The sequence below is a fragment of the Oncorhynchus nerka genome, linkage group LG21 (genome assembly GCF_034236695.1).
Source record: "Oncorhynchus nerka isolate Pitt River linkage group LG21, Oner_Uvic_2.0, whole genome shotgun sequence".
In the NCBI taxonomy this organism is placed as follows: domain Eukaryota; kingdom Metazoa; phylum Chordata; class Actinopteri; order Salmoniformes; family Salmonidae; genus Oncorhynchus; species Oncorhynchus nerka.
This window is the reverse complement of record NC_088416.1, coordinates 2,014,216-2,151,902: the sequence shown is the minus strand read 5'-3', so window position 1 is coordinate 2,151,902 and position 137,687 is coordinate 2,014,216. Positions and strand designations below refer to the sequence as shown.

The window sequence follows — 137,687 nt, the reverse complement described above, 5'->3', positions numbered from 1 at the left end:
AATATCCATCAGGTTTTCAATTTGGCTCCATCCATCTTCCCATCAATTTGAACCATCTTCCTGTCCCTGCTGAAGAAAAGCAGGCCCAAACCATGATGCTGCCACCACCATGTTTGACAGTGGGGATGGTAGGTTCAGGGTGATGAGCTGTGTTGCCACTTTTGGTGTGTCTCCCAGGTGATTGAAATGGCTTTCTTCTTGCCACTCTTCCATAAAGGCCAGTCCCACTTCATGTTGAGCTTGATTCTTCACTGAAAAATATTATCACAGTTTTATATCTTTTTGTATGTTTAAACTTCTTCACAACAGTAACCTGCCTGAAATCTGAGACTAAAAGGTGCATTTATACGGAGATTACATCATCAATTTAGGTCAACATTGTTTGCTGCACTGAAAGTAAAAGGGGCTGAATAATTTTGCAAGGGGCAACTGCTTCGAATACTTTCATGTCAAGGCACTGTATGTGTGTGTGTGTGTGTGTGTGTGTGTGTGTGTGTGTGCGTGTGTGTGTGTTTGTATGTGTTTATGTGTGTGTGTGTGTATGTGTGTGTGTGTGTGTGTGTGTATGTGTTTATGTGTGTGTGTGTGTGTGTGTGTGTGTGTGTGTGTGTGTGTGTGTGTGTGTGTGTGTGTGTGTGTGTGTGTGTGTGTGTGTGTGTGTGTGTGTGTGTGTGTGTGTGTGTGTGTGTGTGTGTGTGTGTGTGTGTGTGTGTGTGTGTGTGTGTGACATGAAGGACGGGCTGGTTTGACAGTCACACAATTTACATAGGATGGCTGGTCACTAGGGACAACCCCTCCACTCCTTCAACCTCCCCTCATCCCCTCTCCCTCAACCTCCCCACCCCTCTCCCTCAACCTCCCCTCATCCCTCTCTCCCTAGACCTCCCCTCCTCCCCCTCTCCCTCAACCACCCCTCTCCCCTCAACCTCCCCTCCTCCCCCTCTACTTCAACCTCGCCTCATCCCCCTTTCCCTCAACCTCCCCTCATCCCCTTCTCCCTCAACCTCCCCTCATCCCTCTCTACTTCAACCTCCCCTCATCCCCCTCTCCTTCAACCTCCCCTCATCCCCCTCTCCCTCAACCTCCCCTCATCCCTCTCTACTTCAACCTCCTCTCATCCCCCTCTCCTTCAACCTCCCCTCATCCCCCTCTCTCAACCTCCCCTCATCCCCCTCTCCCTCAACCTCCCCTCATCCCTCTCTACTTCAACCTCCCCTCATCCCCCTCTCCTTCAACCTCCCCTCATCCCCCTCTCTCTCAACCTCCCCTCATCCCCCTCTCCCTCAAACTCCCCTCATCCCTCTCTACTTCAACCTCCGCTCATCCCCTCTCCTTCAACCTCCCCTCATCCCCCTCTCCCTGAAACTCCCCTCATCCCCCTCTCCCTCAACCTCCCCTCATCCCTCTCTACTTCAACCTCCCTCATCCCCTCTCCTTCAACCTCCCCTCATCCCCTCCCCTCCCCTCATCCCCCTCTACTGCAACCTCCCCCTCTCACTCAACCTCCCCTTTCTCTTTCAACCTCCCCAATGAACTTGCATGTTACTATGACAAACCAGATGCTGCAAAAACGTGCGTGCGAGAGTGTGTGCGCGTGTACGTGTGTATGTGTGTGTGTGTGTGTGTGTGTGTGTGTGTGTGTGTGTGTGTGTGTGTGTGTGTGTGTGTGTGTGTGTGTGTGTGTGTGTGTGTGTGTGTCATGAAGGACGGGCTGGTTTGACAGTCACACTATTTACATAGGATGGCTGGTCACTAGGGACAACCCCTCCACTCCTTCAACCTCCCCTCATCCCCCTCTCCCTCAACCTCCCCACCCCTCTCCCTCTCCCTCAATCTCCCCTCATCCCTCTCTCCCTAGACCTCCCCTCCTCCCCTCTACTTCAACCTCCCCTCATCCCCATCCCCATCTCCCTCAACCACTCCTCATCCCCCTCTCCCTCAACCTCCCTCATCCCCCTCTACTTCAACCTCCTCTCATCCCCCTCTCCCTCGACCTCCCCTCATCCCCCTCTCCCTCGACCTCCCCTCATCCCCCTCTCCCTCAACCACCCCTCATCCCCCTATCCCTCAACCTCCCCTCATCCCCTCTCCCTCCCCTCCTCCCCTCTACTTCAACTTCGCCTCATCCCCCTCTCCCTCAACCTCCCGTCATTCCCCTCTCCCTCAACCTCCCCTCATCCCTCTCTACTTCAATCTCCCCTCATCCCCCTCTCCCTCAACCTCCCCTCATCCCTCTCTACTTCAACCTCCCCTCATCCCCCTCTCCTTCGACCTCCCCTCCTCCCCCTCTACTTCAACCTCCCCTCATCCCCTCTCCCTCAACCACCCCTCATCCCCCTATCCCTCAACCTCCCTCATCCCCCTCTCCCTCCCCTCCTCCCCCTCTACTTCAACCTCGCCTCATCCCCCTCATCCCCCTCTCCCTCAACCTCCCCTCATCCCCCTCTCCCTCAACCTCCCCTCATCCCTCTCTACTTCAACCTCCCCTCATCCCCCTCTCTCTCAACCTCCCCTCATCCCCTCTCCCTAAACCTCCCCTCATCCCTCTCTACTTCAACCTCCCCTCATCCCTCTCTACTTCAACCTCCCCTCATCCCACTCTCCTTCAACCTCCCCTCATCCCCCTCACCTCCCCTCATCCCCCTCTACTGCAACCTCCCCCTCTCACTCAACCTCTCCCCTCCTCTCTTTCAACCTCCCCAATGACCTTGCATGTTACTATGACAAACCAGATGCTGCAAAAACACACACACACACACACACACACACACACACACACACACACACACACGCGCACATATCCTCCAGCATGTGTGTGTCGACTGGGAATGATGAGTTACTGTTGGCCCATGCAGCAGCACAGGCAGCAGAAGCCAGAAAAGTAATACGTCTTCTGTAATAAATTGAATGGTAAGCCAAAATGAAGAGATGTCCCAGATGACTCCTTTGCAGTAGGCAGGGCAGGGCAAGACTGATTTCACCCATCACTCAGCGACCCCACCGAAAGTGTCACTTCGCTGGGTTGGGATCGACAGCAACCTGCCCCCCTCTGAACGTTTCCTGGTTGACGTGGATTGTGGATCCCGAGTCCCACCGCCTGATTAGGTTGACCCCGTCAGGGTGACACAAAGCTTGGTAGGGCAAGGGCTTAAGCCCTATAGTCCTGTGGGACAGTGGGGTGGAAAGCCTACTGTCTGTTCAGCTCTCCACCTGAGTGGTGTCACTTTCTGTAGCCCCTTTTACACTGAACTAGGTTTCTCCAGGGAATAACATGGGATTCTAAACCCTAGCTGGTGAAAGAAGAGTTTCTGGTAAAAGCAGAGTTTCTGGTAAAATTCTGAGTTTCTGGTAAAAGCAGAATTTCTGGTAAAAGCAGAATTTCTGGTAAAAGCAGAGTTTCTGGTAAGTTTCTGGGAGAAGCAGAGTTTCTGGTAAAGGCAGAGTGTCTGGTAAAAGTAGAGTTTCTGGTAAAAGCAGAGTGTCTGGTAAAAGTAGAGTTTCTGGTAAAAGCAGAGTTTCTGGTAAAAGCAGAGTTTCTGGTAAAAGCAGAGTTTCTGATAAAAGCAGAGTTTCTGGTAAAAGCAGAGTCTGGTAAAAGCAGAGTTTCTGGTAAAAGCAGAGTGTCTGGTAAAAGCAGAGTGTCTGGTAAAAGCAGAGTTTCTGGTAAAAGCAGAGTGTCTGGTAAAAGCAGAGTTTCTGGTAAAAGCAGGGTGTCTGGTAAAAACAGAGTTTCTTGTAAAAACAGAGTTTCTGGTAAAAGCAGAGTGTCTGGTAAAAGTAGAGTTTCTGGTAAAAGCAGAGTTTCTTGTAAAAACAGAGTGTCTGGTAAAAGCAGAGTTTCTGGTAAAAGCAGTTTCTTGTAAAAACAGAGTGTCTGGTAAAAGCAGAGTGTCTGGTAAAAGTAGAGTTTCTGGTAAAAGCAGAGTGTCTGGTAAAAGTAGAGTTTCTGGTAAAAGCAGAGTTTCTGGTAAAAGCAGAGTGTCTGGTAAAAGCAGAGTGTCTGGTAAAAGCAGAGTGTCTGGTAAAAGTAGAGTTTCTGGTAAAAGCAGAGTGTCTGGTAAAAGCAGAGTGTCTGGTAAAAGCAGAGTGTCTGGTAAAAGCAGAGTGTCTGGTAAAAGTAGAGTTTCTGATTTCTGGTAAAAGCAGAGTGTCTGGTAAAAGCAGAGTGTCTGGTAAAAGCAGAGTTTCTTGTAAAAACAGAGTGTCTGGTAAAAGCAGAGTGTCTGGTAAAAGCAGAGTGTCTGGTAAAAGCAGAGTTTCTGATAAAAGCAGAGTGTCTGGTAAAAGTAGAGTTTCTGGTAAAAGCAGAGTGTCTGGTAAAAGCAGAGTGTCTGGTAAAAGCAGAGTTTCTGGTAAAAACAGAGTGTCTGGTAAAAGTAGAGTTTCTGGTAAAAGCAGAGTGTCTGGTAAAAGTAGAGTTTCTGGTAAAAGCAGAGTTTCTGATAAAAGCATAGTTTCTGGTAAAAGCAGAGTGTCTGTCAAAAGCAGTGTCTGGTAAAAGCAGAGTGTCTGGTAAAAGCAGAGTTTCTTGTAAAAGCAGAGTGTCTAAAGCAAGAGTTTCTGTAAAAGCAAGGATTTCTGAAAGCAGAGTTTCTTGTAAAAGCAGAGTGTCTGGTAAAAGCAGAGTGTCTGGTAAAAGCAGAGTGTCTGGTAAAAGCAGAGTTTCTGGTAAAAGCAGAGTTTCTGGTAAAAGCAGAGTTTCTGATAAAAGCAGAGTTTCTGATAAAAGCAGAGTTTCTGGAAAAGTTTCTGGTAAAAGCAGAGTTTCTAGATAACGAGCTGCCTTTGAAAACCTGACTGATTATTAGTCGACCCACATACTGTAGGAACACCACAGAACCACCTGCACTGGGTCAGATGTTATTACAAAGAATTAGTACTTGACGTGTGATGCGTCATTGCACCATGAAAAAGATCCGGATTTGAAAGAACATAATTAACCTACACTAAAACAAACTCATAAAAACCAATAATAATTCTCACAGATATGTTTTTAAAACTAATTCAGTGATAGTGTTTTAATACACACAGACAGTATTGATTCCTCATCGACTCAAGGTTTTCCATAGAGAAAGGCTCTAAGTAGCAATGCTGGGACCTTTTAAACGTTTATTCCAGTCTCTCCCCCTTATCTCGGCCTCACAGCAGCTGTCAATCAAGCAAGGAGGAGGGCCAATTAACCATTATCTTTAGACACTGTCACTAGAGCATACAAAGGCCCTGTTTAAAATAAGCTATTGAACGAGGCAGAGTGTGTGTGTGTGTGTGTTTGCGTGTGTGTGCGAGCTATCGAAAGAGACTGTGAATGTGGGGACAACAGCCTCCATACACTCCAGGATGTCGTTTCAACAAGGCATCTCTCTGTTATAACAATGTTGTTCAATTGAACAGGAACAAGGGAGCCTGGACTTCAGTCTTTGTACACATTTTAGCAAGTCATTGTCTGTCCAAACATGACACGATAGTGGAGCAAAATGGCTAACACAGACACAGACTGAATTCAGGAATAAAATACTTCCAACTTGGACAACTTGGATAAGGAAACATGAGTAACAAGGTAAAAAAAAAGAACTGAGAAACTGAAAATGGAAGTGGTTTGGAATGAAAAAGTCACCATACTGGTGCTGTGATCCTTCTGTAAACTGTGTTGTGTCGCGGTTCTGTGATGTCGTGCGGTGCACTGATGTAGCGAGGGGCCTTATTTATTTTAGATGCATTATTCAGACTAATAAAGAGACTGGGGAGATAGACATTGTTGTTCTGAAGAACCTGTGGCAGTGAGGATGGGGATCGGGCTGCCTGGTTGGGATCTCAGTGTGTGGGAGGGAACAGAGAGACAGAACTACAGAGCGAGAAGGAGAGAGGAATTACAATTCTGCAAAAACTTAAGTTGACAAACTAAGGCTGGTACGGCTAAATTTAACCCACTATATCAGACCTTGTCCTTCACAGTACAGTCCAAACCCAAGATCACCGACCATGAAGTCTATTCAGGTCCTCATGCATCATCATAATTCATTTAAACCAGGTACTACTATCCTCCCATTTATTTTATTTTTTACCCCCTTCTCTCCCCAATTTCGTGGTATCCAATTGTTAGTAGTTACTATCTTGTCTCATCGCTACAACTCCCGGACGGGCTCGGGAGAGACGAAGGTCGAAAGCCATGCGTCCTCCAAAACACAACCCAACCAAGCCGCACTGCTTCTTAATACAGCACGCATCCAACCCGGAAGCCAGCCGCACCAATGTGTTGGAGGAAACACCGTGACCCTGGCTACCTTGGCTAGCGCGCACTGCGCCCGGCCCGCCACAGGAGTCGCTGGTGCGCGATGAGACAAGGATATCCCTACCGGCCAAACCCTCCCTAACCTGGACGACGCTAGGCCAATTGTGCGTCGCCCCACGGACCTCCCGGTCGTGGCCGGCTGCGACAGAGCCTGGGCACGAACGATGCAGTGCCCTAGACCACTGCGCCACCTCATCATTGTATTTTATACTGCGTGCCCAGCTCTAGCTCCATCTTGGGTTGGGCTGGTACTGAATAATGTAGGCTGCCCACATTTTCTCCTGAACAGAGCAGAGAGATCACTGGTCCCAGAACTCTCCCTGGCAGCCATTATCATGCTACACTGGGCAAAAGGCTCTGAACAACACCCTACACACACACACACACACACACACACACAGGATAAGAGCAGCCCTGGCTGATGATGGGTGTGAGGGGAGAGCAAGAGGAGAGAAGAGAAGATATGAGAGGAGGGGAAAGGGTAGAGGGGAGAGGAAAGGTGAGGTGAGGACAGAGGAGGGGAGAGGAGGAGAGGAGAGGAGAGGAGGAGAGAGGAGATGAAAGAGGAAAGGAGAGGGGAGGGGAGGGGAGGGGAGAGGAAAGAAGAGAAGAGAAGATAGAGGTGAGAGGAGAGGAGAGGAGAAGAGAGGAGAGGGACGAAAGGAAAGGAAAGGAGAGGGGATAGGAGAGGGCGGAGAGGGGATTGGAGATAGAAGTGGAGAGGAGAGAGGGGAGATGAGAGGAGAGAGGATAGGAGAGGAGGGAAGAGGGCGAAATGGGAGGGGAGGAGAGTTGAGAGGAGAGAGGAAAGGAGAGGAGAAGAGAGAGGAGAGGGGAGAGGAGTACGGAGAGAAGATGAGGGGAGATGAGGGGAGGAGAGGAGGGCAGAAGAGAGGAAGAGAGAGGAGAGTGGAGAGAGAAGATAGGAGAGGAGGGGAGGAGGGGAGAGAGGAGAGGGGAGCAAAGAAGAGGGGAGAGATGACAGGAGGGGAGTAGAGGAGAGGAAAGGAGAAAAGAGGGGAGAGAAGGGAGAAGGGAGAGGGGAGAGGAGTGAGGAGAAGAGAAGAGAGGAGAGGAGAGGGGATTGGAGGGAGAAGAGGAGAGGAGAGAGAAGAGGCAGAGAAGATGAAAGGAGGGGAGAGGAGAGGAGATGGAGGGGAGGAGGGGAGGAGGGAAGGGGACAAGAAAGGAGAAGAGAGGAGACGAGAGCGGAGGGAAGATGAGAAAGGAGGTGAGAGGAGCGAGGAGAGGAGAGGAGAGAGGAGATTGGAGCTAGAAGAGGAGAGAGGAGAGGAAAGGAGAGGATAGGAGAGGAGAGGAGCGGGCAGGAGAGGAGGATGGAGGAGAGAGGAGAAAGGAGTGTAAAGGAGAGAGGAGAGTAGACGGGAGAGGAGAGGGGAGAGAGGAGAGAGAAGAGGATATGAGAGGGGAGAGGGGATAGAGGAGAGGAGAGAGAAGGGGATATGACGGGCATGATACACTAGCACAGGATGCCGCGCGGTGAAACACCGCTTCCCATTCATTTTAATGGAAGGAAAGCGGTGAGAAGCGGAGAGGGCGGGGGACCTTTGGGCAGTGAGAAGGTGGTGTGGGAGGCGGTGAAACATATCAACTTTTCCCAACTTCATGCAAATCACAAAAATACTTGGATGGAAGCAAATGTAAGTGAATATAACGTCATAACGAATCATGAAAAAAAATGTACAGTTGACAGGAATATGTTAGTTAATGTAGAGACAAACAATTATGCATATTTATGAAAATCGGGACATAGCAAGCTAGCGAACTTGCTAACATTAGCCAGCTAGCGTTATGGGTGTTGTGACATGAGTATGAAATTGTAATTCTGGTTGTTTAATGTTTTAGGGACTCCTGAAATAACCAGCAAACCAGGCTGTCGTCTTGTGAAACAGTGGATGTAAAGAATCTAGCTGGCTAAAACATTTACTGCAAATTGAATGTACCATTTTGCAAGCTTGTCTTGCTGATATTTGCCATGCAAATGAATATATATATATATATATATATATTCATATATAAAGAAATAGATTTTTAAAAACACTACACTACACTTCCTATGCATCATGTAAATAGTCTAAAACCGGTTCTTCTCAATATCTAATGCCCTTCATCTGCATTTTTGATTTGATCAACACAGGATAAGTGTAGTATTTCATCAAATGAGAGACTTAATTTCAATCAGTAGAGAATGAATGCTTTATTGAAAGAAGAGAATTATCCAAGTATTATAAATACATGCATTATAAATATTATAAATACAAGTTCAATCTGTGCTTCAATGCACATCTGTTAATGCATTATAAAAACAGAGGAAGAAAGAGGAGGTGGAGAGAGAGACTGGGGGTTGGCATCCTCTCTCACATTAAAACATACCTGCAGACGAGAGACAGAGAGAGAGGGAGAGAGAGACTGGGGGTTGGCATCCTCTCTCACATCAAAACATACCTGCAGACGAGAGACAGAGAGAGAGGGAGAAAGAGACTGGGGGTTGGCATCCTCTCTCGCATCAAAACATACCTGCAGACGAGAGACAGAGAGAGAGGAGAAAGAGACTGGGGTTGGCATCCTCTCTCGCATCAAAACATACCTGCAGACGAGAGACAGAGAGAGAGGGAGAAAGAGACTGGGGGTTGGCATCCTCTCTCGCATCAAAACATACCTGCAGACGAGAGACAGAGAGAGAGGGAGAAAGAGACTGGGGGTTGGCATCCTCTCTCGCATCAAAACATACCTGCAGACGAGAGACAGAGAGAGAGGGAGAAGGAGACTGGGGGTTGGCATCCTCTCTCGCATCAAAACATACCTGCAGACGAGAGACAGAGAGAGAGGGAGAAGGCATCCTCTCTCGCATCAAAACATACCTGCAGACGAGAGACAGAGAGAGAGGGAGAGAGAGGGAGAAAGAGACTGGGGGTTGGCATCCTCTCTCGCATCTAACATACCTGCAGACGAGAGACAGAGCGAGAGGGAGAGAGAGACTGGGGGTTGGCATCCTCTCTCACATTAAAACATACCTGCAGACGAGAGACAGAGAGAGAGGGAGAAGGAGACTGGGGGTTGGCATCCTCTCTCATATTAAAACATACCTGCAGACGAGAGAAAGAGAGAGAGAGAGAGAGAGAGAGAGAGGGAGAGAGCATGTTTAAGCCTTGTGTTTTTGTTTTTATTCTAACACAGTCAGTCATCATAATCATCAGGAGGTGAAATGCAAAACTGACTTTGGATCATTAACTCTGGGACGACTGTATCTCTACCTGCATTTCAATGTGAAGCATCTCCTCAATTAATAATACTTCCTGTTGACCTGACCAAGTGACCTCTCACCTCTGATCATGCTGTGCCCTCTATGTAGCCAGTTCAGGTGCGGGAGGGGTTCACCGACACAAATTATATAACCTAGAGGATTTAAGGAGAAGAGGAGAGAGGGATGAAGTGAAGGAGAGAGACTTGAGAAAATAAGGTAGTTAAAGAGACGGTGTTCAACAGGAATCTGTGTGTGGCCTCACCTGGTGTCCACACCAAACTAAGTGGCTGCAGAGGACTTTTATACTGAAAAACATGAACGGACACACGAGGACAAACAATATAGCGTAGTTCTAGAAATAATGAAGTGTCTTACTATTCTCCATGGTTGGCCCTCTTGCCTATTCTTTAAAGGTGGAAGGAGCCACAGTTATACACCTGAACCTGCTTACTGCACAACACAATCACTCAATCAGATTGATACATGAGTGTGGGTTATAGGGTGTCTAGTTGTTCTAAATCTTTTCAATATGGGTGATTTAAAATAGCCTGTTTTGTTTTTGTACGGAAAACACACCCTTACCGAAACAGCACCCTCACCTGAGAAGTAGAAATCAAAGGGAGAGAAACTGGGAATTGAATAACTGCAGTTGACATAGCTAAGTAAATGGAAGAATACTCTTATTGCAATGTGAATGGCTCTAAAAAGAGCCTTTGTGTCACGTTCACCGTCTTCAAACTCCCTGTCATAAATGAGCCAAGGCGCAGCGTGCATGTAATTCCACATCTTTAATAAAGTGAAACCTTCACAAAAAAAACAGGTAAACAGAAACCGAACGTGACACAACCGTGGCGCACACAAACACACAGGAAATAAATAATTACCCACAAACACAGGTGGGAAAAAGGCTGGCCAAGTATGATTCCCAATCAGAGACAACGATAGACAGCTGCCTCTGATCGGGAACCACACTCGGCCAAAAACAAAGAAATAGAAAACATAGAATACGCACCAAAATCACACCCTGACCTAACCAAATAGAGAAATAAAACGTCTCTCTAAGGTCAGGGTGTGACACTTTGGTGGTGCATAGTGTAGTCTATGGTGTTGCCAGGGAACAGCACCCTCTTCCAAGAAGTAGGAGGTGAAGATCTCCAGCACACTGATTGCCTCTCTTGCTGCGTTGTTGGACCCCATCCTTGAAACATCCTGCAGAGCAGCAGACTTCTCCTCTGGGACATGGTGCCGAGATGCAGATCCCCTCCTGGTCCTCGTGTCCATCCTCATGAAGTTACGCAGGACACAGGTAGCCTTCACACACCTGAAGTCCTCCAGGAGGCAGTCCCAGATGGCCCTGGTCACCCAACCTTGCAGTGCCCTACACGTTAACTGTAGGCAATCATTTTGAAGGAATCTCCAGTTACAAGGTAGCTGTAGGAATATGGAAGACAATGTAATTATTAGACTTACACATCACCAGGTCATCGTGGATTACTAAAGTATAATATCACTGATAACAAATCAAGATAACATTGGATTGATAGATTCACGGGCACACATACAGTTGAAGTCAGAAGTTTACATACACTTAGGTTGGAGTCATTAAAACTAGTTTTTAATTTTCAATTTTTTGTTAACAAATTATAGTTTTGGCAAGTCGGTAAGGACATCTACTTTGTGCATGACACAATCATTTTTTCAACAATTGTTCACAGACAGATTATTTCACTTAAAATTCACTGTATCACAATTCCAGTGGGTCAGAAGTTTACATACACTAAGTGGACTGTGCCTTTAAACAGCTTGGCAAATTCCAGAAAATGATGTCATGGCTTTAGAAGCTTCTGATAGGTTAATTGACATCCTTTGAGTCAATTGGAGGTGTACCTGTGGATGTATTTCAAGGCCTACCTTCAAACTCAGTGCCTCTTTGCTTCACATCATGGGAAAATCAAAATAAATCAGCCAAGACCTCAGATAAAACATTGTAGACCTGCACAAGTCTGGTTCATCCTTGGGAGCAATTTCCAAACGCCTGAAGGTACCACGTTCATCTGTACAAACAATAGTACGCAAGTGTACCATGGGACCACGCAGCCGTCATACCGCTCAGGAAGGAGACGCGTTCTGTCTCCTAGAGATGAACGTGCTTTGGTGAGAAAAGTGCAAATCAATCCCAGAACAACAGCAAAGGACCTTGTGAAGATGCTGGAGGAAACAGGTACAAAAGTATCTATATCCACAGTAAAATGAGTCCTATATCGACATAACCTAAGAGGCTGCTCAGCAAGGAAGAAGCCACTGCTCCAAAACCGCCATAAAAAAGCCAGACTACAGTTTGCAACTGCACATGGGGACAAAGATGGTACGTTTTGGAGAAATGTCCTCTGGTCTGATGAAACAAAAATAGAACTGTTTGGCCATAATGACCATCGTTATGTTTAGAGGACAAAGGGGGAGGCTTGCAAGCCGAAGAACACCATCCCAACCGTTAAGCACCAGGGTGGCAGCATCATGTTGTGGGGGTGCTTTGCTGCAGGAGGGACTAGTGCACTTCACAAAATAGATGGTATCATGAGGATGGGAAATTATGTGGATATATTGAAGCAACATCTCAAGACATCAGTCAGGAAGTTAAAGCTTGGTCGCAAATGGGTCTTCCAAATGAACAATGACCCCAAGCATACTTACAAAGTTGTGGCAAAATGGCTTAAAGGACAACAAAGTCAAGGTATTGGAATGGCCATCACAAAGCCCTGACCTCAATCCTATAGAACATTTGTGGGCAGAACTGAAAAAGCGTGAGCGAGCACGGAGGCCTACAAACCTGACTCATTTACTCCAGCTCTGTCTGGAGGAATGGGCCAAAATTCACCCAATTTATTGTGGGAAGCTCCTGGAAGGCTACCTGAAACATTTGACCCAAGTTAAACAATTTAAAGGCAATGCTACCAAATTGTAATTGAGTGTATGTAAACTTCTGACCCACTGGGAATGTGATGAAAGAAATAAAAGCTGAAATGAATCATTCTCTCTTATTATTCTGACATTCAACATTCTTAAAATAAAGTGGTGATCCTAACTGACCTAAGACTGGGAATTTTTACTAGGATTAAATGTCAGGAATTGTGAAAAACTGAGTTTAAATATATTTGGCTAAGGTGTATGTCGACTTCAACTGTACGTGTTTGTGTAGCATGTGACAATATCAGGATCAGATCAAGGATAGCATCACAAATGAATACATAAATACCACTCGAAGCTTAATGAGGAGTTGATGGTTTGAATCAGCTGTGCGGTGCTAAGGCAAAACCAAAAATGTGCACCTCTTTGAGTCCCCAGGACCAGGACTGAGAACCACTGCACTTCATTGGGACCTCTTCATCTGCAGACAGGCTTCCATAGCTCTCTTTATCTGAGGACAGAAAACCTCATAAGGAACAGACTTCATTATAGTCAAATTACACCGCACTGAATATTATGTTACTATTATCTCCGTCCCCACTTCTAGGGACAGGAACTACACAAAAGTACCTGCCCTATCCAGAATGGTCTACTCTCTCACTTTGACAGTTGGGGCTGCTATCGTAGCCAACTAGCTAGCTCATTTGAGTTAAATGAATTCAACAGCATTTTTTTTCAGCATTCTTTGAGTGTTTGATTTGCGCATGCCTGGTGTGCCAAGTGGGACTGTATTGCACTTTTGGGACTAATCTATTATTTCCATTGCGCCAGGCAAGCTCAATCAATTTCAGCTAGAATATTTGCAAGAAAACAGACACTATTTGAACCTAGGTCTGGTGAGAGGGCTAGCCCAAGGCAATACAAGGGAGATGAGGGAGTGTCCTTGAATTTCAGTTTAAATGCACCCTCTTCAGATCTGTCTTTGAGGTTGGCATGAAACGATGTGGGGGTTGGATGGAACAGTAATTGGATGTGGGGGGATATGGAGTGGGTTGCCAGATTGACAGATGAAAAGGTTCATATGATCACTGGTCTGCTGGTGCCTCAGCTTGCCAGGTGGGGGATATGGAGTGGGTTGCCAGATTGACAGATGAAGGGTTAATAAAACTATCCCACCAGGTCACCGGTGTGACTCAGGTGCAAATGAAAGACAAGAGGCTGGTATCTGCTGTGATGTGAGGCAGCTAGGTGGAAGCATCTGTTGGTGCATGCCCCTGTTAGGCATTCAGGGGTTGCCCTGGTAGCAATAGGCGAGGGAATATTTTCCCTCCAATATGTTTTGATTAGGGAGGATGGGGGCTGATGAAAGAGGTGTGCCTCAGGGTGAAAGACTCCTGGATTCGCTCTCTACCTCCTTCCCTCTTTTCTACATCCCTCCCTCTCTCTCTTTTCTACTACATTCCCCTCGTGCCACTTTCATCTCCACCTCCTCCCTTTCTATCTCTCACTCGCTCCTCTCTCTCAACCTCCTTCCCTCTCTTTTCAACACAGCCCATTCCCACTTTTCATCCCCATCACTCTTTCTACCTCTCACTCAATTTCTCTCTCTCTCCCGCCCTCTCCTCTAAACTGCATTCCCAACTGTCACCTCTCTAGATCCTCCACCTCTCTACATCCCTCAACTCTCTACATCCCTCACCTCTACATCATCCACCTCTCTACTCTCTACATCCTCCACCTCTCTACATCCCTCACCTCTACATCATCCACCTCTCTACTCTCTACATCCCTCACCTCTCTACATCCCTCACCTCTACATCCTCCACCTCTCTACATCCCCCCCTCTCTACATCTCCCACCTCTCTACATCCCCCACCTCTCTACATCCTCCACCTCTCTACATCATCCACCTCTCTACATCCTCCACCTCTCTCGTCCTCCACCTCTCTACATCTCCCACCTCTCTACATCCCTCACCTCTCTACATCCCTCAACTCTCTACATCCCTCACCTCTCTACATCCCTCACCTCTACATCATCCACCTCTCTACTCTCTACATCCCTCACCTCTCTACATCCCTCACCTCTACATCCTCCACCTCTCTACATCCCCCACCTCTCTACATCCTCCACCTCTCTACATCTCCCACCTCTCTACATCCTCCACCTCTCTACATCCTCCACCTCTCTACATCCCCCACCTCTCTACACCCCCCACATCTCTACATCCTCCACCTCTCTACATCCCCCACCTCTCTACATCCCCCACCTCTCTACATCCTCCACCTCTCTACATCCTCCACATCTCTACATCCTCCACCTCTCTGCATCCTCCACGCATCCTCCACCACTCTACATCCCTCACCTCTACATCCTCCACCTCTCTACATCCCCCACCTCTCTACACCCTCCACCTCTCTACATCTCCCACCTCTCTACATCCCCCACCTCTCTACATCCTCCACCTCTCTACATCCCCCACCTCTCTACATCCCCCACATCTCTACATCCTCCACCTCTCTACATCCCCCACCTCTCTACATCCCCCACCTCTCTACATCCTCCACCTCTCTACATCCTCCACCTCTCTACATCCTCCACCTCTCTACGTCCTCCACCTCTCTACATCTCCCACCTCTCTACATCCCTCACCTCTCTACATCCCTCAATTCTCTACATCCCTCACCTCTCTACATCCCTCACCTCTACATCATCCACCTCTCTACTCTCTACATCCCTCACCTCTCTACATCCCTCACCTCTACATCCTCCACCTCTCTACATCCCCCACCTCTCTACATCCTCCACCTCTCTACATCTCCCACCTCTCTACATCCTCCACCTCTCTACATCCCCCACCTCTCTACATCCTCCACCTCTCTACATCCTCCACCTCTCTACGTCCTCCACCTCTCTACATCTCCCACCTCTCTACATCCCTCACCTCTCTACATCCCTCACCTCTCTACATCCCCCACCTCTCTACATCCTCCACCTCTCTACATCCTCCACCTCTCTACATCCTCCACCTCTCTACATCCTCCATCTCTCTACATCCTACACCTCTCTACATCTCCCTCCTCTCTACATCCCCCACCTCTCTACATCCCCCACCTCTCTACATCCTCCACCTCTCTACATCCCCCACCTCTCTACATCCTCCACCTCTCTACATCCTCCACCTCTCTACATCCTCCACCTCTCTACATCCCCCATCTCTCTACATCCTCCACCTCTCTACATCCCCCACCTCTCTACATCCTCCACCTCTCTACATCCTCCATCTCTCTACATCCTCCACCTCTCTACGTCCTCCACCTCTCTACATCCCCCACCTCTCTACATCCCCCACCTCTCTACATCCTCCACCTTTCTACATCCCCCACCTCTCTACACCCTCCACCTCTCTACATCCTCCACCTCTCTACATCCTCCACCTCTCTACATCCTCCACCTCTCTACATCCTCCACCTCTCTACATCCCCCACCTCTCTACTTCCCCCACATCTCTACATCCTCCACCTCTCTACATCCCCCACCTCCCTACATCCTCCACCTCTCTACATCCTCCACATCTCTACATCCTCCACCTCTCTGCATCCTCCACGCATCCTCCACCACTCTTCATCCCTCACCTCTACATCCTCCACCTCTCTACATCCCCCACCTCTCTACATCCTCCACCTCTCTACATCTCCCACCTCTCTACATCCCCCACCTCTCTACATCCTCCACCTCTCTACATCCTCCACCTCTCTACATCCTCCACCTCTCTACGTATTCCACCTCTCTACACCTCTCTACATCCCCACCTCTCTACATCCTCCACCTCTCTACATCCCCCACCTCTCTACATCCTCCACCTCTCTACATCCTCCACCTCTCTACATCCCCCACCTCTCTACATCCTCCACCTCTCTACATCCTCCACCTCTCTGCATCCTCCACGCATCCTCCACCACTCTACATCCCCCATCTCTCTACATCCTCCACCTCTCTCCATCCCCCACCTCTCTACATCCTCCACCTCTCTTTCCCCCACCTCTCTACATCCCTCACCTCTACATCCCCCTCTCTCTCTTCCCTCTCCTTCTTTCCCTCTCTCTCTCTCTCTTTCTCTCATTCTTTCCCTCTCTCTCTCTCTCTCTCTCTCTCTCTCTCGCTCCTTCTTTCCCCCTCTCTCTCTCTCTCTTTCTCTCCTTCTTTCTCTCTCTTGGGGTGTTTTCTGCTTCATCTGTGAGCCACAACTCATGAATTATTCAATGTGCAACACAATGGGGGGTGAGGAGCCACACTCTCACCATTTGCACATACACGCACACACACATGAGCACGCACACGCACACACGCACACACAGCTCAAATAGACACACCTCAGCAGAGACCTTTCAAACAGCCGATGCATAGACGCTTGTTTGCTAAAGGTAAGCAATGCCCCAAACACTCGCGATTTTGGCTAAAAGATGAAAATCTGTGTTCAGTGAGCAGTGAGGACACGTTTTATGATAAACTACAACCCAGCACTGAGGAAGGGCAGCGAACACAAGGCAACCAGCATCTTATCTTTCGAGAAACAGCTTGAGGAACTAGTTCACTGACCAGGGGCTTGAGCAATGACAGAACACAGCTTTTACAGAGTCTGAAGGCAGTTAAAGACAGCAAAGCAAAGGCCTTCTCTCACAGACTGAACGGATAGAGAGGGGATCAAAGACTGACAATACTGCATGGCTATTATTTTACACACACACATAACAAAAATCATTTTGGCAGTGTGTATCATCCTCTCACAGAAGACCTGAATAAATGTTTTGTTAAAAAGTACAACATACAACTTGTTATCAGGATTCACTGTATCTTTTTGCATTTCTTTGTCAGTTCCTTGTTCTCTGTGCCATGTGCTTTCCCTGAAACACAGACACCTAAAAAAAGAGGGGTAGTGAAGAGGGGGAAGGGAAGTGTGGATGTACCACGCCCTATCTCAGTCCTCCTCTGTCATAGAATGGTGTTACATCGCTCTCCTCTGCCAAGCGGAAAACATACACGCACGCACAGACGCAGATGCACGAACCCGCAGACACACACACACCCTTCACACATTTCAATCTAATAAGAAAGAAGACTATTCACCAGACTGGGCATTGAAGGGAATTACATGATGTATATCAACTCAATGACTGCAGATTGATATCAGACTAATTGGAAAAGCCCAGCGGGGAAGAGGGCTCTAGAGAGTTCTGCCATCAGAGTACCTAGCGAGCACCTGAGTGTGACAAAGGAGATCTCTATGGTTACAGTCACCAATGCTGCCGACTGCAGTGCACTTAACTGACAATGGCTGTAAAACTCCCAAACGATCTCATCATCAGGGCAGCATTTTACAAACAGGTTAAACAAGACATCTTTAAAGGGTCATTCATCAGATCTTTTAATAATGTTCCGTTTGGCATGTGGTTTAGATCTACGCAGTGCTGCTGAACTGTAGATAAAATAGTCCTTCTGGTTTCTTGGAATGCTGGCGTGTGTGCGTGCGTGGTTGCGTTTGTTTGTTGTGCATCGTTGGTGGTGTTTTTGTCAAGGGGTGCGACGATGGTAGTGCCACACCCTGTTGTGTTTCCATACAGTCAACGTGAGGGAGGTGTTGTAAATGCAGGAGGGAGGGAGGCAGGGAGGGGGGGGAGGGAGGGAGGGAGGGCGAGCGGGAGGGAGGGAGGGAGGGGGAGAGGGGGAGAGGGAGGGAGGGAGGGAGGGCGAGCGGGAGGGAGGGAGGGAGGAGGGGGAGAGGGAGGGAGGGAGGGAGGGAGGGAGGGAGGGAGGGCGAGCGGGAGGGAGGGAGGAGGGAGGGAGCGAGGGAGGGAGGGAGGGAGGGAGGGAGGGAGGGAGGGAGGGGGAGAGAAAAGAAAAGAGGCGAGAGAATGGGTTTGTTCTGACACCCAGCGTGTGACTGGGGGAGTTGTTCCTCCCGTGAAGCTACTGAACATGTGAACCCTCCCCCCTCACACACAACCAGCGGGCAGACACACACAGGCGCTCGTGAGAATATGAGAGAGTGCACTGCACACGTATAATACGGAACAGCACGCAACCCGATGGTATTAAAGCACACCAGAATACACGCACACACACAAATACACGCTCACAGCGCCTGAATATTCATAGAGCACTAAATCCAACAGCACTGCAAGTCAGGGCACAGAACACATGACCATATAACATTACACATCAACATGCATCCACTTCCTCTCAAGGTATCCCACAGAGAAAGAGTAGCAAACTGTGTAAAAGTGTAGTAGGAAAACAATAGGAAAAACCCGTTGGCATGGTTACCTCTTTAATCAGTTGGATGCTTTCACAAGATTTACTGGCGTCCAGGGTGTGTTCATTTCACAAATCAATCTGGCACTGAATGTCTTAATGGGAAATTGAATTACGCCGTTTTATTTCAAGTGACTGGCAGCCGCAGTGCCAAGATACTTTCAAGCTCTTAGACATCTGGGTCATTGCCATCCAGAACATCATTCATTTGTTTCGATCAAACAACATTTCTGTTTCATTTCCTACTTCAAACAAACTACTACTACATCCATTCCCCGACAGTCTGTTGTATTTTGTAACGGCAGGAGCCAATTAACCTACTAAAGTAGAAACAGACAGAATAGCAGCTGTGATCTACATATTGATGGCTAAAGGATGGGCACGTTTGAGACGGACGACCTTGTGCTGCACATGATCCCTGATCGACAAATCACCTGGCACGCACGCACGCACGCACGCACGCACGCACACACACACACACACACACACACACACACACACACACACACACACACACACACACACATCACACACACATCACACACACACATCACACACACGCGCGCACGCACACACGCACGCACGCACACATCACACACGTGCACGCACACACACATCACACACACACACTCACACATCACACACGCACACACACATCACACACGCACGCACACATCACACACACACGCGCACGCACGCGCACGCACGCGCACGCACGCACAAATCACACACAACGTCATGGAGACACAAAGATTCAACGACCACATGGACACTCAGGAAGAGAGAAGCTGCTGTCTGTACGTTGATGCTATAGGCGGTCTGCAGCATGTCTATGTGGCATTTCAGGAGGCAGGCGGCAGATTCTGCATTAATTAAGACGACACGCTGCAGGTCCTGTCTCTGGTAATTGCTTTTGGAGGGGAGGAGGCAAACAACCATTGATCTTAAATCAATAAACTTAAGCCCTTTACGTGTGCTTCAGTCCTGAGCCAGCATTAGTAGGGGGCAGATCTATCTAACAGAAAAAGTAACCCATCTAGGAAAGTTTCACTTATTTCTATGGAGTTGTCTACGTGACAGGTTCCTCCTCATCTCCTGCAAACTACCGATGTCCAGATTCTCTATAGACCGCTGCTTCCTCCTACCTACAGGATGTCATTACACTGACATTCCAGCACCAGGTTTTACATGGACCAGGGTCCTTGACAGGGGAGGAGGAGGTGTAGCTGGAGCACTGCGTTTGTTGCATAACAGCTGCAGCAGTCTAGGGCGGTGTGGGGGCGAGGAGGGGGGAACGCACAGACGTTAGCATTACCCAGCCCAGGGTGTGGTCCCATGCAGGAGCAGATGTGGGACTGAAAGTCCATTCTAGTACTCTCATCTTCATCCTCCAAAAACAATCTCTCTGTTGTGTGATCCAGAAACAGACATTCTAAATGTTAAACGCTCGTTTTTCACTAACTGCTTATTCTAATAATAATAGACGCAGGGGTTAATGAATTCATTTGTGACCAGAATGGTAGCCTAGCGGTTAAGAGGTTGGTCCATTACCCAAAAGGTTGCTGGTTCAAATCCCTGAGCTGACTAGGTGAAGAATCTGCTGTTGTGCCCTTGAGCAAGGCACTCCAACCTACTTTCTCCAGTAAGTTGCTCTGGATAAGTGTCTGCTAAATTACTAAAATGACAACTGGATGGACCTTTCCCCACAGAGTATAACTTTCAATTAACTATTGAATTTCCTACTTTATGCTGACAAGACTTCCTGCTATGATATTGTATACGAAACATACTAGTTTGCCTTTCAACTGAAATGGTGCATTCTCTTCCTGTGCTGTATCTATGTAATTGATAATGAGGTCTGGTGTACAGCCCATACTGAGGAGTCTGGGGGATTCTGTACGAAGGACTGCAGTGCAAGCTCACCAGGTGTGCTGCAGAAGGGGATCTGATAACCCCCTCTCCTTCCTCCTTTTCTCTCCTCCCTGTAACACCAATCACATTGCAATAAATCACCTTATTCAACAGAGGTTTCCCAACTCACAGGGTGCATCCAAAAATGGCATCGTATATTGTCACACCCTGATCTGTTTCACCTGTCTGCTGCTTGTCTCCACCCCCCCCCCCCCCCCCCCACCAGGTGTCTCCCATTTGTCCCCATTATCTGTGTATTTATACCTGCGTTTTCTGTTTGTCTGTTGCCAGTTCGTCTTGTCCCGTCAAGTCTTACCAGCGGGTTCCCGTGTTTCCTGTGCACTAGCTTTTGGTTTTCCTAGGCATCCCTGTTCTGACCTTTCTGCCTCTCCTGATCCTGCCTGCCGTCCTATACCTGCCTGACTCTGAATTGGATTACGACTCTTTGCCTGCATTGACTTCCCTTTTGGTGAACGGATGATCTCTGCATGTGTGGTTCCCACCGTGAAGCATGGAGGAGGAGGTGTGATGTTGTGGGGTGCTTTGCTGGTGACACTGTCTGTGATTTATTTATAATTCAAGGCACACTTAACCAGCATGGCTACCACAGCATTCTGCAGCGATACGCCATCCCTTCTAGTTTGGGCTTAGTGGGGATATAATTTGTTTTTCAACAGGACAATGACCCAACACACCTCCAGGCTGTGTAAGGGCTATTTGACCAAGAAGGATAGTGATGGAGTGCTGCATCAGATGACCTGGCCTCCACAATCACCCGACCTCAAGCCAATTGAGATGGTTTGGGATGAGTTAGACCACAGAGTGAGGGAAAAGCAGCCAACAAGTGCTCAGCATATGTGGGAACATATGTTGGAAAAGCATGCCAAGAGTGCAAAGCTGTCATCATGGCAAAGGGTGGCTACTTTGAAGAAGCTAAAATATATTTTGATTTGTTTATCACTTTCTTTTGGTTACTACATGATTCCATATGTGTTATTTCATAGGTTTGATGTCTTCACTATTATTCTACAATGTAGAAAATAGTCAAAATAAAGAAACCCTTGAATGAGCAGGTGTGTCAACTTTTGACTGGTACTGTATATACACTGCTCAAAAAAATAAAGGGAACACTAAAATAACACATCCTAGATCTGAATGAAATATTCTTATTAAATACTTTTTTCTTTACATCGTTGAATGTGCTGACAACAGAATCACACAAAAATGTCAATGGAAATCAAATTTATCAACCCATGGAGGTCTGGATTTGGAGTCACACTCAAAATTAAAGTGGAAAACCACACTACAGGCTGATCCAACTTTGATGTAATGTCCTTAAAACAAGTCAAAATTAGGCTCAGTAGTGTGTGTGGCCTCCACGTGCCTGTTTGACCTCCCTACAACGCCTGGGCATGCTCCTGATGAGGTGTCGGATGGTCTCCTGAGGGATCTCCTCCCAGACCTGGACTAAAGCATCCGCCAACTCCTGGACAGTCTGTGGTGCAACGTGGTGTTGGTTATTGGAGTGAGACATGATGTCCCAGCTGTACTCAATTGGAGTCAGGTCTGGGAAACGGGCGGGCCAGTCCATAGCATCAATGCCTTCCTCTTGCAGAAACTGCTGACACACTCCAGCCACATGAGGTCTAGCATTGTCTTGCATTAGGAGGAACCCAGGGCCAACCGCACCAGCATATGGTCTCACAGGGGGTCTGAGGATCTCATCTCGGTACCTAATGGCAGTCAGGCTACCTCTGGCAAGCACATGGAGGGCTGTGCGGCCCCCCAAAAAATGCCACCCCACACCATGACTGACCCACCGCCAAACCAGTCATGCTGGAGGATGTTGCAGGCAGCAGAACGTTCTCCACGGCGTCTCCAGACTCTGTCACGTCTGTCACATGTGCTCAGTGTGAACCTGCTTTCATCTGTGAAGAGCACAGGGCACCAGTGGCGAATTTGCCAATCTTGGTGTTCTCTGGCAAATGCCAAACGTCCTGCACGGTGTTGGGCTGTAAGCACAACCCCCACCTGTGGATGTCGGGCCCTCATACCACCCTCATGGAGTCTGTTTCTGACCGTTTGAGCAGACACATGCACATTTGTGGCCTGCTGGAGGTCATTTTGCAGGACTCTGGCAGTGCTCCTCCTGCTCCTCCTTGCACAAAGGCGGAGGTAGCGGTCCTGCTGCTGGGTTGTTGCCCTCCTAGGGCCTCCTCCACGTCTCCTGATGTACTGGCCTGTCTCCTGGTAGCGCCTCCATGCTCTGGACACTACGCTGACAGACACAGCAAACCTTCTTGCCACAGCTCGCATTGATGTGTCATCCTGGATGAGCTGCACTACCTGAGCCACTTGTGTGGGTTGTAGACTCCCTCTCATGCTACCACTAGAGTGAAAGCACCGCCAGCATACAAAAGTGACCAAAACATCAGCCAGGAAGCATAGGAACTGAGAAGTGGTCTGTGGTCACCACCTGCAGAACCACTCCTTTATTGGGGGTGTCTTGCTAATTGCCTATAATTTCCACCTGTTGTCTATTCCATTTGCACAACAGAATGTGAAATGTATTGTCAATCAGTGTTGCTTCCTAAGTGGACAGTTTGATTTCACAGAAGTGTGATTGACTTGGAGTTACATTGTGTTGTTTAAGTGTTCCCTTTATTTTTTTGAGCAGTGTACATTAAAATACAAAAAGTCATGGGAAGGACAAATGTAACATCACAAATCACCCAGAAAAAACAATTACGTTCCTCAACTAAGTCCCCAATCAATGTTTTAAATTGACCGAATGGCATCAGAACATCAAAATGAGATGTACACTACCGTTCAAAAGTTTGGGGTCACTTAGAAATGTCCTTATTTTTTTTAAAGAAAAGCACATTTTGTGTCCATTAAAATTACATTAAATTGATCAGAAATAGTATAGACGTTAATGTTGTGAAAGAAGGGCAGCATCCCAGAGTCGCCGCTTCACTGTTGACATTGAGACTGGTGTTTTGCGGGTACTATTTAATGAAGCTGCCAGTTGAGGACTTGTGAGGCGTCTGTTTCTCAAACTAGACACTAATGTACTTGTTCTCTTGCTCAGTTGTGCACCGGGGCCTCCCACTCCTCTTTCTATTCTGGTTAGAGCCAGTTTGCGCTGTTCTGTGAAAGGGGTAGTACACAGCATTGTGCGAGATCTTCAGTTTCTTGGCAATTTCTCACATGGAATAGACGTCATTTCTCAGAACAAGAATAGACTGACGAGTTTCAGAAAAAAGTTATTTGTTTCTGGCCATTTTGAGCCTGTAATTGAACCCACAAATGCTGATGCTCCAGATACTCAACTAGTCTAAAGAAGGCCCGTTTTATTGCTTCTTTAATCAGAACAGTTTTCAGCTGTGCTAACATAATTGTACAATGGGTTTCTAATTATCAATTATCCTTTTAAAATGATAAACTTGGATTAGCTAACACAACGTGCCATTGGAACACAGGAGTGATGGTTGCTGATAATGAGCCTCTGTACGCCTATGTAGATATTCCATTAAAAATCAGCCAATTCCAGCTACAATAGTCATTTACAATATTAAGAATGTCTACACTGTATTTCTGAACAATTTGATGTTATTTTAATGGACAGAAAATGTGCTTGTCTTTCAAAAACAAGGTCGTGTATTTTGAATGTTGTTCCATCAATAGATTCAAACTAAAAGCTGATTGATTTAAATGCTGACATGTGTTAGATCAGACTGCTATGAAACTGTTGAACCATGTTAACACATCCAGACATGTGGTTTTGGCCAAATCTAAAGCTATGGTTAGAGATGTAATTTGATCACTCTTTTGTTGCTGAGAATTATGAGCTTCGTGATTTCAATCAATTGACTGAAAACCCACACTAACACACGGTTATATTAACAGTATTGCACTTCATGTAACCTACTTTTGGCCAGCTAGTAGCCTAACCACCGATCAAACAACATTATAGACTAAACGCTCAGATTCTGTCGCTGCAGGATTGTTTTGCTGTGACTGAATATAGATCAAATTAAGATCGTACACCTGTATGTTATTCCTTAAAATAATCCATATCTTAAATGAAATCTCTATGTACAATGTCCTCAGACAAGATGACTAGTCTGGCTAATGTCAGATAAGCAGTGTAGAATATAAGAGGATATACAGGGATTAGTGAAGGATAAAGATTCCCATCAGAAATCTTGCTGGGAGAATGATTGAACACAGGCTGCAATAGCAAGAATCATTGTGGCTCAAAAGAGAGAGAGAGAGAGAGAGAGAGAGAGAGAGAGAGAGAGAGAGAGAGAGAGAGTGTGTGTGTGTGTGTGTGTGTGTGTGTGTGTGTGTGTGTGTGTTAGCCACACTGTAAAGGGGTTACCATGAATTGGACAGTAATTTAGAGGCAGCTCGGTGGCAAGTAAAATTCTGTATTTAATATTACTGTACACCTACTGTAATATAAACATGGTATCAAAGCAAGTACTGTGTAATGACACCCAGTACAATACCGTAAAATTTACATTCTCACTCACGGGTGCAACAAATATAGCCTTTTACAAGGCGCGCCTCAAAATATGTTAATGAGCCAGAAACAACAATACCATGCACCCACTAGTGGTCAAAAGGTTTATAACGCTCCAATGATACGGTATTCTGTGGGGTGGAATTACAGTACCATTCGATATACAGCCATTTTCCCACAATGCACCATAATTTACAGTATGAGTTATTTACTGTTGATAATACCTAAAATGAAGGTATAAATGACAGTTTCCGTTAAAGTGCAGAGAGAGAGAAAGTACAGTGGCACACATCACACTCGCTGTAACAATGAGTACGCTCCTTCCTGTAGGCCACCGCGCGCTCCTTCCTGTAGGCCACCGCGCGCTCCTTCCTGTAGCCCACCGCGCGCTCCTTCCTGTAGGCCACCGCTCGCTCCTTCCTGTAGGCCACCGCGCGCTCCTTCCTGTAGGCCACCACGCGCTCCTTCCTGTAGGCCACCGCGTGCTCCTTCCTGTAGGCCACCGCGCGCTCCTTCCTGTAGGCCACCGCGCGCTCCTTCCTGTAGGCCACCGCGCGCTCCTTCCTGTAGGCCACCGCGCGCTCCTTCCTGTAGGCCATCGCGCGCTCCTTCCTGTAGGCCACCGCGCGCTCCTGTCTGTAGGCCACCGCGCGCTCCTTCCTGTAGGCCACCGCGCGCTCCTTCCTGTAGGCCACCGCGCGCTCCTTCCTGTAGGCCCACCGCACGCTCCTTCCTGTAGGCCCACCGCACGCTCCTTCCTGTAGGCCCACCGCACGCTCCTTCCTGTAGGCCCACCGCACGCTCCTTCCTGTAGGCCACATGCTGAGACCTCTGACAATGAGATTTCATCCATGACTTTCCCTCCTGAATTAGATGAACAGTGTCTAATTCTGTCCTCTTGAGTCCTTCTCCCTCCCTTTCTCTTTCCTTCTCTACACGGCAGACAGAAATAAGTCTCTCACTGTTGCCGCCTGCTACCGACCCCCCCTCAGCTCCCAGCTGTGCCCTGGACACCATTTGTGAATTGATCGCCCCCCATCTAGTTTCGGAGTTTGTTCTGTTAGGTGACCTAAACTGGGATATGCTTAACACCCCGGCAGTCCTACAATCTAAGCTAGATGCCCTCAATCTCACACAAATCATCAAGGAACCCACCAGGTACAACCCTAACTCTGTAAACAAGGGCACCCTCATAGACGTCATCCTGACCAACTGGCCCTCCAAATACACCTCCGCTGTCTTCAACCAGGATCTCAGCGATCACTGCCTCATTGCCTGTATCCGCAGTCAAACGACCACCCCTCATCACTGTCAAACGCTCCCTAAAACACTTCTGTGAGCAGGCCTTTCTAATCAACCTGGCCCGGGTATCCTGGAAGGACATTGACCTCATCCCGTCAGTTGAGGATCCCAGTCATTCTTTAAAAGTAACTTCCTCACCATTTTAGATAAGCATGCTCCGTTCAAAAAATGCAGAACTAAGAACAGATACAGCCCTTGGTTCACTCCAGACCTGACTGCCCTCGACCAGCACAAAAACATCCTGTGGCGGACTGCAATAGCATCGAATAGTCCCCGCGATATGCAACTGTTCAGGGAAGTCAGGAACCAATACACGCAGTCAGTCAGGAAAGCTAAGGCCAGCTTCTTCAGGCAGAAGTTTGCATCCTGTAGCTCCAACTCCAAAAAGTTCTGGGACACTGTGAAGTCCATGGAGAACAAGAGCACCTCCTCCCAGCTGCCCACTGCACTGAGGCTAGGTAACACGGTCACCACCGATAAATCCATGATTATCGAAAACTTCAACAAGCATTTCTCAACGGCTGGCCATGCCTTCCGCCTGGCTACTCCAACCTCGGCCAACAGCTCCGCCCCCCGCAGCTCCTCGCCCAAGCCTCTCCAGGTTCTCCTTTACCCAAATCCAGATAGCAGATGTTCTGAAAGAGCTGCAAAACCTGGACCCGTACAAATCAGCTGGGCTTGACAATCTGGACCCTCTATTTCTGAAACTATCCGCCGCCATTGTCGCAACCCCTATTACCAGCCTGTTCAACCTCTCTTTCATATCGTCTGAGATCCCCAAGGATTGGAAAGCTGCCGCAGTCATCCCCCTCTTCAAAGGATAGGATAAAGTAATCCTTCTCACCCCCCCTTAAAAGATTTAGATGCACTATTGTAAAGTGGCAGTTCCACTGGATGTCATAAGGTGAACGCACCAATTTGTAAGTCGCTCTGGATAAGAGCGTCTGCTAAATGACTTAAATGTAAATGTAAATGTACATGCACACTAATAATTTGAATAATTTGAATATTACACATAATTATGACAGTAGGCCAAGTATGGCAATAGTCACGTAAACACTTTAGTATTTTTATCTTAATTGGATTTTTCTGCATTCATTTAAAGGAGAAGTTTACCCAAAATCAAGAAACTCTGAAGTGATTCCATACATTGAAACTAGTTCATTGGAGTTGGTCCTCTCTCTCTCACTGTAGTGTTATACTGAAGCAACTGCAAAAATGGGTCACATGACTCCTGATATATATATATATATATATATATATATATATTATATAGTGAATTCATGACTCAGAAATCGGTGAAATGTTGTTTTATTGAAAGCCTCTGGCCTAATAAGCTATTTTGATCAAAAGTACTATCGGTTTGAGTGAGGAAATGTTTACTTATTCACCTAAGTTCCTCCTTATTGTCTGATCAGGCCTGATTTCAGATGTGTCCATGTAAACTGGATTATTAGGAAAATCGTTCTTCTTGCAAAGCATGTAAACAGTTTAAACTAACTATTATATTAATCTGACTATGCACAATAATAAAATCAAAACTGCATTATTGTATTATTGTGTGCATGTAACCGTACTCAATATGTCTTTCTCGTAGAATAGATTGACAGCACAGCATTGCTGAAGGAGCAGCAGGTAGCTCAGCGATTAAGAGCGTTGGGCCAGTAACCGAAAGGTCGCTTGGTCGAATCCCTGAGCCGACTAGGTGAAAAATCGGTCGATGTGCCCTTGAGCAAGGCACTTAGCTCTAATTGCTCCTGTAAGTCACTCTGGATAAGAGTGTCTGTTAAATGACTAGAATATAAACATTTATTGCTTTTTCTTTCTTTTATTTTACACCATTTCATTAAAAACATCAGCAATAAAAAAATATACTGGTATTGCCGAATCCCTTTAAGGAGATTTGATCTCTCTCTCAAACGTCAGGGAAAGTGACAGTGGGCCCAAAGCGCCACCTACTGGTACAACTGACACATGACTGGCACATATAGATCACAGATCCCCAGTCAAGGATAATCATTTTTTGTATATTTTTGTCAGCAGGTGAAAAATATATGCCAACTAAAACTAAAAGCAATACAATTAATGCCAAAAATATTTATCTCTAAGCTATTAGCTGTCCTCTTCAATAATGTTAACTAAGTTACGAATACAAGATTTTCATATGATACAAAAATGTAAACATAGCACAATATTTCTACAAGCAAGAAATATGAGTTGGCCATAATAAATCGTTTCTAAAAATAAAAATTGTTATAAACTCGAATTTTGATTGGCTGCTGTACAGGAATGACGGTTCTCTAAGAATTCGCCTACACTACTGAGAACCAACGAAACTACAATTTCTTCTTTCGGGGGACCAATCAGAATGGCAGATATTGTGCGGTCCACGTTTCTTTATTTTGCCCGTACATGCGCACTTCATTTCGAAAATGGCGGCTGTGCAAGATGGTCAGCTCAATCTGGAGGTCGAAAAAGACATAAAAACAGAAATAACAAACGATGGGTCTGGAAACATCAATGCAAACTCTTCGTCACCCGGTTCTACGTCTTCGGGCGGTAAATCGAAATCTCCTGCGGGATCGGGTGAAGATCAACAGACACTGCTCGCGGTGTTGCAATTTCTCAAGAGGAATAAATTGACAGAGTCGGTCGACATTTTGCGGCGAGAAGCGGGCTTATCTGCAGATGCAGATGATTCCCCGGTATCCGAGTCGGCGGGAGCTGGATCGGGTGGCGTCCCAAGTGTCGGTGCTGATGGGGGGGATGCCAACTCTCTCCTCAGCCGAGTGTCAATCGCCACCCCCGTCGCACCCCCGGCCACCGCACCCCCAAAAGGTCTCGTGCGATCACATTCAAAAGTCATGCGTATTGTTTTTATTTGCCTTGTTAGCTAGCTACCCAGCTAAGATACCAAATAAATGATTATAACTTTGCGTATTCACAAGGGCATGCAATGCAATTGATTTGTTATTGCCAGTTGGCTTACTGTTGAATGAATGAAACACGAGAGAGCTTGACAGCCAGTCCTGAAACTGCTGTTTTTGTTCCTCATACTGGTAGATGTATGAAAACAGTTATTGCGATAAGACCATAGCCGCGGGAAGTAGGAGCACCCCCTGAAAAAAATTAAAAAAATAGTAATGCAAAATAGTAATATTTTTGCAAAAAAATATTCACAAAAGTAGTGCACTCTGCCTTTACTAGTATAAGCGGACTGATATAGAGGTCTGTTACCGTGAAGCACTTTTTTCCCTCCAGCATCTGCTTTGGCAAAAAAGGTAGTTGTATAATTCAGAACAGTATCCTGCAGAATTCAATAGTTGCAGTTGTAAGAGTTGTCGCCCCGTCCCTGCGATTGTCATTCTAATGGAATCCAGAATGAACAAAACCCCACCCTCAAACATTTATATTCGAGGGCAGGGTTTTAATATTTTTCTTGACCAAATAAAATAGAAAAAACACAATTGACCATCCTTACAAACCACCTAATGTAAATGTACATGACTGTATTGTACATAGGCTGGTGATCTAGGTTAGTACCGGTAGACTTTCCATCACCATGAAGAAAAACAACGTATAATACAGTAATTGAGTACACTGAGACATCAAGTGATTCTGATGATGTGGCTCAGTTGGTAGAGCACGGCACTTGCAATGCTAGGATTGTGGGTTGGATTCCCATGGGGGGGGGCAGTATGAGAAATGTATGCATCACTACAGTTAAGTTGCTTTGGATAAGAACCGTCTACTAAAATGGAAAAGGAATGAATAGACCATTTTCACTTTTCACAAAGAAATAAGTTGCATTTTCTTAGTATTTCAAGAAACTGGAAAACATATATAAAACAAGTATTTTTATGTTCCACAAGTTAACAGATAACTTGTGGAGTACAGATAATTATCAGACTCTGGTTACAAACGCAGGTAAACACTCAAATACATTTAGCTTCTTGTTTTCACTAAAGTAGTGCACCGGGCCTTTACTAGTCGCAGCACCCCAACCCCGAAAGTACTATGGGTAAGACCAATAGTTCTATTACTGTTAGTTAGCTACTCCAATATATGTTCATTCTTCTAACAACTGTGCTTGTACAGTGGTGGCAGCATCAGGTGGGGAAGACCAACCAGACGTCAACGTTGTCTTGTCGGCCTATAGCCAGCAGGGGGACCCTGTCCTCTACCCACTCTATTATAACGGCCTAAAGAAGTTTATAGAGTCTGTCCTGGACTGCCACAGAGCTGAACTCTCCCAGGTCTTCTACCCACTGTTTGTCCACATGTACCTGGAGCTGGTCTACAACAACCACGAGAATGAGGCTAAACAGTTTTTTGAAAAGTAAGTGTTGTGGACTGGTAGTGTTGTTGCTCCCTTGTAGCGTCTCCAAAGTTCCTGCCTGTCAAGTACATGTCTTTTATTGATTGTAGGTCCAACTGGTGTATTGATTTGTCAGGGACTTTTATGAGTTCCACAATCAAATGGGAAACAACCTGTTCTATTTGTAGCTGCCTAACTCGGTGTAATGTGACACTATGCATGCGTTATTTCGATGTTAGATCCACTGACTCTGCTCCCTGCTGTCTCTCCCTACCTCAGGTTCAGCGGTGACCAGGAGTGTTACTACGAGGAGGACCTCCGCATCCTCTCCAGCATGTCCAAGAAGGAACACATGAAGGGAAACGAGACCATGCTGGACTTCAGGACCAGCAAGTTTGTCCTCCGCATCTCCCGAGACTCCTACCAGGTAAGTAGTCTTGGAAAACCAGAAATGTCAAGGTCTCTGTGGCAGTTGACAATAACGTATCGTATGTTATCTTACCAGCTGTTGAAGAGGCACCTGCAGGAACGTCAGAACAACCAGATCTGGAATATTATACAGGAACATCTCTATATTGATATCTTTGACGGGATGCCTCGGAGTAAAAGTCAGATTGATGCTATGTCGGGCAGTCTGGCTGGGGAGGGCAAGAGAGATGCCAACAAAGCCAAGGTGTGTGTGTGTGTGGGGGGGTCTGTCAGTGTGAGTGATGCTGAAGCAAAAATCTGTAATAGTTGGTTTGTTTTAAAGTGATAGTGTTGTCAATGTAGGTGTAAGTAAGCCAGTGAGCAATACCTTTTATTTTAAATTTCAGATACGCATTTCTGTATTTGCTGATTGAGAGCATTGATCTGTACTGACTAGACTTACTGTACCACTCCTGGCTGTTGTGCAGTTGTTCTATGGTCTTCTGAAGGAGCCAGAGATCGAGGTACCTCTGGACGATGAGGATGAGGAGGCAGAGAACGAGGAGGGCAAACCCAAGAAGAAGAAACCCAAGAAGGACAGCATGGGCTCCAAGAGCAAGAAACAGGACCCCAACGCACCCCAACAAACTAGGTACATCACCACTGACACACATTTCTTTAGTTAGGAGTTGTTTTCCTTAGTGCACACGCCCTAGTGAACTGTTTCGCTAGGGGAAATGAACATGTTTATTTCTTATTGGACCAGTCCAGGTAGTCCCTGTTTCAGTCTGTGTTCATTTGGTGCCTAATGAACACAGCCCAGATTTCCTTATGTTTCAGAGACCACAAACAACATTTGTACTCTATTCTTGCACTAGAGTTAGCCACGAAGCTTGTTAGCATTTGCAGTCCCTCCCCATTGAAACAACTGTTACTGCCTGACTATGACTTATGATTGATGTATAAATTGACCGTGTTCATTTTTAATATCCAAGAATCCCCCTCCCCGAGCTGAAGGACTCTGACAAGCTGGACAAGATCATGAACATGAAGGAGGCCACGAAGAAGATTCGTCTGGGCCCAGACAACCTACCCTCCATCTGTTTCTACTCCTTCCTCAACGCTTACCAGGTCAGCCATGCTTGGATATGGATTTTGAATGTGTGAATGACAACTTTATTAGTATACAAGTATAACTTGATTTCAATGTTGACAAAAACTTCGTGATGAGCTCAGTGTTCTCAACGTGAAGCTTCTAAAGCATCATTATTTAATATTGTGAATAAAACTTTACTCACAGTATTACCACAAAACAATGCGGTAACATACAGTATTCTGTCTTGACCTTTGACCTGTAGGGTCTGACAGCGGTGGATTTCACAGATGACTCCAGTCTGATCGCGGGGGGCTTCGCTGACTCCACCGTTAGGGTGTGGAGCGTCACACCCAAGAAACTACGCCGGGTCAAATCTGCAGCAGGTAAATGACAATGGTGACCACAGAGATAATATACAATACATCCTGCACACATCCAAACTCATGTTATGACCAAGGCTGAAAGTAGCATTCCACAATCCATCTATAACCATTGTTGAACTTGAGATCATAAGCTTGCACATAAATTGATAGTAACCATGACTTTAAATCTGCTCCCTCTCTCTCTCTCTCTCATTTCCCTGTAGACCTGAGTAATATTGATAAAGAGTCTGATGACGTGTTGGAGAGGATCATGGATGAGAAGACGGCCAGTGAGTCTAAGATCCTGTACGGACACAGTGGACCAGTATACGGCATCAGCTTCAGCCCTGACAGGTAAGATATTATAAAGTGATCAGTGGGGGGGCCACTTTCCCAAACTCAGATTAAATCTGGTCCTGGACTATGAAGAATGCTCAATGGAGAATGTATAAGGTAAGGGGTGTTGAACTGATTTTGCCCCGGGGGGCGCATTCGATCTTCAATGAGGTCTGGAATTAGAGGTCGACCGACTATGATTTATCAACGCCGATACCGATTATTGGAGGACCTTAAAAGCCGATACCGATTAATCGGACGATTTTTATTTATTTATTTGTAATAATGACAATTACAACAATACTGAATGAACACTTATTTTACCTTAATATAATACATCATTAAAATCAATTTAGCCTCAAGTAAATAATGAAACATGTTCAATTTGGTTTAAATAATGCAAAAACAAAGTGTTGGAGAAGAAAGGAAAAGTGCAATATGTGCTATTGTAAGAAAGCTAACGTTTCAGTTCCTTGCTCAGAACATGAGAACATATGAAAGCTGGTGGTTCCTTTTAACATGAGTCTTCAATATTCCCAGGTAAGAAGTTTTAGTTTGTAGTTATTATAGGAATTATAGGACTATTTCCCTCTATACCATTTGTATTTCATTAAGCTTTGACTATTGGATGTTCTTATAGGCACTTTAGTATTGCCAGTGTAACAGTATAGCTTCCGTCCCTCTCCTCGCTCCTCCCTGGGCTCGAACCAGCAACACAACAACAGCCACCATCGAAGCAGCGTTACCCACTCAGAGCAAGGGAAACAACCACTGCAAGGCTCAGAGCGAGTGACGTTTGAAACGCTATTAGCGCGTGCTAACTAGCTAGCCATTTCACTTCGGTTACACCAGCCTCATCTCGGGAGTTGATAGACTTGAAGTCATAAACAGCGCAATGCTTGACGCACAACGAAGAGCTGCTGGCAAAACCCACTAAAGTGCTGTTTGAATGAATGTTTATGAGCCTGCTTCTGCCTACCACCACTCAGTCAGATACTTGTATGCTCAGTCAGATTATATGCAACGCAGGACACGCTAGATAATATCTAGTAATATCATCAACCATGTGTAGTTAACTAGTGATTATGATTGATTGGCTTACTGCATTCGCGTAACAGGCAGTCTCCTTGTGGAGTGCAACGAGAGAGAGGCAGGTCGTAATTGCGTTGGACTAGTTAACTGTAAGACTGCAAGATTGGATCCCCCGAGCTGACAAGGTGAAAATGTGTCATTCTGCCCCTGAACAAGGCAGTTAACCCACCGTTCCTAGGCCGTCATTGAAAATAAGAATGTGTTCTTAACTGACTTGCCTAGTTAAATAAAGGTATAAAAAAATATATATATATTTTTTTAATCTGCAAATCGGCGCCCAAAAATACTGATTTCCGATTGTTATGAAAACGTTAAAATCGGCCCTGATTAATCGGTCGACCTCTAGTTTGGAAGGCCGCACTGAAGCAGTCTTATTTCCTTGACGTCAAATGTTTCTAAAAAGGAGTCCACTATACATTGTTAATGGAATTTTTATGCTCCCTGACTGTCTAGTGATTATTAGTTAGCTGGACAGTCAAGAAACGACACTGTTTGACACCCCTAGTCTAAGGGCTTTTTAGTCCAGGACTATGCTTAATCTGTCCTTGGAGAACTGGACCTGGTTGTATCATGTAGTGTGGCGTATTGGACTAATGTTAGGAGGCAAGGATACATAGTTTGAATTAACTGTAAACTTCATAGAGAATTGAAACACTAGAGTTACGGTCTTTTCTAGTGTTCTTATTTCTACGGTTAACTTAAATTCTCCTCTAATCATGTATTTTAGGAACTACCTGTTGTCCAGTTCTGAGGACGGTACGGTCAGACTGTGGAGTCTGCAGACGTTCACCTGTCTGGTGGGGTATAAAGGACACAACTACCCTGTCTGGGACACTCAGTTCTCACCCTATGGTTACTACTTTATCTCTGGGGGACATGACCGAGTCGCTCGGTAAGAACCCTTATAAATACCTAATGTTCCATTTGTTTCAATGCAATTGATGAATGGCATTCTTTGGGCCTGTTTCCTGGACTGAAAAGGATGTTCAGTCAAGGCTTAATTTATGTCTAGTGGTTTTGTTTACCTGATGGGTCACAAGAAAACAGCCACTGGTCTTTTTGAGGTTTTGCTTGGTCTTCTTCCGCAGTCTGTGGGCGACAGACCACTACCAGCCCCTGCGTATGTTCGCGGGTCACCTGGCTGACATCACGTGCACCCTCTTCCACCCTAACTCCAACTACGTGGCCACGGGTTCAGCTGACCGTACCATCCGCCTCTGGGACGTCCTGAATGGAAACTGTGTCCGCATCCTCACGGGTCACAAAGTACGAAGAGTTCAAGGTCGTAGGGCACCTGGTGGTCTGTTCTCTCCCAATAGAATGTGTATAGGATGGTTTGGTGTTCAAGGTTTAGTAGGCACAAAATGGGAGACTACACCTTGAAAGGGAGGAGGAACAGCCTAAATTCATTTTTTTCACAACATGTCCTTTTGTACAATTTGAAATAACTTGTTGCATACTGTACACAACAAGAGTAGTATGTGTGATGTTACAACCTCCATATCTCAAACTGGTTTGGTTCCCAGGGCCCCATTCATTCCCTGGCCTTCTCCCCCAATGGGAAGTTCATGGCCTCGGGAGCAACTGACGGGAGGGTTCTACTGTGGGACGTTGGTCACGGCCTGATGGTCGGAGAGCTGAAGGGACATACTGACACCATCTACGCCCTCAAGTTCAGCAGGGATGGAGAGATACTAGCCTCAGGTTGGTGTCCCTTTACTGACATGTAATAGCCTTTTCACACTACTGAGCCCTTTGTGCTGGCCTGGTCATGCACCCACAATACTTAAAGACAATGCGAAAAGAAAATATCTGAGCAAGCACAGTATGGTTTAGGGGGATATTGGGTCTACAAGAAATGTATGCTTGTAGTTTTCCACCACTCCACTTATATAATAATATTTTCCAGGCTCAATGGATAACACTGTTAAACTGTGGGATACACTGAAGGCCTTTGATGATGTGGAGCTGGATGACTTCACCGCGGCAACAGGTCACATCCATCTGCCAGAGAACTCCCAGGAGCTGTTGCTAGGCACCTACATGACCAAGTCCACCCCTGTCATTCACCTGCACTTCACCCGCAGGAACCTACTGCTGGCTGCAGGGGCCTACAACCCATGAGGACATTCAGAGAACCCCCTGCTAAAAAAAAAAAAAAAAAGAAACTGGGGTTGTGTAAGATGAGAAATTTCAAGTCTTATCCAACCACAGTGGATCAAAGCAAAATGCCCAACTGAAGTGTGTCTGTGATGCAGACCTAAGGATCATGGTTGTTCCAAAAGCTACAGCACCATCAAGCTGATCTAGGATCTGATTGAGCCCACCCAGCCTAAAATGGCTCAGGGGTGAAACTGCCCCTAGATACAGATCCAGGATAAGCTTGGCCTCAAATCTTAATCCTTAGTGGGGAAATGAAAATCTGACCCAGGACCAGTGTCTAGGTGCAATGTCACCCTACTCCCCTAAAGTGTGCCATAACTAGCCTATTAAAGAGACCATGTTTCACTGCCACAAACACTGCCACAAAAGCTTTATGTGGCTGTCATGCTGTATAGAGTATTTTATACTGGTGCATATTGTGTAAATAAAACACTTTTTTAATGACTTGGCGGGTTACATTTTACATAGTTTTTATTGTTAATAACACAGTGATGCCAAATAATGGCCTTATTTCTTACAAGCACATCCAGCTGCCGCCAAACTTCCGACCACTATACTACAGAACAGTCAGGACACCTGTGGGGAAACAAGAACACATTGGAAATATACAGTTAGCTTTCCACCAGGCAGAAACATGTATTGTTCATACAAAGACTCCCGATTAGTCATACACATTTCTGAATAAAACAGTAAGTTTGCTAGACAAAATGGGTACGAGAAACTGACGGAATCCTATGCAATACACTCACGTCACTTTGCCGTGACAGCCGCCTGTTTCTTGGGCTTCAACTTGAAGAAGAGGGCAATGGTGGCTATGCTTGCATATGTGAGCAAGACACACTGTGGACAGAATAACACACGTGTGACCTTTCTGAGAATGTGAACTGGTTGCACACCATCTTGCACAGTAATTCATGCATGAACTTACGTTCCTCCTGCCTGTGATTGTGTATGCATTGAAGTACTTGGCAAAACCAGTAAACTGGTGACTGGTTCCTGCGTCGTGTCCGCCCATGTTGGATAGTAGCTGGTCCAGAGAGAAATAGATTACTCAGTCAATTACAATGCATTGATAATGGGAGGATTAGAGGGCAAGTAAAAGTAATGCCAACCACAAATTATGGAATATCCTATTTCTAACACCCACGCGCAAGAAGTTAATGTCCGTACTTATTGGACTCGGGGGAAAATAATTACTCAAGACAACTTGCCTGTAACATTGAAGCTCAGTAGCCCTAGTTGACAAGCCTAACGGTCTGCAAGCCAGGCAGTTTCTTCCCACAACAGTGAAAACCAATGAGCTAACGTAACGTTAGCTAGTTACAGTAATTATATCATGTAATTGTGTGGTACCATTCAACCCAAAGCGGATTGCTATATTTGTGTGGGTATTACTAGTTTGTTAGCTGGTTCACTTTCATTCAAAAACTACCTGGCAGGCAGTAGCTAGCTAGCTACCGCTAGAGGTTAACGTTAGCAAACAACCTGGCTTGAGCTACCTCGCTAACGTTAGCAATATTGGCTAGCAAGATTAGTTGGTACTGACAAACAACTAAACGGGCATTTTAGAGACACCACAAGCAACAGCGTCCTGGACAACGCTGTTATAAAACGTAGGGAAATGAATAAAGCTAGATGTTATATTGATTGTCACTATTCTTACCTTCACCACACACGACCCTTGTGCACGGAATTGAACAAGTGCCCTTCAACGAGAGAGACCGAAATGCTAAAAGTATCAGGAAGTCCCGCCTACTCTCTACAGCGCATGTTCAGTGGTTAGTGTTTAATGAACCAATTTTTCTGGACGAAGCTAATGTCAGTCAATGAATAACCCCGCCTTTTTAATGTAAAATTGGACAGTGACAGGTTTGTTGAAACGTCAATCACTTGAAAGATGGACGTGAATGGACAATTAGGAAACGCCCACTGAAGTTCGTTTCCGGTTTGAAAACATGGTGTGCTTCTGATCCACACATGTGAGTTTGCATACCAACTTCTGAACTGGATATTTAAAAAAAAAAGGTAGAGTTTGCTGGTAGATGTTAAATTTTTATAAACATGTAGAATCGAGGAAAACGTTGGCACGTATTGATTGTTGTATTTTTGTGTTTTAACCGATTGTCTGGTACGTATAGCTTGCATGCTAATGGACTGTAGTTTACTAGCTAAGGTTAGCAATGCTGCTGATGTTTTGGGATGTGCTAGTGGGGATGTAGCAAGCCATCAAGATTCTAGCTAAATATTTTGTGAAGCAGAAGGTAAATAATACATTCACTGTGGATGTAGCAATGCCAAAGTGTATGAAAGTGTAAGATATATGAAACTGTACAATCATACATTGCTTGATATGTGCAGTGGTGTAAAAATACTTTAAAGTAGTACTTAAGTCGTTTTTTGGGTACTTTACTTTAGTATTCATATTTTTGACTACATTTGTTTTACTCCATACATTTTCCCTGACACCCAGAAGTACTCGTTACATATTGAATGCTTAGCAAGACCGGACAATTGTCCAATTCACGCACTTATCAAGAGAACATCCCTGGTAATCCTTGCTGCCTCAGATCTGGCAGACTCACGAAACACAAATGCTTCGATTGTAATTGTTGTCTGAGTGTTGAACTGTGCCCATGGCTATCCTAATAAAAACAAGAACATCGTGTCGTCTGGTTTGCTTAATATAAGCAATTTTCTTTTTAAATGTATACTTCTAATTTTGATACATTTGACACCCAATACTTTTAGACTTTTACTCAAGTCGTATTTTACAGGGTGACTAACTTTTACTTGAGTTAATTTCTTTAAAGCTATCTTTACTTTTACTCAAGTATGAAAATGGGTTGCTTTTTCCACCACTGGCATGTGTTCTAAAAGAGCCCTTATCACCCCCTTTCCTCTCTGATTGATAACATTCACTGTTTATTTTGTCTCTGTAGACCTTTAAATCAGTAAACAACCATGGCATCAACGGAGGAGGACTTCCCTCGCGGAGGTAAAACCAAGCAGACCACTGAAAGTAAAGCAGAACCTGTGAGAAGGCATACAGAAGTGGACAATCTGTTCGAGGTATAAACATTTAAAAAATGAGTCTAGTCGGTCATCAATGTGATATACGAACCTTGTTGTGGTTTAGCTCTGGTCCAGAGATTCGTTCGCAACAGTGCAGCCGACTGACACTCTGGCGACAATGCAACCTACTGACGCCCTGGACCAGAGATAAGCTCAAATGTGCATCTCAAACAGTATTCTGTCTGTCAGTAAAGATACTATTGTGGTTGACTCTTTCAGACACATACAGCAGAGGAATCCAAGAAAAGGAAGGGACAGAAAGAGGATGCCTTGAAGAAAGCTAAGAGGCAAAGGACGAGCAAAGAGGAGGCGCTGAAGCTCAATACAACAACCTCTGTAGATATCCTACAGTTAAAAGTAAGTTCAATCAACAACATACTTTTAAAAATGTTATATTTCTCTGCCATCTCATTTCTTTTGCACACCCTTTGAATGTGATCTGAACCTGGGTCATGCTCATAAGGGCACAACGTTGCAATTTTTTCTTTAAAGGTTGTGTATTTTATTTTTTTTATTTTTTTATTTCACCTTTATTTAACCAGGTAGGCTAGTTGAGAACAGGTTCTCATTTGCAACTGCGACCTGGCCAAAATAAAGCATAGCAGTGTGAACAGACAACACAGAGTTACACATGGAGTAAACAATTAACAAGTCAATAACACAGTAGAGAAAAAAAGGGGAGTCTATATACAATGTGTGCAAAAGGCATGAGGAGGTAGGCGAATAATTACAATATTGCAGATTAACACTGGAGTGATAAATGATCAGATGATCATGTACAGGTAGAGATATTGGTGTGCAAAAGAGCAGAAAAGTAAATAAATAAAAACTGTGGGGATGAGGTAGGTGAAAATGGGTGGGCTATTTACCAATAGATTATGTACAGCTGCAGCGATCGGTTAGCTGCTCAGATAGCTGATGTTTAAAGTTGGTGAGGGAGATAAAATTCTCCAACTTCAGCTATTTTTGCAATTCGTTCCAGTCACAGGCAGCAGAGTACTGGAACGAAAGGCGGCCGAATGAGGTGTTGGCTTTAGGGATGATCAATGAGATACACCTGCTGGAGCGCGTGCTACGGATGGGTGTTGCCATCGTGACCAGTGAGCTGAGATAAGGCGGAGCTTTGCCTAGCATGGCCTTGTAGATGACCTGGAGCCAGTGGGTCTGGCGACAAATATGTAGCGAGGGCCAGCCGACTAGAGCATACAAGTCACAGTGGTGGGTAGTATAAGGTGCTTTAGTGACAAAACGGATGGCACTGTGATAAACTGCATCCAGTTTGCTGAGAAGAGTGTTGGAAGCAATTTTGTAGATGACATCGCCGAAGTCGAGGATCGGTAGGATAGTCAGTTTTACTAGGGTAAGCTTGGCAGCGTGAGTGAAGGAGGCTTTGTTGCGGAATAGAATGCCGACTCTTGATTTGATTTTCGATTGGAGATGTTTGATATGGGTCTGGAAGGAGAGTTTGCAGTCTAGCCAGACACCTAGGTACTTATAGGTGTCCACATATTCAAGGTCGGAACCATCCAGTGTGGTGATGCTAGTCGGGCATGCGGGTGCAGGGAAAGGGGTAAAAAAAAGTGTTTCTTATTGGACAAGTTCAAGGAGTCCCTCTGTTTCGGTACATTTTCTTCTGGTTGATTACTAATGAACACAATCCTGTTTTTGTGTGTTTTTTTTACCCCCAGAGCCTGAAGGTGGGTACCCTACTGCTGGGCTGTGTGAAGGAGGTGGCAGATTTAGAGGTGACGATTAACCTGCCCAGCGGCCTTCTGGGATACCTGAACATTTCCAATATCTCGGACTCGTACACCAAGCTACTGAGTGACCACCTGGACTCTGCTTCTTCAGAGGTAACACATTTCATGTAACTCCTACCGAGGGGATGGTTCTGTCTTCTATAGGTAAAAGGCTATGCACTTGTTTTTGAGATGTCTAATAAGGCAGTTCTAAGGGCATGTCTACACTTGACACATAGATGCTACTTCTGCTATCAGAATATGATAATCACTTAAAAGACAGTTCTAGGCGCACAAAAGTCACGTTGGGTTCATATAAGGCTGATCACCTCAGGGACGCATTGTGTGCGGATTTCTCCTGAGTCTGGACGCAATCAGGCCACTGAAAGCGTATATAGTGGGCGACGTCATCAGCATTCCAACTGCAAGTTTTTAGAAACTTGTTTTCTGGGAGCGAGAGCCATCTTTTCATTATACTGTTGTGGGGGAAATATGTTCTTTGTGTGTGAGGAATGTGTTTGCTGGCTTCATAAATGTAATCCAGCTGGCTAATATTTTGAAAAACACAATTTTGTTTGGCTAGAGTTACAGAGATGTTTCTGCTAACCTCTTTAGCTTTCTGAGCTTGCTGGCTAACTACAGGGGCTAGTTGACTTAGTTACAGTATTTTACTACTGCCATCAAGTTCTTGTGCTATTATCATCTTTTGCCTATGCCACCATTAGCAGAATGCTGACATTTGATTATAGTGCGGGAAAGGAAATCCTGACACTGTAGACATATTTAAATGTAGTGTAGATGCATGATCAAAACTCCTTGATCAGAATACAAAACTTAATTAACTGTAGTCTACACACGGCCTGAGAGGTCTTATCCTCATATTATACAATATTTAGAAGAACTGTGCTCTGAGTTTTTTTGAAACGTATACAGCTTTAAATATTACATTTTTTGCTTGGTGCACCGTGGGGCTCCCGACCTTACGGAGTTCAGAAGAAAATGCCTGATGCTGTACGAATGAGGTGTGAACAACGCATCCTAATGGATCCACTTTGCTCTTTCTCTCCAGGAGATCATCTCTCTCCACAGTCTCTTTTCCCCGGGCATGCTGGTCAGGTGTGTGGTAGCCAGGTTGGACACTGCCAAAGGAGGATCGGTCAGCATTCAGCTGTCAATCAACCCCAAAGAGGTCAACAAGGGCTTGAGTACTGGCTCTCTGAAGGCTGGCTTGGTGAGTCAACACCTACAGTATACGTGATATAGTACACATTAAAAACAGGATCTGGGCCTGTGATATCCTCTTCAGTGATGATACGATGGCGAGTCGGAACGGAGCACAGTCTGTCTTGGGGCGTCACTGAGTCAGGGTCATGTTTTGTGTCTCTGGGTTCAGTTCCCCAGAGCAGTGTCTCTTCAGTTGAAGACATAGAGGCATTTGTCTAAGAAGAGCTAGAAAAATATAGAAAAGTTGTGATATCCTGTTTATGATTTGAGGTCATGTTTTAGGCTTAGACGGATGTGTCACATTTTTGTTTCAGATCCTGAGTGGTTGTGTGGAGAGTATTGAGGATCACGGCTACCTGGTTGACCTCGGCATCAAGGGAACCAAGGCCTTCCTGCCCAAGCAGGCAGCCAAAGACAAAACGAATAGTCCGAAAGGTATCTAAAGAGTCCCCTTTCACATCAAATATAGTACACATACAATTCATTGCCACGCTGTTAGTTTCTCCAGGAGTCTGATACATTTCTTCAATGTACTCTGTAGACGTCAAAATTACTAATGTGTTATTAACCTGTCTAGGACTGGCGGAACCCCTCTCCAACAGCCAATGAAATTGCAGGGCTCCAAATACAAATCAACAGAAATCTCATAAATCAAATTTCTCAAACATACAAGTATTAGGCACCATTTTAAAGATACAATTCTCGTTAATCCAACCACAGTGTCTGATAAAAAAGAAAAAAAAATGCTTTACAGTGAAAGCTCCACAAACTATTATGTTAGGTCACCACCAAGTCACAGAAAAACCCAGCCAAAGAGAGAAGTCACAAAAAGCACAAATATATATATAAAATTAATCACTAACCTTTGATGATCTTCATCAGATGAAACTCATAGGACTTCATGTTACACAATACATGTATGTTTTGTTCGATAAAGTGCATATTTATATCCAAAAATCGAATTTTACATTGGTGTGTTATGTTCAGTAGTTCTAAAACATGCAGTGATTTTGCAGAGAGTCACATCAATTCACAGAAATACTCATGATAAATGTTGATGAAAATTCAAGTGTTATGCATGGAACTTTAGATACACTTCTCCTTAATGCATCCGCTGTGTCAGATTTCAGAAAAACTTTACGGAAAAAGCATAATCTGAGTACGGCGCTCAGAGCCCAAACCAGCCAAATGAAATATCCGCCATGTTGCGCAGTCAACATTAGTCAGAAATAGCATTATAAATATTCACTTACCTTTGATGATCTTCATCAGAATGCACTCCCAGGAATCCCAGTTCCACAATACATGTTTGATTTGTTCGATAAAGTTAATCATTTATGTCCAAATAGCTTCTTTTGTTAGGGCGTATGGTAAACAAATCCAAAACGCACGTTGAGATCCAGCCGAACGTCAGACGAAAAGTTCAAGAAGTTATATTACAGGTCGTAGAAACTTCTCAAACTAAGTATAGAATCAATCATTAGGATGTTTTTATCCTAAATGTTCAATAATGTAGAAAAGCAATGGAACGAGAGCTAACTCATGTGAATGCGCGTGGCTGAGTTCGAGGCTGCTGCCAGACCTCTGACTCAATCCCCTCTCATTCGGCCCCCCTTCACAGTAGAAGCCTGAAACAACGTTCTAAAGATGGTTGACATCTAGTGGAAAATTACCCATATCCCACTGTGTATTCGATAGGGGCTGAGTTCAAAAACTACAAACCTCAGATTTCTCACTTCATGTTTGGATTTCTTCTCAGGCTTTTGCCTGCCATATGAGTTCTGTTATACTCACAGATATCATTCAAACAGTTTAAGAAACTTCAGAGTGTTTTCTATCAAATACTAATTATAATATGCATATATTAGCATCTGGGACTGAGTAGGAGGCAGTTTACTATTCATCCAAAAGTGAAAATGCTGCCCCCTATCCCAAAGAAGTTTTAACTGTGTTGAATGTGACTTTTCTGGGTCATGTTCATTGTGGCTCGCAATTGAAAAACTTTTAAATGTTTTGCAACGGAAAATATAAATGAGAATTTTTTATGGGACAAGTCCCAGTAGCCCCTTCCTGTTTCAGTCTGTTTTCTTCCATTTGATGCCTAACGAACACAACAACCCTGGTGTTGCAGAGCTGAAGGTGGGCCAGTATGTGACTTCTCTGTTAGAGGAGGTGAAGAACGATGAGCGTGTGGTCCGTCTGTCCATCAGCCCCACGGCGGTGGCCCAGGCCGTTGCAGACACAGCGCACGGCTGGACCCTTACCAACCTGCTGCCTGGCCTACTGGTCAAGGCGCAGATCAAAAAGGTACATTGACTGAATACTGTATTCTAACAACAATCTTATACATATTAGTAGTCTAAGTCTAAGCACAGAGAAGTGTTGGCTTACACCTATGATTATAAATGAACAATTGCACCGTTTCATGGCTTAGTATTGTTGGTAAATGTCTCTTGTTGCTTGATGTATACACTTTTTGTAATATTTATAGCAACTAGAGAACTTGCAATTTAGTATATCTGAGAGGTCTCTTTTTTTTAAAGTCAATAATCTGTTGATGTCCTGTTTCATTGTGGTTGACACTGTGGTTCTAGGTGACCCTACATGGTCTGATTCTGGAGTTCCTCTCCTCCTTCACCGGCCTGGTGGACTTTATGCACCTGGAACCAGAACAGGCCTCCACATTCAACGAGGGAGACAACGTAAGAATTCATGAGAATTTCAAATTGGCCAATTATGACTGTAATCTTGTTTAGACATTACGTTCAGTTGACCTTTATTGACCTTTGACCTCTTACCCCTTTCTCTCCCAGGTGAAGGCCTGCGTCCTTTATGTGGAGCCGTCCACCCGGCTGGTGGGCCTGTCCCTGCGCAGCCACCTGCTGCAGCCAGGGGGCGACGTGGACCTGGTGGCCACTGAGAGGATAGGGGAGGTGGCGCATGGCTGCAAGATGACCGCTCTCCATCACCTGTCTGGAGCCATGCTGGAGCTGCCTGACCAGACTGTGGTGTTTGTACATGTGAGTCCGTGTTGTTAGACAATACTTGCGTTGCGTCTTGTGAGTTTAAGTACCAACTCGGGTCTTCGTACATGTTAGTTCCTATTGTTGGTAGACCATATTGTTGGTGTACTATACTAACTATAGCCAAGGCCCTCTTTGTGGACCTGGTAGAGCACCTTACTACTGCCAAAATGCTAAGGATCAGGCACTATAGGACAAAGACAGTGTTGTAGAGAATATTGCAAAGGTGAGAACATAATGGTGAGCCCATGCCCCTTGGATCATGTGACAAACCAACATTAAAAACAATGCAAACCCATGGCTGCTTTGACCTGGCCCAGTGAAAGTGGACTAAGGTGGTCTGTGACTGGCCTAGTGGCAGTGGTTTGATTTGATCCGTCCGTTTCTCCCGTCTCCAGAGGAACCACATGAAGGAGCCCATGGAGGCGTTCAACCTGAACCGTGTCATGGCCAAGCCTGAACACACCTGTAGGATCATGGACTTCAGCCCCATGGAGCAGGTGCACCTGGTCAGCCTGCGTCAGTAAGTGTGGTGTGTGTGTGTGTGTGTGTGTGTGTGTGGATGGGGATCCTGTAGTGCAGTGGTACTCAAATGTTTTCATTTCATTTTCTTGCCCCCCCCCCAGAACCAATAAATACATGAATTCAATAACATAGTATTTTTCAAGTTATCTTTCTCAAACGTTTGTGTATTGTCCCATACAATAATCTGTATTCTTAATGGTCTGTTTCGGGTGACCCAACTACAATTCCCAAGCAACCCCACTAGGGGTCACGAACCCGACTTTGAATAGTGTGTGTGCGTGAAAGCCCTGTTGCAAATGTGTGTGACGTTTTCAATTCCATTCAATACATCTGGAAAGGACGTATGTTTGTTCCAGCTTGGAAAGGACGTATGTTTGTTCCAGCTTGGAAAGGATGTATGTTTGTTCCAGCTTGGAAAGGACGTATGTTTGTTCCAGCTTGGAAAGGATGTATGTTTGTTCCAGCTTGGAAAGGATGTATGTTTGTTCCAGCTTGTAAAGGACGTATGTTTGTTCCAGCTTGTAAAGGACGTATGTTTGTCCCAGCTTGTAAAGGGCGTATGTTTGTTCCAGCTTGTAAAGGACGTATGTTTGTTCCAGCTTGTAAAGGACGTATGTTTGTTCCAGCTTATAAAGGACGTATGTTTGTTCCAGCTTGTAAAGGACGTATGTTTGTCCCAGCTTGTAAAGGACGTATGTTTGTTCCAGCTTGTAAAGGACGTATGTTTGTTCCAGCTTGTAAAGGACGTATGTTTGTTCCAGCTTATAAAGGACGTATGTTTGTTCCAGCTTGTAAAGGACGTATGTTTGTTCCAGCTTGGAAAGGACGTATGTTTGTTCCAGCTTGGAAAGGATGTATGTTTGTTCCAGCTTGGAAAGGATGTATGTTTGTTCCAGCTTGTAAAGGACGTATGTTTGTTCCAGCTTGTAAAGGACGTATGTTTGTCCCAGCTTGTAAAGGGCGTATGTTTGTTCCAGCTTGTAAAGGACGTATGTTTGTTCCAGCTTGTAAAGGACGTATGTTTGTTCCAGCTTATAAAGGACGTATGTTTGTTCCAGCTTGTAAAGGACGTATGTTTGTCCCAGCTTGTAAAGGACGTATGTTTGTTCCAGCTTGTAAAGGACGTATGTTTGTTCCAGCTTGTAAAGGACGTATGTTTGTTCCAGCTTATAAAGGACGTATGTTTGTTCCAGCTTGTAAAGGACGTATGTTTGTCCCAGCTTGTAAAGGACGTATGTTTGTTCCAGCTTGTAAAGGACGTATGTTTGTTCCAGCTTGTAAAGGACGTATGTTTGTTCCAGCTTATAAAGGACGTATGTTTGTTCCAGCTTGTAAAGGACGTATGTTTGTCCCAGCTTGTAAAGGACGTATGTTTGTTCCAGCTTGTAAAGGATGTATGTTTGTTCCAGCTTGGAAAGGACGTATGTTTGTTCCAGCTTGTAAAGGACGTATGTTTGTTCCAGCTTGTAAAGGACGTATGTTTGTTCCAGCTTGTAAAGGACGTATGTTTGTTCCAGCTTGTAAAGGACGTATGTTTGTTCCAGCTTGTAAAGGACGTATGTTTGTTCCAGTTTGTAACCTTGCTGTCTCTCCTATAGGAGCATCATTGATGCCCCGTTCTTCAGAAGATACCATGACATCCAACCTGGACAGATTGTTCAGGTAAGATATTTTATATTTTTAGTTTGTCTCTCTCTCTCGCACAACACCTCTGAAAGGTCTTCAAAAAAAATGCCCATTAAAGTGTGTGTGTGTGTGTGTAGGGTGCCAAAACTCTGGTAACTTTCCTAGGTTTTCTAGAAATCCAGGTTGGGGGATTCTGGATGATTTGCTCTTGATTCCAGGAACCTTCCAACCTTGGAATTCTGCATTCCTAGTGTGTTTTAACCCAGTTTGTCCTCCCTCTCTCCCAGGGCACGGTGACGTCCCTCCAGAACCATGGCATGATGGTGAAGGTGACCGACTATATCAGAGGCCTGGTTCCCCGGACACACCTCTCTGACATCATCCTCAAGAACCCAGAGAAGCAGTACGCAGTGGGCATGATCATCAAGTGCCGGGTCAGTAGTACTGTGTAACCGCTCACCTTTAGAAAGGGTCAACTGTGGTGACCTTTAACCTTGGGGAACCAATCATTGATGAAATAAACACCTACTCATAATTCTCTTTAGCAAATATTAGGTATAGGTTAATCTATCTAATAAGTAGATGAAAAATTGTCTTGTAAGGATATGTATATTCTTTGCACCATTTGAAAGGAAATACTTGAAGTTTGTGAAAATGTGAAATGAATGTAGGAGAATATAACACATTAGATCTGGTAAAAGATAATACAAAGAAAAAAACATGTGTTTTTTGTATATTCTTTTGTACCATCATCTTTGAAGTGCAAGAGAAATTCTATAATGTATTATTCCAGCCCAGGTGCAATTAAATTTTGGCCACTAGGTGACAGTGGTGAATGTGCAAAGTTTTAGATTGATCCAATGAAGCATTGCATTTCTGTTCAAAATGTTGTATCAAGACTGCCCAAATGTGCCTAATTGGTTTATTAATAACTTTTCAAGTTCATAACTGTGCACTCTCCTCAAACAATAGCATGGTATTCTTTCACTGTAACAGCTACTGTAAATTGGACAGTGCAGTTAGATTAACAAGAATTTAAGCTTTCTGCCAATATCAGATATGTCTATGTCCTGGGAAATGGTCTTGTTACTTACAAACTCATGCTAACCACGTTAGCGCAAATTAGCTCAACCGGCCCGCGGGTGGAACACCAATCTGTAGAGATCCTTAAGAGGTTTTAACGTACTCTGTGCTTGCTTGTCTGGTTTGCTGTTTAATTTCTTAGTTTAAAACGGTTTCCCTCCATCCCTCTGTCTCAGGTGTTGTCGGTGGACCCACAGGCGAAGAAGCTGACCCTAACCAGGAAAAGGGCCCTGATAGATTCCTCCCTCCCCCCGTTCCTGACCTACGAAGATGCCCGCCGCGGTCACGTCTCCCACGGGTTCATCGTCTGTGTCAAGGACTTTGGCTGCATCGTCTGTTTCTACGGCAAAGTCAAGGGGCTGGTGCCCCCCAACGAGCTCAGCACGGAGCCAGTGATAGTTCCTGAGAACGTGTTCTACGTCGGACAGGTGAGGGGAAACAAAATGGCTGCGTGGAACTTTTCTGTATCTTGATAATTCTTATGCGTTGTAGATTTGTTGTTGTTTTTCTGTTCTACTTGCGATATAGGCTAATTGTCCTCTTGAATAACTTTGAAGTAGCCTACTGATAGTTATTGAACTTGAACTTGAAAGTTTAACTGAAGTTCTTCCACCAGTTTGTCTTGCCGGTGTCAGAAAAGGTTCTGTTTTAAACTTCTGTATCAAAACAGGGAAGTCTTAGTTTAGACAGACAGCCCAATTCTGATCTCTTTTTCACTAATTGGTCTTTGGACCAATCACATCAACAAAAAAGAAAAAGATCTGATGTGAAAAGGTCTGATGTTAATTGTTAAAATACCAATTAGTGGAAAAAAATATCAGAATTGGGCTGCCTTTCTAAACGCAGTCTTAATGCGTACCTTGGTTCTCTGTTCTGTTCAGGTGGTGAAGGCTAAAGTGCTGAACTGTGACGTGGAGAAAGAGAAGCTCCTTCTTTCCTTCAAGGCAGTGGCAGGAGGAGACACTGAGAGACCGCCTAAACCCAAGTTTGAGTTTGAGGTTGGGAAGGTAAGAAAATGGCAGCACGTCGTTTCATATTGTTAACACATATAATCATTTCTGAATTTGTAAAAAAAAAAAGATGGTCTCTCTTATATAGTTGCATGTTCTATGCAGTTGTTAAACGTGTTAGGTTCATCTCCGTTGTTGGCTTGGAGTCTAAACTGATCTTTGCATTCTGTTTTTTGTCTTTTTTTGTTTGTTTTAGAAAGTGGAGGTTAAGGTGGTGAGTAAATTCCTTACCGGTCTGCAGGTGTCCATTCTGCCAGAGGAGACCCCCGCCTTGCTACCCATGATGCACCTCTCCGACCACGTGTCCAACTGTCTACTGCTGTGGGAGGGGCTGCAAGAGGGTGACATCATCTCCAACATTCTCTGCCTCAGCAAGAAGAAACAGACTATTGTATCCTTTTCATACTTTTGAACTTCAGATCGCTCACTTACCTCCACACATTGATTTCAGACACATAGCCCAAAACATAACAGAACGCTCATCAGTGTGGCTGAATGTTGTGTTCGTCTCACCATTGCGTTTGGCTGTCGTGGTTGTGTTTTAGAATGTAGTGGCTATACCAAGGAAATTACTACCTTTTACTAAAGGACATCGTAACCACGTTTTACTGTAGTACGACTACACAGTACCTTTCCCTTAACCCTGCCTGTCTCAAGACCCTGACTAAAAAGCCCACTCTGAAGTCATTCCTGGAGGAGGGGGGCGTGGTGGCTAAGGAGTTCTCTGACATTACAGTTGGGGTGCAGCTGATTGGCTGGGTCAATAACATCATGCCCTATGGAGTGTTTGTGGAGTTCCCCTATGGCCTGGTTGGCCTGGCCCCTAAAGCGGTGAGTTGGTAGGGAAGGAGTTACCTGTGGGAGTTAGCCACAGTCAATTGGAGTTAGTGGGAGTAAATTGAAATTTACTAAGAGTTAGTAGGGGTCAATGGGAGTTAGTAGGGGTCAATGGGAGTTAGTAGGGGTCAATGGGAGTTAGTAGGGGTCAATGGGAGTTAGTAGGGGTCAATGGGAGTTAGTAGGAGTCAATGGGAGTTAGCTAAGAATATATTATGCAGTTTGTTGAAAAGGTATAATCACCCTGACAAAGATCCACAAGGATCTGAAGCTCAGTCATATGTCCAACCAAAGAAACACAATCGGAACAGATTTTTTTTTTCAGGATTCCTCTCTTCGTAGAATTCATGCAGCTCACGTCTCCTTTCTCCTTCAAATCATCAATAACATTGTCTAAAAGCCATTAGTATAGAATCATTTATATTGACATACTCTTTCTCCTCTAGGCCATGAGTGACAAGTTCGTCGGCGACACTGCGGCTCACTTCCAGCTGGGCCATACGGTGGTTGCCAAGGTGACCAACTTGGATGAGGAGAAGCGCAGGTTCCTGGTCAGTCTCAAGGTGTCAGGGGTCCCCTCCCCTGAGAGAGACGGCCAGGCCAGGCTGATCCGAGGCCTGCAGGAGAGGAAGGCGGTGATGGAGATGATGGCCAGCAGAGGTACGTGGGTGGAGTTATAACGTTGTTGTCAACTGTTCAAGGTACTATTAGTTTTCTTCCGTTGGCTAAAGTTCCCTTTTCCTAGTAGGTTCAAAAGTGCTATTCCAATACATTTAAATTGATCAAAATGATTATGCTAAGAGTTACCTTTAACTCTCTCTATTTTCTTGTTCATCCTCTCTCCTCCCTCTGGCTCTGACAGGTGACTCTGACCTACTCAAGCAGCTGTCTGCGGTGACCATAGGCCAGAGGATGAAGATGAGCGTAGACGAGTTGAGGGAGGACGGGAGTGTCACCTTCAAGTCAGACGAACTCGGCGCAGCCACCGTACTGGCCACCAAGGACCATGCGCCGGGTGAATATTCACTATATGTTCAGACAGGGTTGGGCTCAATCCCCTTTTCAATTCAGGAAGTGAATTGAAATTACAATTATAGCTCCTGCATTGACTGAATTTAAATGGAATTGACCCTGTACCCAGTGGAACTTTTACCAGACATAATATGGGGAATCTTTTGACTGTTACACCTTAGTCATTGCGATGAACCCAATAATAGAGCTTTGTTTACCCTTCTACCAGACACATGAGGAATCTTTTGAGTGTGACACATGTTTTGACTGTTACATCATAGGTATAATGTAAACTAAATGTGTGTAATGTTTCAGGTAAGTTGGCGACGGGACAGGAGTGCATGCCGGTAATCCTCCACGTTGACCTCGTGACCTCTGAAGTCTACGTGTCCCTCTTGGCTAAACTGACCGGCAAGAGGAAAGCGGTGAGTACAAGGCTGCATCTCAAGTGACACCCTAGTTCCTATATAGTGCGTTTGGAACACTGCCCTACTATAGCTAGTATGGTTTGTGACTACGTGAAGCTTCTTTATGAGTGGTTGGGTGGCTGAGAAGTCAATAGTGGTTAATTTGGTAAAAAAAAATAATTAAACATTCAATGCAATAGATCTGTATTCTCCCTCAAGTTGAAACTCCCTGCACCCTTATGGACTAAACAATCTTTAACACTTTGAAAAGCCTTCAAATCTTGATAGTTCATAACTTGTGTCCTTATAGGTGGAGGCAGGGTCCACGCACACTGCCACTGTGCATCACGCCGACCGCGACTTTGCCGTCATCTCATTGGGCGTCACGGCCCAACTGACGGTCATCCAAACCACCAATCACCTCAACGAAACGTTCCGCTTCGACGCTGAGAAACTGACGGCCGGTAAAACCCTGGCGATCACCGTCACCAAATCCAGCTGCGAGGAACTAGAAGGGCTCCCCCTAGTGTCCTGGGAACTCGCCCCGCCCATAAGCAAAAGATTAATCTCCAACTCCAAGAGGTCGAAGGGCATGTATCGCTACGGCGACGTGGTCAAGGGGAAGGTGAAGACAGTGAAGCCTACGTGTGTGCTGGTGACGCTAGAGGATGGGAGCACGGGGTGCGTGCACGTGTCCGAGATACAGGAAGTGGTGTGCGTGGGAACGTTCCCCACGTCCTTCTTCAAGATAGGAAGTGAGGTCACAGCCCGGGTCATTGGAGGACGGGAGGGCAACAGTCACAGGTAAGGATAACAATATAGTAACAGATTTAAGCAGACACATTTTGTTATATAGTTCGATCATTTGAAGGATATTTCTGAATTACAGGTATTCTGCTTGAAATATTTGCGTTATTTTAGTTGCAAATATATATTGTCTTTTATTTAGGTTCTTGCCGTTCTCCCATCCCAACTTCACGTACTCCATGCCTGAACTCTCACTTCTTCCCAGGTAAATGTTCTGAACATTTAGAAGAACGTATTCTGTTATTATAGTGCCTTTTTGGTTTCTTGTTAGATAATCTTTCCCTCTCTGGTCACAGGAACCTGAAAGAAGACGCAGATGTTAAGCCTGTAAAGACCAAAGAGAAGCTGAAGCGTTATCAGGTCGGAGACGACGTCATTTGCTTTGTGTCAAAGGTGAGTTTGAACAAACGTAAATTGAAGTTAAATAACTTGTTGTACAGAATGTGTGAAACATGTTTAGTAGTAGTACTAGTTGTGTTAAATGTGTATTTCTTCCTCAGTACTTTCCAAATAGGAAGTGTCTAGAAGTGACTACTGGTCCCTCAGTAACTGGAACTGTTGAACAACTGGCCATGACCTCTGACCTTAAAGTATGTTTTATACACACTTAACTCAATGTTTTTCTCATTCCTTCTATGGGGAATTCCCAGACATTTTTGTAAAATGGTAAAATGAAGATGGTGTCATCCCTCAGATGTCCCGTATACTGTATGGATCTGTGTTCACCCTAATAGGTTCTCTAAAATCATTAATTTGTATTATTCAGGGTGCCAAACACCCAGAGAAGCTGTTCAAGCTGGGCCAGGCGGTCAGTGCTAAGGTGGTGACAGTCAGCTCCTCCAAGCCCTCACGCCTCTCATTGTCTCTCAATGGTGAGAACACAAAATAAACACAACCCTCTTCTAACCGTCAATACAGTGAATATAAGACCCTTCCAACCATCAATAGTACACTGAATATTGCATAGAACCTTCTAAACATCAGTACATTGAAAATAGGCCCTTCTAACCACCAATACAGAAATATCAACGTATAACCAACTTTTAAACTTTGAACCGTCAATACAGACATGTCGACTCACCATATACAGCTCTCTCGCTATGTTGTGGTTGCATTTACTCACTCGTGGTGTTGGTTGTCAATCGCTGTCAGGTGTACACAAGTTGGAGAAGGGCCATGTAATCATGGGGTTGGTGCAGAAGCTAGATCCAGTCCTGGGTCTGCTGGTGAAGCTGCCGTTCAGCGCCATGGGAACTGTTGCCATGGAGGACCTGGCCGACAAATATAAGCCAAAACCTCTGGAGCGGTACAGCAAGGACCAGCTGGTCAGGTCAGTGGCACACTTTAAACCTGGGTTAAAGGCTAACTGGACCAGCTGGTCAGGTCAGTGGCACACTTTAAACCTGGGTTAAAGGCTAACTGGACCAGCTGGTCAGGTCAGTGGCACACTTTAAACCTGGGTTAAAGGCTAACTGGACCAGCTCGTCAGGTCAGTGGCACACTTTAAACCTGGGTTAAAGGTTAACTGGACCAGCTGGTCAGGTCAGTGGCACACTTTAAACCTGGGTTAAAGGCTAACTGGACCAGCTGGTCAGGTCAGTGGCACACTTTAAACCTGGGTTAAAGGCTAACTGGACCAGCTGGTCAGGTCAGTGGCACACTTTAAACCTGGGTTAAATGCTAACTGGACCAGCTGGTCAGGTCAGTGGCACACTTTAAACCTGGGTTAAAGGCTAACTGGACCAGCTGGTCAGGTCAGTGGCACACTTTAAACCTGGGTTAAAGGCTAACTGGACCAGCTGGTCAGGTCAGTGGCACACTTTAAACCTGGGTTAAAGGCTAACTGGACCAGCTCGTCAGGTCAGTGGCACACTTTAAACCTGGGTTAAAGGCTAACTGGACCAGCTGGTCAGGTCAGTGGCACACTTTAAACCTGGGTTAAAGGCTAACTGGACCAGCTGGTCAGGTCAGTGGCACACTTTAAACCTGGGTTAAAGGCTAACTGGACCAGCTGGTCAGGTCAGTGGCACACTTTAAACCTGGGTTAAAGGCTAACTGGACCAGCTGGTCAGGTCAGTGGCACACTTTAAACCTGGGTTAAAGGCTAACTGGACCAGCTGGTCAGGTCAGTGGCACACTTTAAACCTGGGTTAAAGGCTAACTGGACCAGCTGGTCAGGTCAGTGGCACACTTTAAACCTGGGTTAAAGGCTAACTGGACCAGCTGGTCAGGTCAGTGGCACACTTTAAACCTGGGTTAAAGGCTAACTGGACCAGCTGGTCAGGTCAGTGGCACACTTTAAACCTGGGTTAAATGCTAACTGGACCAGCTGGTCAGGTCAGTGGCACACTTTAAACCTGGGTTAAAGGCTAACTGGACCAGTCTAAAAGTTAGTCAAGTTAAAATGGTTTTGGAGTGTTACCTCTCTAAAGCTGGTCTTTATTTATGTAATTCTTCAAGTTATTTCAAGGTTATACTAAGTAACGTTTTCATGTTTTTGTGCTCTTTCTCTAGGTGCTGCATTGTAGGAGAGGCGAAGAGCAATTGGCAGTTGTCCCTCCGCTCTTCGAGGTACGATTCCCCATCTGACTTGGTTTTCATGGACAAAATGAATTAAAGAGTTCCAAGTGTATTAGGAAATGCAATATCGACACCCTATTCAACCCTATACATGTCTCTCTCTTCGTTCTTCTCCTCTATTCTACTGGTCCATTCTAACTATCATATATCTATGTTAGGCACTTTGAGCACTGGGAAAAGGGTATTTTCCAAATGACTCATTTGAATGATCTTTCAGGACGAACCCAGAGAAGGCCTCGGTAGTACAGGACCCAGAGATTGTGTCTCTAGAAGACCTGTCAGAGGGGCAGATCGTCAGAGGCTATGTGAGGACTGTCAATGCACAGGGAGTCTTTGTTAGGTAACTCAGTCCATTATCCCTTTATAGAAACCAACCCTTTTAATCAAATGTAAAAAATGACGTACCTTTACAATGTCCTGGAAAGATATGAAACTATGAATGAAAAATACATGTAAGGTATTCATTACTTCTGTATTATACTTAGACATGATATCTCAGATTCACCGTCTCTTTAGTATACATGTACAATGGTCTGGGAAGGTATGACATTATCATGCAGCTTTTTCCTGAAGATCTATTCTGATTATGAAAATCCAACGTATAAAAGCTGTTGCTATGGTAATATAGCTAATTGAAAATGTTGCCTTTTTGTTTTTGACAGTTTGTCTAGATCCATACAGGGCAGAGCCCAGTTCCAGAAGGCCACTAAGTACTTTGTGGCTAGCCACCAAGACTATTCCAAGAAAGTACCGCAGGCCACACTGCTCACCACCAAGATCCTCAGGTAAGACCCCCCCCCCCCCCCCCTACAATAATTTGGTACAACCCCGCCACTACTGCTCGGCCCTTCCTGACCACCTCATTCTTGAATAGGGGTGTTCCATAAAACAAGGAAGTTGTTAGTCATATTTTTGGGTAATAACCTAGATTTATTTGTTATATTGAACATGTCTGTGACCCACAGGGTTATTACGGCGCAAACAAGAGCCCCAATGTGTAGGAGTTTTAAGTTTTCTACATTTTGGTTTTTAACACGAATGTGTTGTTCCTCGCAGCATCGACAAAGAAAGCGGGCTGGTGGATCTGTCTCTGCTCCAAGAGGACACTGGGAAACCAGACCTGCTCCCAGAATCCCTGGGGCTGCACCTGCGCCTGACAGGAGGCCAAGGAGAAGCATGACGCCACCAAGAAGAGGAAACGCACAGAGTCGGAGAGCAAGCAGGTGTCCATTTGTCCCTCTTTTGTTAATACAAGGTCATCTAACGTAGCAGGCGTCTGAGCGGGGTCACCACATCCAGTTTCCAGAGGAAAAGGACGCTACGTTGGAGACGCTGTATCCCTGAAAACTGGATGTTTCTGGTTTCTAGTGACCCCGCTGAGGGTGAAATACAAGCTAATCATTTTTTAGTTTGAATAAACAAAGTGATATGACACTTGCAACAAGATAATGTGTGAGTGCTTTTAATTGTTTTTTAAATTATACATGTAATACAATTTAGATAATAAGCTATTTTCAAAGGAAACCTGTCCTCTTCCATGATGTCACTGATACTAATACTACCAAACAGAATAGAGGACGCACTGATCACTGTATAACCATAGCAGTTTGATTGGGGACTGGAATGTCTAATCCATATAATCACTTATCTTCTGTCTTAACGCAGGGAACCGCAGAAAATGTTTCAACGAAGAAGACGAAGAAGGGGAAAGGAGAGGACAGCGACAGCGGAGTGGAGGTGTACTTCAGAGAAGAAGAGGAGGAAAATAAGTTGGAGCCTGCGGAGGTAGAGAAGCCCGTCCCAGTGCAGCCGGCCAGACTGCAGGTGACCGGAGGGTTCTCCTGGGATGCAGCGCTGAGCGCCCTGAAACCAGCGTCCGCTGCCCTGGGGGGAGAGGACTCCAGCGACGGGGAGGACGGCGAGGTGAACACTAAGGTAAGGAGTAATGCTGGGGTTGTACGGCGAGGGGAACACTAAGGTAGCGAGTAATGCTGGGGTTGTACGGCGAGGGGAACACTAAGGTAACGAGTAATGCTGGGGTTGTACGGCGAGGGGAACACTAAGGTAACGAGTAATGCTGGGGTTGTACGGCGAGGGGAACACTAAGGTAACGAGTAATGCTGGGCTTGTACTATGAGTGGCACCTACTAAAGGAAATCACTTAAAGGAATGTTTGCGTTGCATTTGCTATGAGGGTTAGAATGGCTGTACAGCCTCAAATGTTCATGGAGGTGTACGTCTGACCTCTGGAGTGGATTATTTATAGTACTGGTATTGTTTTCATGACCTTGTATGACCTTTCTCTATCTCTCTTTAACTGCCGCTCTCCTCTAAATCCTTTCGTTCTTTCCTTTTTTCTTTTCTTATTTCCTTGCTTTCATCCCCCTCGTCCACCCAGCCCCAGAAGAAGTCTCACCATGAGCAGGAGGTGGAGAAGCGGGAGGCTGAGAAGGCCCTGACCAAGCTGGAGACGGAGCTGATGGACCCAGGCCTGCGACCCCAGACGGCGGCTAGCTTTGAGCGCCTGCTACTCGGCTCCCCTGACAGCTCTCTGCTCTGGCTGCAATTCATGGCCTTCCACCTGCAGGCCACACAGATAGAACAGGCTAGAGCGGTGGCTGAGAGGGCTGTGAAGACTATCTCCTTCAGGTTAGTGGTGTGGTGGGGACAGGTGTGTGTGTGTGTGTGTTCATAACACGCTCCTTAGATCCACTTCTGTAGGGTTCTCCTGTGCTGGTGCTGTCGTCGCTCTCTGAGTGCTGCATCTCCAGCCTGGAGGCCCTCAACAGCTTTCTGGCTGTACAGTTGGAGGTGCTTGAGTCATTGGTGTGTGAGAGCAGTCTACCTGCCCCGCCCAGCCCCACTGTTGCTCTGGCAACCCTCAGTTCTACTGGGGGGATTCTACCAGCGCAGCTGGGCTGGGGGGCGGACAACACGAAGAAGAAAGCGGGTCCTGTGGGTGGGTTGGCGTGGGGGGATATGAATGTGTCGATTAGGGCTGGGCAGTGTACCGTCTTTTTTTTAACTTGACCTTCTAAAACGGTATTTGAATGTTTGGTTTGTTAAATGTGATACGCTGTGCGTAACGTCCATTTTTATAGTTTACTTCGCTACTTGGGCCATCTCTCTGCTCTCTCTCTCTCGCTTCATGCCCGTTTCCACAGACCGAGCCCCGCCCCCTGTCACTCAAGGAGTGCATTTGTTGTTCCTCGACCACGAGACACATGCGTTCAGGCTGCATGGTCAATGCAACAATGCTTTCACTTTGCCTATTAATATAAATCTACTAGCATTCTATAATTACACTATTAGTGTGTTTCTTACATCAGCAAACGGCTAGTTTGTCTTTTCTTAGAAAATTGGGTTATTTGTCGCTAATGCTAATCCCTAGTTAGCTGGCTAGCTAGCAAATAAATGTACTGAGTCAGAGAACGTAATCAGCTATACAGCCTGATAATACGTGTATCAACAGTTTCTTCTAAATCAGAGAGGAATACGCAAAGCATGAATATATTAGCTAAATTAAGTAGCTTAATGAAAACATTCAATGTAGCCAACGATTGTAGGGTCCCCAGGGAAACACTTGTCAACACTTTGGTTCCTACCCTGTCACAATAACTCCTCCCTGGCATTTTCATTCGTTGTCATGTCAAACAACACTATTCAAAGTGCTCACTATTATATTCTAACTATATAATTAGAATAATCATTCTATTTCCATGATTCCAACAGTTCACCCAAGTGTTTTGCTCTGAATTGCAAGTCAAATTTGCAACAGTTGCAACATTTGGTTAAAAATAAGGCCTAGATTGTTTTCCCGTGTCGTGCAGCCGTACTTGGCAGTATGGAAATGATCTCAAATTAGTGCAGGAAATGCAGAAATTCATAAAAATGTAGAAAAATATTTTTGGTTGAATTGAACAGTATTAAACAATCAGAATGTAGAAAGACCCATCACTTAGAATGTATGTGTTGCCACCCTAGGGTCACGCACTACTCATAAAGCACATTTACAACTTTTATTTATTAAAAAAAAATACACAATACCGTCATAACGCCTTTAAAAAAATAATAATAATTTAAAAGCCCTAGTGTTGATTGTGTGTAATGTCTGTATCCTGTCTGTCAGCAAATAATTCTTACAAAGATGTATCACAAAAAAAGGAGGTGACAGGAAGAAGGAAAGGGTGTGTAAACGTATGTATTCTATAACACGCGTGTTTATTCTCCCTCAGAGAAGAGCAGGAGAAGCTGAATGTGTGGGTGGCTCTGTTGAACCTGGAGAACCTGTATGGGACAGAGGAGAGTCTTCAGAAGGTGTTTGAGCGAGCCGTGCAGTATTGTGAACCCATGCCCGTCTACCAGCAGCTGGCTGACATCTACGCCAAGTGTCAGAAGACTAAGGTAGCTTACTGCCAGGGCTCACAAACATTCATTACAACGGCTAACATTCCTCAATGGGGAAAAAAGTGATATACGACACGAGTAAATACGTGAAGCATATTAGAGCACGTTAGATGTGGTATTGGGAGTTTTTTTTTTCTGCGCTTCTTGTAAGGTTTCTTCTGTTGAATGGTCCTGCTAGCTCGCTGTTTTTACTGGTGCGGTTTGGAGTAGGTTCTCATCAATTCTGTGTCTGTGTGTGTAGGAGGCGGAAGGTCTGTACAAGACCATGGTGAAGCGGTTCCGTCAGGAGAAGGCTGTGTGGCTGAGCTACGGGACCTTCCTGCTCCAGCAGGGTCAGAGTGACGCGGCCAGCGCCCTGCTACAGAGGGCCATCAAGAGCCTGCCGAACAAAGACAGTAAGGCCCCTGTTATCACCTTTCGGACCCATACACACCTTTTGGGAGCCCCCTACCTCAACACATTCCCTATTCGATCTCTAGCTCCAATTGGACACTGGGTTGGATTGATATAAACAAGATGGCAATATCGCCATCTTGTGGAATTTTGGCTGTATTGCTTTACGCCAATGTTTCCTGTCCTGTTTCTACTCAGTCTGTTTATCTTTCAACAGATCTACTCACCAAGTCATTTGTCCAGGTTGACAGCTCTTAGTTAGTACCTTTTTGACTCTGACAAAAAGGTACTAACACCTTACATACAGTATCTCCATGTTAACCATCCACCTTCTCCGTCGTTGTCCTCTTCAGATGTGGATCTGATAGCGAAGTTTGCCCAGCTGGAGTTCCGCTACGGAGACGTAGAGCGAGGAAAGGCCATGTTGGACAGGATCCTGACCAGCTACCCCAAACGCACCGACCTGTGGTCCGTCTTCATAGACCTCATGGTCAAACACGGCTCCCAGAAGGAAGTCCGGTGAGTGAGCCCGACGGCGCCTCACTGGTTTTGTTTTGTTTACGAAATGACATTGGAATAGCCTGATCCCAGGTCTGTTTGGTATGACAATGACCATAGGAGCAATAAAGCACCAACACATCTGGGACCAGGCTAACCCGGTAATATTTCATTTATGAAAACATGTTTGAATATTAAATATGATCGACTTTAGTCTAGGAAATATTTTTTTAACATTTATTCAAACTAAAAAACAAAAATGCTTTATTTACATAAGTATTCAGACCCTTTGCTATGACACTCGAAATTGAGCTCAGGTGCATCCTGTTTCCATTGATTAGCCTTGAGATGTTTCTACAACTTGATTGGAGTCCACCTGTGGTAAACTCAATTGATTGGACATGATTTGGAAAGGCACACACCTGTCTATATAAAGTCCCATAGTTGATGTGCATGTCATAGCAAAAACTAAGCCATGAGGTGGAAGGAATTGTCCATAGAGCTCCGAGACAGGATTGTGTCGAGGCACAGATCTGGGGAAGGACATAGCTACAGAGTTCCTCTGTGGAGATGGGAGAACCTTCCAGAAGGACAACCATCTCTGCAGCACTCCACCAATCAGGCCTTTATGGTAGAGTAGCCAGACGGAAGCCACTCCTCAGTAAAAGGCACAAAACCCACTTGCAGTTTGCCAAAAGGCACCTAAAGACTCTGACCATGAGAAACAAGATTCTCTGGTCAGATAAAATCAAGATTGAACTATTTGGCATGAGTGCCAAGCGTCACATCTGGACCATCCTTACAGTGAAGCATGGTGGTGGCAGCATCATGCTGTGTGGATGTTTTTCAGCGGAATGGGACTGGGAGACTAGTCAGGATAGAGGGAAAGATGAATGGAGCAAAATACAGAGAAAACCTTGATGAAAACCTGCTCCAGAGCGCTCAGGACCTCAGACTGGGGCAAAGGTTTAGCTTCCAACAGGACAACGACCCTTAGCACACAGCCAAGACAACGCAGGATTGGCTTCGGAACAAGTCTCTGAATGTCCTTGAGTGGCCCAGCCAGAGCCCGGACTTGGGCCCGATCTAACATCTCTGGAGAGACCTGAAAATAGCTTTGCAGTGACGCTCCCCATCCAACCTGACAGAGTTTGAGAGGATCTTCAGAGGAGACACTCTCCAAATAAAGGTGTGCCAAGCTTGTAGCATCATACCCAAGAAGACTCGAGGCTGTAATCGTTGCCAAAGATGGTTCAACAAAGTACTGAGTAAAGAGTCTGAATACTTTTGTAAATGTGATATTTCATTTTTTATTTGATAAATTTGCGAACATTGTCATTATCGGGTAATGTGTGTAGATTGAGGCATTTTTATTTCATTTTAGAATGAGGCTGTAACGTAACAAAATGCGTAAAAAGTTGAGGGGGTCTGAATCATTTCCGAATGCACTGTCATTGGTGGCAAGGTGTTTCCTGTCATGTGACCTGGTCTAACATCCTGTTTCCTGTGTTCAGGGCTGTGTTTGACCGTGTGATCCACCTGAGTGTGGCGGTGAAGAGGATCAAGTTCTTCTTCAAGCGTTACCTGGAGTATGAGAAGAAGAGCGGCACGCCAGAGAGCATCCAGGCTGTCAAGGACAAGGCTCTGGAGTACGTGGAGTCTAAAGGGACAGAGGCCGCCAGATAGAGACACACACACACACACATGTTTTGGGGATTTTCCAACAGCTGTTGTGCAACTGTGGGAGAAGAAGCAAACTGCTCAAGGGGGAAGCCTGACCTGAGTGTCATAACAGCCTCGACACACACACACACACAGATGTAGCCACACAGATACACACCCTGCTATTGGATAGTGTTGATGGATATTTGGGGAAGACATTTGTTAATTGCTTGAAAGCTTTCAAATGGTGACATGTCACACATGATATGGACTTGGGAATGTGGGAGGTTCATTCTACCTAGTCTTTTTTACCCATTTTGTATAAATAGCATCATTTAAACTAAATGGACTTTTTTGTATGTATGGATGAGAAAGCATGCTGACCTGACGGAATAGAATGACTATCATTTTGTAATGAAATAAATGACAGTAAATAACCTAAACTGATGATGTCTTATATACCATCCACAGAAGATGCACCACAGAGATGATACATATTTTATTTAAAAGCAACAAACGGTACAAAATGACAAGATGGGGGGGTCACAACGTTACGTACATACATACAGGCAAGACTAGCTGTCTATCAGTCTGAGGTTATGGACCTGGTTTATGTCAGAAATGGCACCCTATTCCCTATATAGTACACTACTTTTGACCAGGGCCTGCATAGGTTTCTGGTCAAAGGTAAGTGCACTGTGTAAGGAATAGGGTGCCATTTCTGACACTCCTGGATATATAGTTCTGTACATCAGAGTTGCTGTGATGTTGGTATTGGACTGGTTTTGTGATTCCAGCCTTTGGCCGCGTTCCAGACCAACTACTTTGCAGTCTCTTGCCGGATCTCCACGCCTGGATAAGTGTTTAACATGTCAGCTAACCGCATATGCTCAGTCGATGACGTGGCGCAGAACCATTTGTTGCTGTGTGCAGCGCGACTGCAATGTAGTCGGCCTGGAACGTGTCCAATGTTTCGACGACCTCAGTATCGTGTTACCTAGGTTGGAGTTGGCAGTATTGGACATGTTCTGTGTGTGGCACATGGTATTGAATGGCATGTTTGTGCTGGCTTGTATTGTAACACCCCTGAGGTATAAGAGGTATCCATTTACATCAATCCTGATACTCGACCAATGACCTTCTCAGAATGCCTGACGTGTCGTTTGTGATTGGCTGTTTCTGGCAGTGTTGTACCAGGCATCGTCCAATGACTGGGGGAGAACTCGGTATTCTAAAGTGGCTCCCGTTCCTATGTCACTTTCCTCTTATTCTCACTGGAGATACTATTAGTACGCTGCTGACCTGCAAAATGAATATTTGGGTCAGGAGTGTCCGTATGGCCTTTACTCATTCTCACTGATCTAAAGGGGGAGGCTAGACGGCAGCTTTATGAAGCTCCACTGCTAAGCTAGGAGGGCCCAATCCCAAACTGACCTGCTGCACCTGACCCCCTACCCTATCCTTCATTTCTTGCAGGAAGCCCCATTGGCATGCTAGTATGGCCACATTCCAAACACCACATCCCTCAAGGTTAGAGTTATCATGTTGTTTTTAGGTTCCATTGCTAAACTAGTAGGTCCCGATCCTGAAACACCCTCTTGTGCCCTGCCCCCTCGGTCATCGCTGACTTTCTTGACGATCTGAAAGGCCTGGACGGGTGTAATCAACATCCATATACAGTACCCAAACCCCAGCCATATTGATTAATGCTCAGTCAAAGACTAACACCATGGAAGCCACTTTAAGAATACAATCGACTCTGTGTGATGTCCATAAAATGACCATCAATTCTGTGTAAATGTGTACAGGTGCGTATGGCGGTCGTGGTGGCCCCTGTGGGTCCTTCACACCTCCTCTGGGTCCTGGGGCCCCTCAGTTCCCTGTGTGGGCTCTGGGTGGAGCCTGAGGATGGGTTTATTACACATGGGGCACACGCTACGGATTTCCAGCCACTTCAGCAGGCACCTGGATGGGACACACAAAATAGACTTGAGATGTCCTCAAAAAGTGCATAACCTGTTCAAATATTATCGAGATGCATCCTTCATTTATTCTGTCTGTCCTTCATTCCTTTCTTCCATGAGCTAATCAATGATCTGACAAGGATGTTAACTTCAAGGAAGGGAGGGATGGAACCAGAAGGATTTATGCTGTGATCATGTTAGTTTCAGCTGCCTCTTGAACGTCATTATGACCACAGACGTGTTGACATTCTGTAAGCTCTGACTATAAGGTGAGCCTGACGGTTAACTCACTTCTTGTGAAATGCGTGTGAACACGGACACACGGCTAGCTCATCTCTGGTCCGAAACTCTTCCAAACATACTGCACACGTTTGCTTTAAGGGCAAGAAGAAAAATGTGTGTTAGTGTGTGTGTGTGGTCACATTTACAAGAACAATGATCGAGTCAACCTGCCCTTAGCACGAAGTTAAATACATCATCTGAGTTCAAACACTCGACACCAGGTTAAATGAAAGGCATTGCATCGCCAACACGAGCCACACAGAAATGGGTCAGAAAATGTTACATTATTTTCCAAACGATCTGCATTGAAATAAAAACGTCACACAGAATAACACAACTTACTCCTAGAAGGCTCAGCTTCTTGCCTGCCCCTTTAAGAACCACCTATTGAAAAAGAAAAAGCAGTTTGTACATGTGTTAGAGGGAGCTATAAGCTACTTGACACACACACCGGTATTGGTACAAATCCAGGGTTGACGTAATGAAGGTTAACTATAAAGAGTAGTGGGTGTTGTTTCAACGCACTGACACCCGACAGTGTGAAATACTGTAGTAGTAGTTGAACCCTGGTCAGACCCCAGTGCTACATGTGCTCGTGTAGAGAAAGGCCTACCTCGTTGTAGCTGAACTGCTCCCTCGTCCCTTGCTGTTTCAACCTACAAAGAGACAAATACAAAATGGCCGTGTTTAAAGATGGAGTCTGGGAACTTAAGCACTTAAGTTGACAAACTTTGATTTGATTTGCAAATTTGAAACATTGTGTGAATTGGAATTTATAACATTTCTTATTTGGGGGGGGATAACGTACACGAAATGGATGACATAGTACACAATTGGGCACAATTATACAAAACCTCTGTAGCATCACTTTAAAATGCAGGATATTCCAATCTTATACAGTACCCTCAAAGTATTCACAACCCTTGACCTAGACAGGCACTGTATGTCCGACTTGGTATTTCTTAATTACATTGCATGGTGCTTTGCTAAAATGTAGAATATAACAACTGATGCATTAACAATGTCATACACCAACATAATGTAATATACAGTAGCAATCAAGGGTGGCTACTTCGAAGAATCTCACATATAAAATATATTTTGATTTGTTTAACACTTTTTTGGTTACAACATGATTCCATATGTGTTATTTCATAGTTTTGATGTCTTCACTATTATTCTACAATGTAGAAAATAGTAAAAATAAAGAATGCAAATGAGTAGGTTTGTCCAAACTTTTGACTTGTACTGTATATAAATAATATCATAGGCCTATAATATGATAATAGGTAATTAAATAAAGGCTCTTGAAGCATAATAAGTGAAGCCTCCATGTGGATAAGTCTACATGTTAATATCCTGATTGCTATGGCAACCGGCCAGCAGCCATCTTTGTTTGGGTCCTTCCCCCTACGGTTTCCAAGCCACAAAGTCAAAATTCACTATATCATAAAAATTAATGAGCACAAAAATGTGCTTTTTGGTCTTAATTTCAGTTTGGGTTAGGCATAAGGTTAGCAGTGTGGTTAATGTTAGGGTTAGGTTTAAATTCAGATGTTAAATTGTAGAAATAGGCAGGGTTCATCACTTTGTGGCTGTTCCAACTAGTGATGACCCGACATACCTGAAGAGGTAGCAGCAGAAGATGAGGCTGAGCATGAAGACGAACAGGCCGATGCCCAGCACTATCACGTAGACATTGAGTGGCAGGTGGTAAGTGGTATCCATCTTGCTATGTCCACAGTACTTCTCAAAGTGCTGGAGACCTAAACCACAGGCATCCTGAGAAGAAAAATATTTGCACACAGCTTGTTGTCATGAAAAAGATTGTCAAAACAATAGAGGGACTTGAACGAAAACATGTCACAGTTGACCTCACTTACCATATAATGAAAGTGCTATAAACACTACTTTGTTTTCCCCTCTCAAAACAGAGGAGCCGGGGACATATCCCCACATGCAAATGGTTCACAGCTTCTTGTTTACACACCTTTAAAACAGGAGAGAGAGACACTAAAATGGAACACAGAATCTCTCGCTGATTCACTTCTCACGTAGGTGTTTTAACTAGACATATTTAGATTTGGACTAATATATTTCAGTCTAAATATAGGGCTCTCGTTATAACTGCATTGCTTATTGTATGGTATTCCTCCCGTAGACATCTCCATTATACCCTCCATGTAGGACACCAGAGCCACCGACATGTGTTTTACTATCTCGGGCTTCATGTTAGAAAGCCTAGTAAGCCTTGTATTGACAATCCAAACGACAAGGTCAATATTAGGTGGGGAGGGAGGGGGAAGTGACTGCCTGGTATTTGGCTCCCATCCCACCCGTACTGCTCTGTATTGCTCTGCTCTGACTGGAGCCGAGGCACGTAATTGGCAGTGAACTAAACCAACATGGAGTACGGTGGCTCCACTTCCGTCGGTGGGCCATCTGTTCCACAGACTCCCCTTCACAGACTAGGTGGCTGGTCTGTGGGTTGTGTGTGTGTGTGTGTGTCATGGGTGGGGGTTGGTTGGGGGCTTTAGCTAGCCTTTTCATGAACAGACACACAACACTCTAGGGACTGAGGCACCATTTGGCAAGACAATGGTAACCAGGAAGCACCACTTCCACCCATATGCCCCATGTGTTCTGTTCTTGTGAATTTGCCTCACCACGGACGAGATGCCCCCTCACCCCCCTCTCTTTGCCAGTCTGTTTTAACGGCCGTGTCATTTCATTTGGAGTGATAGAACGGGTACAGCTTGAGCACAGTGGGGGGGGGGTCATTAATTTGACATTGGGGTAAAGGGAGGGGGAATGGGAGTAGGAGGGGAAGGGGTCTTAGAATTGAAACATTGTTACATAGACAGTTTATTTTCTTAGATGTAGAATGGACCATATGCAGAGACCGGCTAGGTATTGAATAGCTAAACAACCTCTAGTAGTACCGTTAGTTACAGTTACACGATGGTTGCTATGTAGCCTATATATATAACTAACTAAACACAACCCTGGAAAATATCATTCTTTTGAGTTCCGTTTCGCCCTGTCGACAAACCCAACTGAACCCACAAGCAACTTCGTCATTTCTCATTTCTCAAGCATATCAATTACAGAAGCCCTGTTAGCAGTAAGTAAAGAGCTGAAGGGAGGTGGGAGAGTTATAGTGGAACACACAGGCTGTGTAAGCTACAGACTGCGTTACATTGACTTGGCAGAAGGTTGAGGAAAAACACTTACCGTTACACCATTGGAATGGTTGCATGAAACCTGACTCCCAGGACTGCAGCAGTAAATCCAGGCCCTGTCAGGAGAAGGCTGGACCTGTGTGAGGGCCAAACTACCAGGTTACCCCAACGCCCGGAAGCCCAAAATCACTCTCTAAACTGGGGCTAAAAGAAGACAAAACGAGTCGCTGGGGTGGTTTGAGGTCGTGGTGGATCGTCCAAAAACAAAACCATGAAGATGATCAGAATTCCGAGAAGAAGAGTGTACAGATTCTGGCTGTGTGGTTTTGTCCACTCAGCAATCCATGCGCGACATTCCCAAATCTGGATTAGCTCCCGAGGGTTAGGATTGGGAGATGTGGGATTGGGAGTGCTGCAGTCCTCGTGTGTGCTCCTTCTCCTCTCTCGACATCGACGTCCAAGTGATGACTGTCAGAGAGACGAAGAAATCAGTTTAGTCACATGGCTCTTACCTCATGTCAATGTCCACTGGTGAAATCTTCTCTCGACACAGAGCAAAACAACACACATTTCCTTTCCTCCCAATCAAAACAACACACACTTCCTTTCCTCCCAATCAACACAACTTGCATTTAGGAGAAAAACAGCCCCATAAATTGCAATCCGGTAAACAACAACTGTCCAGTTCATCAGTGACAGAAAACCATTCAAAAAACCAACCAAACCAAACGAGTCCCTGCTCTTATTCCAGTGTGGGAGGTATTAGTCCCTGCTTTGTCCCCCTCCAAATCTTTCTGAACAGAGGGATTTTCACAAGCCTTATCCCCTCTGTCTGCCTTCTCTTCTCCTCCTCTTCCTCTACTCCTTCAGGGCTCTGATCTACTAGGGGGGTAGAGCTTACTCTTCACAGCAGGAAAAACATGAATCCCCCAAAACACAAAGAACAGTCTTCTAGCTAGGATATTTTGCTAGTGTGTATGTGTGTGTGTATTTAGGAGGGGGAAGTTCCTACTCGCCCTCTAACCATCTGCTGCTTCGATTGGGGAAAATGTTGAGACAAATACAGTCTCCCACCTCCAGCTGGCCTGGTCATGGTGGCAGGGTTCCCTCTTCGTCTCAATCCATAATGGTGGTCTAGAAATCTGCCTCGATCCTCCTCTGCTGCTTCTGCTATTGCTGCTGCTGTTTCTATATTTCTGCCTCTGCCTCTCTCAATTCAATACAAGGGTCTCTCTCTCTCTCTCTCTCTCTCTCTCCCTCTCTCTTTCTCTCTCTCTCTCTCTGGTTTGTAAACAGAGCTCTGGCTGTTGGTCATGTGACCAGTCCTTTGCCTCGCAACTCTCATTTCCCTCCTCCCCCCCCTCTCCTGTGGGCCCTCCCCTTCTCCCTCCGTCCTCCAATCCCTGTCTCTCTCCCTTTCTCCATGGGAGAGGTGAAAACAGGCATAGGCAGGAGGGTAAGACAGGGGGGCTAGATATTGACGAATGAGACGACTGGATACGGTGTGTGTGTTGGAGTCTTGCAGGAAAGACAGGGAGGGCCCGGTCAGTGACATGTGCACTGCTGCCATCCAGACAACAACCCAGTTTCTCATTAATTATGTGATTTATGTACGTTGCAACCCAGCAATGCAAAGCCAGGCAGGGTGAGGGGAATGCCAGCAGCCAGCCATTTTACTCAAAACAATAAAACTATCACTGGGCAACAAAACCAACATGGCTACCACAGCCAACGCATATAGGGGGATTGGGAAGCTAGCTCTGTCAGTCGAAGCCCTGGCTATTTTCCAGTTTGGTTATTGGTTTCAGTCTGGTTATTTTCTAGAGTCTATATATAAACGTGTTGCTATCATGTTGGTAGAGAGACAGGAGCCGAGTTGGAGGGAGAGAGGGAAATACAGAGAAAGGGAGATCAAAAGAAAGCAGAAAGAAAGACAAATACTAGAGAGCGAAAGATGGCCAGAGACATCCATCCTTCCACCCCCACACGTCAGTCCTGCCAGACCAGCAGGCCAACAGGCCTCTGAGACGACAGCTGCAGGATTTGGGCTGTAGGGTAGGGAGCTAGGAAGGAGGATATCTGCTTTCCTGGCACCCTGGTTCCCTGGCCCATGTTCATTAGGCACCAAACGGAAGAAAACAGACTAAAACGGACCTTATGGGGGGAAAAAAAAATGAATTTCACATGTGAAGGTTCCCTGGGCCATGTTCATTTGGCACCAAACAGAAAAAAACAGACTAACACAGCCCTTATAGGGGGAAAACAGATGAATGTGAGGTATACATGTGAGGTACTCCAAAAACACGTTTTCATGTTATCATGTGATCTTATGTGAAGTCAATGTGATAACATGTGAAAACATGAAACTAACTACACGTGAAAACGTGATCACGTGCAGTGTTCCAAAAACACGTGAAATCATGTGTTTTTCGGTCATATTTTCCTTCTAGAAACCCCTTTTTGCATCAGCAGATGTCACAAAGTGATTATACAGAAACCCAGCTTAAAACCCCGAAGAGCAAGCAATGCAGATGTAGAAGCCCGGGGGCTAGGAAACACTCCCTGGAAAGGCAGGAACCTCGAGGGAAACCAGGCTCTGAGTGGTGACCAGTCTTCTTCTGGCAGTGCCAGGTGGAGATTATAAGAGTACATGGCCATTATAGCCAGATTGTTCTTCAAGATGTTGTACAAGTTTAATAGATGACCAGCATCGTCAAATAATATTCACAGTGGTTATAAAGGGTGCAACAGGTCAACATCTCAGGAGTAAATGTCAGTTGGCTTTTCATAGCTGAGCATTCAGAGGTCAAGATAGCAGGTGCAGTACAGAGAGAGGGGGGTCAAAACAGCAGATCCAAGATAAGGTATCACGTCCGCTGAACAGGTCAGAGTTCCATAGACTCAGGCAGAACAGCAGAAACTGGATCAGCAACATGACCAGGTGGACTAGGGAGGGGACAGTCAGGAGTCCTCAGGCCAGGTAGTGCTGAGGCATGGTCTGGTCCTAGGGCTCAGGTCTTCCGGGAGAGGGAGAATTCGAGGAAGCATACTTAAGATCACACAGGACACCAGATAAGACAGGAGAAATACACCAGATAGGACAGACTGACCCTAACTCCCCCGCACACCGTGGGACACTGTGGCCCTGTCTGATGTTACCCTGCTCTCCCATAGCATACCAGGGAGGGAGTGACTCCCTGAACCTATCTAATGAGAAACTGTTGTTTTCTTGCTAATGAAAATGACCAGTGTGTGGGAGGATACCCTGTTCCCAGATCTGCTCTATAGCTAAGCCCTATGGTCATACCAGTTGGCTATACAGCCCAAACTGATCTGGGACGAGCTGTTATGAGGAGGAAGTGGAGGCTTCTGTGGGATCCAGGGGATTCATTACATTCTCATCATCCTATAATTATGACATCATCATTATCCAGAGCACAGCTGTATTGTCTGTCGGTCCAAGATGAATCTCTGCTCCCAGAACCAAATCAGCTACTCTGTTCAACGCTTCCACGAGAGTGTAGTACAAAACAAGATGAGGATGTTCAGTCGATATGGACGTTTTTGATTTATAAGGATGCCCTAGGCTCCATTAACATCCTCAAATCACATTTCATTGGTCACAAACACAGGTTTAGCAGATGTTATTGTGGGTGTAGCGAAATGCTTGTATCGGGTATCCTGTGACTTAAAAATTAGCAGGGCGTTGACCATTCTTTTACACCTCAATGGTGTTGACAAGCAGCTTTGGGAGGTTAGACATGGTATTTGTAGTTTTTCTACCCTCTAGTGGTATGCTATGGGAGAGCAGTGTTATGTCAAACCGTCAACAACTCACTGATATATGAGGATAAATGTCATCTATCGCCATGCATATGTAATGAAATAAATAAATGGTGTTTTAAGAAATGTTATTTTAAAAGCTTTGTGACAGATGAAGTGAAGTAAACATTGATTGCCAAAAGGCTGATTAAAAAGCACTTTACCTGAAAGCTTGGGGATAGGATGAAACGAGAGAGAGATGCAAATCCTGACCTTGTTTCTATCCCATCATGTAAATTGTTATGGCTGTGTGTGTGTGTGTGTGTGTGTGTGTGTCCAGTTTACATGCAATTACTGAGTGAGATGGAATATCAGGTCATGAGGACACTTGTCATGGTTGAGAGAAGGTTTAGATTGAGTCACAACTGTAAATACCATATGAAATTACATTACAGTATGCTGATGTTTTAGTATCTGGGTTACAGTTGACAGATGTTTTTCAATTTGTAAATTCTGTTTGACCGGATTGTGACACCTAATCAATAAAAGTTAATTTTGAGTGTGTCAAAGAACATTCCAGAACAACAATCTAACACTATCGGTCAGCATTAGAGTATGAAAGTAAGTTTAAATTATTACTTCCGGGTTGGAGCGACCGGTCGCATCCGCGCTTCGGTCTGCTTCGGTCTGCAGGTTGTATAACTTTTCATTACATTTCATTACATTTCATTATAGTACAACGGTTTGATTTGTCTAATCTTAGCAATTTCTTCTTAGCTAGCTACATAGCCGTCTTTGTATCAAAGATAATTGCGTAATTATCGTATTTCGTCGTCCTCCTATCTGCCCAGCAGCTAGCCAGCTAGCTAACGTTCACCGTCTACCGTAGCACTGTAGTAACTATCACACTCAACTGAACGACTTGATTAGTGTAGTGTTAGCTAGCTACATAGTTGTCTTTGCTGTCTTCGTATCCAAGATAATTGTGTAGTTTAGAGTGTGTAGTCTTAGAGCGATTATCTTAATTTACCGAGGTTAGCTAGCCAGCTATTTGTCGTCCTTAACGTAGGAGTCACTCCTAGCTAGCCAACAGCTAGCCAACATCTACTGAATAGAACTTTCGCATTCCGGTCGCATTCCGCTTCGCTCCACAGGTAGAATCACATTTTCATTTCATTTCATTACAGTCCCAACGGTGTGATTTGTTTGATCGTAGCTAGCTACATAGCTAGCTACATAGCCGTCTTTGTTTCAAAGATAATTGTGTAGTCTAGAGCGATTTTCTAGGTTAGCTAGCCAGCTATTGTCGTTCTTTGAAAGCATCGTAACGTAATCAACACTGCTAGCTAGCCAGCTAGCCCCCGAATAGCAGCATTGTAGAAACTTTACACTCAACGGAACGACTTGATTAGTGTAGTGTCAACAACGCAGCCACTGCCAGCTAGCCTACAAAGTCAACAACGCAGCCACTGCCAGCTAGCCTACCTCAGCAGTACTGTATCATTTTAATCATTTTAGTCAATTAGATTCTTGCTACATAAGCTTAACTTTCTGAACATTCGAGACGTGTAGTCCACTTGTCATTCCAATCTCCTTTGCATTAGCGTAGCCTCTTCTCTAGCCTGTCAACTATGTGTCTGTCTATCCCTGTTCTCTCCTCTCTGCACAGACCATACAAACGCTCCACACCGCGTGGCCGCGGCCACCCTAATCTGGTGGTCCCAGCGCGCACGACCCACGTGGAGTTCCAGGTCTCCGGTAGCCTCTGGAACTGCCGATCTGCGGCCAACAAGGCAGAGTTCATCTCAGCCTATGCCTCCCTCCAGTCCCTCGACTTCTTGGCACTGATGGAAACATGGATCACCACAGACAACACCGCTACTCCTATACTGCTCTCTCTTCGTCCGCCCACGTGTTCTCGCACACCCCGAGAGCTTCTGGTCAGCGGGGTGGTGGCACCGGGATCCTCATCTCTCCCAAGTGGTCATTCTCTCTTTCTCCCCTTACCCATCTGTCTATCGCCTCCTTTGAATTCCATGCTGTCACAGTTACCAGCCCTTTCAAGCTTAACATCCTTATCATTTATCGCCCTCCAGGTTCCCTCGGAGAGTTCATCAATGAGCTTGATGCCTTGATAAGCTCCTTTCCTGAGGACGGCTCACCTCTCACAGTTCTGGGCGACTTTAACCTCCCCACGTCTACCTTTGACTCATTCCTCTCTGCCTCCTTCTTTCCACTCCTCTCCTCTTTGACCTCACCCTCTCACCTTCCCCCCCTACTCACAAGGCAGGCAATACGCTCGACCTCATCTTTACTAGATGCTGTTCTTCCACTAACCTCATTGCAACTCCCTCCAAGTCTCCGACCACTACCTTGTATCCTTTTCCCTCTCGCTCTCATCCAACACTTCCCACACTGCCCCTACTCGGATGGTATCGCGCCGTCCCAACCTTCGCTCTCTCTCCCCCGCTACTCTCTCCTCTTCCATCCTATCATCTCTTCCCTCTGCTCAAACCTTCTCCAACCTATCTCCTGATTCTGCCTTCTCAACCCTCCTCTCCTCCCTTTCTGCATCCTTTGACTCTCTATGTCCCCTATCCTCCAGGCCGGCTCGGTCCTCCCCTCCCGCTCCGTGGCTCGACGACTCATTGCGAGCTCACAGAACAGGGCTCCGGGCAGCCGAGCGGAAATGGAGGAAAACTCGCCTCCCTGCGGACCTGGCATCCTTTCACTCCCTCCTCTCTACATTTTCCTCCTCTGTCTCTGCTGCTAAAGCCACTTTCTACCACTCTAAATTCCAAGCATCTGCCTCTAACCCTAGGAAGCTCTTTGCCACCTTCTCCTCCCTCCTGAATCCTCCTCCCCCTCCCCCTCCTCCCTCTCTGCAGATGACTTCGTCAACCATTTTGAAAAGAAGGTCGACGACATCCGATCCTCGTTTGCTAAGTCAAACGACACCGCTGGTTCTGCTCACACTGCCCTACCCTGTGCTCTGACCTCTTTCTCCCTCTCTCTCCAGATGACATCTCGCGTCTTGTGACGGCCGGCCGCCCAACAACCTGCCCGCTTGACCCTATCCCCTCCTCTCTTCTCCAGACCATTTCCGGTGACCTTCTCCCTTACCTCACCTCGCTCATCAACTCATCCCTGACCGCTGGCTACGTCCCTCCCGTCTTCAAGAGAGCGAGAGTTGCACCCCTTCTGAAAAAACCTACACTCGATCCCTCCGATGTCAACAACTACAGACCAGTATCCCTTCTTTCTTTTCTCTCCAAAACTCTTGAACGTGCCGTCCTTGGCCAGCTCTCCCGCTATCTCTCTCAGAATGACCTTCTTGATCCAAATCAGTCAGGTTTCAAGACTAGTCATTCAACTGAGACTGCTCTTCTCTGTATCACGGAGGCACTCCGCACTGCTAAAGCTAACTCTCTCTCCTCTGCTCTCATCCTTCTAGACCTATCGGCTGCCTTCGATACTGTGAACCATCAGATCCTCCTCTCCACCCTCTCCGAGTTGGGCATCTCCGGCGCGGCCCATGCTTGGATTGCGTCCTACCTGACAGGTCGCTCCTACCAGGTGGCGTGGCGAGAATCTGTCTCCTCACCACGCGCTCTCACCACTGGTGTCCCCCAGGGCTCTGTTCTAGGCCCTCTCATATTCTCGCTATACACCAGGTCACTTGGCTCTGTCATAACCTCACATGGTCTCTCCTATCATTGCTATGCAGACGACACACAATTAATCTTCTCCTTTCCCCCCTCTGATGACCAGGTGGCGAATCGCATCTCTGCATGTCTGGCAGACATATCAGTGTGGATGACGGATCACCACCTCAAGCTGAACCTCGGCAAGACGGAGCTGCTCTTCCTCCCGGGGAAGGACTGCCCGTTCCATGATCTCACCATCACGGTTGACAACTCCATCGTGTCCTCCTCCCAGAGCGCTTAAGAACCTTGGCGTGATCCTGGACAACACCCTGTCGTTCTCAACTAACATCAAGGCGGTGGCCCGTTCCTGTAGGTTCATGCTCTACAACATCCGCAGAGTACGACCCTGCCTCACACAGGAAGCGGCGCAGGTCCTAATCCAGGCACTTGTCATCTCCCGTCTGGATTACTGCAACTCGCTGTTGGCTGGGCTCCCTGCCTGTGCCATTAAACCCCTACAACTCATCCAGAACGCCGCAGCCCGTCTGGTGTTCAACCTTCCCAAGTTCTCTCACGTCACCCCGCTCCTCCGCTCTCTCCACTGGCTTCCAGTTGAAGCTCGCATCCGCTACAAGACCATGGTGCTTGCCTACGGAGCTGTGAGGGGAACGGCACCTCAGTACCTCCAGGCTCTGATCAGGCCCTACACCCAAACAAGGGCACTGCGTTCATCCACCTCTGGCCTGCTCGCCTCCCTACCACTGAGGAAGTACAGTTCCCGCTCAGCCCAGTCAAAACTGTTCGCTGCTCTGGCCCCCCAATGGTGGAACAAACTCCCTCACGACGCCAGGACAGCGGAGTCAATCACCACCTTCCGGAGACACCTGAAACCCCACCTCTTTAAGGAATACCTAGGATAGGATAAAGTAATCCTTCTCACCCCCCTTAAAAGATTTAGATGTACTATTGTAAAGTGGCTGTTCCACTGGATGTCATAAGGTGAAAGCACCAATTTGTAAGTCGCTCTGGATAAGAGCGTCTGATAAATGACTTAAATGTAATGTAAATGTAAAATGTAAATGTAAATCATTGATTGTTTGCAAAATGTCACTAATACAAACATTACTACTCATGGTAGCTTTTAAACCAGCATTCAGGGCATTGTGATCTTTGTTTGGTATTCTACAACAGGTTTAGCAAAAAAACAACAATGCTTTTAAAGGAAGACAAAAGTTGATTCCACAAGCATGAGGCGCACCCAACAGCATAATTCTGACTCGAAGGTTCATTGGTTTTGGAATTACAATAACTTTGTCGTGGAACTTCTCAGAGCCAAGTTGATCACACCAATGCTGCATACATACAGTTGAAGTCAAAAGTTTGCATACACTTAGGTTGGAGTCATTAAAACTCATTTTTCAACCACTCCACCAATTTATTGTTAACAAACTATAGTTTTGTCAAGTCGGTTAGGACATCTACTTTGTGCATGACACAAGTAATTTTTCCAACAATTGTTACAGGCAGATTATTTCACTTACAATTCACTGTATCACAATTCCAGTGGGTCAGAAGTTTACATTCATCTTAGTGTCTGTGCCTTTAAACAGCTTGGAAAATTCCAGAAAATGATGTCATAGCTTTAGAAGCTTCTGATAGGCTATTTGTCATCATTTGAGTCAATTGGAGGTGTACCTGTGGATGTATTTCAAGGCCTACCTTCAAACTCAATGCCTCTTTGCTTGACATCATGGGAAAATCAAAAGAACTCAGCCAAGACCTCAGAAAAAAGATTGTGGACCACCACAAGTCTGGTTCATCCTTGGGAGCAATTTCCAAACACCTGAAGGTACCACATTCATCTGTACAAACAATAGTATGCAAGTATAAACACCATGGGACCACACAGCCGTCATACCGCTCAGGAACCGCTCTGTCTCCTAGAGATGAACGTACTTTGGTGCGAAAAGTGCAAATCAATCCCAGAACAACAGTAAAGGACCTTGTGAAGATGCTGGAGGAAACAGGTACAAAAGTATCTATATCCACAGTAAAACAAGTCCTATATCGACATAACCTGAAAGGCCGGTCTACAAGGAAGAAGCCACTGCTCCAAAACCACCATCAAAAAGCCAGACTACAGTTTGCAACTGCACATGGGAACAAAGATCATACTTTTTGGAGAAATGTCCTCTGGTCTGATGAAACAAAAATATAACTGTTTGGCCATAATGACCATCATTATGTTTGGAGAACAAAGGGGGAGGCTTGCAAGCCAAATAACACCATCCCAACTGTGAAGCACTGGGGTGGCAGCATCATGTTGTAAGGGGTGCTTTGCTGCAGGAGGGACTGGTGCACTTCACAAAATAGATGGCAGCATGAGGAGGAAAATTTATTGGATATATTATTGGATATATTGAAGCAACATCTCAAGACATCAGTCAGGAAGTTAAAGCTTGGTCGCAAATGGGTCTTCCAAATGGACATTGACCTCAAGCATACTTCCAAAGTTCTGGAAAAATGGCTTAAGGACAACATAGTCAAGGTATTGGAGTGGCCATCACAAAGCCCTGACCTCAATCAAGAACTGAAAAGGTGTGTGCGAGCAAGGAGGCCTACAAACCTGACTCAGTTACACCAGCTCTGTCAGAAGGAATGGGCCAAAATTCACCCAACTTAGTGTGGGAAGCTTCTGGAAGGCTACCCAAAACGTTTGACCAAAGTTAAACAATTTCAAGGCAATTCAACTAAATACTATTTGAGTGTATGCAAACTTCTGACCCACTGGGAATGTGATGAAAGAAATAAAATCGGAAATAAATCATTCTCTCTACTATTATTCTGGCATTTCACATTTTTAAAGTAAAGTGGTGATCCTAACCTAAGACAGGGAATTTTTACTGGGATTACATGTCAGAAATTGTAAGAAACTGAGTTTAAATGTATCTGGCTACGGTGTATGTAAACTTCTGACTTCTACTGTATTTCCTGGTAGGAAAACAAAATAAAATATTACAAACACATTTTAGGGGGGAGGGGGTGTCTCAGAATGATGCTTTTTATGTAAGCTAGGATGAATTTTAAAAAGTTATGAATTTAGGCTTCCACAGTAGCGTTAGGCTAAAGGAAACATTTCATCGAGATTCTACGAGGAGCCATTTGATGTTTGGTTTAATTGATAAAGAATTTTTAAAAGTCTACACATAGCAGTAATAACAAGAAACAGACTGTACATCCTCATGACATATCTGACACATTATGTACAACAACTCAAGTAAGGTTCCCCCTTTGGGTACTCTAACAAAAAATACAGGTAACCACTCTGAAACCAAGGAGCAACAAAAGTGCCAATTTGGGAGTGTTTGATGTTGGATGCCAGGAATCATTTCCAACTAAGCCCTCCATCAAAATATGAATTATTATAAATGATCACACCACAAAAAGGACTTCAATTCTATCTTTAAACCACAGTCTAAATCGTAAAGGACAATCAGTCTTATCAGTCTAAATAGTCAATCAAAAATATCCATGCCACAGTGAATGGTGCTTTTTCCTCTTTTGAAATGTTCAAACTTTGCTGTAGTATACCGCCCATTCCCTCTTAGGCAAATCAGGAGCGTGACCGTTAGCATATCCATTTGGTCCTCCACTGACTCCATGGACGTCTCCATTTGGTATGAGCCCTTCATGGGATTCTCCATCCGACTGTTCCTTCCTCAGTGCCAGAGGTGGCTTACACGTGTGCCAATTCCACAGAACTTTATTCATATCGTCCTGGTCGTGGATCCCGAGAAGCTTGTCCTCGTCGCTCTTCTTCTTGTCATCATCATCATCGTCGCTATCGTCTTTGCTTGACCGGTGCTTGTGGAAGCTGCGCATGTCGCCGCTGATGCTCTCGAAGTACTGCTGGATGCAGACCTTGGCGAAGGTCTTGGCGTGCTCCTTGCACGTCTCGTCGAAGAGCTTGCGTTCGATGTCGACGTAGTGAGACCAGTATTTGGTCTTGAGGAAGGCAGCTTGGGTGAAGCAGGGTCGGATGGCTCGTATCATGAAGGCTGCTAAGGTCATCAGCAGCAGGAATACCCAGCCAAACGCCTGCAGGGAAACACATGATGATAATACGTAAACAAAGACCTTGCTTTACCACTACAACTAACTTACTTTGAACCAATGGCCTGGTTTACACTTAGGTTGGGACAACTGATGTACAATGGATTGAACACAACAGTTATTTTGAAAGAGATTGTCTGCACCTAAATGTGAACTAGGTGAATATGGAAACTACCAACGACAACTTACCTGGGATATACACTTGATATATCTCGATGCCGCTTCTCTCGATATCACCTCGGGCTGATTGAAGATATTCTTGCATGGAATCTTCGCTAACAATTTAACAATCTCCACTTCCGTCATTCCCTCAATGAGGGTCGAATTCCCAAACTGATGAATGTCCAAGTTGACGCTGAACGCACACAGGAAGCTCTTCCCGTCCATAAGAGTCACAGATATCCACACCATGGGCGCGATCAAGGACCGCTGCGTGATCGAAACGAACATGTAACGAAGGATCGTCGGATCCTTCACCCTCTTCCCCGTCGGCCTTTTCCACTCCTCAGCTAACATCGAAACATTGTTATTCAACACGAACCCTAGTAGGAAGAACCATATAGGTGGGATAACCAGCAGTCCAATCCCGTAGGCGTAGTTGTACTCCGGGATACAAGGGCAGCTAAACTCGAAGGCTGAGTAGAGCTGGGCGCTAGCTAGGGCCATGATACCACAGATGCCATTCATGAAGGACTCCTGGTTGGATTGGAGGAACTGGAACATCATACGGAACTTATCCATCTTGAATGGTCTGCTGGTGGCGCCTTTTGAAATGTACTGAGATCTGTAGAAAAAAAAGATGGATCCAGTTGTTTGAAATCAATTTGATAGTGGTGCCTCTGAAGTATTCAAATCGGTGGGGAAACACGGAGGCAGATGTTAGAATTCAACAACAACAACAAAACATGTGCCGGGGCCCAAAATGTGAAAGGGACTCAGTCGTTTGATGTTGGAGAAATCGTCTAGCCCCGTGTCTGTGTACATTTGCAACTTATAAAATGTAGACAAAGAAGTAAATGAAGATGTTGTTTACAAGTAGTACTGACTAAACAATTGAATCAATCTCCCACTGCTTTATAATGAAACATCAATGGTTTGAGCGTCTGACGAGCTCACAAATCATTCAAGAATGACTTGTTTTTATTGAACAACTGGTAAATCAACGTTCAGTTTCATTCCAGCAAGTCATAAATGGTTTGAGTGTCTGAAAAAGACTTAACATAATAGACAGTGAGAAATCAATCATCTAAGTAACTGGGGAAAAAAGGCCTACTTACGTCACAATGGGCTTTTCCCCTCTTCCAAGTATGCAGGTGGTGAAATAATCTCAAATGATGAAAAGGAAACAAATGGACGATCACAAATATTTCTTCAACTTCTCTTGATCCACTCCAGCGTTGCCAAACCTCTTGGTAGACTAACTCTCCTCTTTCTAGTATGCGGGTCTTTGATTAAATCAAGTTCAAGTTCAATGAGCTCAAATGATGATAAGGCTGAAAATGTATGGCAAATAGTTCTCCAGGTACTTTTGGAATATTGTTGATTCTGATGCTCACTCAACCCTTCAAGAACAGTCTATGGGGATGTGGAATGGTAGAAAGCAAAGGCAAGGTCACGTCATCTGCCATCAGCTAGGCCCCTCCCTGTGAAGGCACCTGCACTCCTTTCTCTGTTGTACTGATGTAACAGGTTTCCCATCTCCCCCTCTCCATTGTCCCAAGAGCAAACATGTTACAGGCCCTAAAAAACACTTGGGCTACGGGTACTGCTTTGCAGACGTTAGTCTGCCATAAGACAGTCATGACTCGTGACTTTCAAGAAGAGGTGAGAACCACCTCAAACTAGAGCAACTAATATTTATTGTATTGTTATTCTACTATATGTCGGTCTGTGAAATGCTTTTTTTTGGTCTACCTTTATATGCGTATATTCATATAAAGAAGAGGTTTGATACGTCTATTTGCAGTTGTCTGGACAGGATGAGGTGGTTTTCTGTCTCTAACCAGAGTGACACAGCTGAAATTCCCACAGCTGAGATGCAAAAATAGTTTCAGCCCATTCAAATGATCTGGGTTATTCTCTCTGAAATATTTGTTCACAGATTAATGAGTCACTGTTTCCACTTGGGAATCACAGTGATGTGACTGGTATCTCTGTATTTAACAATATTATTTATACACCAAATCCATTACTTTATAATGAATTATGCCAGTACACATACTGCTGTCATCTTATATACCCTTAGTCACGTGACTTTTATTTTACCTTTATTTTACTAGGAAAGTCAGTTAAGAACAAATTCTTATTTTCTAGGAACAGTGGGCTAAACTGCCTTGTTCAGGGGCAGAACAACAGATTTGTACCTTGTCAGCTTGGGGATTTGAACTTGCAACCTTTCGGTTACTAGTCCAACGCTCTAACCACTAGGCTACCCTGCCACCTCGTAAACAATATTACATAAGGTTTAGGCATCCTCTGTCCTGCCTTCCTGTGTTGAGTCTTACCTATACAATAGTAATGGGCTTTACGTGGCATCCAACTGCACCTAGGAGAATGAGGCACAGCCGGACAAACCAGTCAAAGCTAGCTAATACCAGTTCATACCCCACACGACCATATAAAAGCAAGTAATTTTCCATACATTGTTAGCTTTTGTTTGAACAGCATTGTTAATGTGAGGGTATGATCAAAAACATGGAATATTCTATTATTCTACTCATGACATCACATAATGATATATTACTATTATCTGGTGTTGTCCTGCTATCCAGTAGTGTAAAGTACTTAAGTAAAAATACTTGAAAGTACTACTTAAGTTGTTTTTTGGGATATCTGTACTATTTATATTTTTGCCCATTTTTACTTTACTACATTCCCAAAGAAAATAATGTACTTTTTACACCATACATTTTCCCTGACACCCAAAACGGTCCAATTTGCAGTAGCTTTAGATGTATATCAGTAGTAGAATCTTTCTGTACAGAAGGCAAAGGAATTTACTCAAACGAAGTTCAGTTTACTCCGAATTTACTCTGATAGACACAGAAGGATGTAGCAGACTGTGTCTTCTCCCTGGCTTTTTAAATTATGGTTGTAATAAAATTAAAAGATACAATGATAACAGCGAATAACAATAAAAAGGACAATAGGCTAAACATGGTAACAATAACATGCTACAACCATTACGTCTCACTCAGAATAGCTACTGTGACGATAAGGCAGGAAGAACATTCGGTTTTAGAATACTGTAGTGCAGATGGTATAGCCACGTGTTCTACTGTGCACATTCTGTATGCACGAATGTGCATTGGTAATTGAGCGTGTCATGTTGAAGTTAGCCAGTTGTCTGGTTTTTCCACAGCTAGTAGGTTTGCTCGCATGCGCATTGCACAGACGTCGATCTGTGCCCGAGCAAGAGCGTCTAGACATATACTGGTGATAACACAGGCGAAAGACAAATCTACTGAATGCCAGTATCGTCATGTGAATTCCCATCATCATACCTGTTTCATCTGCAGTGCCTGACTTGGGCAGGAGCTCACTGGAGTACCGGCACCTCACATGTTCTACTGCTTGAGCTTCTGTTCCTATCGTATCCTACCTGAGATACGTCTGTAGGTGGCTCTGCTTCCTCGTGTACATGAAGCTCAAGGTCAAAAGTACATACAAAGTGAAAGGTCTGTGAGGCAGTAGAGAAACACGTTTAGCCGAACCTACACCACTCCAGGTTGAAACAAACGCATGGGGAGCTATGCCTAACACACATGCAGGTTCTTAAAGTTTGGGTTGAGTGGATATTATAGTATTATTTTCTCCTTCAACATTAGTCAAAACCTCAGACTATCTTTTAAGCCAGGTCAAAGAGTACACAGAGTAACACAGTGAAATATACAAACAAAAACAGGTTTTGGTGCAGGGTCAAGGGAATCACTACCTAAACTAATTCAATTTCAAATCAAGATGCATCAAATATATTCTCTAACAACTGAGTCAGTGAAACACTAAAAGGCCACAAGGCAATTTCCCCTTACCTGCACCTTTGCCCCATGCGGCCATACCTTTAAAAAAAAAAAAGAGACACTATTTAAAGAAACAGTCAACCACTGAAATTAAATCAAACTGTATTTGTCTCATGCGCCGAATACAACAGGTGTAGGTAGACCTTACAGTGAAATCCATACTTACAAGCCCTTAACCAACAATGCAGTTAAGAAAAATAAACAAGAAATAAAGTAACAAATCATTAAAGAGCAGCAGTAAAATAACAATAGTGAGGCTATATACAGGGGGTACCGGTACAGTCAATGTGCGGGGGCACATTGAGGTAATATGTACACGTGGGTTAAAGTGACTTATGCATAGATAATAACAGAAAGCAGCAGCGTAAAAAGGGGGGAGGGGGCAATGCAAGTAGTCTGGGTAGCCATTTGATTAGATGTTCAGTAGTCTTATGGCTTGGAGGTAGAAGCTGTTTAGAAGCTTCTTGGACCTAGACTTGGCACTCCGGTACCGCTTGTCGTGCGGTAGCAGAGAGAATAGTCTATGACTAGGGTGGCTGGTGTCTTTGACCATTTTTAGGGCCTTCCTCTGACACCGCCTGGTATAGAGGTCCTGGATGGCAGGAAGCTTGGACCATGTTAGTTTGTTGGTGATGTGGACACCAAGGAACTTGAAGCTCTCAACCTGCTTCACACAGCCCCGTCGATGAGAATGGGGGTGTGCTCGGTCCTCCTTTTCCTGTAGTCCACAATCATCTCTTTAGTCTTGATCACGTTGAGGGAGAGGTTGTTGTCCTGGCACCATACGACCAGGTCTCTGACCTCCTCCCTATATGCTGTCTCGTCGTTGCTGGTGATCAGACCTACCGCTGTTGTGTCATCCGCAAACTTAATGATGGTGTTGGAGTCATGCCTGGTCATGCAGTCATGAGTGAACAGGGGGTACAGGAGGGGACTGAGCACACACCCCTGAGGGGCCCCAGTGTTAAGGATCAACGTGGCGGATGAATTGTTACCTACCCTTACCACCTGGGGCAGCCCGTCAGGAAGTCAAAGGGAGGTGTTTAGTCCCAGTGTCCTTAGCTTAGTGATGAGCTTTGAGGGTACTATGGTTTTGAACACTGAGCTGTAGTCAATGAATAGCATACTCACATAGGTGTTCCTTTGGTCCATGTGTGAAAGGGCAGTGTGGTGTGCAATAGAGATTGCATCATCTGTGGATCTGTCAGGGCGGTATGCAAATTGGAGTGGGTCTGAGGTTTCTGGGATAATGGTGTTGATGTGAGCCAGGACCAGCCTTTCAAAGTACTTCATGGCTACAGACGTGAGTGCTACGGGTCAGTAGTCATTCAGGCAGGTTACCTTAGTGTTCTTGGGCACAGGGACGATGGTGGTCTTCTTGAAACATGTTGGTATTACAGACTCAGACAGGGAGAGGTTGAAAATGTCAGTGAAGACACTTGCCAGTTGATCAGCGCATGCTCGGAGTACACGTCCTGGTAATCCGTCTGGCCCTGTTTAAAGGTCTTACTCACATCGGCTGCGGAGAGTGTGATCACACAGTTGTTCGGAATAGCTGGTGCTCTCATGCCTTGAAGTGAGCATAGAAGTAATTTAGCTCGTCTGGTAAGCTCATGTCACTAGGCAGCTCTCGGCTGTGCTTCCCTTTGTAGTCTGTGATAGTTTGCAAGCCCTGCCACATCCGATAAACGTCAGAGCCGGTGTAGTATGATTCGATCTTAGTCCTGTATTGACGATTTGCGTGTTTGATGGTTCGTCGGAGGACATAGCGGGATTTCTTATAAACTTCCAGAGTCCCGCTCCTTGAAAGCTGCAGATTTACCCTTTAGCTCAGTGTGGCTGTTGCCTGTAATACATAGCTTCAGGTTGGGGTATGTATGTACAGTCACTGTGGGGGTGACGTCATCGAGGCACTTATTGATGAAGCTAGTGACTGATGTGGTGTACTCCTCAATGCCATAGGAAGAATCCCGGAACATATTCCAGTCTGTGCTAGCCAAACAGTCCTGTAGCTTAGCATCTGCTTCATCTGACCACTTTTTTTTTGACAGAGTCACTGGTGCTTCCTGCTTTAATTTAGAATTATGGTCAGATTTGCCAAATGGGGGGCAAGGGAGAGCTTTGTACGTTTCTCTGTGTGTGGAGCACAGGTGGTCTAGAGTTATTTTCCCTCTGGTTGCACATTTAACATGTTGATAGAAATGAGGTAAAACAAATTTAAGTTTTCCTGCATTAAAGTCCCCAGCCACTAGGAGTGCCACTTCTGGGTGAGTGGTTTCCTGTTTGGTTTTAGTGCCAGCATCGGTCTGTAGTGGTATTTTGACAGCTATGAAAAATACAGATGAAAACTCTCTAGGTAGATAGTGTGGTCTACAGCTTATCATGAAATGCTCTTCTATGCATGTCGTAGTTCAGCCACGACTCGTTGAAACATAAGATATCACAGTTATTAATGTCCCGTTGGTAGGATATACATGCTTTTAGCTCGTCCAATTTATTTTCCAGTAATACAGATGGCAAGGGCAGATTAGCCACTCGTCGGCGGATCCTCACAAGGCACCCCCAACTCTTTCCGCAATTTCTTTGCCGTCTCTTCCTCATGCGAATGATGGGGACGAGGGCCTGTTTGCGTGTCTGGAGTAAATCCCTCTCGTCCGACTCATTAAAGAGAAATTCTTCACCCAGTTCTAGGTGAGTAATCGCTGTTCTGATTTCCAGAAGCTCTTTTTGTTCATAAGAGACGGTAGCAGCAACATTATGTACAAAATAAGTTATGAAAAATGCGAGACAAAAAAATAGCATGGTTGGTTAAGAGACCATAAAACGGCAGCCATCCTCTCCAGCGCCAATTACAGGATCAATCATTTGTCATGTCTTTACTATCATTAAACTGAAGACTTTGTTTTTATCAAAGATTCTCTATAATTAGTTACTATGCGATCAACTGATTAATCACATAACTAATTAACTATGAAATCGGGGCACCAAGGAAAAATATTCCGATTACAAAGTTATAATTTCCTAAAATAACTTTTCAGATATTTTATCTGATCAATTAGTCTTCGAATTAATGAATTATTTACTTTACCTCACGTTAGTCTCATTCCAAACGTCGTAAATTGTTGGTTATCTGCACAAACCCAGTCTTCACTAGGAGTCATCCATACATCAATTGTCTTAAATAATTTATTACTAACTAAGTCATTCACAGAAACGACTAAGAAGTCCCTACAGAGTTAATTATAACAATTAAAATGCTAATCCCTTACACATGAACGCTCACTCATTCGGGAACAATTGCAATCAATATATACAGTGGGGCAAAAAAGTATTTAGTCAGCCACCAGTTATGCAAGTTCTCCCACTTAAAATGATGAGAGAGGCCTGTAATTTTCATCATAGGTACACTTCAACTATAACAGACAAAATGAGGAGAAAAAAATCCAGAAAATCACATTGTAGGATTTTTAATGAATTTATTTGCAAATTATGGTGGAAAATAAGTATTTGGTCAATAACAAAAGTTTCTCAATACTTTGTTATATACCCTTTGTTGGCAATGACAGAGGTCAAACGTTTTCTGTAAGTCTTCACAAGGTTTTCACACACTGTTGCTGGTATTTTGGCCCATTCCTCCATGCAGATCTCCTCTAGAGCAGTGATGTTTTGGGGCTGTTGCTGGGCAACACGGACTTTCAACTCCCTCCAAAGATGTTCTATGGGGTTGAGATCTGGAGACTGGCTAGGCCACTCCAGGACCTTGAAATGCTTCTTACGAAGCCACTTCTTCGTTGCCCGGGCTTTGTGTTTGGGATCATTGTCATGCTGAAAGACCCAGCCACGTTTCATCTTCAATGCCCTTGCTGATGGAAGGAAGTTCACTCAAAATCTCACGATACATGGCCCCATTCATTCTTTCCTTTACACGGATCAGTCATCCAGGTCCCTTTGCAGAAAAACAGCCCCAAAGCATGATGTTTCCACCCCCATGCTTCACAGTAGGTATGGTGTTCTTTGGATTCAACTCAGCATTCTTTGTCCTCCAAACACGACGAGTTGAGTTTTTACCAAAAAGTTCTATTTTGGTTTCATCTGACCATATGACATTCTCCCAATCTTCTTCTGGATCATCCAAATGCTGTCTAGCAAACTTCAGATGGGCCTGGACATGTACTGGCTTAAGCAGGGGGACACGTCTGGCACTGCACGGCGTAGTGTGTTACTGATGGTAGGCTTTGTTACTTTGGTCCCAGCTCTCTGCAAGTCATTCACTAGGTCCCCCCCGTGTGGTTCTGGGATTTTTGCTCACCCTTCTTGTGATCATTTTGACCCCACGGGGTGAGATCTTGCGTGGAGCCCCAGATCGAGGGAGATTATCAGTGGTCTTGTATGTCTTCCATTTCCTAATAATTGCTCCCACAGTTGATTTCTTCAAACCAAGCTGCTTACCTATTGCATATTCAGTCTTCCCAGCCTGGTGCAGGTCTACAATTTTGTTTCTGGTGTCCTTTGACAGCTCTTTGGTCTTGGCCATAGTAGAGTTTGGAGTGTGACTGTTTGAAGTTGTGGACAGGTGTGTTTTATACTGATAACAAGTTCAAACAGGTGCCATTAATACAGGTAACAAGTGGAGGACAGAGGGGCCTCTTAAAGAAGAAGTTACAGGTCTGTGAGAGCCAGACATCTTGCTTGTTTGTAGGTGACCAAATACTTATTTTCCACGATAATTTGCAAATAAATTCATTAAAAATCCTACAATGTGATTTTCGGGATTTTTTTTCTCATTTTGTCTGTCATAGATGAAGTGTACCTATGATGAAAATTACAGGCCTCTCATCTTTTTAAGTGGGAGAACTTGCACAACTGGTGGCTGACTAAATACTTTTTTGCCCCACTGTATATTTACGCTCAGTGTGTCGTCTTGATCACTGGTGAAAAGTCTTTCTTTTGGTAGAATTGTCCATCTCTCCCTCTCTCTCTTTCTTGGTTAGAGGGGATAGTTCAAAATGACATTCATCATAGGATGTTTCGGCGGTTGTCATTCTTCCCGTTCAATGATACCGAATTCCTAGCTGCAAACTAGTAATCAATATCAAAGACTTGTTCTTATTCAGTCGGTTTCGATAGTCTACGAGTTTAACCACGTGGTATGGTTAAAAGATTTTACAACCTTTAGCCATCTTGTAATTGAGGTAAGCTTGGTCTCCTGATAATTTCTCAAAGTTGGGTTTTATTCGGAATGGCAGAAAGGGGCTGTCCCAGGATGTCTGACCCTAACTGGGCTCAGGGGCGGTCCTCTGATTTAGTTCAAATCAAAAGGGAATTATATTTTTCTTCATTAAACAGTCCACAACCATGTTACACAATTATACAAACAGTATCATACTCACTCATTCATCTTATACAGCAATTAGATGTAAACCTCATATCTAAGGCTATTATATAAACAGCGTTATGGTAATGTGGCCATACCATCTCCCATGAGCTTCCCAAGTTGGGACAAACGCACCAGTTCATAGCTGGATTCTTCACCGATATTTTACACTTTCTCTGGACATGAAATTTGTTCGTACCTGAAGTTCTGTGAGGTGGAAGGATTTCCTTTGTCCTCTGTGAAAGTTTACCCTCTCTCGAATACTGTGTGGCCATGAGGCAGGGTCTTCTTTAGGAATTTACGACCTCACTCTGCCCACAGCAGTCTGGATGTAGAAGCAGAGAGCGGGGGGATTGTGCTCGCTGTACTCAAAGACGTCATGACACATTCAATTAGCAAGGTAGAAGCATTCATAATAATCCATGTGACAAGTTGAACCATTCTACCTTGCAGTGAATGCCAAGTCAAAGTTTTCAGATTTTACTGTAAAAATTATATTACATAGATTTTTTTCCTACCAATGTACACAATCTACTCCACAATCTATTTCCAAAGTGAAAGAACAATTATAAAACATTTTCCAAATTTTGGGAGGGAGTACTGCGTTTAAAAGCAAACTCATTATTTATTTAGATATCTCCCCTTTTGTGCATATTCAAATACTTTGCCGTCAACGGATAATATATGTATATAAAAATAGTGTTGACACTAGCATATAAAAGCATGCTGATGTCATTGACATTGAGATAACGAGTCAGATCTGCCTCTGTGTGCCATTATATTTTCAATTTTTGTGGTGGCATCATGTTATGTGTATGCTTGCCACCGGCAGGGGCTGGGGAGTTTGTCAGGATCAAAAGAAATATGAAAGGAGCAAAAACCAGGTAAAAAGTTAGAGGAATACACACCTCAGTCTTCTGAAAACCCTGGGATAGAGTTGTATCTTTCAGTTGGGAAATTACACAATGTTCTATGCAAAAGACACGCCAGATTAGCTTTCCAAGAGGTGTTGAGTGTTCCAGTCTCAGTCCTGACTTACATTTCAGAGACATGGTATGAATATTGCTGTCCATCAATGAATTACAACTCAATTTACTGAGCTGGAGCAATTTTGACAAAAACAATGGATAAATGTTGCCCTTAAGACAGCTTTTCCCAAACTCGGTCCTGGGGACCTCAAGGGGTGCACATTTTGGGTTTTGTCTTAGCATTACACAGCTGATTCAAATAATCAACTTATCATCAAGCTTTGATTATTTGAAGCAGCTGTGTAGCGCTAGTGCAAAAACCCAAACGTGTACCCCTAGTTTGGGAAACGCTGCCCTAGGAGTTGTTTAAAGTTGGTAGAATCTTATTCAAAACAATTCACAGCTGTAATGGCTGCCAAAAGAGCTTGGGGTGTTTAAAAAAATAAATAAATACAATTATTTGGAAAATGTTCTGTAATTCAATTTGAAAATGTGAAGTAGGTTGTGTAGATTGCAAAATGTGAATCCTTTCACAGGCAACTCTATGTACAGTACCTCTATATTTGTCCCTGATGTGTTGTGTCTGATGACCCTGATTCTTATCTGAACAGTACAGGAAGTGTGTACTATCCGGTTTGCTCTGTGTATTGCAGAGGAAAGTGTCGCACAGCCACAGCACATGGGCAGGGTACTCACTCAGGAAATAAGTCAACCTACAACTGCATCTAAAATAGGAAGAGATAGCAGTGTTGCTGTGCAAGGATCTCTTTTTCGTTTCCTCCTCTACGGTACGTCCATAACGACCATTGCCAAGTACAACTAAATGTACAACTAGACTACTTATTCCAGTCAGGTAAGTGTTATTATTGCAACTTTTATTTTGATTGAGAAATAATGCTGTTTTGTGTGCATACTGAAGGAATTTATCAAAAGTTAGATGCTTTCGAGCCAACAAGGAAGTACCCATCTCGGTCTCTCATCCACTTACTGTTCTTTATGCTTAGCATTGTCGTTTCTCAACTGATATGATACATCGTTACGGATTTCTGCTAAATCGGAATTTCACAGAACCTACCTGCACCTTTGATTTCATTGTACACACTGATGCACCCATCGAAGGTTTGGTATAATTTATCATACTGTGTGTTAAAATCTCATATTGGAATTCACATGCGTTTTGAATGAGAAGGATGGGAAAATAGATATATATCAACATGGATATCATAGAATAGAAACCACATTTTTCATATGTCTTATTCTACTCCACAGAGACAACGTTAAGGATGCAAGATACCATTCTTCGGGTGTTTGTGCTGGCAGTTAGTCTACTGTATCCCATCCCCAGAGAGGACAGAACAGGACAGGTTCAGGAGCAGGATGATCACATAATGGACATGCAGGAGCGTGAAGATTGGCTGCTGAGGGAGAGGGCAAAGCTAGAACAGGAAGTGTCACCACTGGTAACCCAAGAGGAAGGGCCCATCGACCAAAAACCCTTACAACTTGAAGTACAACAGGTCGATCAAATTGACCAAAACCATTATCAAAAGGGCTTGGAAGAGACTCTCATCGAACAGAAACATTCTCAAGAGAACAAAGAGAAAGATGAAGAGAAAGAGGAGGGATCTCACATTGACCATAAGCTTTCACAAGTACACCAAGATGTACCTAAGACAGAGCAAAACCAATCACCAGAGGACAAGGAACAGTCTACCATTGACCTCAGCCTATCATTAACCCTTTCACAAGGAAACGACCAAGAGCAGCATGCTTCGGACACAGAGGCATTTCACAATGACAAGAAGCTGTACCACTTGGACAAGGACATGGCGAATGTCAATCAACAGTGGCCACAAGAGGTCCAGACTGGTAGTTGCAATAGTGACCAACAGACATCACCAGAGCGTCAGGAAGAGTCTCAGGTCGACCAGCAGCAATCTAAAACAGACCAGGAAGCAGAACAGGAGGTGCCACCTATCTTCAGTACATCATCAGAGGGGAACCAGCAAGAGCATCTCACAGACCAGCCGTCTAACACACATCAGGAAGTAAAAGTACCACCCAGCCTCAGAAAGTCAGACGACCAGCAACATCTCACAGAACAATATAACACAAACCAGGAAGAGACACCGATTCTCAGCGAACCATCAAAGGATGACCAGCAGCAGGAGCATGTCACTAATATCATAGACTCGGAGAGCGACTACACCTGGTACCTATGGAACACATACTCCCTCATCTCTTTTGTTCATTTCTCCATTAAATTCTTCAGAAGACGTTCACAGAAGAAGCCCCATCCAGGAGAGATCATTCAGGAGGATATGGAAGACATCTCTGTCGTGAAAAACCTCTCGGCTGACGTTCCGCTACCGGACCGTGATACACTCAACCGTTTTTACGACAAATGTGTCAAAGTCTCACCCAATGAGAGCTGGAGGGTGACTGAGTTTGTGGAGGGTTTTGCTAATGACCTATTAGAAGCCATGAGGAGCATGAGTGATGTGGAGGTTGGCATGGTGATTGAAGACTTTGTGGTGGAGAGCAGGATCAGTTCCCTTGTGTGTGACATCATAGTCCCCATTGCCCCGTTAGTGCCATACAGTTTCCAGTTTCAACTCTGGTGTAACCAGGCTATTGATGATATGCCACCTGAAATGGAGGGCTGTGGTAGAGTCAAAATGGTGGATGATGGTGTGAACCAAAATGGCTGCCCATGTCGCACAGCTGCCATAGGAGATGATGATATGCTGTGCCTGCTGTGTTGTGACAATGAGAAAGTCAAAGTGGTAAAAGTCACTGATGTATTGGATAGCGCTCTTTGCTCAAAACACACCCCTTACCTGGCCAAAACCCAGGTTACCAAATGGTTCCAGACCACAATTAGAAAAGCTTGGGGACAGATATCCCACAAATACGAATTTGAGCTGACATTTCGCAATATGGACGCCCCAGGAGCTCTGATGGTTCGATTCAGATCAGGGAAGGTGATAGCCTTCGATATGGCTCCCGTGGTGAAACTCAAAGACACTGAAGCTTATTTCACCATTTCTCATTCCACTCCACCTAGGACCAACTCATTGGACACATACTGGAGCCTCTCGTTGACCACTTACGAGGACCACTTCCTGAAGTATCTGACCAATAACCTGCCTGAAAACTCCTGCCACATTCACTGCCTTGGAATTGTAGCGTTCCTTCACAAAAAGCAAACGGGCCTCACAGGCAGAAGTATCCTGACAGATCATCACTTCAAAACAGTGTTAATTCACTTGCTTTTGAGTAAAGAGCCTTCTGACTGGTACCCTGAACACTTGGGTAGCAGGTTACGTGATGCATTGAGCTTCCTAGAAAATAGCCTTCAGGGCAGGAAGTTGCTTCACAGCTGTATTGGAAAGCCTCTGGTTCCAAGTGAGATTGGACTCCCTGCTGTATTTAATGATGCAGAGCCTGTAAACCTCTTCCGCCCTCTTGGGGTACAAAATGGCAGCTACACCAAGACTGTAAAGCACTTGCAAGAGATGCTCAGGAACTCGTCCATGCTGATACAGGAGTATTTGCCAAAGCCAAAGGAATGCAATGGTCTGGACAAAACTTCAACTGGTATAGAGTGAACAATTTAAGGTTTATACTGGACAATTAACTGTAAAGATGCCAAATCTACAATGACATGAGGAAACACATACTTAAGTGATTTCATGTTATTAAAATGCAACTGAAAAGTTCCACCCCACCACCCAGACCCAAATAAATGCTTACTTGAAAGTTACCTGAAATAATTTAGAATTTTTTCAAACGTGGGCCAAAACAAGTTATTTCCTATAGCCCAATTGAAAAAGTACAAATATTTCCAAAGACCAAACAGACCTGGGGTGAACTGCGTGGTAGTATATACACTGAACACAAGTTAGATCATAAATCAGTAAATTGAAATACATTAGGCCCCAAGCTACAAATTTCACAGGACTGGGCAGGAGCACAGCCATGGTGGGCCTTCCCACACCCACCAACTTGGGTGCTAGGCAGAGCCAGGCCCAGCCAATAACAATGGGTTTCCCCCACAAGAGGGCTTCATTACACAGTACTCCAGTTATCTGAGTGGCTGGTCTCCAATGACCCTACAGATGAAGAAGCTGGATGTTAAGGTCCCGGGCTGGTATAGTTACTCATGGTCTGCAGTTGTGAGGCCAGTTAGACAATGCCCAGTGTTCTAAAATGTGCGGTAGTTTATGGTAGTGAAATTAACAAAATTCTGGCAAACGCTCTGGACACAATTTAGACATTGTGGTCGTGTGAACACTGCATATTTATGAGTGTTTTGTTCCCATCAAAAAGTCCACCTGTGTGATGATCATGCCATTTAATCAGCTTCTTGATTTGCCACACCTGCCAGGGTGATGGAGTATCTTAGCAAAGGATAAACGCTCAAACATGGATTTCAACAAATGTGAACACTTGAACTAAGCTTTATACGTATGGAACATTTCTGGGTTCTTTAATGTCAGCTCATGAAATTAAGTTTACATGTTAGATTTATACATTTGGGGATTTTAAAATTACATACCAATAATTTCCAAATGCATTCCAATATTCAACTACTTCAAATAAAACATCACCAAATATGTCAAAGTAAATTTGATCCCAGTTCTGCCTGGACCTCTGCAGCCATTTTGAATGAACTCAAGACACATGATAGTTTAAAAAGTTTATTTTATCAAAATAATTGTCCACTGCTCATCAAACCCTCCCACCAGCACCTGAAACCATGAGGGAAAACAATATTACTTTCAGAAATGTTCTCTTATATTAACATGAAACATTCTTAAGAATTAAGCAGAGGGACTGAGTACCTTCAGTAGCCCCGTTGTTGAAGGTTTCCATGTTCCATGTTTTATTTTTAGCATGGTCGTCATGGGCCATCGTCGTAAAATGACTGGTCACAGTTTGTGCGTGAGCTATGAGAGAGTTATCAGATCAGTATTGCATTTCCAGATTACGGTCAAACAAACCATAAAGTAAAATATACAATGGTGGTATGAATGCCCGGGTTAAGTCCTCAAAAATGGCTTCCCATTCCCAAATGTGCTCAGATGAAAGGGTTGGTGACAATGAGACAAGACATTACTGGTCATGAACCAGGCCTATGCTCACCGGAGGGTTGTAGAGAAGGAGAAGGACAAGAACCGACACAGCATGAGCAAACCGCAGCATCACCACACAGTTCCACCCACCTAGGACAATCACAGCAAATATTAGTTAACCCTCATCGCAAGGAGTCCCTCAGAACTCAAGTCAATCACTCAGGTGAACCTACTTTTTAGTCTGTGTCATAGTTGCAGGATTTGAAACTTGGAGTTGGAGTGACATTCCCTGTAGTTATTTCACAGTGCAAGTGGAGTTTCTGAAAGAAAATAAATGTACGTTCTTTAAGGTGCATTACTGTAGGCCTGTAGTATTAAAGAAGCAAACCATCATGATACGTTGTTTGGAGATTCACACGTGAGTCAGACCTGATTGTCCAGGCCCTGGAAGATGAAAGCTCCGACAGTGAACCTCAAAGCATTGTTGGTTGTGTGTGACAGGAACTTTGACTGGACAGTATTCTTGCCATCCACCATGCATCTAGTGAAGAGAAGATTATGTACTTAAATCTAATCCCTCCAATTTGGGACAAGGTTCACCCGCTGGTTCTTATTCTCACCTTGTAAACCAGGGACTGAGTTAAAAAAATACACTAGGGCTGTGTTACACAGGCAGACAGTTCTGATTTCTCTTGGTTGAGGTTTAACAGCCGTTGGCATCCAATATATTGCGTTACCACCCCCAACTGAATTATAGGTCCATTACACTGCGATACAAAATGGGAACCAAAAACACTGAATATTACCCTATTTTAACCTCATCTGAGCCTTCCCCAGGCCTACAGGCTGAGAGGACAGGACACTACCATGCTACACGTGTCCCCACCACCTTACTGAAGCACATGCAACTCAATGGCCTATCCCTCTGTGCTGTCAGACATCCCATTCACAGGAAACCTCCGATTTGCTCACCCTTGACCCATTCTCTACTTCACTCCCTCAGCACTACTCTGACGAGCCAACAAACACGTCTGATCCCCAGCAACATGTGCACCCTACAGTTGACCACTATCCAATGACACTACACTACCCTCTATCCCATGCCCTTCCGCACACTTCCACATCTTGGAATCTCCCTCCTACACACTGACATGACCATAAATGTTGCAGCTGAAACGGCAGTGGATTCGCCACAAAAGCGCCAACAGGATAACTGATACATCCTAACATGATCTTGTCAGGTAAATACTGCCTCAACTCAAAAGGGCTGACAGGATAACTGATACATCCTAACATGATCTTGTCAGGTAAATACTGCCTCAACTCAAAAGGGCTGACAGGATAACTGATACATCCTAACATGATCTTGTCAGGTAAATACTGCCTCAACTCAAAAGGGCTGACAGTGACACACCGTGTCGCCACCAGGTCTCCGTCGCACCAAACTTCACAGGAATCGTCAAATTCCATTGCGCCACCTCTACACTACCCCAGAAAACACTACCCCAGAAAACACTACCCCAGAAAACACTACCCTCAATGGTGCGCAAAGACTATACAGAGCACCTGCTTCCTCTGATCTAAAGAAACACAATCACAAGTCCACTTCACCTACTCAAAAGCACACCCTCTTTCCCACCCATGGATCAGCCAAAAGACCTGGTTTCAGACTCTTAAAAAAAAAAAAAAAGAATTTTAAAAGTCCCACTGGACCAAAATGCATCTTTATCATATCCATTCCCTCAACGCAAGGCTCATGCTCCTCACAAACCTTGACCCCTTCAATTTCACCTCCATAACTCAGAACTGGCATCTAGCCCACTTTCAACTTGACAGTCTTCCTCAACATATCCCTTTCCCTGTTATTGCTAGAGTCAAATTCAAAACCATCCTCTGCCACCATTTGTCTTTAAAACCTTTCCTTCCAATCCTCTTCCCTTAACCAATTACCCAACTCCTGAAAATTGAAATGTCTTCAGGCTTTGGGAGACATGCTAAGTTCTGTACTCCCACTGCAAACTTCAATTTGACCAATCAGATAAGTTCTGAAAGACATGTGATTGGTCTCAACCAATTAGTGGACAAAATAGAGTTAGACTGCCTGTGTAAACTGCCCAGCTGTGGAATCTAGCCAATTAAAAAGAAATTAACCACCAGGAACAAGATAAATTGTAGTTCTATTACAAAGAGGTCTTACCCATAGTTGTCGACCACAGTGTATTTGAGAGTGGAGTTGGGGCTAGCAGTCACGTAACAGTTGTTAATATACACCTGCCGATGCAAAGAAATAGTGGGAACTTTGGCCTCAAAGTACATTGGTTGTCCAATGATATAGGTTGCATTTCCAGCGAGCCTGTTCCATGATTCTGAAGAAAAAGAATAGAGTTAAGGTTTTTTAACAATACTGCAAGTGTATTCTGATTTGGGTGACATCTGTCAAGTCAACTCACCATCATAAGATGTGAGGGTGACGCCAACCTTTGATTTAAGGACCTTGAAGACTTTCCCCGACAAACGAGGATGAAAGCCAAACTTGTAAGAGTGGTGGATCCTGCAGAAAATGGCCATTAGTGCAGTCAGACACTCAATAATATCCAGACTAGCACACTACCTAGTATGGAGCCATGTATAGGATATGCTAGTGTGGACATTGGAACGTAGCCACCAAATGTGAAATCATGATGAAGTGGTGGTTCACCGATTGTAGCGGCATTCGATGTGAACAGAGAATGGCAACTCCCTCACAATACCGCCTATGGCCTCTGGCTCGTACTTCAGCACGTTGGAGTAGGAAATATAGTCAGCGGTACACTGGAATAGGAGGGGAAAAAAACTCTAAAAACCACCAATACATCTGAACATTCTCAATCATTACAGCCATGGAAATACAATCCCTTCAGACCATTACAATTTTACTGGATCACTCAAGGCATACATTTGATGTCTGAGTGACAGGGGATTGTATTTCTGATGGCATTGGTAGCCAACCTTTCTATGGAAGCTACAGCTTTTGATGTTGTAGAGCATGTAGTAGTGTTCCGCGGTGGATTTGTTGACTTTGCATTTGTGGAGTTTGAGGTACTTGCAGGCGTCGGGGTTGGTGAAGGCATCCTTTCTGATTCTCACATAAATCCTGTCGAGGTGGCACAGGACCTCAACCTTAGAGTGAACTGGAGGAGTGGTGGGCGGAGAGGCGGTGGGCAGCAGGATGTACTTGACTGAGAGGGGCAGCGGCCTGAACTTCCCTTCAGGCTTGAAGACATTCGCTTGGTCCTCAGAAGCACGAATAGGGATGTATACTGGTAGCTTCAGATAGTCTGGCTTACGAGAATGCTCCAACATGGGAGTGGCCACAATTTGGGAACGAGATTTGACCTTGGGTTCAGAGTCGTCATCAAACCTAAATCGCTCCTTCTCAACCCACAGAACTTCAGTGTCATTCCCATCATCAACAGCTAAAGGGAAGCCCTTACCTGACAAACCATACGCAGAGGAGTAACTCAGGAGCAAAAGCACCAATTTCACCACCATCTTGCCCTACACCACCAAATCTCTCTCTCTCTCAACTAATCCAGAACAGTGGCAAGGTGTATGAGAGAACCACCATTTGCTTGTGTGTTTTATATACTAGCTACAGCACCCAAGTAATTGCAACACCTGGTGATGACTTTAATCAGTAGCAGAATCAACCAATCAGCAGTCACCAGAGCCCAGTTTTTCAAAAGTTATATTATCATAGTTTCATTTTAAAGCAGCCATAAATCGCCTTGTGACGGGGATGGACGTTTATTATGTTCAACAGGGAGGGGCAATTGAAAGTAAGATTCACAATAAAAGGTTTTATTGTTGAAACCTTTCTAGCCTGTCTATCTATGAGTGACAGGGTTGACATTATGTTTGACCCACCACAAAATGGGCCAAAAGAGTAGAACCAGCCCACCTGCTTTTATACTATAGTTTGACTAATATATGTTAAATGTTTCTTCTGAAATAAATATTTTAAAATAAATTGTTTCACTACGTTGAAACGAGAGCTCAGTTCAGAGTTGACCTTAAAATGAGGGACAGATGCATATTAAATCACATTAAATGAATAATAATCTTCAGAAATTAATTTGTCAAAGCAACAAAATAACAAAGCAACAAAATAACTAGGGCTTTACAATGATGATGGACTCTTGGAGAAATGTTGGTATTAAGTGGGTTATGTTGGTATTAAGTGGGAACCAACTGAAGCTAGGACAGCAGAGTCCCTACAGATCTTCCGAAAACATCTGAAACCCTACCTCCTCAAACAGTATCTTAAAATCTTTCATAGAAGTCAGAGGGTGCACAGTCACATGTCAAAATTAGGAATTTTGCCACTTTAGCAAGTAATTGTCCATATAAAAACATTGGCTTATTAAATGATCCATGTGGTCTATATTAAAGGGCATTTCAATTAATATAAAATTCAATATTGGTGCACAATTTTCACCGTACTTAAAATATCAAACGGAAGCAAATGGCACTCATTTCGTGGAATGACCCAACTGCTGGAAGAAGTAAATCGTCAACCTTGGCTTTATACCTGTTCAGACAATACACTCCAGGTGGCAGTATGCACCCTTTCAGTTTGTTTACCAACTCAAAGTAGTAGTAGAAGAAGAAAATGGGCTACTTCAAAATGGAGATGAGATAGCCTCAATGGTGCCACAATGTTGCGTCACAGAGAGAACAAAGAGCCAGATGTTTCACCATAAAATCTTAAGCATCTGGTTGGAATTTCCTCTTGGTGGAGAGAGGAGGCCAAGTGGCCGGCAGTGGGAGTGAGATGGAACTGGGCCGACATTTGGCTGATTTTCTCATCAAAGAAAAGCCTGATCTCAATACAGTTTTCTGTTCCAAAAACTATGATCTGTTATGAACAGAGTACACTACGTTTTGTAGATGTGACCCTTTGCCAAAGTTTTAAAAAATTACATTGTTTACATCGAATTTAGTTATCGCACACTTCACAGAGAAGGCGCTCTCTTCTTCGTCTTCTTCTTGGGTGGGGTTTAATGGCGGTTGTTATCCAATATGTTGCATTACCGCCCCCAACTGGACTCTAGTAGAAGAAAAAGAATATATAGAAATAGTGGCATGAGGTATAAATGCACAGTGAATAACAATAACGAGTAAAAATAACATGAGTATATACAGGGAGTACCAGTAACTAATCGATGTGCAGGGGTACGAGGTATGTACAGTTGAAGTCAGAAGTTTACAAATACCTTAGCCAAATACATTTAAACTCAGTTTCTCACAATTCCTGACATTTAATCCTTGTAAAAATGCCATGTTTTAAGTCAGTCAGGAACACCACTTAATTTTAAGAATGTGAAATATAAGAATAATAGCAGAGAGAATGATTCATTTCAGATTTGATTTCTTTCATCACATTCCCAGCGGGTCAGAAGTTTACATACAGAAGTTTTTCCTCCAAACGTAACCATGGTCATTATGGACAAACAGTTCTATTTTTGTTTCATCAGACCAGAGGACATTTCTCCAAAAAGTACGATCTTTGTCCCCATGTGCAGTTGCAAACCGTAGTCTGTCTTTTTTTATGGCAGTTTTGGAGCAGTGGCTTCTTCCTTGCTGTCGATATAGGACTTGTTTTTACTGTGGATATAGGTAATTTTGTACCTGTTTCCTCCAGCATCTTCACAAGGTCCTTTTCTGTTGTTTTGTGATTTATTTGCACTTTTCACACCAAAGTACATTCATCTCTAGGAGACAACGCGTCTCCTTCCTGAGCGGTGTGACGGCTGTGTGGTCCCATGGTGTTTAGACTTGCGTACTATTGTTTGTACCTTCAGGTGTTTGGAAATTGCTCCCAAGGATGAATCAGACTTGTGGAGGTCTACAATTTTTTTCCTGAGGTCTTGGATGATTTCTTTTGATTTTCCCATGATGTCAAGCAAAGAGGCACTGAGTTTGAAGGTAGGCCTTGAAATACATACACAGGTACACCTCCAATTGACTCAAATTATGTCAATTAGCCTATCAGAAGCTTCTAAAGCCATGACGTCATTTTCTGGAATTGTCCATTCTTTTTAAAGGCACCTTAGTGTATGTAAACTATAAATGGAGAATGTAGAATATAACTATAAATGGAGAATGGAGACTGTTCAGCACTGTTGCTACTCTCCCTAGGAATGGCCGTCATGCAAGGATGACTGCAAGAGCACAGTGCAGAATGCTCAATGAGGTTAAGAGGAATCGTAGAGTGTCAGCTAAAGACTTACAGAAATCTCTGGAACATACTAATATCAGTCTAAACCTTTGCACATACACTGCTGCCATCTAGTGGCCAAAATATAAATAGCAACTTAACTGGAATAATAAATTATGGCCTTTCCTTTGCATTTCAAAGATGACGGTACAAAAAAAATACAAAAGAATGGTTGTTTTTTTCTTTTTTAAAATATTTTACCAGATCTATTGTGTTGTATTCTCCTACATTCCTTTCACATTTCCACAATCTTCAAAGTGTTTCCTTTCAAATGGTATCAAGAATATGCATATCCTTGCTTCAGGGCCTGAGCTACAGGCAGTTAGATTTGGGTATGTCATTTTAGGTGAAAATTTAAAAAAAGGGGTGGATCCTTTTAAGATACTGCTTGAAGAGGTAGGGTTGCAGATGTTTTCAGGAGATGGGTAGGGACTCTGGTGTCCTAGCTTCAGTTGGTTCCACTATTAGGGGGTCAGGAAAAAAAAGAGCTTGGACTGGTCTGAGCGTATACAGTGTATTCAGAAAGTATTCAGACCCCTTCACTTTTCCACGTTTTGTTACGTTACAGCCTTATTCTAAAATGGATTAAGTTGTATTTGTTTCCTCATCAATCTACACACAATACCCCATAATAACAATTTTTGCTAATTTATGGAATTTTTTACAACTGAAATATCACATTTACAGTAGTATTCAGACCCTTTATTCAGTACTTTGTTGAAGCACCTTTGGCAGTGATTACAGCCTCGCATTTTCTTGGGTATGACGTTACAAGCTTGGCACACCTGTATTTGGGGATTTTCTGCCATTCTTCTCTGCAGATCCTCTCAAGCTCTGTCAGGTTGGATGGGGAGCATTGCTGCACAGCTATTTTCAGGTATCTCCAGAGAGTTTCGATCGGGTTCAAGTCCGGGCTCCGGCTGGTCCACTCAAGGACATTCAGAGACTTGTCCTGAAGCCACTCCTGTATTGTCTTGGCTGTGTGCTTAGGGACATTGTACTGTTGGAAGCTAAACCTTTGCCCCAGTCTGAGGTCCTGATCGCTCTGGAGCAGGTTTTCATCAAGGTTCTCTCTGTATTTTGCTCCATTCATCTTTCCCTCTATCCTGACTAGTCTCCCAGTCCCATTCCGCTGAAAAACATCCCCACAGCATGATGCTGCCACCACCATGCTTCACCATAAGGATGGTCCAGATGTGACGCTTGGCACTCATGCCAAATAGTTAAATCTTGATTTCATCTGACCAGAGAATCTTGTTTCTCGTGGTCAGAGTCTTTAGGTGCCTTTTGGCAAACTCCAAGCGGGTTTTGTGCCTTTTACTGAGGAGTGGCTTCCGTCTGGCTACTCTACCATGAAGGCCTGATTGGTGGAGTGCTGCAGAGATGATTGTCCTTCTGGAAGGTTCTCCCATCTCCACAGAGGAACTCTGGAGCTATGTCCGTCCCCAGATCTGTGCCTCGACACAATCCTGTCTCGGAGCTCTACGGACAACTCCTTCGACCTCATGGCTTGGTTTTTGCTATGACATGCACATCAACTATGGGACCTTATATAGACAGGTGTGTGCCTTTCATGTCCAATCAATTGAGTTTACCACAGGTGGACTCCAATCAAGTTGTAGAAACATCTCAAGAATGATCAATGGAAACAGGATGCACCTGAGCTCAATTTCGAGTCTCATAGCAAACGGTCTGAATACTTATGTAAATAAGGTATTTCTGTTTTTTTTTCTTCATTTTTATAAATTGGCAAAAATGGCAAAAAAAACTGTTTTTGCTTTATCATTATGGGGTATTTTCTGTAAATTGTTGAGGGGGGAAAATAATTTGATCAATTTTAGAATAAGACTGTAACATAACAAAATGTGGAAAAAGTCAAGGGGTCTGAAAACTTTCAGAATGCACTGTATATGGCTTGTTGCATCGGGGCTATAGACATATAATCCATAGAAGGGTTATGGAACCTCTTACCCTGGCAACTTGACTATTCATCTCATGGGTACACTAGAAATGGCTGCCAGTCCTGACTTGAATGGGGACTGCCATCTGTGGATTATATTTCTATGGTTGGGTATAGCCCTCTGTATAGCTGTTTGCCTTTTGCAAATTTAAAAATAGAAAAAACGTACAGTTTGGAAAGCAAATGCCTACTTCTGACAAGAGAAGACTAACCTGTCTGTAGAACCAATAGTAAAAAATGTTTCTCAACAACTCCCGTTATTTTGCAAACAGCAGCACTGTTTTTCTAAGTAGGGGACCTCATCTTGAGACAGGCTATTGCTAAGACTCGTGCATCGGCCATCACCGTGAGTAGTAGCATATGGCTTCGTCTTCATTATTAGGTGAGTCAGTGTGCCATTGGAAATGTTATTTAGTAGCCTACTGTGGCCTATAATGTTCCCCGTGTGTAAAAATCCTAAAAACACCTCAGGTCAACTGTAGCCTACGCCACATCGCAAATGTTGTTATAGTTTTATTATAAAGGGGATATTTCTTCAACAGTAATTGTACCGCGCTTCGAATTGCATCTTGGTGCATGGATTTGTATACATTACGAGAAGAAGAAGAAGAAGAAGTCTTGGCCAAAGCATCCATGGAATTGTTGCATGAATTTGAAAGTGCGGCAAGTGAAGTGTGTGACAATGAGTGGAACATGGTGAAATCAAAGAATGGAAACAAAACTAGCTATTCAAATAAACGTGTATCTGTCGCATACACATATTTAGCAGTTGTTATTGTGGGTGTAGCGAAATGATTGTGTTCTTAGCTCCAACAGTGCAGTAATATCTTACAATACAAATACACGACAATAAACACAAATCTAAAAAGTTAAAGAATGGAATTAAGAAATATTTAAATATTAGGACTGCCAATAAATATATGATGGGATGTATGAATATTATGGACAGTATATGAATAGAAAATGTAGTATACCTGGGATAGAATAGTATATGTACAATAGTTGAATAGGATAGAAAAGCAGGGTGATTTTGTTTAGTTAAAAAAAAGAAATTAATCTTTTGTATGATTTTTTTCACCCCACTTTGTTTCCTTTTAGGGATACTTATTATCCACCTGCACAGTAGGTAGCTTCATGCAAATCAAATGGTTGCGAACGCCATTATACCAGAGAAGAAGAAGGGAAAAAAGGAAAAAGAAGAAGAAGAAAACCGGCAAACTGGATGTAAGGATATATAAGTTATCCTGTAGGAACTTTTGTGCCGAATACATTACGTTGTTACAGGTGTCAAGCATATGGGCATATGGCTGCAGTGTGTAGGAGGGAGGTTCCTAGGTGTGAGAAGTGACCAGAAGGGCATGAGACAAAGGAATGTGTAGCATTGGAGAAAGTAGTGGTACACTTGAAGTAGGAAGTTTACATACACTTAGGTTGGAGTAATTCAAACTTGTTTTTCAACCACTCCACAAATTTCTTGTTAACAAACTATAATTTTGGAAAGTCGGTTAGGACATCTACTTTGTGCATGACATAAGTCTTTTTTCCAACAATTGTTTACCAACAATTGTTTACAGTTATTTCAAAACTCACTCTATCACAATTCCAGTGGGTCAGAAGTTTACATACACTAAATTGATTGTGCCTTTAAACAACTTGGAAAATTCCAGAAAATGATGTCATGGCTTTAGAAGCATCTGATTGGCTAATTGACATAATTTGAGTCAATAGGAGGTGTACCTGTGGATGAATTTCAAGGCCTACCTTCAAAACCAACATATTGTGGGAAGCTCCTGGAAGGCTACCTGAAACATTTGACCCAAATTAAACAATTTAAAGGCAATGCTACCAAATTCTAATTGAGTGTATGTAAACTTCTGACCCACTGGGAATGTGATGAAATAAATAAACACTGAAATAAATCATTCTCTCAACTCTTATTCTGACATTTCACATTCTTAAAATAAAGTGGTGATCCTAACTGACCTATGGATTTTTTACAAGGATTAAATGTCAGCAATTGTGAGAAACTGAGTTTAAATGTATTTGGCTAAGTTGTATGTAAACTTCCGACTTCAAATGTATGTGTTAATTGTAGGGGTGCCCATGGGGCTGGGGATCAGAAATGTCTCGTGCGAGGCAGGTTGAGGTTTCCAGGGTTAGAGTAATGCAGAAGTTGTCATATGCTGAGCTAGTGAAGAAAGTAGAGGAAGATGGGTCAAGAGGGAGTGCTGAGAGTAGTAGATCTGTACCACTACAGAGGTATAGGCCAACAAGTGATATATGTTTTAGTAAGATTGGATCTTTATCATTTATAGCAATGGTTATCAACTGTTCTGCAGGGATGGAACGTAAGTCGCAGAAACATTTGGTTGTTGTGGCAGCTACAGAGAAGTATTTGGGTGTGCGAGACTTGACATCTGAAGAGTTACAGGGTGTGTTAAGTGGTGGTGTCCCATCCTTTCAGGTTGTTGGCCTGAGGTAGGACTAAATATATTTAAATAGTGGAGTAGGGTGGTGTCATGGCTAGGGCCATTCCCCCCAGAAATGTCTGGGAACTTGCAGGTGCCTTGGTGGAAGAGTGGGGTAACATCTCACAGCAAGAACGGGCAAATCTGGTGCAGTCCATGAGGAGGAGATGTGCTGCAGTACTTAATGTAGCTGGTGGCCACACCAGATACTGACTGTTACTTTTGATTTTTACCCTCCCTTTGTTCAAGGACACATTATTCCATTAATGTTAGTCACATGTATGTGGTACTTGTTCGGTTTATGTCTCAGTTAGTGAATATTGTTATGTTCATACAAATATTTATTAAGTTTGCTGAAAATAAACGCAGTTGACAGTGGACGCTTCTTTTTTTGCTGGAGTTGAACTCAGGTGGCGGTAATGCAACATATATTGGATGCCAACCGCTAATAAACTTAATCGAAGAAGAAGAGGCACCGGCAAACCGGATGTTGATGCTGGCAAAAGCAAAACTTTGGGTGATGTTATTTGCATTGCTTAGCTACTGACGCGCACACGAAGGCAACTAATTGTTATTTATGGACTCTTAAATGAAGTACCATTTTCGTTTTGAATTAACATTTCAAAAACAATGTTTTACATCGTAGAGGACATTTGGTTTTGGAGGCAGAATGGCCCAGATTAATGTTTTCGTAACCAAGTTTAGGTAGCTAACGTTAGCACGGGTTATTTTCCTTTCACATAAGTTACTAACGTTAGGTAATGGATTTTCAAAGAAAACATGATGGAATTGGAGATAATTCGTGCTCAACGCTCATTGTATATTTTGTAGCTAGTTGTGTGCAACACTGCTAGTTAGTAACCTTCATTTCTCTGTGGCTAACAGTATCTTTAGCTAGTAAACAACGTCGTTCGCCCTTAAGTATTCGACAAGGCATTCCACACACAACTTCTCCCACCCGCAGTCGAGGATCTCCAAAACTCGGTCTTAACTTGATACCAATGCGTGGGATGATGGCTACACAGGGCAGCCCTGTCAAGAGTTACGACTACCTCCTGAAGTTCTTGCTGGTTGGAGACAGTGATGTGGGGAAAGGAGAGATCCTAGACAGTCTGCAGGACGGATCAGCAGAGTCTCCCTATCCCTACAGCAGTGGTGAGTGTATGTAACTAGTTAGAATACATCAAGTGTTTACATTATATGAAGTATAAACATACTAGTCCGTGTTTATTTTTACTCTGGAATCAAACTGCCCATTTGCCATTGTACTCTCCATCCTAAGCTATCAATCTTGTTGATGAAAAATCAATCCCATGTAGTTTGAGGTTAAGGTTGGGCTGGCTGTCTGCTGTAATCATGTTTGTTTTCTCAGGGATTGACTACAAGACTACCACAATCCTGTTGGATGGGAGAAGAGTCAAGTTAGAGTTGTGGTACATGTAGAAAATACTTGTCTAATACTTGTAGAAAACTCATTGACAGAAAGCTAAATGGAATCTAACAGGGTCATTCTTTGTTCAACAGGGATACGTCTGGACAGGGTCGATTCTGCACAATCTTCCGGTCATATTCACGTGGGGCACAGGTGGGTTAGACCCCTTCATTCCAAATGCTTCAGATTCTAGGCTATATCATCTGTGTATTCGGGGACAAGCGGACTGTTTACTGATTTAAAGATGTATTGCTTGTTCATGTCCCCCCACTCCCCCAACCCACAGGGAATCCTGCTAGTTTATGATATCACAAATGGCTGGTCGTTTGATGGCATTGACCGCTGGATCCGGGAGATCGATGAGGTAAGCTAGTTTGCTGACTGATCATTTAACACTGCACGTCTGACGATGTGACTCAAGTCTTCATTCTAAACAGCATATCTGCCTCATCATGCTGCAGTAATAGCTCAACTGAAATCCACCATACCGGTTTGTAGATGGTAGAATCACTAGCCATGTAGAGCTATTGCCAAGCAGGCAGGCTGTAGTCTGAGGATCTGCTGTTGTTATCAAAAGACTCCCCTCTGGCAAACGGTTTAGGTCAGTCACGACCAAAACCTCCCACAACCTGAATAGCTTTTCCCTCTGTGCTGTGGCCTTCACCAACTGGCCACTGGTACACATTCTATCTTCCCGCTCATCGACTTTACACTCTGCACTATTGTGGCAGCAGGTAGCCTAGTGGTTAGAGCGTTAGGCCAGTAACCGAAAGGTTGCCAGATCGAACCCCCGAGCTGACAAGGTAAAAATCTGTCGTTCTGCCCCTGAACAAGGCAGTTAACCCACTGTTCCTAGGCTGTCATTGTAAGTAAGAATTAGTTCTTAACTGACTTGCCTAGTTAAATAAAGGATAAATACAAACAAACAAAATCCGCAAGGTTGCAAACTCATCACTTTTTGGAGATTATTTGCCATTTTCACTTCAAAATAGGTTGTCCACGTGAATCTTGTCGATCCGGGGAAAAAATGGAGGAGAGGCCGAAAATATCTTCTCCCTGCGCGATCAGTAAATGATGGTGCGTTTCTCATTTAGAAATGAATGACTGAGCACAGAATGCTTCCCTACGCCTCCTACAAATAGAATATTCAACAGAGTTAAGAGTGTGACGTCATATCAGAATGACTACTTCACCCAAAGTCACGTGTGACAGCTGTGAGCCGCTAGCCACATCCCCTAACCAGCCATTAGTCTACCTCAGCTGCTCCTCTCCATCTGTTCTCCGTCAGTTTATAAATGTTATTAAGCTGTGATGGCGAGCTGGGGTGTGCAGACAGTGATGAGGTTTGTTGTGACATTTGTTTAGTTATTGGAGCGGCGTGGTTTCATTTCTCCAGTAAGAACAAGCAGGGCCAGTCTGACTAGGCTTCTCTGTCACGCAGCCTCTTGAGTGCCACTGCCAGAGAGGAAAAACAGAGCAAAGTGACAGTCATGCTTGCGTCTTTACAACACTGAAAGCCACTCAAAAGTTATGCCCCATGTTACCGGAGCTACCTTCTCCCCTCTCTCCCGTGAATTGGTGCACATTTTTATATAATATTTTCAACCATTGTAGCCGGCCGTTTTAAACTACTCGCGGCCGCAAGTTTTTGGTTTGATAACAAACAACCTTGTTTACCCATGCTACCTGGCTGGCTAGCTAGCATCATGGTACCTTGTCTGTGCACACATTTGGATGGCACCGGAAAAAGGGATAGATAGTCCTCTCAAAGAGATGCTTCAAAGGTAGAATGCATATGCCTGATAAATATATTCTAAGCTAAATCAGAATCTAAAATCTATTTTTTTCTTCTTCTGGTTTTTCTGTTCCTTAAATTCTGTTTGGTGCCTAACTTTTGGTGTGTGTGTGAAGAGTAGTCTAAAGATGGTTTCATATAGGCCTAGTAGCTGCACCATTTCACCAAGAGAAATTCCTGGACATGCAAATGTATTTACAGAATACAATACAGAATTCTGCTCTTCCTGTTTCCTTTCCTGCTTTGAGAAGGCCGGTGTGTTTCCTGTTCGAACAGGGTTTGTGTGTGATTTGATTCAAGGAATCGTAAACAAGATGGGAGTTGTTAACAAAACAACCCCTTCTCTCAATATCATCCTTCTATTGCTTTCTCTCCTTTCCCCCAGCATGCCCCGGGGGTGCCCCGCATCCTAGTAGGCAACCGGCTCCACCTGGCCTATAAGAGACAGGTGCCCACGGAGCAGGCCCGCGCCTACGCCGAGAAGAACGGCATGACCTTCTTTGAGGTCAGCCCTCTGTGCAACTTCAACGTCATCGAGTCGTTCACGGAGCTGTCGCGCATCGTGCTGATGAGGCACGGCATGGAGAAGTTCTGGAGACCAAACCGAGGTGAGGAGACCAGGGAAGACTAAAGTTACAGCCACTGTAGGGTCTTTGGTTGGGAAGTCTTAGGGTGCATTAAAACAATGGGAAAGGTCAAAGGTTATTGTTGGTGTGAGGAAACTTGGGCTTGTTTGTTATTTTATGTTGCTACCCTTCAATTCTTTGATTTGATTGATATATGGAATATATCTAAACTCAGCAAAAAAAGAAACGTCCCTTTTTCAGGACCCTGTCTTTCAAAGATCATTTGTAAAAATCCAAATAACTTCACAGATATTCATTGTAAAGGGTTTAAACACTGTTAGGCATGCTTGTTCAATTAACCATAAACAATTAATGAACATGCACCTGTGGAACGGACATTTAGACACTAACAGCTTACAGGCGGTAGGCAATTAAGGTCACAGTTATGAAAACGTAGGACACTAAAGAGGCCTTTCTACTGACTCTGAAAAACACCAAAAGTAAGATGCCCAGGGTCCCTGCTCATCTGCGTGAACGTGCCTTAGGCATGCTGCAAATGTAGGCATGAGGACCACAGATGTGGCCAAGGCAATAAATTACAATGTCCGTACTGTGAGACTCCTAAGACAGCGCTACAGGGAGACAGGATGGACAGCTGATCGTCCTCGCAGTGGCAGACCACATGTACCGATCCCGTTCAGGTGTTGTTACATCTGTACATCACACCTGTGGGACAGGTACAGGATGGCAACAACTGCCCGAGGTACACCAAGAACACACAATCCCTCCATCAGGGCTCAGACTGTCCGTAGTAGCGTGAGAGAGGTAGGACTGAGGGCTTGTAGGCCTGTTGTAAGGCAGTTCCTCACCAGACATCACCGGCAACAACGTCGCTTATGGACACAAACCCATCGTCACTGGACCAGACAGGACTGGCAAAAAGTGCTCTTCACTGACGAATCGCGGTTTTGTCTCACCAGGGGTGATGATCAGATTCGCGTTTAGTCGAAGGAAAGAGCGTTACACCGAAACCTGTACTCTGGAGTGGGATCGATTTGGAGGTGGAGGGTCCGTCATGGACTGGGGCGGTGTGTCACAGCATCATCGGACTGAGCTTGTTGTCATTGCAGGCAATCTCAACGCTGTGCGTTACAGGGAAACATCCTCCTCCCTCATGTCATACCCTTCCTGCAGGCTCATCCTGACATTACCCTCCAGCATGACAATGTCACCAGCCATACTGCTCGTTCTGTGCGTGAATCCTTGCAAGACAGGAATGTCAGTGTTCTGCCATTGCCAGCGAAGAGCCCGGATCTCAATCCCATTGAGCATGTCTGGGACCTGTTGGATCAGAGGGTGATGGCTAGGGCCATTCCCCCCAGAAATGTCAGGGAACTTGCAGGTGCCTTGGTGGAAGAGTTGGGTAACATCTCACAGCAAGAACGGGCAAATATGGTGCAGTCCATGAGGAGATGCACTGCAGTACTTAATGCAGCTGGTGGCCACACCAGATACTGACTGTTACTTTTGATTTTGACCCCCCCCCCCTTTGTTCAGGGACACATTATTCCATTTCTGTTAGTCACATATCTGTGGAACTTGTTCAGTTTGCATGTCAGCTCTTGAATGTTATGTTCATACAAATATTTACACGTTAACTTTGCTGAAAATAAACGCAGTTGACAGTGAGAGGACGTTTCTTTTTTTGCTGCGTTTATTTGGAATAATGAAAGGGGGTTGTCTCTTGCTTGCTGGGTTCTCATTTGATGGGTCAAAGCGCACTGGGCTCTCCTCGTCATTGACGCAACAGCAGCTGTCCCACCTGCAAAATAAACCAGCAACACAACTACATTGTTGTCATGTCCTATGCTATACAGTTATAGAATGTAATACAACTTGACTATGTCCTTCCCTGTCCATCCCCCTCCCCACCAGTGTTCAGCCTCCAGGACCTGTGTTGCCGCTCCATCGTCTCATGCACCCCCGTCCACCTCATTGACAAGCTGCCTCTCCCCGTGGCCATCAAGTCCCACCTCAAGTCCTTCTCCATGGCCAACGGAATGAATGCTGTCATGATGCATGGACGCTCCTACTCCGTGGCCACCAATGCGGCGGGCGGCGGCGTGAGCGGCAACAACAACAGCAGCAAGGGAAACAGTCTCAAACGCTCCAAGTCCTTTAAACCGCCGTCGAGCCCCCCCAAGACTAGTAGCAGCAAAAGTAACTGTAACATCACCTAGTGAGGGGCGAGGGAGGAACTTCTGAGGCCTCCCATTGGGCCTAATGCTATCGCTATATGGGGCGCTCGGGGTTCCCAATTTGGAGATGCATAAACGCACAACAGGAACTGTAAGAGCTGTGAGGGAGTCCAATATGGCTTTCACTCTTTCATAGCCCCCTATCGCCATCTTGTGGGTCGCCGTTAAAACCCACAGCTACCACCCACTGTGACCAGTAGAGCTCGCTAGCTTGTAGTCCTAAAACCCGGAAGTGAGTTACCTCTGGTTCGTTCAGCCTTTCCTATGGGGAAAGAATGGGGTTTTGGGATAAACACTGAAAATAAGGTCAGAGGTTAACACAGGCTTAGGAGATCTTATACAGTACACTTTGTTCTATGAGATAATATCAGTCAGTTAACATGACCTTTATTCATGTGCTTTTTTTATTACATAAATGCTTCAAAATTCACAAAGTGACGTTAACTGATGAAGATGATCTCCTAGAACAAAACGTACAAGATCTCCTAACCCTGTGTTTACCACAGACCTTATTTTCAGTGTTTATCTAAAAACGACAGTCATTTTCCCCATAGGCTTTGTTCATCGAACCATGGCGGAGTTAGTGCCTACAAAAAGACATGACTATTTCTCTCCATACAGCCTCTTGGACTTCAAGCTGTGACTTCATCACTCACCTTCCTGTCAACACTACAAGAGAGTATGAGGACTCTGAACAGATTCACTATTTAAGTCAAGACTTATTGTACATACGTGGTAATCGGTCGGCTTGTTTTCCAGCGGATTTGTTTTGCACTGACCTCTTACGTGATTCGTCTTTAATGTTTTGGGAGTTTGTGTTTGGGATTGTGTTATTATGCCTGTCCGTTGACTTTGTCCCTCTTCAATACTTATAGCCTATGTCTGGGTTGTGTTCATTTAGGGCATGCGATGGAAAACGTTTTGCAGCGGAAACCGAAAATTTGAGTTTTTTTCTTGAACAAGCTCATGTTGTCCTTTCTTGTTTGTCTTTTTTTTTTTTTTTTGCTGCTTACTGAACATGACCCTGGTTTGATATGGCTCAGAAACACATTGAGTGATTATTCTTTCCAAATCTCACACAGATTTGCCAACAAATAGATAATGTAAAATATTGAAACTGCAGCTAATTTATTTTATTTTATTATTAGCTCTCTGCACTCTGGCAAAGTATTTGTGTGTGTCTGTTTTAATGATTTTATTAGGAAGGTTAGTTAAGAACATTCTTATTTTCAATGACAGCCTAGGAACAGTGGGTTAACTGCCTTGTTCAGGGGTCGAACGACAGATTTGAACTTGTCAGCTCGGGGATTCGATCTTGCAACCTTTCGGTTACTAGTCCAACGCTCTAACCACTAGGCTACCTGCCGATCATCCATCTGTTGGTCTTCTTCTGTGTGTTGCTCTGTCTGTTGACTTGGGTCCTTGTCCTGTTTGGCACCAGAATGTATAACACCAGTCTGGTCTGTGCTCATATGATTGATTTAAAAGCAAATGGGGTCAAGCTGTTATAGCAAAGAGTCATTGTAGATTTCACTGGTTTCATTTCAGAATAATGGGTGCAATATCAGACTGCTCTCCCTCACTTTGCAGTTTAAAGGTATACTCAGCAATATGACGTAGATGCAGAAAGTAAACCACATGGGGGGGGGGACTTCCATAACAACTAAGCGTGAGGCTCTACTTCTATGCTGTTATTGTCCCGTGGCTACCAGGCTGTGAACAGTGTGAAGTGAACACAGATACTGTGTGAGAGTGAAGTCTTGCATCTTGATCATCTCCATATCTGCCGTGCTGCTCGTGGCAATGTCATTTAGCTGAGTCTACCTTTTAATGCTGATCAGAGAGCCAATGGTGTGTTGATCCATCCAGGGCCCTTTGCCCTGAGTGACCCTGTGAGTAACCAATATGTGCCTGGCTTTTTACCGGTATCATGATTTATCTTGAAGTATCAGTAGGATTTTGGGGGGAATGCCGCAAAGGGCTAAAATATCTTTCATCTGAATCACTTTGATAAGTGGTTATGTTAACTTGTGACTTACTAACTTTGAACTCCAGTAAACTTAAATGTATCCACATAAAGCAAAATCCATACAGGCTTAATAAAAAAAGAGTTCATATTCACAATTTTATTTATACCCATTTGTTTGTAAATAATATTCTGTTTTTTGTTGTCTTATATTTTTGTAAAGGACAAAATTCTTAATGTATTTACACTGAGACATTCCCTATGCTCACTGCAAGAGGGATGAAAACCAATGCATGACATTTTTCTCTGTTTCTACGCCCTTTTATTAAATAAAAGGTCAAGGAGAAGAATCATTATTCAGGGTATTATAAGCACTACCTGTATGTGGTATAAGCTGCTGAGTTGATTGTAAGGATGATGAACGGTTTTGCAAATAAATGTGGCTGCATAGTTGCCATGGAAATTAAACTGGTGTACCTTTTTATTCAAAATGATTTATTACTGAATAACTGTATTGTATACTTTTGATTAGTTGATTAAGTTGTGTATATTAAGTACTTACCCTACTCTTCCTGGGAACCAAACAGGAAACAAACACAACTAATAATATACACTGCTCAAAAAAATGAAGGGAACACTAAAATAACACATCCTAGTTCTGAATGAATGAAATATTGTTATTAAATACTTTATTCTTTACATAGTTGAATGTGCTGACAACAGAATCACACAAATTATCAATGGAAATCAAATTTATCAACCCATGGAGGTCTGGATTTGGAGTCACACTCAAAATGAAAGTGGAAAACCACACTACAGGCTGATCCAACTTTGATGTAATGTCCTTAAAACAAGTCAAAATGAAGCTCAGTAGTGTGTGTGGCCTCCACGTGCCTGTATGACCTCCCTACAGCGCCTGGGCATGCTCCTGATGAGGTGGCGGATGGTCTCCTGAGGGATCTCCTCCCAGACCTGGACTAAAGCATCCGCCAACTCCTGGACAGTCTGTGGTGCAACGTGGCGTTGGTGGATGGAGCGAGACATGATGTCCCAGATGTGCTCAATTGGATTCAGGTCTGGCCAGTCCATAGCATCAATGCCTTCCTCTTGCAGGAACTGCTGACACACTCCAGCCACATAAGGTCTAGCATTGTCTTGCATTAGGAGGAACCCAGGGCCAACCGCACCAGCATATGGTCTCACAAGGGGTCTGAGGATCTCATCTCTGTACCTAATGGCAGTCAGGCTACCTCTGGCGAGCACATGGAGGGCTGTGCGGCCCCCCCAAAGAAATGCCACTCTACACCATGACTGACCCACCGCCAAACCGGTCATGCTGGAGGATGTTGCAGGCAGCAGAACTTTCTCCACGGCGTCTCCAGACTGTCACGTCTGTCACATGTGCTCAGTGTGAACCTGCTTTCATCTGTGAAGAGCACAGGGCGCCAGTGGCGAATTTGTCAATCTTGGTGTTCTCTGGCAAATGCCAAACGTCCTGCACGGTGTTGGGCTGTAAGCACAACCCCCACCTGTGGACGTCGGGCCCTCATACCACCCTCATGGAGTCTGTTTCTGACCGTTTGAGCAGACACATGCACATTTGTGGCCTGCTGGAGGTCATTTTGCAGAGCTCTGGCAGTGCTCCTCCTGCTCCTCCTTGCACAAAGGCGGAGGTAGCGGTCCTGCTGCTGGGTTGTTGCCCTCCTACGGCCTCCTCCACGTCTCCTGATGTACTGGCCTGTCTCCTGGTAGCGCCTCCATGCTCTGGGCACTACGCTGACAGACACAGCAAACCTTCTTGCCACAGCTCGCATTGATGTCCCATCCTCTATAAGCTGCACTACCTGAGCCACTTGTGTGGGTTGTAGACTCCGTCTCATGCTACCACTAGAGTGAAAGCACCGCCAGCATTCAAAAGTGACCAAAACATCAGCCAGGAAGCATAGGAACTGAGAAGTGGTCTGTGGTCACCACCTGCAGAACCACTCCTTTACTGGGGGTGTCTTGCTAAATGCATATAATTTCCACCTGTTGTCTATTCCATTTGCACAATAGCATGTGAAATTTGTCAATCAGTGTTGCTTCCTAAGTGGACAGTTTGATTTCACAGAAGTGTGATTGACTTGGAGTTACATTGTGTTGTTTAAGTGTTCCCTTTATTTTTTTGAGCAGTGCACATAATACCATGTCACCTGTTTCTGCCTCATGCTTCAGTAAACAGGAGATGGCCCCTACCCTATGAGCCGTTCTGGCTCCTGCCCCATGAGCGGTTCTGGCTAGTGCCCCATGAGCGGTTCTGGCTCCTGCCCCATGAGCCGTTCTGGCTCCTGCCCCATGACTCCTGCCCTATGAGCCGTTCTGGCTCGCGCCTACATAATACCTACATACCTACATAATATTTTGCAAATTACACAATACAAAATATATAAAAAAATATGTCTCTCTTCACAGTCCCCGTTGTGCCGTAATGTGATATTTTATCTGGTTTTATAGCTAGCTTGAGTTTTGTGGTGATATTATTGGCTATTCAAAGCTTTGGCAATGTCAGTGCACGAGCGGTGGGAATTTTTTGTTTGTCTTTGTCCTCTCCGACCCCTTGGCTGTCCGTATCAAGCTCAAGTGAAGTAAAACGGTGGGGGGTCTGAATTGATTAGTCGCCCCGGGGTTATTGGCTCCGCAGCCCCTGGCTCGCGGCCTCTCGGCAGCGGCTCTGAATGCCGGCGGTCAAAAGTCACGCGAAGGTTGAAGGGTCACGTTCAATGAAAGCGAAGGGAGTTTGCTTCTCATAGCCCTTTGAGCCGTGTGGAGACAAAGATGAGTCACACACCATTGAAAATGTGTCGCTTTACGTCTTGCCACCTGACCGTGGCATCTCTGAGCTTTGTGTGAATGATGGGTGTAAACTGACCGACGCGTCTAGACTTCGACTTGAACACAACCAAACGTAAACAACATGTTTCTATGCATGCACTATCAGTGTCAAGTTGCGCATATTTCTTGCCAGTTCTGCTGTGCGCGCCTCCTCAAAATGTTTGATTCTTTCTCATTCAAATAGCCTATCTAGTCTTATTAATCCCACATTTAAAAAGTTCATGACATATTCAATATCAACATTTTACATGTTCTAGATAAACTAGAATTACACCATAGTCTACTCATTGCGTAAAAAACGGAATTAGACACTTATGTCAACTTATTTATCCGTGTGCATTTATTTTAATTGTTTTATTTCATCTTTATTTAACCAGGTAGGCCAGTTGAGAACAAGTTCTCATTTACAACTGCGACCTGGCCAAGATAAAGCCAGTGCATGGGTTCACTAGCAAACAAAAAGTACCTCCTGTTAGGAAATGCCCATTTATTTGAGCATTATGAGCAACACTTCTAGAGTTCTTGCCAGGACGCATGAAACATTGATGAATTTCTCACCGGAATGTTTGGCCCAGTGCGTACTGTTGTTGGTACAGCTTGACAACACCGCCCTATCAAGATTCCTTTGATGTCTTTACAATGTTTGTCCAGTTGCTTAGCGCATGGTGCTGCTTCATAAAAGTTTCAGACACTGGACAACCATGGGGGCGGTCAGAAGCGCTGCCCTTCCTACCTCTAGTCACACCAACACCGATATTGCGACTCTCTCTCTCTATCTCTTTGTGTAGTGAGTTGACTCCGCACGCATTGGAAGTCAGCGTAAATATAGCCTGATTTTTTTGTTGCTGTTGCAGTTTTCTGTTTTAGTCTAACGGTTTTGCGATTTTTATCAAACCAGAGTGGATTCACAGATGTTATTTTTGTCCTCTTATTCGAGGCTACTTGTTGAATCAATGTACAGCGCAGAGGGAGATCTTTTTGTTGGACAATGGTTTATTCATCTGAAATTTGAGAACCGTTTCTCTTGCGTGGCGAGCGACAAATTGGCACTTGTACCCAGATTGGTTACGCACAAACTGGATGGCTGCATTTGAACAAAATGGACGTATTTTCCTGAGGGGGCTGCACGGAAGTTATGGAACTTGTTGATGGATGACTTTCATGAAAGTTCCTTTTAAAATGAATATATCTTCCCTCAGCTGTCGAGGGGTTGGAGGTGGAAAGAACGTGGACACAAACCAGCCAAAAACACTTATATACCCAAAAGGACTCTTATCAGGACGCGTTGGTTGGTACTCTCTTGTGTTTTTGGTTTGCCTCTGGGTCTTCCCACAACAGACGTGGAGTGCAAGTCTAGCTGGTTCCAAAGTGGAACATCCAGGAGTTTGTCCCAACAAGCTGAATGCTAACCTTTGGGTTGATGCACAAAGCACCTGCGAACGGGAATGTGAAGTTGACGAGGTGAGGCATTTATATGTATTCAATATTTAATTTCACAATCCATTGTCATTTGTTTATGACAAACTTAAACAGTTGTAAGGAAATGTGTTATACTGTACGACTACACATCCATTACATTTTCTTTGTCTTTTATTAGGCCTACCACTTGGTGTTTGTTGTTTTTAAATATACTATGTATTTTTACCTCAGTAAATGCCTGTTGTTATTCTCCAGGACTGTGCTGGCTTTGAGAAATGCTGCACCAATGTGTGTGGACTCTTCAGCTGTGTGGCCGCCCGTTTCTCTGATGGCACCCCTGCTCAGCCGGATGGTCAGGGCGGAGGAGAGAAGGGCTCCGGGGGCCAGGGCTCCATCGCCACCTGCCAGGGCTTCATCTGCAGCCAACAGGGGGCCACCTGCGACATCTGGGAGGGCCAGCCCATCTGCAAGTGCCAGGACCACTGCGAGAAAGATCCCAGCTTCACCTGTGCCTCCGACGGACTCACCTACTTCAACAAGTGTTACATGGATGCTGAGGCGTGTACACAGGGTGTGACACTAACTGTGGTGACCTGCCGGTTTCATCTATCTGGGCCTCAAACAAGTCCACTCCCCCAGGACACAACAGCCAATCCGACGCTGACATCCTTCCTGGAAGACCCCATTCCCCCAACGCTCTTCTCCAACCCCAGCCACCAGTCGGTCTACATAGGCGGCACGGTGAGCTTCCACTGCGATGTAATGGGTGTCCCGCGGCCCGTCGTGACCTGGGAGAAGCAGAGCGAGCGCCACGAGAGCCTGGTAATGCGGCCCGACCGGATGTACGGCAACGTGGTCATCACCAACATTGGCCAGCTAGTCGTCTACAACGCCCAGGTGTGGGACACAGGCATCTACACTTGCGTCGCCCGAAATGTAGCTGGTGTCCTCCGCGCCGACTACCCTCTCTCTGTCATCCGTCGGACCGAGGACGACATCTTCTCAGAGGACCCCGAGATGGCGGGAATGCCCATGGGGCCCCCGTTTTCACCCGCCGACTGCCTGGCGGAGCTGGACCGGCGGGAGTGCTCTGCCGAGCGCTACGTTGACTGGTACTACGACGCCGAGCAAGGTACCTGCCTGGCCTTCTCCAACGGGGGCTGCGATGACAGCCGCAACCGCTTCGAGACCTACGAGGAGTGCCAGGCATCCTGCCAGAGAGAGGGGATGGGGATCTGTTCCTTACCTGCGGTCCAGGGCCCCTGCAAGAGCTGGGAGGCCCACTGGGCCTGGAACTCCCTCTTGAAACAATGCCAGGCCTTTGCTTATGGCGGTTGCCAGGGCAACAGCAATCGTTTTCGATCCAAGAAGGAGTGCGAGGCAAACTGTCCGCAGTCCAAACGACGAGCCTGCAAAACATGCCGGGTCAAAGGTAAAATCGTCCCGAGCCTGTGCCGGAGCGATTTTGCCATTGTCGGTCGATTGACGGAACTGATCGAGGACCTCGATTCTGGGATCGCCCGTTTCAGACTAGAGAAGATCCTCCGCGACGAGAAGATGGGCTTGGCATTCTTTAACACCCGCCACCTGGAGGTGACCCTGGCTAAGATGGACTGGAGCTGCCCCTGCCCCAACATCACCATGGAGGAGGGCCCCCTATTGGTCATGGGGGATGTACAGGACGGCATGGCCGTGATACACCCCGACAGCTACGTCAGACCCATCTCCGATAAGAGGCTGAAGAGGATTCATGAAGTCTTGGAGAAGAGGACCTGTGAGATGCTGCAGAGGTTCAGGGACTAGGGGCTCTATTCGAGTCGTATCTCGGAAGTTCAGCGTTGCAGTGCGATTTAAAGGCAATTCTCCCGCATTAGAGGAGACTGCATTCACGGTAAACACTGCAAATGTCGGCTCAATAGGAAATGACCTTCACATTTCTATCACGCAATCTAACGCTTCAGCGAGACAGATTGAACAGAGCCCTAGAACTGATCACCTCAACTTGGGTTGTCATAGCAAGACTAATATACAATGGCATAGCCCTACAATGACATTTTCTGAAATGGAACGCACCCTACAGGTTGTGAGTAACTCTTCAGTGGAGTTTGTGCCATGATGTCCTGTATCAAATTACAGTGCATTTCTTTCTGACACTGTTTTCATTGCCCAGATAAATCAAGCGCTGACTTTTCAAACAATGCCAATGTTGTACATAACACAATCAAATCGAGATGTGTAAATACCATTATTCAAATAGGTTTATTCAAATGTAATGTTTCATGTGTAAGATAACTTGTATTCAGTGTAACGTGCCATACTGTTTTCTAGTGATAATTCTACGCTGAAGTGGTGTAATGTTTCTCCTTTTTTTGAAATCCCATAACTTCAATGCATACTTCTTAAAGGTAAATTAATACTCCAAGTTGATTGAAAAAAATGTAATACTTTTTTCCTACACTTTTCTGATGTGGGTGTCATGCAAAAGCACCTTCCTACAACAATCCTATTCATTTGAATCAATAAAAGCGAGTGCCATACATTTTGAAGTTACCAAACAAATCACCTATGAGGAAATGACTTGTGTAGATCGGAGTTGGAAGGTGAGGGAATTATTGGATTTGGCATTGATTCAAATAAGGTATCAGTTCAGGTTCATTTTCAACCAAGTGTTAAATATCCATTACTGGTCATGTTATACCCTGTACAGACAGGAGCGCGATGGTGCATTTGTGATGTTGGAATGGAACCCCAGAGAGGGCAGTGGACTTCACACCAGACTCTCCTTCCGGAACAGAAGGCACTTGTTGTTAGCTGGCATGTCAACCTAACGTTACAATGACAAGAGAACGTGGTTATAAGCCAACATCACAAAGTATTTCACACATTTTGAAGTAAGAAATGGGTCATGGATGTTTCAATGTGGCATCTTTTGCTATTTGAATACATTTGGTCTGACAGTTAATTTAACATGTTTGTGTTACTTACGCAGATCATTGGGTTTCATTCACATCGTTATGAAAATCCTAAATGACTGATATTTGGAGTATCGCTTCTTACCATTTTCTCCAGGAACAAGCCACTCCTCTCTGCCACAGACCTGAGCAGGGTGACGTCCCTTAGGCCCCACTCTGGATTTCTGTAAGACATCAACAGTTTGAGTTATTTGCTTCGATAATGTGTGGTCAAATAGCAGATATATTCAGATTCCGGCATTATTGTAGTTCTCACTTACCTCGACCTTAGACTGAGGTCAAAGTCGATGTTGCTTTGTGGAGTGATCTGTCCATTTAACGCATAGGGCTAGAGAGACAATATTAGAAGACGTAAGACAAGTTCACGAGGGCAATTTCTCACAGTGAGTGAGAAATTGGACTCCCTAAAAACACGGCACTTCGATACAAGTGGCTTTTAGTAGCAGTTTAGGAGAGCATCTTCCCTAATCCTTTCCCTAACCTTAACCTAATTCTCCTCACTTGCTACGTACATGTTTGAAACCTGCTGTGTAAGTTCTGCTAACCGGCAATGAAAAGGTATATCAAAGTTGCATATTTTTAGGGAGTCCCAGTTCTAAATATGGGAAATACACAAATATTGCTTCCAACATCCTTTCTTCTACATGGTTATTTACTGCCAACATCAGGTTGAGGATATAGTCAACACTGTCCTTGTAACACCATTATAAAATACCCCGTATGTCAGCAGTACTCCTTGTGGTTTCAGGATGGTTCCCGCTCCTTTGAACAAACCCTGTGGGTAAAAACATAACATCACACGATAATGAGTAGTGTAATAATGACTAGTTTGCAATAAAAGTATCATGTATCATTGGTTAGTGGACCATTAACTGTGTATTTATAAGAGCATCTCTATAGACAATATGTAGGCCTAAACAGTATTCACCTCAGTGCAGGCCATTGGGGAGATATGGATCATGTTGATGTTGAGTACCAGGTCCAAGGACTCGGGTTGGATCCCACCCCAGTTTTCACAGGGTAGAGAGGCGTCGAGGTGGATGGCAGGCTTCACGTTCGGCAGGTTGTGATGCGCTCTGTATGCGTCTATACTGGTGGCGGGGACAAAATAGATCATTCTCATTGTAAGCATCAACAACAAATATTAGCTGCTGATATAGGCCTAAAGAAAGAGTTAGGCCTACTATTATTATCAACGTGAATTCCTAGTAACCTATTTTGAATAACAGTCAGCTTTGGATTTTGCGAAAAACAACTCAGATCTGGACTCACTGAACCGTTATACCTAACGTTACCACATTATGTATTTATTTGCAAGCTAAATAAAAACTCTTTAAACTCACCTGGCTAAAGATTGTCGGTCAAATTCTGACGGCTGCCAGGTAATATTTCGTAAACCCTGTGCGAAGTGGGTGACATGTTGCCCCGTACCAGACGATATCTCCAGTGCATTCAACGGTTTCGCCGTATCCACACTCTCACGGAGCACCGCAAGGATGGCTTCCTTATTTCTCTCGGCGGCAGGTGCATTGAGCATTTGGGCAACTCCTGGATACACTCTCCGCGCTAAAAGATGCAATTGTTTCCACCACTCAAGTTGAACTAGTTGGCTGTGCAAGTTAGTCACAACAGAGCTCTGAACAATATCGCCTCAGGACTATAACAATAGTTATCGACTTCCGCGTTGTGTCACGTGATTAACACGTCACCCGGCCTAGTGTAATAACTGCAACGTTATAAAAAGCTGCACAATGTGCATTTTTCCTGAGATTGCAGTTCCTTAGGATGGAGTAGCAGGGTGATTCTTCAACTACAGGGCACTTCTATGTCCTCTTGGTACATTTTGTGAATTTTATTTAAAAAAAAATATACATATATATATATATATATATATTGTTGTTCTTTAAGTATTATATTAAGTTCACACTACAATCACTCCAGATTTTTTTAACACCTCTCTGTCAAGTATTTTAGCTTCTTTTCATATGCAATTTATACCTCAATTTCACTGTTTTGCCCTTGTCCCTGACGCAGATTTTTGTGCTTCTACATTTACATTTAAGTCATTTAGCAGACGCTCTTATCCAGAGCGACTTACAAATTGGTGCATTCACCTTATGACATCCAGTGGAGCAGCCACTTTACAATAGTGCATCTAAATCTTTTAAGGGGGGGGGGATCAAACGAGGATCGGATGTCGTTGACCTTCTTTTCAAAATGGTTGACGAAGTCATCTGCAGAGAGGGAGGAGGGGGGAGGGGGAGGAGGATTCAGGAGGGAGGAGAAGGTGGCAAAGAGCTTCCTAGGGTTAGAGGCAGATGCTTGGAATTTAGAGTGGTAGAAAGTGGCTTTAGCAGCAGAGACAGAAGAGGAAAATGTAGAGAGGAGGGAGTGAAAGGATGCCAGGTCCGCAGGGAGGCGAGTTTTCCTCCATTTCCGCTCGGCTGCCCGGAGGCCTGTTCTGTGAGCTCGCAATGATTCGTCGAGCCACGGAGCAGGAGGGGAGGACCGAGCCGGCCTGGAGGATAGGGGACATAGAGAATCAAGGGATGCAGAAAGGGAGGAGAGGAGGGTTGAGGAGGCAGAATCAGGAGATAGGTTGGAGAAGGTTTGAGCAGAGGGAAGAGATGATAGGATGGAAGAGGAGAGAGTAGCGGGGAGAGAGAGCGAAGATTGGGACGGCGCGATACCATCCGAGTAGGGGCAGTGTGGGAAGTGTTGGATGAGAGCAAGAGGGAAAAGGATACAAGGTAGTGGTCGGAGACTTGGAGGGGAGTTGCAGTGAGGTTAGTGGAAGAACAGCATCTAGTAAAGATGAGGTCGAGCGTATTGCCTGCCTTGTGAGTAGAGGGGGAAGGTGAGAGGGTGAGGTCAAAAGAGGAGAGGAGTGGAAAGAAGGAGGCAGAGAGGAATGAGTCAAAGGTAGACGTGGGGAGGTTAAAGTCGCCCAGAACTGTGAGAGGTGAGCCATCCTCAGGAAAGGAGCTTATCAAGGCATCAAGCTCATTGATGAACTCTCCGAGGGAACCTGGAGGGCGATAAATGATAAGGATGTTAAGCTTGAAAGGGCTGGTAACTGTGACAGCATGGAATTCAAAGGAGGCGATAGACAGATGGGTAAGGGGAGAAAGAGAGAATGACCACTTGGGAGAGATGAGGATCCCGGTGCCACCACCCCGCTGACCAGAAGCTCTCGGGGTGTGCGAGAACACGTGGGCGGACGAAGAGAGAGCAGTAAGAGTAGCAGTGTTATCTGTGGTGATCCATGTTTCCGTCAGTGCCAAGAAGTCGAGGGACTGGAGGGAGGCATAGGCTGAGATGAACTCTGCCTTGTTGGCCGCAGATCGATAGTTCCAGAGGCTACCGGAGACCTGGAACTCCACGTGGGTCGTGCGCGCTGGGACCACCAGATTAGAGTGGCCGCGGCCACGCGGTGTGGAGCGTTTGTATGGTCTGTGCAGAGAGGAGAGAACAGGGATAGACAGACACATAGTTGACAGGCTACAGAAGAGGCTACGCTAATGCAAAGGAGATTGGAATGACAAATGGACTACACGTCTCGAATGTTCAGAAAGTTAAGCTTACGTAGCAGGAATCTTATTGACTAAAATAATTCAAATGATACAGTACTGCTGAAGTAGGCTAGCTGGCAGTGGCTGCGTTGTTGTTGTTCTATCTCTCTATAGTGCTGTTTCTTGTATTATGGTCTCTTGTTTCTTTAGAGGTTTCACTTTGTTGTCCTTTTTCTTTTCCTTTTTCTTCTGTCCTTATTTTGTCTTCCTTTCTTCTGTTAACTAGATATTTTTTGTTTTTATTCTTTGTAAGCTAGCTAGCTTCTTCCAGGAGAGTCCCTAGCAACTGCTTAGCAACAAGTAAACAATTCAGCTAGCAATTCAGCTAGCTAAGATAACTGTACAATTTTATGAAAAATAGTTACTTCTTCAAAAGCCTGTCTTTTTGGTTTGTTCCTTGTTTTGTCTTCTATTGAGTCTTGCAGTTTTCTCTTGATTTTTTTCGATGTACTTCACTCTAAAAAACCATTTAAATCTCAATATATACAGGAGCTCATTTTTCAGCAGCTGCTCAATTAGATACTAGTCAAAGCATGCTGAGCAGCCTGTCATTTTTCTCCAATAACTGTAGAAGCTCATTTCCATCACAGTCATTTCGATCACAAACTTAACTGTGGTGGAAATGACTAAAGTCCATTATGTTATTAATTGTATTTTTTATTTTTTACTTTAGGCTTATTTAATAATGTTATAAATGAGTTTATTCTAGACAAACCTCTAAGGTGTGCACAAGTTGCGAACTTAAGTAGTTAGCCTTTAAAATAATAGATATATGAATTGTTTTTAGAAGATGCCACATAAAACAGCACAGAGGTCACAGACATAGAAACAAAATAAAAAATGATCCTATACGATACCAGTAACACCTACAAAAAGACAGGGAGAGATACTGGAAGAAAAAAGAGAAGGGAGAAGTGAAATCTCTCTCTGAGCTTACAAAGTGACAACAAAGAAGTAAGAGATGACAATGGAAATGCAACCAATGGAATAGAAGACAGACTTTAAAGAGAACAGTTGCAATGGGAGACCAACCTATCAGCCAACACACCACCTCAGTCACCAAATGACATGCAGCCAGAACATGAGACCTACCTATCAGCCAACACACCACCTCAGTCACCAGATGACTTGCAGCCAGAACATGAGACCTGCCTATCAGCCAACACACCACCTCAGTCACCAGATGACTTGCAGCCAGAACACGAGGCCAACATACCTGCCCTTGCCTTATCTGCCCCTGATGCATGCCCTGATACCCCTTCCTCATTGTCTGCAACAGGAATGAGAAGTCGAATACTCGCTGCAAGGAAAAAGGTTGGAAAAGGTTGCTCAAAAACATACAAAGATCTTTGCATGGCAAATGTCAAACTTGATAAAGCTTTAAGGAAAGCTGAGAAATAGCAAAAAGGGAATGATCAACTGATGAAGAAAATGGAGAGACAAGATTCCCCAAAGACAAAGACAAAACAGCTAATGGCGGGAACTCCGAAGAACTTGAGAAGGATTTTATTGTTTCAAAATGCCATCATTGCAGAGTTAAAGCCAAAGTAGAAAAAAACGTGCAGTGCCAAGGACAAACAAGTGGCTTCAAAAATGCTCAGAGGCAACATCCTGCGACAGTATGGCCTGGCCAAAGCCTCAAACAGACTATTTTGATTTTCAGCAAAAGCAATGAGGCCAAATGAAAACAGGCCAACAAGTCTTCAATACTCCAAGAAAAAGTAGTGGAACAGAATTAACACAGCCACAGAAGAGAAAACCACTCGATTCTATCAATGGGATGACAACAGCAGAGCAACAACAGGGGGAAAAGGACACACTAATGAGGAACAAGTAAAAAAAGCAGATGCGCTTCTTTTCAGACATTTAAGAGGGAATATTCAGAGATTAAAATGTCCTACTATGAATTCTGCAAAATATGTCCTCTTTTGGGTTGTCAAGCCAACAGTCCAAGATGGGGACACATGCCTCTGCAAAACCACATGCCAACCTCCAGTTCATGTCAGACAAACTACAGCATCACAAAGGGATCAGCTGCAGCAACATTGAGAAAGTTATTGAGTCTTTGTGCTATGAGAACCTGAAGAAAGAGCACATGTACACAGAGTGCTCCCTTTGTCAAGCCAAAGAGCGTAAAACATCTGACTTTGATGCTGTTGAGCAGACAATGGTGGCTTGGTTGGGAAAACAAAGCTGAGGAGAGAGGAAGAACAACAACTAGGGGAAACATGGAGAAGTTCACTGTACATTTGACAGTAAAAGAAAGGGAGTGTGGCACTGCAGATTCTACTGGAGGACTTCTTCAAAGGATTGAAAGAGAAGTTGGGGAAACAGGTGTACAACATTCAACACCAACACTCCAAACTGAGAGAATTCAGAGAATCTGCAGAAAGAGGAGATCATCGTGCAGATTGGCTTGGCAGAGAACTACCTGTGTAAATACACCAGTGAAATCCAGGCAGTTCACTTTGGTGATTCTCACAATCAGGTGACCCTCCACACCTGTGTTGGATATACTACAAATGATACAGTTCCCCTTTGCTCACTGAGCTGTTCACTGAGCTTTTCTAACCCTCTGCTATCTAGGGCCATCACATAAAAACACAAGCCTACTTCCTTGAGCTCTGCCCATCGGCTACTTTTGGAATCTTACTTTTCTCTTATATTAAATAAATGTTTAACAACGGTGGTTGTTTGCAATTAAAAAAATATATTTTCATGCCTTTTTTGGACATAGATGTAATTTGTTTTGGATAGGGAAATCATATATGGTTGTTATCATAATCTCACAAAAATGTTGAGTGGAAATATCTTATTTTTCATGATAAATACATGTTTGTAGCTGTCACAAAGGAAAGTTTATACATTCAGGCGTTGCGATGAGTTATTAATATTAGGATAATCTACAAAAAATCACTTAAATAATATTCAATACAAGTTCATGTACAAATGTATAATAAATGTGTTATAAATGCATTGTAATGACATTTCATTTTCAACTAAAATGGATGTTTAATGATGGAAATGGCTGTCTGAGAAAAATGTCAAAAATATATCAATTCCTGAATAGTAGGATCGCAGCCATGATCAAATATGGTTTCTAGACAAATCAAAGACAATTATAATACTGGTAAAATGGTGTTTCATTAAGTTTTCATTTCTGAAAGCTTGCAGGGACAAAATGCCCGAAGTTGCAGAATCATCCAGCAAGCACAGTTAGGAGCACTTATGATAATTCTTTTATCAGCTGTTGAATTCGAGGGGATGCCCATTTTAGGAATCCCTGTAGGAATTCCTACCCTATTTCATGAATAATCATTAGATATTTCATGTGTAGGCGTCTACGGCAAAGAAGGTCTACCATCTCATTTAAATTACTGTACCGTTGGCACTAGGAGCACAAACATTTCGCTACACCCACAGTAACATCTGCTAAATATGTGTATGTGAACAATAAAATTGGATTTGATTTAAATGTGGGTTATGAAATAGTGAGATGGTGATTATTGTACTTGCCTTTGAGTCATGGTATTGAAACTAAGACTTGAAAACTTCAAACGCACCTATAAGTAGAAGAACAGTTATTGCATTAACACAATAGGAAATCATTCTGATGTTTGCTTCTCTTTTAAACAATGTTGGTACTACGTTGGTAATGGTTGGTACTACGTTGGTATTGACATTCACAACTCCCTGTTTCTATTGCAGAACTCAATACAGGACTCTATACATGCAACTACTAACTGCTTGTCATCAGCACTGAGTGATTTCCACAGTCTTCATGTCCTCCATTTTGGCTCTGTACATTGTCCATGTGTCCTGGTGCCATGCCGTTAGTGGACTCCTGCCTCAGGGGCGGGAAACTGACGTTACGCTCCAGATCTGGGTTCAGACAGAGGAAAGTCTGGTTCTTATCGTTATTATTGCTGTTGTTACTAGTAGTGGTGGTGACTACCGACTCGCTAAAGATAGTGTCTGAGAAGACAGAGTCTAGGTTGAACGGGGTGCCACCGAAGAGGGATTCCTGGCAGGTGGATTTGGGTCGATCGGTGGCTACTGCTGGGTCTCTGGGGGGTTTGCTCGGTGGTGGTTGATTATCAGTGTCTGGTTCTTCTGTATTGTTCTGCTTGTTCTGCTGGCTCATTGCGATGATCTCCTTTGAGACACGACTGAGTCATGGTATTGAAATTGAAACCTGAAAACTGAAATGTTGTGCTGGCTACATCATATAGATGCTCTGTTACATCATCAGCAGTGAGTGGACAACTCGGGGGAAACGACTGGCTCCATACTACAGCCTCTGTGATGTTCATATATATCACAGTACAATGTTACCTGAACAAGTACTCTACTACATGTGTATGGAGCCTCAGTCATATACCATTGAATTGGCAGAAGGTATTGAGCCTTCGTCAAAAATACTAGTATTTTCTGATTGTTCTTGGTGAATGTCAGTTTTGTTTGATAAGTAACAGACAATAGGACTCAAGCATATATCAAATTGTCCTTCTGTTTGTCTAACCAACATATAAAGCCGAAAGCCAGAGCCGTGTATTGTAATAGAAGACTGCCTGTACAGTTCTTTAAATTCTCTATTCCTGGCATCCTTTTCTGAGAGCTCTATTTCACTCAATAGTCGAATATGGTGATTTTTTTTTATTGTTTTCTGAGTGCTTTGTACACATGTGCAAGTGTGTGTACAAGGCACTGAACTGGAGAGATAGGGCAAAATGACTATAGGCGCGGGTACGCCTACACTGCCCAGGTGAGGAAAAGTGCCGGGCTGAGGACACTCATTTCTGTGACAGTGCGCACGTCCTGCGCTTTTACGCACGGTCTCTTTGCAGTAATGCATAAACGTTGTTATGGTGTTATGACACTAGCTTACTCTATATTTTATAATCAATTAAAAATAAGAAATTAAACTTGTTTACATTTTGTTTATGGCTATAGCTTGTGGTAAAGCGAATTCGAATTCCATTCTGATTCGAAACAATGTGCAATGACGTGTTCCATCTCTATGCGACGGAGAGGGTCACAATGCCGACGCTTCACATGGAACTCCAGAACCCAAGAGATATGTCCAGAACTCTCAATAAATCGTCAGTTCTTGATCGACAAACAACGAGAGAGACAGCATTATTATGGCAAGCTTTTCATTCATCTTCCCTGAAGACAGACGTTGTTCCATTAAGGACAACGAAGTCAATTCAGGTATGAACAATAACATACATTTCCGTCTTTAAATACAAATATTAATTGAAGGTGTAATTCCTACTGGAAAGGAAATAAAAACAACATAGAAGATACGGCTTTAGGGGTTTGTTGTTAGTTACCAAACAATGTAACCATGCGAAATGAAGTTTTCTAGCTGACAATGGTTTTATTTTGGCCAATGAAAATACTTTATGTCCCAATTATCTCTCCTTCCACCCAAAATGTGCACTTGTTCACCTCCCTTTACTGATTTGAAAGGAAATGACTGGTATATTAAATATGGCTAAAACTCTACCTAGCCCCTACTAGGCAATGTTTTTAGATTTGTGGGAAGTGGTGAATGAGTGCACACTTCAGCAGAAATGAGATGTTATTGGGATGCATGAAGAATATGAAGAATGCAATGAAGAATATCCCTTGCTTGTAATGCTGAAATCAGTTTAGTTACTGTAACCCTGTGTTGGTGTTTCTTTCAGGGTGGATGTCAACGGTGACCCAACTCAACGCCCTTGGTGGTCCAGAGTCAGAGAGTCAGAACATTGTTCAGAGCTTTGCAGAGGTACTTGGTGACAAGTACCACTACGAGAATGCCATCGGCAGCTCTCTGCTCTGGACTGTTGGGTACACCCCCTACATTCCCCCAGCTCTAAAAGGAAGAAGCTTCCCTTCTGCCGAGAGCTTCTTCCTGGATGAGTGGGAGCTACTGACACTCCTGCAGACTCCTCAGGTTCTGTCCACCAGTGTTTCCATCGAGGAAGACAACCTGATCCAGTCTGCTGCAGGCCTAGTGTCTCTGGTTCTGTCCACCAGTGTTACCATCGTGGAGAATGACCTGATCCAGTCTGCTGCAGGCCTAGTGTCTCAGGTTCTGTCCACCAGTGTTGCCATCGTGGAGAATGACCTGATCCAGTCTGCTGCAGGCCTAGTGTCTCAGGTTCTGTCCACCAGTGTTGCCATCGTGGAGAATGACCTGATCCAGTCTGCTGCAGTCCTAGTGTCTCAGGTTCTGTCCACCAGTGTTACCATCGTGGAGAATGACTTGATCCAGTCTGCTGCAGGCCTAGTGTCTCAGGTTCTGTCCACCAGTGTTACCATCGTGGAGAATGACCTGATCCAGTCTGCTGCAGGCCTAGTGTCTCAGGTTCTGTCCACCAGTGTTACCATCGTGGAGAATGACCTGATCCAGTCTGCTGCAGGCCTAGTGTCTCAGGTTCTGTCCACCAGTGTTACCATCGTGGAGAGTGACCTGATCCAGTCTGCTGCAGGCCTAGTGTCTCAGGTTCTGTCCACCAGTGTTACCATCGTGGAGAATGACCTGATCCAGTCTGCTGCAGGCCTAGTGTCTCAGGTTCTGTCCAGCAGTGACGCTAGAGTGAAGGATCGTGATGATTCCACACTGAGAGACTCCAACCAACCTGAGGTCCATGTGGCTGATGTCTCAACTGAGAGAAGTAGACTAGTCATCACTATTTCTATGTTTTCAACCAAGAGTTGCAATGCTTCGGTCCATGAAGTTGATGCTATTGCTACCAGCCTGGAGCACTCTGCTGAGAAAATGTCTACCTCTACCGCTGATGGCCACATTGTTTCATCCACTGCTGTTGCCAATCAGAAGAAAACAAGGGGTGGATTCGTCTCATCTCTACGGAGACTGTTCACAAGAAAGAACAGCATGCCTGTCAGTAATACTTATATAGTATTTTGTACTGTTATATGTTATCATTTATTAACTATTGTTATACTACTATCCTTTGTTAATGGTTGTCTTTAAAATATTTTTCTCTATTGTCCACTTGTCTGTTTTTCAGGCTAAAGTGTCTTCCAAGAAGGAGCACATTCACTTGGTTGACCGCCTCAATGCTGAAGTCACCCACTGACGACACTCACTCACTGCTGAAGGCATCCAGAATGATGCTTCTGTTTCTCCTCAATGCCACCTACACCCCTACCCCTCTCCCCCACACCAAACCCTACCAGGGTTGAGGTGAATTCCAGATCAATTCAGTCAATTTAGCAAGTCAACTGAAATTCCAATTTTTTCTCATATAGGAGGCAATGAGGTAAATTTGAATTGCTATTGGAATTTCAGTTAACTTACTGAATTGACTGAATTGAAAATGAATTGACCCCAACCCTGATCCCCAAGCCCCCACCCCATCCATTTCTATCTTCAGTAAATTTTGTATAATTTTATTTGAATGTGTTTTGTATCTTCATTAAAACCACAATACATCTCTAATGAGGGTCACTCATGTTACACATCTAGATTTATCATCAAATATCGTAGAATTCAACAACAAATGCAGTGGTTTAGCAGTTCAACTTCAGTACTTGTCAATGAGTCACTGCACTGTGACCTTCAGAAACATGTAACATTGTGGAAAAACTGAAAACTTTTGCTGACATTTGGTTACAATGTATCTACACTGAACAAAAATATTAGCGCAACATGTAAAGTGTTGGTCCCATGTTTCATGAGCTGAAATAAAATCCCAGAAGTGTTCCATATGTACAAAAAGGTTATTTCTCTCAAATGTTGTGTTTACATCCCTGTTAGTGAGCATTTCCCCTTTGCCAAGATAATCCATCCACCTGCCAGGTGTGGCATATCAAGAAGCCGATTAAACTGCATGATCATTACACAGGTGCATCTTGTACTGGGGAAAAGAAGAGGCCACTTTAAAATGAGCAGTTTTGTCACAGATGTCGGAAGTTGTGAGGGAGCGTGCAATTGGCATGCTGACTGTGGAAATGTTCACCAGAGCCGTTGCTAGAGAATTCAATGTTAATTTCTTTACCATAAACTGTTTCCAATGTCGTTTTAGCGAATTTGGCAGACCACACCAGGGGCTAAGGAGTATTTCTGTCTGTAATAAAGCCCATTTGTAGGGGAAAACTCATTCTGATTGGCTGGGCCTAGCTCCCCAGTGGGTGGGTCTGGCTGCCAGGTGGGTGGGCCTATGCCATCCAAGGCCCTCCCATGGCAGCACCCCTGCCCAGGACCTAATGAATTGATTTCAATTGTTTGATTTCCTTATGTGAACTGCACCTCAGTAAAATCTCTCAAATGGTTGCATGTTGCGTTTATATTTTTGTCTGCACATTTTCTTGAGAATGACATGCGTTCTCACTCATTACTTCTAGAATCAGAAATGAAAACAGACTCAACGTAATATATTAAAGGAATGAAAAGGGCTTTATTCAACGGTGGCTCCTGAAGTCCCTGCACACATTTACATTTACAAGGTTTCATCTTCACTGAGGACAATCTCAGTATCTGATTTTAGCAGAGACAATGAAGCAGAGACAATGAAAAGCACACAAATAAACAAACTGAACAAACCAAACACAAACTCAGTCTCCACATGACACTACACATGATATGATATGTGACATGACACACGACCGAAGAACCATATTGGTGCGTTTTTCCTAATCAGATGATTACTGATTGTGTTTGTTATTATAAGTTCACTGTAATGTCCAACGTTCTGAACTAACATGGTAATGTAATGTACATGTTGTCTACTAGTCTGTATGTGATATCAACACTCTGGACAGAGAGCTGTGGTTTCTCGGTTGAAGGATTTATGTGTATAACTAGATCTACTGTATGGGACAACAAAAAGTACATATGAATAGGGAGTTTAGGCATTTGTAGATTGACACGGCCTGTTAACACAAATTAAAACACAGGCTTATGAATACTAATAAAAACATAATACTGAAAACTTTTGTCAAACAACAAAGGAAGATTGTCAATGTGCTTTTTTGAAAACAACAACTTATTCCCTAAAAGTCCATTCTATTTACATCTTCATTTGGACTAAATATAAAAAAATCTGTACATTAGAGAAACAAGTATAGTATGTGAATGTGTCTTTGTATGTTTTCAGTTCATCTTATCATTATATACAGTCTATAATCTCAGCCCAGTAACAGAGATCTTATAATACTGTATAACACAGAGTTATAATGACTTGTGAAAAGTTCCTAAAACCAAAACATCACTACTTCAAAAGCACCTATAAGAAGAACAGTTATTGCATCAACACAATAGGAAATAACTATGTTTGCATCTCTTTTAAACAATGTTGGTACTACATTGGTAATGATTAGTTCTACGTTGGTAATGGTTGGTACTATGTTGGTACTGACATCCACAACTCCCTGTTTCTATTGCAGAACTAAATACAGGACCGTATACATGCAACTACAAACTGCTTGTCATCAGCAATCAGCACGGAGTGATTTCCACAGTATTACTCTCACAGTCTTCTTGTCCTCCATTGTGGCTATGTACATTGTCCATGCGTCCCAGTGCCGTGCCGTTAGTGGACCCCTGACTCAGGGGCGGGAAACTGACGTTACGCTCCAGTTCTGGGTTCAGACAGAGGTCGGGGACATGGCTGAGGCTCGGGTGGTGGTGGTCTCCGGAGCTTTGTTCAGACCTAATCCAGATCGAGATAGTACGGCAACCTGCCCATGAGCTGTTTTGGGGACATCCCCTTCGGAAGGGCGCTGGGGGGCTCTGCTGCCGCTGGCGCACCTCCTGAGGACACTCCTTCTGGGCCAGGGGTCCTGGGTGCTACCCACCTCCATCCCCCTACAGGGAACTGAACCCTGGGTGTTTGCTATGGCAATAGGTGAGGAGTTCTTTACACCTACCCTCTCTCTGTGTTTGTTGCTGCTGGTGTGTGTTAAGGAAGTGGATCGCTGCTGTGTGTGTGTGGTCGGCGAGGGGTTCTGCCATGTGTGTCAGGGGGTGGAGGTATCGCTAGGCGGAAGGCAGGAGGAAGAGGAGCGGCGGGATGACGGAGGCGGCTGGACCGGGCTACTACCGTTGGACCAGGGTTCGTTTTTTATTGCGGTGATCTCCTTTGAGACATGACTGAGTCATTGGATTGAAATTGAAACCTGAAAACTGAAATGTTGTGCTGGCTACATCATATAGATGCTCTGTTACATCATCAGCAGTGAGTGGACAACTCGGGGAAAACGACTGGCTCCACACTGCAGCCTCTCTAATGTTCATATATATCACAGTACAATGTTACCTGAACAAATACTCTACTACATGTGTGTGTGGAGCCTCAGTCATATACCATTGAATTCGCAGAAAGTATTGAGCCTTCATCAAAAATACTAGTATTTTCTGATTGTTCTTGGTGAATGTCAGTTTTGTTTGATAAGTAACAGACAATAGGACTCAAGCATATATCAAATTGTCCTTCTGTTTGTCTAACCAACATATAAAGCCGAAAGCCAGAGCCGTGTATTGTAATAGAAGACTGCCTGTACAGTTCTTTAAATTCTCTATTCCTGGCATCCTTTTCTGAGAGCTCTATTTCACTCAATAGTCGAATATGGTGATTTTTAAAAATTGTTTTCTGAGTGCTTTGTACACATGTGCAAGTGTGTGTACAAGGCACTGAACTGGAGAGATAGGGCAAAATGACTATAGGCGCGGGTACGCCTACACTGCCCAGGTGAGGAAAAGTGCAGGGCTGAGGACAATCATTTCTGTGACAGTGCGCACGTCCTGCGCTTTTACGCACGGTCTCTTTGCAGTAATGCATAAACGTTGTTATGGTGTTATGACACTAGCTTACTCTATATTTTATAATCAATTAAAAATAAGAAATTAAACTTGTTTACATTTTGTTTTTGGCTATAGCTTGTGGGAAAGCGAATTAGAATTCAATTCTGATTGGAAACAATGTGCAATGACGTGTTCCATCTCTATGCGACGGAGAGGGTCACAAATGCCGACGCTTCACATGGAACTCCAGAACCCAAGAGATATGTCCAGAACTCTCAATAAATCGTCAGTTCTTGATCGACAAACAACGAGAGAGACAACATTATTATGGCAAGCTTTTCATTCATCTTCCCTGAAGACAGACGTTGTTCCATTAAGGACAACGAAGTCAATTCAGGTATGAACAATAACATACATTTCCGTCTTTAAATACAAATATTAATTGAAGGTGTAATTCCTACTGGAAAGGAAATAAAAACAACATAGAAGATACGGCTTTAGGGGTTTGTTGTTAGTTACCAAACAATGTAACCATGCGAAATGAAGTTTTCCAGCTGACAATGGTTTTATTTTGGCCAATGAAAATACTTTATGTCCCAATTATCTCTCCTTCCACCCAAAATGTGCACGTGTTCACCTCCCTTTACTGATTTGAAAGGAAATGACTGGTATATTAAATATGGCTAAAACTCTACCTACCCCCTACTAGGCAATGTTTTTAGATTTGTGGGAAGTGGTGAATTAGTGCACACTTCAGCAGAAATGAGATGTTATTGGGATGCATGAAGAATATGAAGAATGCAATGAAGAATATCCCTTGCTTGTAATGCTGAAATCAGTTTAGTTACTGTAACCCTGTGTTGGTGTTTCTTTCAGGGTGGATGTCAACGGTGACCCAACTCAACGCCCTTGGTGGTCCAGAGTCAGAGAGTCAGAACATTGTTCAGAGCTTTGCAGAGGTACTTGGTGACAAGTACCACTACGAGAATGCCATCGACAGCTCTCTGCTCTGGACTGTTGGGTACACCCCCTACATTCCCCCAGCTCTGAAAGGAAGAAGCTTCCCTTCTGCCGAGAGCTTCTTCCTGGATGAGTGGGAGCTACTGACACTCCTGCAGACTCCTCAGGTTCTGTCCACCAGTGTTTCCATCGAGGAAGACAACCTGATCCAGTCTGCTGCAGGCCTAGTGTCTCAGGTTCTGTCCACCAGTGTTGTCATCGTGGAGAATGACCTGATCCAGTCTGCTGCAGTCCTAGTGTCTCAGGTTCTGTCCACCAGTGTTACCATCGTGGAGAATGACCTGATCCAGTCTGCTGCAGGCCTAGTGTCTCAGGTTCTGTCCACCAGTGTTACCATCGTGGAGAATGACCTGATCCAGTCTGCTGCAGGCCTAGTGTCTCAGGTTCTGTCCACCAGTGTTACCATCGTGGAGAATGACCTGATCCAGTCTGCTGCAGGCCTAGTGTCTCAAGTTCTGTCCACCAGTGTTGTCATCGTGGAGAATGACCTGATCCAGTCTGCTGCAGGCCTAGTGTCTCAAGTTCTGTCCAAAAGTGTTGTCATCGTGGAGAATGACCTGATCCAGTCTGCTGCAGGCCTAGTGTCTCAGGTTCTGTCCACCAGTGTTACCATCGTGGATAATTACCTGATCCAGTCTGCTGCAGGCCTAGTGTCTCAGGTTCTGTCCAGCAGTGATGCTAGAGTGAAGGATCATGATGATTCCACACTGAGAGACTCCAACCAACCTGAGGTCCATGTGGCTGATGTCTCAACCAAGAGAAGTAGACTAGTCATCACTATTTCTATGTTTTCAACCGAGAGTTGCAATGCTTCGGTCCATGAAGTTGATGCTATTGCTACCAGCCTGGAGCACTCTGCTGAGAAAATGTCTACCTCTACCGCTGATGGCCACATTGTTTCATCCACTGCTGTTGCCAATCAGAAGAAAACAAGGGGTGGATTCATCTCATCTCTACGGAGACTGTTCACAAGAAAGAACAGGATGCCTGTCAGTAATACTTATATAGTCTTTTGTACTGTAATATGTTATCATTTATTAACTATTGTTATACTAATATCCTTTGTTAATGGTTGTCTTTAAAATATTTGTCTCTATTTTCTCTATTCTACTTGTCTGTTTTTCAGGCTAAAGTGGCTTCCAAGAAGGAGCACATTCACTTGGTTGACCGCCTCAATGCTGAAGTCACCCACTGACGACACTCACTCACTGCTGAAGGCATCCAGAATGATGCTTCTGTTTCTCCTCAACGCCACCTACACCCCTGCTCCTCACCCCCACACCAAACCCTACCAGGGTTGAGGTGAATTCCAGATCAATTCAGTCAATTTAGCAAGTCAACTGAAATTCCAATTTTTTCTCATAGGAGGCAATGAGGTAAATTTGAATTGCTATTGGAATTTCAGTTAACTTACTGAATTGACTGAATTGAAAATGAATTGACCCCAACCCTGATCCCTAAGCCTCCACCCCATCCATTTCTATCTTCAGTAAATTTTGTATAATTTTATTTGAATGTGTTTTGTATCTTCATTAAAACCACAATACATCTCTAATGAGGGTCACTCATGTTACACATCTAGATTTATCATCAAATATCGTAGAATTCAACAACAAATGCAGTGGTTTAGCAGTTCAACTTCAGTACTTGTCAATGAGTCACTGCACTGTGACCTTCAGAAACATGTAACATTGTGGAAAAACTGAAAACTTTTGCTGACATTTGGTTACAATGTATCTACACTGAACAAAAATATTAGCGCAACATGTAAAGTGTTGGTCACATGTTTCA

At 44.3% G+C, this 137,687-nt stretch overlaps 10 protein-coding genes and 2 non-coding genes across 20 annotated transcripts; 7 read left to right on the top strand and 5 right to left on the bottom strand.

The window, feature by feature from the left end:
* The first annotated feature begins 28,932 nt into the window (after positions 1-28,932).
* Positions 28,933-36,730, top strand: LOC115117356 (transcription initiation factor TFIID subunit 5-like). The gene is made up of 12 exons (XM_065006186.1): positions 28,933-29,349; positions 30,610-30,850; positions 31,109-31,256; positions 31,335-31,502; positions 31,726-31,889; positions 32,233-32,368; positions 32,596-32,716; positions 32,920-33,049; positions 34,851-35,015; positions 35,212-35,389; positions 35,650-35,827; positions 36,033-36,730. The coding sequence occupies exons 1-12, from the start codon at positions 28,944-28,946 to the stop codon at positions 36,245-36,247; spliced, it is 2,250 nt and encodes a 749-aa protein (XP_064862258.1). The 5' UTR covers positions 28,933-28,943; the 3' UTR covers positions 36,248-36,730.
* A 9-nt stretch (positions 36,731-36,739) lies between these two features.
* Positions 36,740-38,057, bottom strand: LOC115117293 (ATP synthase membrane subunit K, mitochondrial-like). Its single transcript, XM_029645763.1, has 4 exons — positions 37,950-38,057; positions 37,215-37,313; positions 37,036-37,126; positions 36,740-36,862 (listed from the first exon to the last, which is right to left on the bottom strand). The coding sequence occupies exons 2-3, from the start codon at positions 37,299-37,301 to the stop codon at positions 37,037-37,039; spliced, it is 177 nt and encodes a 58-aa protein (XP_029501623.1). The 5' UTR covers positions 37,302-37,313; positions 37,950-38,057; the 3' UTR covers positions 36,740-36,862; position 37,036.
* Positions 38,058-38,226: 169 nt separating this feature from the next.
* On the top strand, positions 38,227-62,633 carry LOC115116741 (protein RRP5 homolog). Its single transcript, XM_065006182.1, is given in 36 exon segments — positions 38,227-38,311; positions 39,226-39,355; positions 39,578-39,715; positions 41,047-41,211; positions 42,167-42,328; positions 42,636-42,756; positions 44,453-44,628; positions 44,916-45,023; positions 45,135-45,341; positions 45,743-45,867; positions 47,468-47,531; positions 47,783-47,929; positions 48,755-49,006; positions 49,460-49,585; positions 49,785-49,979; positions 50,246-50,419; positions 50,872-51,085; positions 51,288-51,440; positions 51,752-51,861; positions 52,154-52,647; positions 52,793-52,855; positions 52,947-53,043; positions 53,151-53,240; positions 53,417-53,522; positions 53,803-53,980; positions 55,165-55,221; positions 55,448-55,570; positions 55,893-56,015; positions 56,287-56,391; positions 56,393-56,453; positions 56,896-57,165; positions 57,629-57,879; positions 59,466-59,634; positions 59,879-60,032; positions 60,384-60,549; positions 62,043-62,633. Coding segments are annotated over 35 exon segments (5,424 nt in total). The 5' UTR covers positions 38,227-38,311; positions 39,226-39,247; the 3' UTR covers positions 62,215-62,633.
* On the top strand, positions 42,398-42,545 carry LOC115118770 (small nucleolar RNA SNORD15). Its single transcript, XR_003861900.1, has one exon. It is a non-coding gene; the product is annotated as a small nucleolar RNA SNORD15 (small nucleolar RNA).
* On the top strand, positions 57,924-58,164 carry LOC115119764 (small nucleolar RNA SNORA53). Its single transcript, XR_003862032.1, has one exon. It is a non-coding gene; the product is annotated as a small nucleolar RNA SNORA53 (small nucleolar RNA).
* Positions 62,634-62,674: 41 nt separating the features above from the next.
* Positions 62,675-68,891, bottom strand: LOC115116760 (RING finger protein 122-like). Of its 4 annotated transcripts, none has more exons than XM_065006193.1 (8): positions 68,635-68,891; positions 67,671-68,086; positions 66,320-66,426; positions 66,061-66,218; positions 65,050-65,092; positions 64,779-64,820; positions 64,446-64,528; positions 62,675-64,155 (listed from the first exon to the last, which is right to left on the bottom strand). In XM_065006193.1, exons 3-8 carry the CDS (start codon positions 66,320-66,322, stop codon positions 64,035-64,037), a joined length of 450 nt encoding a protein of 149 aa, XP_064862265.1. In that variant the 5' UTR covers positions 66,323-66,426; positions 67,671-68,086; positions 68,635-68,891; the 3' UTR covers positions 62,675-64,034. The 4 variants fall into 4 exon arrangements, with proteins under 4 accessions (XP_064862265.1, XP_064862263.1, XP_064862266.1 ...); XM_065006191.1 differs by having other exon boundaries at positions 68,693-68,891; XM_065006194.1 differs by lacking the exon at positions 66,320-66,426 and having other exon boundaries at positions 68,693-68,889.
* Positions 68,892-78,184: 9,293 nt separating this feature from the next.
* On the bottom strand, positions 78,185-83,175 carry LOC115115145 (calcium homeostasis modulator protein 1). 4 transcript variants are annotated; one of them, XM_065006188.1, is made up of 4 exons: positions 82,644-83,174; positions 80,418-81,685; positions 79,330-79,924; positions 78,185-79,125 (listed from the first exon to the last, which is right to left on the bottom strand). In XM_065006188.1, exons 3-4 carry the CDS (start codon positions 79,879-79,881, stop codon positions 78,598-78,600), a joined length of 1,080 nt encoding a protein of 359 aa, XP_064862260.1. In that variant the 5' UTR covers positions 79,882-79,924; positions 80,418-81,685; positions 82,644-83,174; the 3' UTR covers positions 78,185-78,597. The 4 variants fall into 4 exon arrangements, with proteins under 4 accessions (XP_064862260.1, XP_029499495.1, XP_029499494.1 ...); XM_029643635.2 differs by lacking the exon at positions 80,418-81,685 and having other exon boundaries at positions 82,644-83,175; XM_029643634.2 differs by lacking the exon at positions 82,644-83,174 and having other exon boundaries at positions 80,418-82,636.
* A 6,986-nt stretch (positions 83,176-90,161) lies between these two features.
* LOC135563502 (inositol 1,4,5-trisphosphate receptor-interacting protein-like) lies at positions 90,162-93,267 on the top strand. 3 transcript variants are annotated; one of them, XM_065006184.1, is made up of 3 exons: positions 90,214-90,354; positions 90,506-90,620; positions 90,771-93,267. In XM_065006184.1, the coding sequence occupies exons 2-3, from the start codon at positions 90,527-90,529 to the stop codon at positions 93,110-93,112; spliced, it is 2,436 nt and encodes an 811-aa protein (XP_064862256.1). In that variant the 5' UTR covers positions 90,214-90,354; positions 90,506-90,526; the 3' UTR covers positions 93,113-93,267. The 3 variants fall into 3 exon arrangements, with proteins under 3 accessions (XP_064862255.1, XP_064862256.1, XP_064862257.1); XM_065006183.1 differs by lacking the exon at positions 90,506-90,620 and having other exon boundaries at positions 90,162-90,289; XM_065006185.1 differs by lacking the exon at positions 90,506-90,620 and having other exon boundaries at positions 90,216-90,354.
* A 1,382-nt stretch (positions 93,268-94,649) lies between these two features.
* LOC135563503 (zona pellucida sperm-binding protein 3-like) lies at positions 94,650-98,175 on the bottom strand. Its single transcript, XM_065006187.1, has 7 exons — positions 97,568-98,175; positions 97,278-97,390; positions 97,030-97,130; positions 96,777-96,945; positions 95,009-95,120; positions 94,813-94,899; positions 94,650-94,729 (listed from the first exon to the last, which is right to left on the bottom strand). Exons 1-6 carry the CDS (start codon positions 98,108-98,110, stop codon positions 94,816-94,818), a joined length of 1,122 nt encoding a protein of 373 aa, XP_064862259.1. The 5' UTR covers positions 98,111-98,175; the 3' UTR covers positions 94,650-94,729; positions 94,813-94,815.
* Positions 98,176-105,741: 7,566 nt separating this feature from the next.
* Positions 105,742-113,751, top strand: LOC115127794 (ras-related protein Rab-40C). Its single transcript, XM_029657410.2, has 6 exons — positions 105,742-106,421; positions 106,639-106,699; positions 106,791-106,851; positions 106,985-107,062; positions 108,879-109,101; positions 110,995-113,751. The coding sequence occupies exons 1-6, from the start codon at positions 106,268-106,270 to the stop codon at positions 111,297-111,299; spliced, it is 882 nt and encodes a 293-aa protein (XP_029513270.1). The 5' UTR covers positions 105,742-106,267; the 3' UTR covers positions 111,300-113,751.
* A 3,150-nt stretch (positions 113,752-116,901) lies between these two features.
* On the top strand, positions 116,902-119,995 carry LOC115116079 (WAP, Kazal, immunoglobulin, Kunitz and NTR domain-containing protein-like). Its single transcript, XM_029644564.2, has 2 exons — positions 116,902-117,615; positions 117,829-119,995. The coding sequence occupies exons 1-2, from the start codon at positions 117,307-117,309 to the stop codon at positions 119,374-119,376; spliced, it is 1,857 nt and encodes a 618-aa protein (XP_029500424.1). The 5' UTR covers positions 116,902-117,306; the 3' UTR covers positions 119,377-119,995.
* LOC135563505 (methyltransferase-like 26) lies at positions 119,814-122,243 on the bottom strand. Its single transcript, XM_065006190.1, has 6 exons — positions 121,889-122,243; positions 121,474-121,636; positions 121,261-121,320; positions 120,806-120,873; positions 120,631-120,709; positions 119,814-120,397 (listed from the first exon to the last, which is right to left on the bottom strand). Exons 1-6 carry the CDS (start codon positions 122,080-122,082, stop codon positions 120,341-120,343), a joined length of 621 nt encoding a protein of 206 aa, XP_064862262.1. The 5' UTR covers positions 122,083-122,243; the 3' UTR covers positions 119,814-120,340.
* Positions 122,244-137,687: the final 15,444 nt, after the last annotated feature.

Excerpts from the sequence above, each read along its gene's own strand:
- LOC115116760 (XM_065006193.1), bottom strand. Across the intron at positions 64,821-65,049 it reads AGCAGTTCAGCTACAACGAG|GTGGTTCTTAAAGGGGCAGG; the intron begins GTAGGCCTTTCT and ends CTTTTTCAATAG. Across the intron at positions 64,529-64,778 it reads AGAAGCTGAGCCTTCTAGGA|CAAACGTGTGCAGTATGTTT; the intron begins GTAAGTTGTGTT and ends TTGCCCTTAAAG.
- LOC115115145 (XM_029643635.2), bottom strand. The coding sequence starts at position 79,881 with ATGGATAAGTTCCGTATGATGTTCCAGTTCCTCCAATCCAACCAGGAG. Across the intron at positions 79,126-79,329 it reads ATATCAAGTGTATATCCCAG|GCGTTTGGCTGGGTATTCCT; the intron begins GTAAGTTGTCGT and ends GTTTCCCTGCAG.
- LOC135563505 (XM_065006190.1), bottom strand. The coding sequence starts at position 122,082 with ATGCTCAATGCACCTGCCGCCGAGAGAAATAAGGAAGCCATCCTTGCG. Across the intron at positions 121,321-121,473 it reads CCCCAATGGCCTGCACTGAG|GGTTTGTTCAAAGGAGCGGG; the intron begins GTGAATACTGTT and ends TTTTACCCACAG. Across the intron at positions 120,398-120,630 it reads GCTTGTTCCTGGAGAAAATG|GTTGACATGCCAGCTAACAA; the intron begins GTAAGAAGCGAT and ends TTGTAACGTTAG.
- LOC115117293 (XM_029645763.1), bottom strand. The coding sequence starts at position 37,301 with ATGGGCGGACACGACGCAGGAACCAGTCACCAGTTTACTGGTTTTGCC. Across the intron at positions 37,127-37,214 it reads CAATCACAGGCAGGAGGAAC|TGTGTCTTGCTCACATATGC; the intron begins GTAAGTTCATGC and ends TTCTGTCCACAG.
- LOC135563502 (XM_065006183.1), top strand. The coding sequence starts at position 90,181 with ATGGGCAGGGTACTCACTCAGGAAATAAGTCAACCTACAACTGCATCT. Across the intron at positions 90,290-90,770 it reads TTTTCGTTTCCTCCTCTACG|AGACAACGTTAAGGATGCAA; the intron begins GTACGTCCATAA and ends TCTACTCCACAG.
- LOC115117356 (XM_065006186.1), top strand. The coding sequence starts at position 28,944 with ATGGCGGCTGTGCAAGATGGTCAGCTCAATCTGGAGGTCGAAAAAGAC. Across the intron at positions 30,851-31,108 it reads GCTAAACAGTTTTTTGAAAA|GTTCAGCGGTGACCAGGAGT; the intron begins GTAAGTGTTGTG and ends TCCCTACCTCAG. Across the intron at positions 35,390-35,649 it reads GCATCCTCACGGGTCACAAA|GGCCCCATTCATTCCCTGGC; the intron begins GTACGAAGAGTT and ends TTTGGTTCCCAG.
- LOC135563503 (XM_065006187.1), bottom strand. The coding sequence starts at position 98,110 with ATGGTGGTGAAATTGGTGCTTTTGCTCCTGAGTTACTCCTCTGCGTAT. Across the intron at positions 96,946-97,029 it reads CACCCTCACATCTTATGATG|AATCATGGAACAGGCTCGCT; the intron begins GTGAGTTGACTT and ends CTTTTTCTTCAG. Across the intron at positions 94,900-95,008 it reads TCCAGGGCCTGGACAATCAG|AAACTCCACTTGCACTGTGA; the intron begins GTCTGACTCACG and ends ATTTTCTTTCAG.
- LOC115127794 (XM_029657410.2), top strand. The coding sequence starts at position 106,268 with ATGCGTGGGATGATGGCTACACAGGGCAGCCCTGTCAAGAGTTACGAC. Across the intron at positions 106,422-106,638 it reads TCCCTATCCCTACAGCAGTG|GGATTGACTACAAGACTACC; the intron begins GTGAGTGTATGT and ends TTGTTTTCTCAG. Across the intron at positions 109,102-110,994 it reads GTTCTGGAGACCAAACCGAG|TGTTCAGCCTCCAGGACCTG; the intron begins GTGAGGAGACCA and ends CCTCCCCACCAG.
- LOC115116079 (XM_029644564.2), top strand. The coding sequence starts at position 117,307 with ATGACTTTCATGAAAGTTCCTTTTAAAATGAATATATCTTCCCTCAGC. Across the intron at positions 117,616-117,828 it reads GGGAATGTGAAGTTGACGAG|GACTGTGCTGGCTTTGAGAA; the intron begins GTGAGGCATTTA and ends GTTATTCTCCAG.